At 40.6% G+C, this 144,179-nt stretch overlaps 3 protein-coding genes and 1 long non-coding RNA gene across 5 annotated transcripts; 3 read left to right on the top strand and 1 right to left on the bottom strand.

Moving 5' to 3' along the window:
- Positions 1–1,770: 1,770 nt before the first annotated feature.
- IRAK3 (interleukin 1 receptor associated kinase 3) lies at positions 1,771–48,937 on the bottom strand. Its single transcript, XM_044229089.1, has 12 exons — positions 48,716–48,937; positions 33,298–33,480; positions 30,473–30,537; positions 29,795–29,849; positions 28,169–28,320; positions 24,210–24,274; positions 18,548–18,662; positions 17,493–17,611; positions 5,669–5,867; positions 5,337–5,399; positions 5,084–5,248; positions 1,771–3,306 (listed from the first exon to the last, which is right to left on the bottom strand). Exons 1-12 carry the CDS (start codon positions 48,867–48,869, stop codon positions 2,791–2,793), a joined length of 1,851 nt encoding a protein of 616 aa, XP_044085024.1. The 5' UTR covers positions 48,870–48,937; the 3' UTR covers positions 1,771–2,790.
- LOC122892491 lies at positions 48,865–60,135 on the top strand. Of its 2 annotated transcripts, XR_006381409.1 has the most exons (4): positions 48,865–48,940; positions 49,324–49,411; positions 54,264–54,503; positions 59,660–60,135. It is a non-coding gene; the product is annotated as an uncharacterized LOC122892491 (long non-coding RNA). The 2 variants fall into 2 exon arrangements; XR_006381410.1 differs by lacking the exon at positions 48,865–48,940 and having other exon boundaries at positions 49,232–49,411.
- Positions 60,136–61,290: 1,155 nt separating this feature from the next.
- TMBIM4 (transmembrane BAX inhibitor motif containing 4) lies at positions 61,291–89,564 on the top strand. The gene is made up of 7 exons (XM_044229090.1): positions 61,291–61,466; positions 74,917–75,025; positions 76,334–76,439; positions 79,314–79,347; positions 81,246–81,363; positions 88,658–88,703; positions 89,305–89,564. Exons 1-7 carry the CDS (start codon positions 61,370–61,372, stop codon positions 89,509–89,511), a joined length of 717 nt encoding a protein of 238 aa, XP_044085025.1. The 5' UTR covers positions 61,291–61,369; the 3' UTR covers positions 89,512–89,564.
- Positions 89,565–94,806: 5,242 nt separating this feature from the next.
- On the top strand, positions 94,807–100,552 carry LLPH (LLP homolog, long-term synaptic facilitation factor). The gene is made up of 3 exons (XM_044228136.1): positions 94,807–94,908; positions 97,015–97,234; positions 99,988–100,552. Exons 2-3 carry the CDS (start codon positions 97,030–97,032, stop codon positions 100,164–100,166), a joined length of 384 nt encoding a protein of 127 aa, XP_044084071.1. The 5' UTR covers positions 94,807–94,908; positions 97,015–97,029; the 3' UTR covers positions 100,167–100,552.
- Positions 100,553–144,179: the final 43,627 nt, after the last annotated feature.

Consider the following 144,179-nt stretch of genomic DNA (forward strand, 5'->3'; position numbering starts at 1 on the left):
CATTTGGATGCACACTAAAGTTTGAGAAACACTGCTTTAAGTCAAATAAGCACATTCAGATCAACATAATTCCAACAGCCTCCACATGGGCTGAGTCATGGCGGGCTTGTGTTTACCCCAGCTTCCTTTATGACCTCTCACGGAAGGTTCTGGGAGGCCCGTATTCAAAGTGAAAAGCAGTTTAACATAAAGTCAATCCTTGATTGTCTTGATTACCACTTTTGTGTTGTTAATGGCAACTGCACACAATCCCAGGCTAATTCCCCAGTTCAGCCAAAAGATTTTCAGACTATATTTCTAAGATAAGCTAAATCGGTCTTGTAATGGCTTACATAAATAAAGCCAAACATCAAAGGCTTTTATGTTCCCTTTCATTAACATGGATAATCAAGAGTTTCCAAACTAGGACAGGTCACAGGAATTGAAATCATCCAAAGTCTAGTTCAACCCTTTTGCCCCTGCTGGTTTGGGGACATGGGCAATTTGGGAACATTGTTAACAGGTGCCATGAACATATGGGGAAGAGAGCAAAGGGGTAGTCAGTGTCCCTGAGGACCAGCCTGAGCATGACCTCTCCCAACTGCTTTATGGGTCTTTATGTGGCCCGCCAATCAGACTCAATCAGACTAAGGCTTATTGTGTTTCAACCTCACCATGAGGCCCTTTTTCCCAAATTGTAGCTTCGTGTTTCTGACCTTGGTCTGTTCACTTGACCCTGATTCCTGATGACTTCCTTCTTTAATCATTTGTTCTTAAATCTGGACTCCAATCTATGATTAACCCAACCCTAATAACTCACAAAAAAAAAAAAAAAAAAAAAAAAAGGAAAGAAAAAAATGTGTGAGCCTATTCCTTTGATGCATAGAAGGCTACAGGTCTACCCTTTTATTATAAATGTTCTAGACAGGGAAATTCCATTAACCCCGTGGTAATGGTTTTCCTGAAATGTTTCTATCCATCATCATAAAGACAGTCCTTATCCCCACTTGACTCAGCAATGTTTACTGTGGCTGAATTTTTTAGTATGTTGGTTCTTAGGGATAATTTAATTCAACTTCACTTATAAGGAAACAACAGGTCAGTACAGGCTCACATACTAGGCCTTGAAGAGTTGGATCCTACACACTCGGGAAATCTAATAGAGTAATGCTCTCTCCCCCGCCACCTCTCCCACCACCCCCCTTGCAAGATATTCATGTCCTAATCCCAGAAATCTGTGAATTCTGTGATTAAATTAAGGGTCTTGAGAAGCAGAGATTTCTCTGGATTATCTGAGTGGACCCAACGCAATCACAAGGATCCTTATGAGAGGCAGGAGAGCCAAAGTAAGAGAAAGAGGAGATGAAGAAAAGGTCAAAGAGAGAAAGAAAGAGAAATCTAGATTCAGAGATGCCACAATGCTGGATTTGAGGATGGAGGAAGACAATACAGGTAGTCTCTAGAAGCTAGAAAAGGCAAGGGAACAAATTCTCCCCTAGAGCCTCCAGAAAGAATGCCAAGGACTTCTGACCTCCAGAACTGTAAAATAACATAAATATATATATATATATATATATATATATATATATATATATATATATCTTCAAAATATATACATATATATTTTAAACTGTAAACTGTAAAATAATTTATATATATATTACTTAAAAATAATATATATATCTATTTTTTAAAGTAATCTCTACACTCAATGTGGGCCTCGAACTCATGACCCTGAGGTCAGGAGCTAGATGCTCTACTGAATGAACCAGTCAGGCACCCCAACTCACATTGCTTTAACCCACTAAGTTTGTCAAAATTTATTATAGCAACAATAGAACATGAGTACAGGTAGTTTATAATCTAGTGAGAAAGAAGGTGGCACAGGCAGCTTTGCTACAATTCAGAAAGTAACAAGTATAAAATAGAAACACAAGACAATGCTATGGGAATGCTGATGAACTGTGTGTACTTCTGGCTGGAGAGATCAGGGAAGCTTCCCGGAAGAGGCAGTTCTGCTGGGCCTTGATGCACTGGGTAGGATTTCAATAGGGGGAGACCCAGTAAACAGGAGGAGTAAAGGCACAGAGTTGGCAGGTAGAGGATCAAACAAAAAGTTGACATAGACCTTGTGACCAGCCATTTTTCTCAGAAACAAAAATTACTTGAGTAAAATTTCATACATTCTTCTCAGGATATAATAGGTCTCTAAGTTTGTTTAAAAAAAACGTAGTAATAGCCAACAACATATGATATGTGATAAACTATCCTAAGAATTTAAATACAGAAATCCAGATCTTGGGCAAGACTCCCCGTTCTACAGCAAACATGTCATAGGCAAGAGCGAATCTGGTTCATTTTCAGATAGGCAGGCTTGACAGGGATGAACAGAAAACATACTAAGAGTTAATTAGAACAAACCAAAAGGTAATTCTTTAAAAAGGCATCTGTTAACATTTACAAATTAGACACTTCCTACAACCTTATCAAGCTACACCAGACAATGGGATCTAACTGAACTGAACCCACTTAGCAGACTGTAGGCTCCGAGGGTTCATGGCGCTGATGAGGAAGAAGCCAGTAGAACCCAGTCCCCTTTTGGTAGGTTTTTTTGTCTGAAGTCAGAGCTCATGATCTGAAGTAATTTTGAATGGCTCTAATTTAGCCTAGGTTTAAGCCTAGGGATTGGGAAGAAAGAAATGGCATTGTGCAGATCGTTGATCTCCATCACCTAAACTCAGCATTGATGGTCCTCTTAGCATGACTTATGGTGACAATATTTTCCCAAGACGGTACCTATACTCAGGTGCCTTAGCAATACTTGCTTCCTTCTTTATCTTCTGGTGAAATCGATTCCTTTTTGCACAGTTCACATTCGTTCCAGGAAAACTCACAGGAACTGCTGGTCTCCACTGGCCTGCTCCTGTACGAATGGCCTGGTGCTTCTGCCGAAGGTTCCATATCTGTAACATAGGTCCTTGGGTCCTGGGATACAGCTGTGTGCTCAAGAGACCAACTTTCTGGACAAGAAGAACCGGGCCTGTTGTAAGCATCCTCATTTCTCTTGCTGCCTGTTGTTCTGTCAAGGCCCAGAAATGTCACCTCAGACTGGCTACATTCAAATGGAACTCTCCGAGTCACTCCATCTTTTCTCAAACCTTTATCATGAGGCAATGGATGATTATTCTGGTTTTCATCATCTTCCACTGGAATACTCGGTACGTTCTCCAAGAATAGAGGAGAAGGACACCTGAAGGACTTCAGGGAGGTGGGAGGGTCCTCGGCAAAATACAAGCTGGCTTGAGCACTTTCAAGAGTGGTTAGGACCTAGTTCACCAAGAAGCAAAGAAATATTTACATTAAACTTCCTTAGCCTCTCCTTTACCTTTTTTTCTATCTACCTATTCCGGAATATTCTCTTATTTTCATGAATTAAGTTCAACTATAGAGTTCTGAATGGGAGGGTATTAAAAATTAGCTAAACTCCTTCAGTTTAATGAGTAAATTAAGAGACTTAAAGCCAAATATAAAAGACACTCGCCTGAAGTAAATACCAAGAGACCTGAGTTGAGGCTCAGATTTGCCACCAACTACTGTGTGACTTGGGGTGAGTCTCCGTACATTTTCTACTTCAGCCTTAATATGTGGAGTACTGGAAAGGGTCAGGGTCCAGGGGACACAATCTGTAGTTGTCAAATGCCAGAATTACCTTTAGGAGCCTTCTTAAAATATAGATCCCTTGGCCCCAACCTAAAGATCGTCACCAACAACATATGAAGATAGGGGCCCAGGAATCTGTGTCTTAAAAGCTTCTCAGTTGATTTGGATGTGTAATCCAAGTTGAGAAAACTGCTGACCTTGTCTGGAAGAACATGTAACATCTCTTCACACACACGTGTAATTTTTAAAAATACATTTAGAGAACTTCACTACTTACAAAGTGCTTCCATACACATCACCTCATTTAATCCGCACAAACAACATTATTGTTCCCATTTCACAGATAATAAAGCCGAGGCTCAGATAAAGGGAATGAGTATCACTGGCCAGTAAGGAGCAGATCTGTTGTTTGACCTCAGATCTGGTTCCCAATTCCATGTTTCTTCCACTATATATCTCACAGTACTTTTTGTGCCCAAGATTCCAGGTCTTATAGCTCTTACTGGTGGTGCTAAGCCCAAAATGTAGCTCTGACTCCCAGGCCAGTGCTCCTTACATTAGATTCTGTTGACCTCTTGTTTAAAACCCTTTCATAGCTCTACGATAGACTCAGGGTAAAACCCCAAATCCCAGAATGGAATTCATGTCCCTCTGTCACCTGAAACTTTCTATCATTTTAAGCACCCCAGCTTTTCCGTCACCATATCCCACATCCATGAACTGCCTGCAGTATTAGTGCCATAAAACCCATTATCTCTGAGCTGGATTCTCCCTGACTAACATGTCTTTCTGTCCTTACTGTCGCCTAAATTCACCATTCTTTAGACTATAGCTCAGCCGTCACCTCCATCGAAGGGCTTCTGTGATTTGGTATGTGTTCCGACTCTACGCTCCCATATTGACCTAGGCTTCCACCTACAATCACGCTTATGTCTCCATCTTGGAATTCCATGTTAAGTAATCTGACTCTCACTTTGGACTGTGAGTTTGAGGGCAGCAACTCTCTTGATTACTGTTGTACCCTCAGCACCCAGAACCAAGTCTGGCACATGTCAAGTAAGCACTAGCTAAATATTTGGTGAACAAATAAGCAAATCAATGAATGGATGATTAAATTGATGAGTAAATTTAAAAAATCAATAGAGGAAATAAAGAATGCGTTTTTAATGGGCCAGATCTCTAAAAGAGTGTTGAATAAAATTCTCTTCGGACTACTCAAGTGTTTTCATTAAATTTTTGTGGTGCCCTGGTCTTACTTAGCAATGACCTCCGCCAGAGTACCAAATACTGTGACTTGGTGACTTGCAAAAACTATGAGGCTAGAATTCTCTGTTAGGGGCTGGATTTGCCCCACTGATAAAGAATTCAATTAGACACAATTTATCCAGCTTAGATTTTCCATGGTTCTGTGGGCTTGGTTTTGAATAAAACCATGTGTACGCACTTCATCCATTGATGGTCTTAACTTCGCCCGTGAGATAGCACACTGGCCTGCCAAAGAGAAGAGCTTGGCAGAGAAATTCCGAGGACAGGGATGCACTTTCTTATCTAGAAATGAAAGACATGAATCGAGGCCTCTCTTCTCCATCAGTTCCATAAGGAGGTCCCTCTAGGAAGACAAGAAGACAACTTTATCTTTCAGAACTCTACCCCCGAAATGACGGAGAGATAGGAACAGAAATAAAGACAATTCTTACCAGTTGGATATGCTTTGGATCATCTAACACCACTTTACAACCTGTCAGAACTTCCATTATTACCTATGGGAAACATAAAATAAAATGAGTTACATATGTTAAACACCTACATAGAGTCAGTTGCAGTAATTAACCTTGACAATAGATAACGTTCACTCTACTCAATGACTACGTTTTACTCTTTTGTCTGATTACATAACATTAACATATAAGACAAGAGCAACAGGAAATCAATAGGTCTAAAAGTGAAAGCCCTTAAAAAAAATTCTTAGAATTTAGAGCATTCCTGGCCATCAGCTTTCCTCCTTGGTTGACTGGGAGCTGGTACTTACAATTCCAAAGCTGTAGACGTCCGTCTTAATGGAAAGTTTGCCCTGTCTGATGTACTCTTCAGGCATATACCACAGATGTTTACTGCTGCTGCTGGTCATGCTTATGGTCGAGCTCTGATGTTCCAGGTGGGGTCGGAAGTGTGCCATGCCAAAATCAGTTAGTTTGGGTTGGAATTGATCGTCCAGAAGTATGTTTGCACTAAAATTATAATCAAGGACCAACAAGACAAAAACATAAAGGCATTCTGGTGAAAAACAAAATGACAAGCTCAGTTAATTCCAAACGCCAACAACACAAAGACATACATAGTCTTCCATGAACTAGAGGATATTTTCTCAGTTTTCTTAAAGTATAAATACAAATATTATATGAGACTCTACAACGAAAACCTGGGACGCCTGTTCCGTCAGTTGAGTGACCGATTCTTGATTTCAGCTCAGGTCGTGATCTCAGGTCCTGGGATTGAGCACCCTTGAGCTCCATGCTCAGTGGGGCATCTGCTTGGGATTCTTTTTCCCTCCACCCCTCGCCCCATTTGTGCACACGCTGTCTCTCACTCTCTCTCTTTCAAATCAATCAGTCAATCCTAAAAACATAAGGTAAGCTGGAAACCTGACTTAGGAAGAGTGAGCTTTTCAAATTTATAGATACATATTTTTCTCCTGGTCTTGTCTCTTCTCCATATGTGGCAAACCTGGCAGCTCCCAAGGGCAGCCTGAGTCACGTACATCTAGGTTACTCACCTTCTATCTCTTCTGGAAAACAGTGTTGACTATCCTGACAAACCTCTGAAGATGTGGGGCCCCTAGAGGCAGACCCTACCTTCTCTCCAGCTCCAGATAAGAATAGACATTGAGTTCATAATTACTTCTTCCATAGGTACGTGTACACGTCAAGTGTTCTGTGTTCTGATCAAGGAGGCAGCTTCTGGAGATCTCTTGATCATTTCAGAGCACCAGGATATTTAATCTAGGAGTTTGCCATATGTGCCGGGAGGTGAGATGGGCAGAGAGGTCCATTAACTGCCATTACCAGGACCCCATCCTCCGCCCCCCAGCTTCTGCCACACTGACAGCCTCGCTCTCTTCTGCACACACCCCCTGCCCCTGCACGCACACACTGGATTTCAGCACAGAGGGACAGCAAAGCTCCGAAGGCCAGAGTTTCAGTGTCAAACATCTCGCCCTCTTCCTCCTCAATTCCAGCTCTAAGGAAGGTATAATAAAATCATAACTTAAAATGCTAGACCCATGAGGATGCAAAAGCTGATTCTGTAAAACATTTAGAATTCCTGAAGAATGGGTCTTTTCTACGCATAGGAGAAAAGCAAAACAACCAAGCATCAAAAACAAAATCGTAATCTAATCCCTTTGTTTGGCCTTCAGCAAATTGAGTGGGAAGCTGTCAGCAACTGACTCATGCTTCCGACAGACTTTGGGGGAACGGGTAACCACAATGTGTGACACAACATCACCCACAGAGAACTTCGGGTCAGTGAGAGGCCTGCAGTAAGAGTGTGAAATCGCCCTAGGGCACCGTATTTACACTTTTAATGATGATATTTGGTGAAAAGACCAGCATACTTTTGAGGGTGTAACAGGGATTTTGAGTGCAGTGATTTACTCCGTTCTAAAGATAAGATAAGAGCTGAGGTAGAAGAATGTTCTGTTTTAAGAAAGTAGGAATTGCAAAAGACCCTTCAACAGTAAGTTCCATCCTATTTCTTTCCCTTACTATAGCCTTGAATAGAACACGCTATGCCTTCAACTATCAAGCAGGTCAATGGAATATGGGGATAATATATAATATATAATATCATAGAATTATAATTATATATAATATTATATAATAATAAAGGGTAATATAAAATATAGTAATAATATGGGGGTAAAAACAGACTAATAAAAGAAAGACAACATAAACTAACTGCAATCATATAACCCTATAATTAATTGAACAAAAGCGCAGCTTGTGAGCTATCATGCTTACCGAAGAGGCAGACGAGAAATACAGGTAATGGTCCACACCTTCAATTTTGTGTCTCCACAACCTGCTTCTCTATTCTTTTTTAGTTTTTTAAAGATTTTATTTATTTATTTGACAGAGAGAGATCATAAGTAGGCAAAGAGTCGGGCAGAGAGAGAGAGAGAGAAGCAGTCTCCCCGCTGAGCAAAGAGCCCGAAGCGGGGCTCGATGCGGGGCTCGATGCGGGGCTCGATCCCAGGACACTGAGATCTTGACCTAAGCCGAAGGCAGCGGCTTAATCCACTGAGCCACCCAGGCACCCCTGCTTCTCTATTCTTTCCCACAAAGCTATTTACTATAACACAGACCATCACCTCTCTAGCTGATTCTCCTAGGACAAGGATCAGTGGTGGTACACTGAGGAGACAGGGAAAATCCTACACAAGATGGTCAATATGTATCTTGCCTCTGGGGAGTCACATACTTCATCTCTCTATTGCCGGGGGTCTCCAGGACGATTCTTTCTGGGGGACCTGAACCTCCCAAAGGCTACAAGATTTGCTTTCTTTGCACACTAGTTTTTCTCCTGATTTAGTCAAAGCCATTGGGCCTAAAATCTAAAGCATGATGATACCTCTAGATTTTAATGCAGATTTTGAATGGAAGTGCAAATACACATTTGACAGGGAAGCACAAAACTGGTTTTTTAAAAGATGTATTTTTAAGGGATTTTAAGGGGAGTTATTGATACAAAGTAGCCCAGTCTCTGAATGCCTGGTAATTCTCCAGAAAAGTCTGACTCCCACGAGTTGGTCCCAGAGATAAAGAGGACCCACTACCCTCTTCGTGACAGGCTGAGGCAGCAGAACATCTTGCTGACTGTCACTGCTGTTATGACACCACCATACCCCTCACCAGATGAGGCAAGATCCAGCTTCTCAGGGAACCTACAAGTTACCGGAAAAGGGCACACACACCCTCTCCCCCACCACTTCAGCAAGCCATACATCTGTCGAAGCTGAAGCCCTTTCTTTCCCCTCCAATTGCATGACCTTCTCTTTCTTTTCCACTGAACCCAGGCAGAACTCAGAGACAGTATTAAAGGTGGTTATTGCTTTTTAGATGACTTAATGAGTCCTAGGCTCTCCATGTAAAGGCCCAGCCAGTGACACATATTCCTGCCTTTAATGTGAAATTTTGTCTCTACCCAAACCAGCACAACTTCCCTAAGGCTGAGTTTCCTCCTGGGTAAAAGATCTGAGAAGGCTCACCTCTCAGGGTTATTGTAAGTATTAAATGAGAAAATGTAATCAGAAGGCCTGCTACACAGGGAGGGCCCTGAAATATACTCTGAAGGATGTAGTCTGGCCTTTGTCCATCCTACACCCACCCTAAAATCCCAGGAAATTGTTGGGTAGCTCTAGAGGTTCAAGGCACCAGCCTGAAGTCACCACAGTACAGAGGGATGGATGCACGATGACCCTGGAGAGCTGAGGATCCTCGGGTGAATTAGTGTCAGGGCATCTGTTGAGTTTCAGAAGAGTTTCAGAGACGTTCTGACCTGACTAAAGTAACATTTCCAGATACTCCAGATTGTGGAGAGAAAAATAGAATTTTTGGCATAAATGTGTGTATGCACATCTGTACACATGTGTGTAAATAAGTGAATGTTGGGATTTATAGACAGTGATGGCAAACATAATTAATAGGGCAAATTTAAATTTATGTAGTATTTAATTGTGCTGGCAGCCCTGAGAAAAAAATGAACCTATCTGGAAATTTTAGAAGAAGGGAGACCCTCAGGGGAAATAGGGAAATCTGAGGAAATGTCAGGGACCGCCTCTGGCCAGGAAAATCCCCGCCATTACAAGATGGCGCTTGGCTCACTGCCAGCAAAATACGCTGCAGGTAAACAACGAGTTCTGGTGAAGCTCGCCTAAAGGAGGACATAGTCATTGGCTGTTTCAAATTTAATCAGCATAGTAACAGGACTCTCATTGGCTCTCCCCATTGCTTGCCCCCTTATTGGTCACCCTGCTCGCTGATTGGTCATGTAAACGTATATAAGTGTGTAGACTTGTGGAAATAAAGAAGAGAAGATACATCTGAACCGGGGCTTCTTGTAGTCCTTGTGGGTCAAGGGCAACAAGGAAAAGCAATTGTTTGTGTCTAAAATGGTTCTGAAAAACAAAAGTACGTCTTTGGGGGTAGGGGGAGAGGAGAGGGAGGAGACTCATTAATGAAACAATCAACCAAACAAATGGACTTTGCATTCCTGACAGGTTTTACATCCCTACCAAACACAAAGCTGAGCCAGAGTCTTGGCCATACACATCAGGTCTGGGGGGGGGGGGGTGTTTAAATGTAGGCAGAGCTTGGGTCCTCAGGCAAGGGTGTCATGGTTGTAGGAAGGGGCCTCTCTGTGGCTTCTGGCCTCCCACCCAGCCACTCAGTGTTTCTAGTCCCTCACAACGGGAATTCTCCACGCATTAACTACCACCATACATCTCTGATCATTTTCCCTTTTTAAAGAATTCCTTTTCAAACATATGGCTTTTCCCCTCCTTTCCTTCCTAAACCACCTCCCTTGTATGAAATGCTGTTTGACTTGGCAGAAGACACATGGCAATAGGGACAGAGAACATGATCTTAGAGGAAACATTAGAAATGTTCACTGAGATTATCTCGGCTTTGGAAACATTAACAGGAATGAATGCCTGGGATGAAAAATGCCGAGGATAAAATGCATTTCACTTTAAAATCATTCATAAATGTGAAAACAATTAAGCTGGATAAGGGATAGGATGGAAATAACAAGAAGGTTTACTGCTTTCAGATGCTTTTATGTGATTCTGTAAGTCAAAAACATCTTCGTTTCCCGAAGAACAGAGACTTTGCCAAGAACAGAGACTTCAACTCTGCAAGATTCTTTTCTTTAAATCCTTTTCCTCCTTAAATTCCACCATCTGGAAGTGAATTTTGTTTTTATAACATTCTCTTTGAAGAGTTCAAATTACTAAGACATTTTTGGGCTAACTAAACCACCAGACTTCTTGAAAATACCTTTGAAATGTGGGATTGGCTTCCTCCTTGGGTGTTCTACAGCTCTGTCCTCAGTGTCTCCTTAGAAGACTAGTTATTCTCATTGCTTGAACAAGATGAAGATTCCCAAAATAGACCTCCAGGCCTAATCTCCCCTAAAAGTCTGCTGCCTACTGCCATTCTCACTAGGCGCTCAATGTCAACATTTCCCAAGTTTGCACTCGTGATGGTTTCTTCTCCTGCCCAGTTTCTCCGTCTGCCCAGAAAACCAATATGCTCCCAGGAATCCTGGCTCAGAACACTTAATTGCTTAATAAGACCGTGATTGTTGGACCCACACAAACCTGGAACCCTACCTCCTTCACCATCTGCAGACACGGGATAGAGGCCGATTACAAACCTCTCTAAGTCCGCTTTCTCCTCTGTCACACTGAGATTAAGACCAATGATACCCAAACTCAGGGCTGTTGGGAGGAGTAAATTATTCAATGAGCTTTTATGTCATGTCTAAAGTCAGGCTGACCTTCACAAAGTTCCTTAATCTGTCTGCAGTTGATCAGCCCCCCTGAATCCATTAGCACTCACCAAGGCAGTCTGCATAGGCAGTGCTAAGTACTGTCCATCTGGGGACTTTCTTTATACTGTTCCCCTCACCTGCAAGGTACCTATTTTCATATTCATTCAAATGAAATTTTATTTTTCATTCAAATCCTTATTTTCATTCAAATCCTCTTTGCAGCCCAAGATGCACTTCTTCCCTGAAGTTTTCACTCTGCTACCCTGAATTCCAGTGGTATTCCTTTCTCCAACTTCCCACTGTGCTGCCCCAACGATACCATTTGGCACTTACTCAGAAACCAGCTTATGTTGTTTACATAAGCATAATGCTGAGTCCATAGGCGATATCAAGCAAACATGTGTTGATCTGATCAATTTGTTCATTAAGAGGATTTGAAACCATAAGCGGACCCACACCACTCCCTCTATGGCGAATAGATGGCCCAAATGTTGCCAAAGCATCTTCCAGGTTCCTTGGCAGACATCACTAATTGAGTTCAGAATGCCCCCACCGCAGGTTCCCTTTCAACACTGCAGGTGGGAAGTCATTACCAATCCATCAATGACGGAATGTGGGATGAAACAGATTTGTTTTGTTTTGTTTTGTTTTTTTTGCAAAATAGCTTCTTAATGGCAGAGCCAGGACTAAAGCCTAACCCTCCTTTTTCCGTTTGCTACTCTTTCAATTTACCATAGTTGGCTGAAAGAAACCTTTTTATTCAGCTACTCATAAAAGATAAGAAACTCTTGATTACCAAGCAAATGTAAAATGAAATTCATCTTGTGTTTCCTTGGCGTATATACGGATAATCATAGTGGCAGAACAACGGTTAATGGGCAAGTTACAGGAAGACAGATTTTAGCTCAAAATAAATGAAGTTCCAGGGGTCAGAGATGTATCCAAATGGAGTACTAATAACGTGCTGTGCAAGGGTCCAAGGACAGGCTGGACGAGATGCTTAGAGACACTGTCCATGACGTGGGAGGAATGAGAGCTTACTGCCAAGCCTGGCCCTGGGCTTCACACTCATTACCTCACTGCCTCCCACTAACTCTGGGAAGAAGTGCAGAAGTCACCTACCCATTTCCAGACAAGGAGTTTTACTTTATTATAACAGTAGAACACAATCCTTAATTTAAAAAATTTTAAAACATGATAGAAAAGGAAAAAATAAACTATTCGTGAAAAAGCCATAGTCTCTCCATCTAAATTCATAGTGTGGTATGTTTTAAGCTTTTTAAAAATTTTTTAAAGCTAGGCTCCACGCCCAGCACAGAGTCCAACCCAGGGTTTGAATTCATGGCCCTGAGATTAAGACTTGAGAGCCAAGAGAAAAAGCCAGTGGCTTAACCTGCTGAGCCACCCAGGCACCCCTTAATCTTTTGAAAAATTCATGAATTTGTAGTTCTGCAAAGTCATAACTGTACACTGTATACTAGTTCAATTTGGCTTTTTAAACTTAATTTTACTTTGCGTGCATTGTTCCATGTTGTTTCATACTATTAAAAACATTATTTAGTGATGTCAAATGATATACAGCAAACTCTCCTGCGACTTACCAATCTGAGGTCCAAATGAAGAAAAGAAAATAAAGGTAACGATATCTTCCTTTTCTTACTCCATAAAAAACAGAGCCCTGACTTAGTCTTAGAAAAGGTCACCGCCGAACACCTTTTGAGATGTCTTTTTTCGAGTCAATTATCAGGGCTGTGCAATAAAATGACATCTCTCCTAGAAGTGGCCTTTCCTTCCAAAGAATGAGAAAATGTATTTGACACGGGCAGAAGACTAGGAATCTCAGACCTTCCTCAAAGCACTAGCCTGGACAAACAGGGACCAAGAATCAGGGATGTCGAAGTTTAAAGCAAAGTGAAGAGTTCATTTGAAAGAATCAGGAGGGTAATCTGGGTCAACCGATCCACATTCGGTCAAGACTGCTGGAGACTGAATGTTGTTACCATCAGATGTCCAGTGCCCCGAATGAAAGAAGTTGATCTCATTCCAGTTTCTAGAGAATAGGTGCACACAAGGAAAGGGGGAGGGGGAGGGTCTACCCACAGTTATAGTTGGTACTAATTAACATTCTCGCTGGCAAGCTCAGCAGAAAGGCCAAGAGTTCATTGGCCATAGAAGGGACTGATTTGCTCTGGAACAGACAGTGACACACTGATGAGCCCTGTGAAACCATAATCTCAAAAAATGCCCACCTCCCCGGAATGCCACACCTTGACACATGCCCAAGCAGGCATAATTGATAGATGGTTATGTTTGAATCCTCGATCCCTTTGGAAAACCCAGAAAGGCAACAACCCTCAGCAGCACCTTCACCAACTAAAAAACATAAAATATGCTGGTAGCGCATATCCAGTTTGAATCCTGCCTCTTCCATGAAATTCTCTGTCTCTGACCAGATCTCTTTTGGTTGCTCTGTATCTGTGATACTGTTGCACTCTGTCTAGCAGTGTTACTGTAATTATTTTATAGTTGACCACATCCAGACAAGTACCTAAGATACTGGCCAGGAAGAAATAGCCTCCTTCTAAGTATGAGACATCATAAGAGATTCCAGAATCTTTCTGTTCCCACCTATAGTCCCAGAAATGTCTCAAGAGTCCCTTCAGCCTGTTTAGCATGCAACCCCACTGTAGCCCTGCCCCCCACATTCCTCATCCCTCCCAGAAGCCCTTTCCTTCTCCAGTCTCACCCCTTCCTCTCCAGTCAACCCATTTTTCTTGCTTTCATTAAACACTCTTTACTTGATCTTTCCAATGAACAAATTATTGCCTCTGTTAGGAATATTCTCTCTTGTTCTTTCAACCAATCCACTGCTATGACCCATCTCCTCAAAGGCTGGGCTTGGAACTCTGCAAGTAGAATGACCCTTCTCTAGTGTTGTAGTGTATTATTTTCTGTGTTGGTGTTATCCCTCTGCTCACCAGGTGGAACCTTCAAGGACAATATAACCACCAGCATCTACCCGATGTGGTCTAATACAACACTCTCCATACAACAGATGTTCCCTAAATATTTGTAACCTAAAATAAACATGATGTTCAAGGTGTTCAATAAATAAGAAGTGGTTTTTCTTAAAACAGAGCTTGGTTTGTGGGTCCTACTTTCCAAACACAGTAAGCAGATGATGGAAGTGAATGCCATGCGTAGAATGTTTGTGTTCCCCTCCAAATTCATAAGCTGAACTCCTAACCCCCAGTGGGATGGTATGTGGAGGTGAGACTTTCAGGAGGGGAGTACGTCAAGAGGGCAGAACCCTCATGACTGGGATAAGTAACCCTATAAAAGAAGGCCCAGAGAGATCCCTTGCCCCTTCCGCCCTATGAGGACAGAGGAAAGATGGGCATCTATGAGTCAGAAAGCGGATCTTCACAAGACACAGAATCAGCTGGTGCCATGATGTTGGACTTCAGCCTTTAGAACCGTGAGCAATAAGAGTGTGTTTAAATCACCCACTTTCTAGTATTTTGATTATAGCATCCTGAATGGATTAAGAGCGGTAAGCAAAAGGATAGATTGGCCATTGTATCTCTTAGCCTTTGCCACCGGCTTCCTACCACATCTCCACCAATTATAAGAGAAGCCACCATTTGATAAGCACAGTCTCTTTGCCAAGCACCATACGTAGTTTATGTCATCTAATCCTAAGAGATAGATGCTATTAGTCTTTTATTAGCATTTTGCACAGAGAAACACTGAGGCTTACAGAAATTAAGCAATTTGCTCAGAATCACATTAAGCAGAAAGTCGGTTTCTTAAATCAGATGTCTCTGAAACATTAGGGGATAGTGAGATAAGAGGAAAGGATGGGAAAGGTGGGTGGGGAGGGAAGCAGATGAAAAAGAAAAATCATCTGGGTCCATTCTGCAGAGCACGAGGCAGTCATCTCTCTCCCCAGGACGGCAGTGGCTGCAGGGGTGTGGCCCAGATCCCTCCTTCAGGACCCAGGGAGACAAACCCCAGCCAGGGAGAGGTGGCTGCTGACGGTGCACAGCTAAACCTCTACCTGGAACCTGCCCTTGGCTGAGGGGCGCTACCTCATCCAAGTCAAAGTCCAAGTCACAGTCCCACACAGGGCTGGTCACACTCTACCACCATATCCCACCTGAGCTTCTCCAACTGCCCAATTCTGTCTTCCTTCCTCCCTTCCTCGGTCCTGTTGTTCCTGAGAGCACTCTAAAACCCTCCTGTGGTCAAGTCATTCCTTTCTGAGCCTATTTCCTGGGAACGTGCCTGAAGACACCTATCTACAATGAAAAAGTGGGTGTCAGACCACTGCCTGAGCTCTCACCTAATCCCTGCAGAAAGAGGCTTCGGGGCACATCCCCAGCTGCTGAAAACCTTGGCCATGGGCAGGGACTGGATGTGTAGCCCTCCATCCTGATGCTCCCTTGGTGGCCTTCCCTGTCTCCCTATTCTGTCAAGGACCAGAACCTTGACACTCTTATCTCTTTTCACCCCTCTCTTCCATCAAGTTCCACGTTCAGGAAAGGATGTGATGAGCTCAGTCACACAAAAGAAAAATCAATACCATTAATGTGTTACCCCTTGGGATGGAAAAGAAGCTAGGCTTACTTTAAGTTTAAACCAAAAGAATATATGCACAGCAATATTCCAGATATTTATTTATCAGATAAAATACTGGGCTGAGGTGGCGGTGAGGTAGGTGGGTCGTTTCTGGTTGGGGGTGACCACCTCAGCCCTTTGGGACAGATCCCTGATTCCGTTGCTGTGCATCTCTGACCCAGGTCTCCTGAGGGAGCACCCACTCTGTGCTGATTCTCAGCGGAGTTGATGAATTATCCCAGCACCATGGGAGCAGACACCTGTCGGTGCTTTCCGCACACACCCAGGACTCAGGAAAAATCTAGAGTCTTTTGATACGGAGTTCATTCCACCAGAAAAACAAAGAAGTAAGCAATTGGTCCCTCTTTGCTCAACTCAAAAGCACACTATAAGCTTTTTCAAGATACCAGGAGATGGTTCAGAAGAGGCAGAAGCCTTTTAAATTCAGTCATCCCTGCTACTCAGCCACGGTGTATTTACCTACTTTTGGACAGATTAGAGATGAAGGGCACAAGGAAAAATCCACCAGGGGGATTTTGCTACAGAGTATCTACTCTCTGTCTGAATGATTCTTTAGGTCTCCTGAAAAAAAAGGATGGAAGATGTTGCTTCTAATTTTCTCGTGTCTCAAAAATGAACACCGGGTGTTGCTGCTTGGCTTGTCACAGATGAATACGTACAGCTAAGAGCCTTTAGGCTCAGTGGAATCAGAAAGACACTGGAGACTCAGGGACAGAGAATTTTAATTACCGTCTACTGTCTACTGCTGTTATCTTGCTTGGAATCTCTGTTTAAGTCACTTAACCTTTCCTTCAAACTCACTTAAAAGGGAAAAAGGGAGAGTAATAAGGTTCATTTCAAAGTTTAGTGTCAGGAATAATTACACAAATAGTGTCTATTCTACGCTGTTCATTAATAATTCCCAAAGATAATATAAACTCTCCCTTTGGCCATATAAATGTGGCTTTTTAAATTGGATAGATAATTTTCATTAATAAAAAAAATGTGAATCACTGTAATGTACACCTGAAACTAATTAGGTACCATATGTCAATTATACTTCACTAAAAAAAAAGTAAGGTTGTAAATACTTAGATGAGAATTTCTTTTTTTTAAAGATTTTATTTATCTTGAGAGAGAGGTTGCGCATGCACCTGTGGAGGTGGGTGGGGGAGGGGCAGAGAGAGAGGGAGAGAGAGAATCCCAAGCAGACTCCACACTGAGGGCGGAGCCCGACGCAGGCTGATCCCACAACCCTATCCCACGACCCTGGGACCATCACCCAAAGACCATGACCCAAGCCAAAACCACGAGTCACCCAGACACCCTTCTTAGATGAGAATTCTTTTTTTTTTTTTTAAAGATTTTATTTTTTTATTTGACAGACAGAGATCACAAGTAGGCAGAGAGGCAGGCAGAGAGAGAGGAGAAAGCAGGCTCCCCACTGAGCAGAGAGCCTGATGCGGGGCTCGATCCCAGGACAATGGGATCATGACCTGAGCTGAAGGCAGAGGCTTTAACCCACTGAGCCACCCAGGCGCCCTTTAGATGAGAATTCTTAATCCTTACACACATACACATACCAGGGAAGCTACAGGTAGAGAACAATGTGAAGTCTGACTCACCCATGATGATGAAAGGGGCTTTTGGGTGCCACCTAAATCTCTGGGATAATTTACCTTGATACACTGCCGCAGATGACCAAGCATGGCTCCATGTTGTGCAAGTACTGAATGGCTTTGGAGGTTCCGATTAAAACACTGATCCGAATGTGCCAAGGGAGTGGGGCCGTGTTACCCTAAAAAGACAGCAGTAGTTGGTATGGGAGTGAAACGTGTGTCCTCATTACATAGGAGTATGCCAGAAGAAAAGCAGATGATAAGGCGGGGAAAGGCCAGGCAATGAACACTTTGGTTTCCCACAACATATTTGTAATTCAAGATACATTTTCCTCTGCTGCCAACGGTACCAGGCCTTTTTATAGCCAATGGAAATACCCAATAATTTTAACATTAGCTTAATCAAAATATGGCCAGTAACTATGTTTAAAAGTTCACTAATAAGGGGCACGACATGGCTCAGTCAGTTAAGCATCTGACTCTTGATCTCATCTCAGGTCTTGATCTCAGGGTCATGAGTTCAAGCCCCACACTGGGCTCCACACTGGTGTAGAACTTTAAAAAAAAAGTTCATTAAATAAGACTTAAAATTATCTGTGGCCTAATAGTGTGGGTTATCAAGAATAATGTTTTTATTCTTATCCTAACTGAAATGTAACCTATTCAGAATGAATTTTTAAACTTCTCTTTCAAAGACATGAGAAACCAAGGCATGTATTCAACCTCTTTCTCTTTAAGGAGTCTGTATCACTTTTATGTCTATCCTTTGTATTGAATGGTACTTTTGTGAAGTTATGCAAATAAAAATTATCTAAGAAATAAGGGTAGTTGATGTAAACTCCTTGGAGATATGGAAGCACTAAGGAGTAAGAACCTTAGGCAAATCGTTTGGCCACCGTGCTGCACAATACACCACAACTCGGGTATTTAGGCAGTCTTTTTTAAGAGTAAAATATGAATGGATGGAAGAGACTTCCACTTCCTTGGGAAAGCCACTGGAGGCTATCCCTTCCTGCGAATCCATGTTGGCCTCCTGGATCCCACAGGACGTTTCAGCAGCTTCTTCAGGGCTTCAGGAGGTCAGAGGGCCAGGGAGAATCATAGGCATGACTTACTATACATTGTAATCTGTCAAAAAGGGATCCATTTCTCATATATGGATAAACCAGGCAGAACTTCTCACTCTCTGTAAAATAGGCAGCCAACTCCAGTATGTTCGGATGATGAAACCTCGAAAGAAAAGATATTCAAATCCATCAGATTGTTTATGCAAATAGGAAATGAACAGCGCTGTGGTTTGGGGGTGATAAGGTGGGATGGGGAATAGGTCTAAAGCAAAACATAAATTTGGCCAAGGGAGAATAATCTCATTGGACACAAGGCACAGATTTGTTTCCCAAATTGGTCTAAAGAGCTCTAATAAACACTAGCCACTCTGATTGATTGTGACCATGCAACTATAAATAAAATACCCAAATATAAGAGAAAATTTAAGAAAGTAATGATTTCTGGAGATTTGGCAGTCTTAGGAACTTTACAATAAGTAGACGACACTATCTGATATTAAATTACGTTTATCAAAATTGTTTATCAACATAACTTATTTATTAAGTAAAGAAATATGGTACAAATGAGATTATTTATTTCATTGTTTTAGGTACACTGTGTAAGTCACCAAAATAGAAGAGTTCAGAAGACTGTTTTCATTCGTCCATTTAATCATTCATTCTGTCAGATACTGTGCAAGGCACCAGTCACACTGCTAAAGGCTGTGACATCCAGTGTCTTCATAAAGCTGTGCAGTTATCTAAAATTCATGTGATTAATAAAGTCTGATGTTGAAGAACATGTCACTGATTTTTAAATGCCAAAGTTCTGTCAGTGTAGCAGACATTTTCAGACTCCTTTCTTTTATAACTCTATTTCTTTTTTTTTTAAGATTTATTTATTTGAGAGAGAGCGAAAATGACGGAGAGAGAGAGCATGCAAGAAGGGAAAGGGGCAGAGGGAGAGAGAGAATCTCAAGCAGACTCCCCACTGAGCATGGAGTCACATGTGGGGCTCGATCTCACAACTCAGATCATGACTTGAGCAGAGCCCCAGAGATGGATGCTTAACCAACTGAGCTACTCAGGTGCCCCAAAGCTCTATTTATTTATTTATTTTTAACATTTTTATTTATTTATTTGAGACAGATATAGAGAGAACACAAGTAGGGAGCAGGATCGGAGGGAGAAGCAGACTCCCCACGGAACAGGGATCCAGACACAGGGCTTGATCCCATGACCCGAGCTGAGCCACTCAGGCACCGCCCCCCTCAACACTATTTCTTGAATGCCTGTATCATCACTGTGAAAACCAGTAGAACTCAGGTAACAACTATGAAATACAAAATGTGAAATTCACCCATACTGGGAACTCAGTTCAACTTAAGTATTAACTGGATGCCTACTATGTTCCAGGCATGCTCAGGGATATTAAAATAAAGCTTTTTTTTTTAAAGTTTCTATTTATAAACACTTATTATTAGTTTCTTCAATAGCAAAACTGTCCTATAAAACGCACATATGCACACATACACACACACAGCTCCAGATTTCTTTTATTCCTCCCTCCTTAAAGAAGTGTGTGTATGTGTGTGTGTGTGTGTGTGTACATACACAAACACTGACATATTTTTCTTTTAAATATGGCAAAAAATGCCTGTGACCCAAAATTCCTACACCTACTATAATCCAGACCATCACTGTACAGTGAAAAGCAAGGGACTGAAAAGGAATTCAGCTGGCGTATTTGGCTGCCGAAACAATGGATCTGTACCACTACCTGGGAGTCCTGCCCCTTAAAATCATTCAAAGAGACAGAAATCTTTTTGGATAGCAGATAGCAGACCTCATACAGACACAGCCATGGCCAGGTGCTCTGCTCTCCAGCTCGCAGAGCAGAAACGACCATTTGCTTATTTTTAGATATTACCAATCCAGCAGAAAATTGGACACTGTACCAGTTAGTGAGGTATGGAAGGTGGGGCAGCCGTAGAAGAAGATTTCTGGCTTCGCATCTATAGACGCTTCTCACCCATCCTTTCACTGCAAGTTTTTAAGTTAGTGGTTTTTTAGATTACATAGATCCGAAGGTCCGCAGATACAAAAGCTTTAAAATCGTTTTGCCACGTATTTGTGAGTGCCTGCTGCAGAGGAAACATGATGCAGGGCCCCGCGGGGTGGGAGAGCAGGCACACTCGAGTGGCAGACAGACCTGTGTTTGAATCTCTGGTCTTCTTTTCATCAGCTGTGAACTCGGCCACGTAAGTTAGTGTCTGTGAGCCTGTATCTTTGCTGCGGTCGGAATTATGTCTCTCCCCCACACCCCTCCTCTCCTCTCCCACCCAGCTCCAACATCGAAGCCCTAACCTCCAATGTAAAGGTGTTAGGAGAGGCTTTGGGGAGCTAGTCAGGGTTAGGATGGGATCCCTCACAATGGGATTACAGCCTTTATAAGAAGAAATACTGGAGAATCTGCTCCCTTTCTCTCCACCATGTCAGGACAGAATCAGAGGGCAGACATCTGCAAGACAGCATCCTCACCAAGAACCAGATCGGCCTTGATCTTGGGCTTCTCAGCCTCCAGCAATGTGAGAAAATAGATTTTGTTCAAGTCACCCCATCTCTTTTTTGTGACGGCAGCCCTAGCAGATGAACATTCTTCAACTTAAACAATAATTAAGATACCCCTTCCCAAGTTTCTTAATTAAATTAAGTGAAAAGTTAAATATTTAGCCAAGTACCGGATCCTCAAAAATTATTAGCTCCTTCTCTCCCCTTGGGAAAGAAGCGCAAAAAGGAATCAGAAGCCACATCTCAAGGAGTTTACAATTCTGTCTAAGGAACAGGGGTTAAGCGATTCCCTTAATATTGAACTAAAAAAACTCACTTTCAGGTCTCAGCTTGGATGTGACTTTTTCCAAGAAGCCTATTCTATTGCCCAGCCCCCAGGTCACCATGTTTCCCTCCCTCAGCATCCTCTATGTCTCCATCTTACCCCTTCATTTACTGAAATTGCCTATTGACTTATGTACTTCTCTCCTAACCCCACACCACACAGCATGCTCTGAAAGGAGAGGGCTGCACCTGATTTATTCATAAGTAAATACCTGAGAAGGAGACTGAAGACGATTTAGGAAATGAGTTGGATCCAAAAGGTAGGATCTACTTCATCTTCCTCATCTCCAAAATAGGGATAAGGGCAGTATTTACTTCACAGGATTGTTGTGAGGATTAAAGAATTACTACATGTAATGTAATTGGTATAAAGCCTAAAACTAAATAAATATTAGCAACGTAAATAATAATAATAGCACACCAAGAATATTCACCATTATAGAGTTGCTAATTCTCTCTAAAGTCATACATAAACACCTCATCAGAACAAATCCAAATGGATCAGATGTATATATGTAAAAAATGAAACCATAAAAAGACTTGAAAAAACCATGGTAGAATTATTTTATGATCTTTCACTGGGGAAGTTCTTTCAAACTGTGATATAAAATTCAGAATCTGGGGTGCCTGGCTGGCTTAGGCTAAGTGTCTGCCTTTGGCTCAGGTCATGATCTTGGGGTCCTGGGATCAGGCTCCTTGCTCAGCGGGGAGCCTGCTTTTCCCTCTCTCTTTGCCTCCCTCTCCCTCTGCTTGCCACTCCCCCTGCTCTCTTGTTCTCTCTCTCTGTCAAATAAATGGGTAGAGTCTTGAAAAAAAATATATATATATATACACACACATATATATGAAATAAAATACAGAATCCATAAAAGAAAATATAGATTAAATTCACTACATTACTCCTTCAATACTACATTATATATTAATTAATTGAATTTAAATTACATGCCCGTGAATTTAAATTTAAATTTAAAAATTCACTACATTAAAACCATTTCCAGATAGCAAACACTAGAAAAGGCAAAGACAAGTTGTCAATCTGGTAAAAAAAAATAATCTCAAAACAAGAATAATGAGAATTTTCTCTAATATATATAATGCTTCTACAAATCATTAAGAGAAATGCCAACAGCCTAATTTTTTTTTAAAAAATGGGCAAAGAATAGTATCAAATATTTCATAGAAAACGAAGGTCTCTATTTTTTTAAGATTTTTAAAAATTTATTTATTTGACAGAGAGAGAGGGAGAGAAAGAGAGAATGAGTGCACATGAGCAGGGGCAGAGGGAGAGGGAGAAGCAGGCTCCCCACTGAGTGAGAAGCCTGACGTGGGACTTGATCCCAGAATCCTGGGATCATGACCAGAGCTGAAGGCGACTGCTTAACCAACTGAGCCACCCAGACATCCTGGAAGATGTGTCTTAATATGTGAAAAGATTCACCCATAATAGAAAAAGAAATTTAAACCACACCATAGAAAAAATGAGAAACCATTTTCCCTGAGCACATTGGCAAAAATTAAAAGTTAAGAATAAACGCTATGTTGCCAAAAACATGGGGAGCCAGGAGCCCTTATATATGTAAGTTGGTATGTCTTTTGGAGGACAGCTTGGTATTATGCAATGCATATAACCATTAGACCCTGCAATTGTATTATGGGAATTTAGATAAACTCAAACAGGTACAAAATAACATATATGAACTTTTCTTGTTGCAACATCTTACTTTCTAATATTAAAAGATTAGAAAAAGCCTTAAAAATCCGTCGATATGAGAGTGGTTAATTAAATCACAGTACAGCACACCATGAAATGTTAAAATAAGCAAAGTGAACAATATATTTGCTACCCCTGGTGTGAAAATAAGAAAACAAAATACATGCATGCTTATGCATAAAGTATCTCTGGGAGGAGATACAGAAAACGGGCAACTGTTGCCCTTGGGGAAATTGATGGGGCAGTTAAAGATAATAGCGCGGAAAAAAAATCTGTTCTTGGTTTACCCTTTGGTACTTTTGGAATTTTGAAATCATCCAACTTATGACTTATTCATTAGCAAATAAATAAAGCTGAACTATAGAAACCCTCTGCTATTACAATTTGAGTCTTAGTTTTTGGTTGACTAAATGATACGCATTACATTTTTATGATCAGACTTTTAATGTGTTGATTTCTGGTCCTGGGGATAAAAGAAGGATTTAGCACAAAGTCTCCTCCACCACCACCCACTTCACTTATTGCTTTAGAAAACATCTGAAAAGAACATTTTCTTTTCATAAAGGGTGATGAGTGAGCTCTATAGGGTTAAGGGCCTTCGCTGAGCAGATGCACAGCTGCAGATATGAATATATATGAAAATGAAGTCATTTTAGTTTGTCTCCGAGGACTCCCGGGCTCATGAATGAATTCCCAGAAAATAATATGCACATCAAAAGCACTTGATTTCTTTGTCTAAACTCTCTTCCTGCAGAGAGTTATATGGATGAAACAGTTTCTGGACTAAAATGTCTCTAAGGAAGGGGGAAATGGTCAAATATATACAATTCTCATGTTTTAGGAGTTACTTGACCTTGAGCCACGTTAGTCACACATGATTTCACCCACTGCCTTGTGACAGTTTCTTGTTAAAATATGTTCAAGTGAATTATGCGAATGGTCTATTTTAAAATGTATTCTAAGGAAAAGACTAAAGCAGATGTCAAAAATGTACCCGGTGTTCTCACGGCCAACCCACATTTATTACATGCCGACCATGCCAAACATGGTGTTCTAGCATCAAAGATGCACAAAGCTAAAAAACAGGCACAGACGGAGAAATTTCAGACAAAATATACTCACAGTAGTAAAACTTCAAGCTCAGATAAAAACCTCTTCCATTGTTTCTTACACTGCATTTTTTTCTCCTAAATATCGTACAGAAAAATGAGGAAAAAAAATTAAGGAAAGATTCTCTATTTCTGGGATTCTTAACCAAGGGCCTATAGCCTTCCTGGAAATTAGCTGCCCTTTTTCATGTAAATGCATATAAATATTTCTCCGGGGAGAGGATCCCTAGATTTCATCAGATTTTAATTTTACTTATTTATTTATTTTTGGGACAGAAATTCCCCACTTGGTCTCACAAAGAATCCAGTTTGTTGTTGCTATATTCCGGTTAGAAGTGATTTCACTAATTTACCATTTCTGGTTTGGGTCATTTGGAGATGGCAACTCTGTTTACCTTTGTATTGATTTTGAAAAAAAAAAAAGAAAGAAAGAAAGAAAAGGAAAGGTCTTACCAAGACATTCAGAAATAGAACTTCAAAGGAGTTTCAGAAGCTACCTCAGTATCTGACACATGAGTATTTATTGACCAGATTGATGAATTCAGTATTATTGTATGAGCACCTACTCCCGGTACCGGACACTTTTCTTGATGGCTTACACCTGATGTCACTGCCATGCCTCCACATCTCCGGTTCCTAACTTCTACCACAAAAGAGTTAAATAAACTTAGTCTCCATCAGCTATAAGTTTCTAAGACCGGCCAGAGTTTTTAGAGCTCTGTTCTCAGAAAGAAAGGGAGAGAAATCCAATAGGAATTCTGGAAGCTATTTTCCAAAAGTTAATCCAGGAAGTCAGAAACAGTAAACTAGGCTAAAAAATCATTTTCCAGGACCACTTTATGAGAATTTACATTTTAAAAAGCCACTGTCCCGGGAGCCAGGTGTATTGGGTCTCGGTCCTATTTCCAACACTCAATATTTGTGACTTTTTGTCACTTAACATCCTTGAGGTGGTTGTTTTCTTTTTTTCCTTTTCTTTTTTTTTTTTAAAAGATTTTATTTATTTATTTGACAGAGAGAGATCACAGTAGGCAGAGAGGCAGGCAGAGAGAGAGAGAGGGAAGCAGGCTCCCTGCCGAGCAGAGAGCCCGATGCGGGACTCGATCCCAGGACCCCGAGATCATGATCTGAGCCGAAGGCAGCGGCTTAACCCACTGAGCCACCCAGGTGCCCCGAGGTGGTTGTTTTCTTAATCTGAAAAATGAAGGGGTTAGTTTTTTTGTGTTCATGCTAATCTAGCACTCTTAATGCTCAAAGTCTGGTCTTCTGTGTGTGAGAAACATCGGCTTCCCTGGGAGCTGGACAGAAATGCTGACGCTCAGGTCCTGCCCAGGTGCGCTGAATCAGAATCCGCATTGTAGGATCTCCAGGTGATCTGTACGCACCCATCTAACACATCTTGTACATTTCCCCACTTCTGTCCTTTGAAGACAGGTTACTGAAGTTAATGTCCCAATTTTACAAAACCACATTTCTTTAAAAACAAAGGCTCTGTGGCTAAGTGTTCATTAAATTATCCCATCTTTCCTGATGTGTGTGTAGGACTTTATACAGTCTTTGGTAACTTTGTCAGCTCCTGTCTCTTTACCCCTAGAGATTAGCCGCTAAATTCATGAAAAGGACATACATGCTTCATCCAATTCACCCTAATGAACATTTATTGAGCAACTTTCATGGGCCAGGCCCTGTAAGAGGCTCTAGGGAACAAAGATAAGTGATACTCTTTCAAGAAAACCATCAAGTTCATTGGGAGAGGTGGGTGAAGAATCAATATTAGGAGATAATGCTGTGATGCTGTGTGGGCACGTCGGAGGTTCACCAAAACTATACTGGAAGGCAATCAAGAAAATGAGCGTTGTGGGACAGGATTTCTGGGATAGGAAGCAAAGGAGATCTAAAGGCAATGGCATTTCATTCTGAAGCCAGACTCCTTGAAGAAAAAAAACCAAAACCCAAAAACCTCCCAAAAGGGAGTGTGAGTTTGTGGCAGCCGCAGAGAGAAGAGGAACGCAGATGGCTGGAGCCTTTGGGGAGGTGGCCTTGGGGCTCAACCCTGAAAGACCATACAGATGGGGCAGGGACATGTGACCCTAGGAAAGAGACTTCAGTTAGGCCACCTCTAGAGCAACCTCTTGAGTGGTTTTACCAGTAGATGGTTTCTTATCTTTTTTCTTTTCAATTTTTTTTTTTAAGTAGGCTCCATGTCCAACACAGGGATCTGGACTCACGACCCCAAGATCACGACCTGAGCTGTAATCAAGAGTCAGACCCTCAACTGACTGAGCCACCCAGATGCCCCAATAGTTTCACTTCTTTATTAGAACGTTCATCTCCTCAGGAATCTTGAGATGCCCATATAGAATTAGTGGGCTAAAATGCACTTTGGGGAACTGGAAAAATCAGGTTAATAATAAAAGAAAAAGGGGGGGCCATAATCCAAGCTGCAGAGGAGGAATGGCTCAGATCCATCCTCTCCCCTACTTCCACAGCCCTATCTGACTGGTCATGAGATTTGGTCCATTTCACCTCAGCTCTTAGACATACCTTCTCCTTGCCTCTGCCCTGGCTCCCCAGCCCTGGGTCTCAACACTGGCTGCACGTCTGAACCACGGGGGGAGCTTTTCACCAACGCTGATGCCTGCCACTGTCCCCAGTACTCTGACCTAACCTGAAGCCGCTCACTTCAGAAAGCTCCCAAGGTGACTCTACTATAGGGTTGAAGACATTGGCTTAAGCCCCAATCGTGTCTTCATTATACATCTTAAAAATCCCTCTTTTCTTCATTTCATCTCCTATCCAGCCCTTGTCATCTCTTCTCCAACGCCTCTATCAACTTCCAGCCCATCATCTAACCTGTAATCTAAGTTTTATTTCAAAAACACAATACGTAGCCTTTTCACTCTCCGACATAGAAGCAAACCACCCACACACTTGACCGGTCATTCCAGGAGCGCCTGCCGCAAGCTTCCCACCCCCGACACCAAGCTCTCCTCCACTGAATGACCTGTTATTTGTAAGACGTATGCCGCCACGCGCACACCTCCAGGCGGTTGCACCTGCTCTTTCTTCCGCCCAGAAAGCGCCTCCCGTCCCTCGTTGCCTGCCAAAGCCATAGTGATCTTTTAAACTCCAGCTGAAATGTGTATGGAGTAGTTCCTCTGGGCCAGCCCCTCTTCCAGGTGCTGGGTACGCCCTGGGCTGGCTGTCTCTCCTGGGCTCCCATGACCTTCTCTACAAATCTCTCCTCAACTGCTTCTCACCCTACAGGTTCACCTTGTCTTTACCTGACCGGTTGTTTGCCCCAGAAGACTGAGCTCCCTGAGGACAGAATTATGCCTTAGCTGTCCCTGCCCAGCACCCAGCCCAGCAAGAGTTTAATAAAGGCTTACTGACCATTGACTAACAATGAGGATGAAGAGCAGCTCTCTGGGGTGTTTGTTTGCGCCCCTATCTCCTCCTGACTCCTGAGTTTGACTCTCCAGTACCCTTTCTGCTTTACTGCCGGTGGCCACTCAGCTTTCTCCTAAGTTCCTACTCTGATCATTGCCTTGCTCTTCCTACCCGAAGTCTTCTTCCAGCCCTCCTGAACTGTGATACATGACAGTTTATAAATACCAACCTGTGCCTTAACCTGGGAAGCTACCTGGAGAAGACACCGCCCATCCTAAAAAGAACAAGAGAACCAGAGCAGACCAGCACAAACGGCCAACGGTCCTGCAAGTCTTTTCAGTAAAGTCCCCCTCCTTTGACACATCTGGGGATGGGAAGAATTTCCCTTCCACATTCCTGAGGGACAGGCATTCATTTCACAGTCTCTCTCCAGTCACCTGAGCTCATATATCTTCTTTCCATTTATGAAACTTTATTTTCAAATATACCTCCTTTCAATGTTGATGAAAAGTGACACATTCTAGTATGAAATATGAGCAAATAAATGGAATGGATATCCTGGGATAGTAATTCTTTCCATACCTGTTTAAATAATTTAATGGCATAGGTTTGGTTTTGGATCTCTGCTCTGTAGACCTCAAAAATCTCCCCTTCTCCAATTAGGAAGTCTTTGTGGAAATTTTTGGTTCCGTCACTGATAGCTTGAAAGCTGATGGAGGATTTAAACAATATTCCTTAGGAAGGAAAGGAGGGAGAAGAGAAGTTACTTTTTCTCTTCTTTTTTTTTTTTTTTAAAGATTTTATTATTTATTTGACACAGAGAGATCACAAGTAGGCAGAGAGAGAGAGAGAGAGAGAGGAGGAAGCAGGCTCCCTGCTGAGCAGAGAGCCTGATGCGGGACTCGATCCCAGGACCCTGAGATCACGACCCGAACCGAAGGCAGCGGCTTAACCCACTGAGCCACCCAGGCACCCCATTACTTTTTCTCTTCTTAAGAATCAATGCTGCCAGGATAAAGAACCAGGACTTCCATACTAGAAATACATCAGAGCCCAACAGAGAGCCAGCAGGGCTAGGCCCAGGAACCAAAAGTAAAGGCCACATGTGCTCTCTGCCCATTTACTCGGGTCTGGCACCCACCATTCTGGAGAGCAAATGGCTTTTTAGGTATCTGAACAATAGCACTGTGATTCTCTCACCCCTCCAAAGAGGTCACCCAAAGAACTTAGCTGGGGAAAGTTTTCCAAAATTTGGTATCTTTGTCATTAGATCAAAGGGTTGCTTTTGATTCACTATGAACCCAAAACCATGAAGAAAAAAAAAACCATAAAACCCAAAAACCATAAAAACCCAAAAACCATAGAAGTGGAAATTTTGTTATGACTAAACAATTTTCTCCAAGCATGACTGATGGAAACATTTTTCATGAGCCAAATCCGCTCTCTTCCTAACTTACTTCCTCAGAGTAAATTAGGAAGATGTTTCAGCTTTTCAAAAAATCCTCTAAAGTAGAGATTGGGAGAAAATATTTAAAAGGTAATCAAATACATATCTACAGGGAAAATATTAGCTAAATCCTTCCAGGCCCAATTTTGGCTCTATTTCCACATTTGATATTTGATTTAGATCTTACTGTTAAATCTTAAAGGAGCAAAACCTTATGCAACTTTACTAATTCTCTTCTGAACCAAAGAATAGTGGTAAAAGAGGAGGCAAAGAGCCTTAACTAGCCATTAAAGTTTATCAGAATGATTCTCCCTGCCAATACGGTAATAAAGTTGATAAGGAAAATAATGGGATTTTCATAGTAACCTTCAGCCTTGCTCTACAGGCGTCTCTAAAGATCTCTGCAAGGGCTATGGAAATTTCTAAAACTATATTAAACTCAGTATAATTTTTAAATGTTTTCCAATGACATATAAAAATGCAAATTTCACTAACGGAAAATATGAAACCCCTCTAAGGGAAGAGACCACCATTATGTTCCCCATTGGCCAATGGATTTTTTAAATATCACCATAATATATCATCCATCAGAGTTCTGTGTCAGTCAAAACTGCAAGTATTTCAATATCCATGAAAATTTTACCCTAAACCTGCATATTAACGAATAATCAATAGATTTATTGGTTATTTCTCCCTGTAAGTTAACTTAAAGCAAAACATGGTTTAAAGTAAAAAAAAAAAAAAAAAAATTTTTTTTTTACCTTTTTCATTACGTTCAGGAATAAGAACATTATCCACTGTGACATGGACTGTTTCCTAAGAGAGGAAATACATACTGAAGTAATTCCATTTCATAAGTCTAGAAAGAACAGAATCTTAACAGAAATCCAAAGCTCCCCCTGGACTATACAGTGCAGTAGAGTAGAATCTAATTTAGAAGAAACCTAGTGGAAAGCAAAGTTACTTTATTTAATCCAATAGTATTCATTGCCATACACAGTTAAGCCTTCCATACCACTGCAAAAACTCAATGTCATGGTTAGAGTCAATTTTAAATGACTTCTAATGCTATAAAAAATGATTACTGCCAATTTATTTGCTCCAATAAAAACCAACAGCAACATGCAAAATGCCAACTAAAAGAGGAAAATTAAAAACTGAATTAAGACAAATGCATAGCTCATGGCGCTCTGAATAGTTCCAAGCCTCATCTATGACAGATCACCATGAGGAGAAAGCTTTTCACTCTTCAAACATTCACAAACCTCTAATTTCCTCAATCCCCAACTAAACAAAGAGTAATAAGAGAACTAAGGCTTTTCTGGCTTTAGGAAAGTACCTGCAAATCCAGCCTTTTTCTGCCTGACAATTTCATTTCCCATGCTCAATTATACATGCAACCGAGTTCAAGGTTCATTATCTATGCACATACACTCTACCTTGGGTAACATGTTTGGAAATCCATCTCCCTGATGCCTCTGTTCTGAAGGATTCAAGGATGCTCCTGAAAGAGAAATAAGGGGAGCTAGATGCAGAAAAAATTTATGTCTCTAATAAGCAGTTTTTTTTTTCTGTCTTAGACTGAAAATAAACACCTTCCTAGTAATGTTAATTTCTAAAATTCAGTTTCATTCTCTGAATGGTAACAAGTATGCATATGTGAATAACTTTCTAAGGATCAAATATGATACAAACATGCTTTTGTTCACTTAACACACAAAGACCTACCTTAAATTATTGTTAGATATCATTAAATATATTAGAGCATAAAGCAGAAAACAGAAAGGAAAAAGCAACACTGTATCAGCTTTTTGCCCATATATTTTGAAGTTTTACAATCATGGGATTTTATCTCCCGAGATTAGTTTATTTTTTATCCCATTTTATGCCTTAAGGTGTTAGAGATGTGTGCGTGTGTGCGTGCATGCACACATGCGTGTGTTCAACCACAAATACCTACCGCCCCCTCCCGAATACACACTGTAATTTTTGTTTTGTTTGAATTGAGGCAGTCTGTGTAGCTTCCTACAAAAGATGAAAACTCTGAACTATTTCGCTGTCACATCTGACATTTTTATTTAGACTTCAGAAAAATTTTATTTCATCTAGTTTTTCTTAGATTGTATTCTAGTGTTTTCAAAATTATTTTGCTTAGAAGACTGACAACAAAATGGAATCAGTTAATAACAGACTTCTTGAGCAAACTATAAACCAAACAGACCTGGCAGACATTCTCTAGAACATTCCATCCAGAAGAATATACACATATTTCACAGGTGTACATTGAACAAGCCCCAGGATAGACTGTATCCTGTGCAATAAAATGAGCCTCAATAAATTTGAAAGGATTGAAATCATACAAAGCATATTCTCCGACCACGATGGACCTAAATAGAAATTCAAAACAGAAGGAAATTTGGGAAATTCACAAATACATGAAAATTAAACAACAAATCCATAAGCAACCAATGAGTTCAGGATGAAATCACAAGGGAAATTAGAAAATACTTTGAAATAAGTGAAAATGAAAACAAAACATACCAAAACTTATGGGACACAGTAGATGCAGTGCTTAAAGGGAAGTTTATAGCTGTAAATGTCTACTTAAAAAAGAAGAAAAATCTTAAATCAAGAACCTGAATTTTCACCTTAAGGAACTAGAAAAGAAAGAGTAAGCTAAACCGAAGGAAGCAGAAGGAAAGAAAGAATTAAGATTACAGTGGAAATAAATGAAATAGACAACAAAAGCAAAGGGGAAAATCAATGCAACCAAAGTGGTTCTTTGGAATTATCACAAAATTGACAATCCTCTAGATAGACTAACCAAGAAAGAAAGAAGGAGATTCAAACTGCTAAAACCAAAAACAAAAGAGGAGACACAACTACCAACCTCATAGAAATAAAAAGAATTATAAGAGAAGGTGATGAATACCTGTATGTAAAAAAATCAGATAATTGAAATGACAGACAGATTCCTAGAAAGTCACAAACTGCCAAAACTAACTCAAGAAGAAACAATCTAAATGGATGTATTGCAAGGAAAGAGATTGAATTAATAATCTATGATTTCCCACAAACAAAAGCACAGGTGAATCCTACCAAACATTTGAACAAAATTTAACATCGGTTCTTTACAAATTCTTCCAAAATAGAAGATGAAATTAACAACACCCAAATCATTCTATGAGACCAAGGACTAAAAATATGTCTGGATGAAAAAGTCAAAAGAATAAGGATGCTGATTCAAAAGAATTTTCAGCCTAAGAGCCCAGAGTCTGTAAGGTAAGACCCAAGATCACTCTTGTTGAAGTCAATAAATCTAAAAGGGAATAAACAGAACAGGTGACATTAGTAAATTATTTTATTGATAAAGATGAATGGAAAGAACTTCATGAGCTTTACTTATCAGGTTGCTCTAAATGGAAGGCAAGACACAGCATCAGAAACAGACAGGAGGGAAAGGTTAGGCCACTGTGAAATGGATAGCAGACAAATATGGTAGAGTTGGAGGCCATAGCATAAACACAGCAGTAAAGATAAAAGATGCATCCCAGGGTTAGTCTGTAGGTATCATTTGCCCTAAAATACAGTGGGTGGGGTGGGGTGGGTGGGGAATGCGTGGGGGGCTCTGTGGGGTAAGCTGCTGACTCTTGGTTTTGGTTCAGGTCCTGGTCTCAGGGTCCTGGAATGGAGCCCTGGGTCCGGCTCTGTGGGGAGCGTGCTCAAGGACTATCTCTCTCCCTCTCTCTCTGTCCCTCTCCCCCTTTGTACCTCGCACACACGTGTGTGTGTGTGAATGCTCTCTCTCTCTCTCTCTCAAATGAATAAATAAATCTTCAAAAGTAAAATAAAATACAGGTAGGAGAACCCAATTATATTTTGACTTCTAATCATATGATAAAACTAATTATAAAAGTATATTTTACTCAAATATTGTGATTCTAGTTATGATTCAAATAGGTTCAGGGTTTTGGGTGGAGAACTGATTCTACACTTTAAAACATACAGTTTCTAAGTAAAAAAATTTAAAAACTGAACAAGTGGTAGAAAGGAATGTGTTGTATAACTTAGGCAATAAGGAAAGAAAATAACAACAACAACAACAACAAAAAGTAATAAAAGCCTTTAGAGAAAGCCTCAGGTATGGAATCAAATGACACAACATGACCAGTCAATATCTTGAATAAAAGGCAATATTTATATTTAAAAATTACATCGCCAAAAAATGGACCAAGGGCCACATTTAAGAATCAAAAATGTTTACCATGGTTTACAATCAAATGGATGGCTCGATGATGCCCCATCTCCTGAAGAATCTCTAAAAGGTCTCCGATGGTCTTGTTTTTCTGTGCCCAGGACCAAAGTAATTCTCTTGTTCCGCTTTTACCTTGGTCTACATATTTTTCAATATGACGAACATCCAGCCAGCTGTTTGAAAGTCGCTCCGCTGTGGAAATTGCAATGGGAAGAACCAAAAAATATATATATATATTAATAATAATAATTTTTTTTTACTTTGATTGGGATACTTGTTTGGGGGTATTTTATCTGTTTATTTCACATTATTTATACTTTTGATTTTGAACTAATTTCAGCGTCTACTTCCCACCCAACTTCCCATGTTACCATTTTACATTACCTCGTACAATGTTCAGAACCAGTCACAACTCAACTGCAGACCTTATTTTATGTTCACCAGTTCTTTCTACAAATGTCCTTTTCATGTTCCATGATCCTACCCAGTTTCCCACAGTGCCATTTGTTGGCACTTCTTAATCCCGATTCTCATGGACTTCAGTCTTTCCTTGAATTTAAGGACAGCATAATACGATTACGTCTTCTTCAGTGCATAGTATCAAGAGGTTCTTGGTGTCCATGTCCTATCACTAGTGATCCTGACTTGATTGCTTAGTTAGGGTGGTATCTGCTACCTTAATAGGTTTCTCTACTATGACATTACCTTTCCCTGTAACATTAAAAACTATGTTGGTGGAGATACTTTGAGACTACGGAAATACGCTGTTTCTCCTCACGTTTTACCCATAAACACTTGCATCCACCAGTGGATCGTGTATATCATAATAATTTTTGTGGTCTTTGCTTAATGGTGATCTTTTATTTCCCCTTCCTCCTCCTACGTTAACTATAATTCTTCTGCAAGAAAGTGCTCTCCACTCTCCCCCCTTTAATTAACTTATTAAAATCAGTAGGGGCTCATGAATGTTTATTTTATTCTACAGATTAAAATCCAGTATTATTATTATTATTGACTTTGGTGCCACAATTATTCCAGCTCTGTCCATTCAGGTTGGATCCCACGTTCTTCCGATAGCCGCATGGTTTCTGGAACACTTCCTTATTTTCTGACTCTATGAGATGCTCCAGGCTCATTTTGCATTTCCCCCACCCCAGCCCTGGAATTGATTGCTTTCCCCAGGAGTCCTGGTTGCTTTTATTAGATAATGTATTTAGAGGACAAAATGTAGGTGCTAGATGCTTTCGTGACTGCCAGAGTTCCATTGCTTCTAGGCCGTCCAAGCAGACAGAGCTAAGAAATTTAGGTATGTGCATGAGCCCACACACCTATATTTCTCTGTCTGTATACATCTTGAAAACCATAATTTTATATGGATACCTGTAATTCTAAATCAATACCACATGGCATATTTTAGCTCTTTCTCATTTGTAACTTTATTCCCAAACAGCAAGAAACTTTGCTCTCATTATTTATAATGTCCTTACTTCTTTGTTCTTTGTCCCTCTGAGAAACACTTTAACTAAAATACATCATGTACGTATCATTCTATTTGCCCTCAGCTTAAGAATATTCAGGTAAGAGCTTATTTTCCCAAAGTTACTAGGTTAGTTCTTTTCTTCATCACTCCCTTTGGTGTGGTTACTCATAGTTAGGTTCATGTGTTGCAGTTTTAATGAAATGCTGTTTTAAATTTTTGTTCAATACTCTCCCGCTGCTGAACATTTTGAGCAATTAAAAGTTAATATCTGGGTAGCATCGGGGGAAACGTTCTACTGGGATATTAGGATTTTAATTGCTCAAAAACAGCATATATGACTTACTTAAGGTCTGGTATAAATATCTTGAAGCTGTACTTACTGAGAGTATATGAGTTTGTATGACACCCCAAGTTAATGGGATTCTCTGCACAACTTCCAAATCTTGAAGTGTATTTTAAGGCAAAGGAGGGAGAAAGAAACCAAATGGCAGATCAAATGGGTGTCTTTCTGGCCCCTGGGACAATGCTCCCAGATTAACCCAGTCATCTTGAGCACTAAAATTAGCAATGTGATTGGGAGTCAGTGATGGTGATGGCAGCATTCTCTCCTACCTTTATCCTCTGGAAAGTCTAAAAAAGTTAGGAAGTCAGATACACATCAATAGATAAAATCCTATCATCATCTGAGTGTGGTCATGGGGACCCCCAATGTTTCACCGTAACTGGTCATGAAAATCAGCCTTCTCTTCCTCTGCCGCACATAAATTTGGAAGCTCCTCTCCAGCAGTAACCAAGGTAACCTCACTGACGGATGTACCTATTCATCAATGATATTCTCCAAATATTGCTGTCCTTTTAAAAGACGAACAGGGGCTCAGATCGGAGACACGTAATAAACTCCCTAGGGAACTATCTGTGTTCTATTTCAGACTCTGAAGTTTAAAAACAATTTCTTAGGAAGCTACTACACCAGTTACAGTATCTCAATCAAGATATCAGAAAGGCAAACATCTTCTGATCCAATATGGCATCCCTTCTCCCCACATTTTCCGTCCCTCCACCTTTTGCTGGGGCCCTTTATTTCCTCTAACTTTATGTTTTTGCTGAGAGTATAAGTAAATCCTGAAAGTTGACAGAGATCACAATATGAAATCATACCTGCCCTTCTTTCTGTGAACCCAAAACTGATGTGGTAAGTATTACCAGTGCCCACCAACATTTCCTGTCCTCTACCCCACCAGAGAGGAAGGATTAGGTCTTGGGTTAGTTAGCTTGGGTCCTGGCTTGGGTTAGTTATGCCTGTGTATCTCTTTCAGCCAGAAACACAGAAGAGCCAGGGCGCAACGCACCAGGCTCCCATTCCTGCCACAGCAATGGCAGATTGCTGTGGCAGGACATGCCAATATGGGAGGGCCTCAGGATCAAAGCAGCCTGGAATGCTGGGTCAACACATGGAGGCCTGGACCTTCAGCCCTCTTCCCACGAGCAAAAGGCACACTTTTATCATGTCAACCACTGAGTGATTTTAGTGGTGATTTTCCTGCAGTCTCACTTGGGTCCACCCTCATTAATACACACAAAGTTTTATCTTGGGTGTTCTAATGCTTCAGTCACTCAGAGAAGAGTGAAAGGAAGTGGCAGCTTTTGTGACTACATGTCAAAGGATGATAAAGTCGAGACATTCTATATGAGTGGATGCTTAGGCTGCAGAGGAAAAAACAGCTACAATAAATTATCTGACATCATTAAGTTGGAATGTCTTTGCCTTTCTTCCATATTTTAAGTTCTGGCAAGAATATTTTTATTATTTCTTTCTTAGAAGAGATGATATCTCATCAAGAGACAAGGACTATCCAAATGTCCATATATATTTTAGATAGCTTATCACTACAAAAAAAAAAAATGGAAGGGGACCTTCAAAGCAAGAATATTTGGCAAGACATAGTAACTATTTTAATGTATTTATTTGATGACATAGTCTGCCTATTTGGTTGAGGCACAATTTTCATAAACATTTTATTTCACTATTTCTAGAAGCTCTTAGGGGAAATAGTGCAAATCAGTATAGTTTGTTAAAAAGAAAACCATAGGCCCCAAAGGGCGTCATGTAGGCCAAGTCACCAAACAGGGCTTAATATCTAATCTAACTGGAGTTTCAACCTCCCCCAGAAATATAAATCGTAGTCAGTCAGAAATTTTCTAATCAGGGCCAATGAAGTAATCTGTTACGTGGGACCCCTCTATCCCCAAAGGAAGATGAGATCATCTTCATGATAAGAAACTTTGTTCTTCTCCTTAAGGGAAAGTGATCTTGCCAGGACAAATCCTTTTCTTTTGCTAATAACTTTCTTGACCCACCATCTTTCCTATAGAAACCTTCCATCTTGTACAACTCCCTGAACTTCCCTATTTTCTAGATGGGATACAAACTGATTCATGAATCACTAAAGAAAGCCAATTAGATCTTCAGATTTACTTGGTTGAATTTCACTTTTTTTTTTTTTTTTAACAAGTTGGAACATTGGTTTGATGTGCTAGCAGTACAGTAACTGCATACATCAAGTGTGAGTAGAGGGGTCCCTGGGTGGCTCAGTCAGTTGAGTGCCTGGCTCTTGATTTCAGCTCAGGTCACGATCTCAGGGTCATGAGATCATACTCCGTGTCAGGCTCCATGCTCAGTGTGGAGTCTGCTTTGGATTCTCTCTCTCCCTCTGTCCCTCCCCATGCTCATGCATTCTCTCTCTCTCTCAAATAAATAAGTAAATCTTAAAAAAAAAAAAGAAAATAAAGAAAGAAAAGAAAAAGAAAAAAGCATGTGTGAAGTAAGAAGAGGTTTCCCTAACTAAAGATGGAGGCATCCTGGGGGCACCTGGCTGGCTCTGCCTAGTGGAGCATGGGACTCTTGATCTTAGGGTGGTGTGTTCAAACCCGACGTTCAGTGTAGAGATTACTTAAGAATAAAATCTTATAAAGTCTTAGAAAGAAAAAAAAAAAGATGAGGCCATCATGGAAGGCTTCTTACAGGAGTGGTTTCTGGAGCATGAGCCAAGTTGAAAACTGTAAGTCTTTCTAAAGAGAGGCCAATTGTCAAGGAATTATTAGATGGACTATACTACATTGGGGAATCACCAGACTTTTCAGTGGAAAACAAGATAAAAGAATGAGCTCTGAAGTTATATTGTCTTTAGAAGAGAAAAGTCATCAGTCAAGACCAAGGACCCTGTGGCCTCTGGATATATGCATGAAAATGTGGGTTTAGTGGTGACTCTGCCATTGACCTATGGTGCAACTCCAGGCAAGTCACTGAGCAGTTTCAAACTTGTCATTAATAAATATCCTTTAAAATCCATTTGAAATCCTCCCAAAACAGACACTGTTTCTCTAGTCTACAGTTTATAGGATGACCTTAAAATACCCCCAGTGTTTAGAACACTTCCCAGTCTCCAAATTAACATGCAAACAGGGGAACACTAAATATCAAATTTCAGCAAAGTGAAAGTTTAGGTTTCTACTTTTTCTATTAGTAAATTAATTGGCTAATATTTATAGAGCATTAGGCATAAAATAGGCATAATGAACTCTATCAGTTATTAATATTTATGCAACATACAATAGGCTTAAAAAAAAAAAACAAAAACAGCTTCCTCTGGGGGCACCTGGCTGGCTTGGTCATATGAGCATGTGACACTTGAGCTCAGGATTTGTGAGTTCAAGCCCCACCATGCGCGTAGAGGTCACTAAAAAAAAAAAATAAATAAACTTAAAAAAAAAACCAGGTCCCCCTCCAACTTGAATCTTTGGCATAAGATATGACATGACTTTGGGATAGACAGGAGGAGAGAGGACACCCTTGTGGAGTCCCACAGTCAGGGAGGAGTGTGAGGGAGTGACATTGTCACCAAGACCTGGCCTTTAATGCCTGCCCCCCCCCCGCTTGTACACTTTGTCTTATATTTTTCCCTAAGCTCTTCTTTCTGGTTTTCCCCTTAACTCAGAGAAGTAAAACCCCAAAACCACTCCTCCAAGGGATGGCTTCTGCCCTCACAAGACCTCCTGCTGGTCCAGACCACCCAGACCATTTGAGCTAAACCTGGCATGAGTCTCTGCTGGTAGACCACGGAGTGGCCTTTGGAATGATCTACAGTTACCTTTACTTCATCATAATATGAAGATCTCTGCCCAAGGGGGAGCCTCGGCCTCTTTAACGCAGCACACAAGATCCGTAGAGGATGTGACGTCTTGCCTGCCTCTACTGAGGACAGCACAGTTCCCTAGCTAAATATTTCTCCTAACCCTAAACAAGAGGAACCCATTCACCCTCTCTGTAGGAGTTCTGGCTTTGGAAACCAACCCCACCCCACCCCACCCCTGTGATCTTCTTATTTGCTGCAGATGGAAGTTTTCTTTGTGGGACAACTGAACCTGGTGCCTGACTCACCGAGGCGTGGCGGACTCGTGTTGGTTGGGTTCAACATCTGCTCCCTTTACAATGGGGATGGATCGGGGCAAGGTTTAAGGGCTGAAAGGAGAGAGTCAATCAGGTGGGGAATTGTTCCAGAAGGGAAGGAAAGGGCCTGATAGGGCCAAGAGGAGGCGGGTAGACTTACAGCGGAGGCTTCATGTTAAAGAAAAGGCGAATAAATAAATAAAATCTTTAAAAAAAAAAAAAAAGGCGAACAAGCCCCATAGAGTCTCTGTGTTACCTTGGTACGAACGCACTCGACACATAGCAGATGTTGGCGACATATTTGCTGAGTGACAGAGGCCCTGAGTGATAGCATACAGACTGAAACCATCCTGAAAGCAAATTCGAGGTCAGTAGAAGACTTTTGAGGAGTTGACGCCAAGAGAGTAGCTCTAGTTGTGGGAGAATCCATCTGGTGGCAATACTAGCAGGCGTCTCACCAACAATATTTGCACACAGAAAGGTAAAAACACTCGATGGCTCACAATCCTCACAGTAGGAAAAGAACAGCTTACAGCTGGAGTTAACTTTTCAAGTTGGATTTCCCACATAATTCTATTCCCATTTTTAACTTTCTGAATTTCCCTTTTAAAAGGGCAACAGGCCACAATTCTGGGCCCTGTCATCCTGCCCTGTCATCCTGTTACTTGAGGCACCACCTATGCCAACTGAGCTGAGGTTTGGGTTTCCTAACACTGAGCAGGGTCAGAGGGTTCTGGGTTTGCCCCAGGTCTATATAAAGCAAGGTGGTTTTCTTCCTTTCTTCTTTTTTTAAAGATTTTATTTATTTATTTATTTGACAGAGAGAGAAATCAGAAGTAGGCAGAGAGGCAGGCAGAGAGACGGGGGTGGGGGGAGCAGGCTCCCTACTGAGCAGAGAGCCCGATGCGGGGCTCGATCCCAGGACCCTGAGATCATGACCAGAGCCAAAGGCAGAGGCAAAGTGTTTTCTGATAGTACTAGTTCACCGTGTAAAACGGATACAGGCTCAGTTGAAATGGATACTGTATGTGTGGGGTTACTTCCAGGATGAGACATGAAATACACTTTCTCTTTCTCTAACTGGGGATTCATAGTGCAATCTTAATAGCTTTTCTTCAACGATGATGCATTCTACACCACGAAACAGCATTATTTAGCATCCATAAAATGTATAGTTCATTTGGAACAGATTCTAGAAAACAAGAGCTTCAGAGTGATGAGAGAGGAATGCAGACTCCTGACAAGTTAGTTACAGCCTTCAGTATTCATGGTTTTCTCTAATCTTCCTTGTTTTCTTCCAGAACACAGAACTTTGTTTATTCACAGTACTAATCAAAAAGTAAACTTCTCAACGACTAATTGCATTGGTAAACTCGAGCATTCTAAAGGAAAAGATAAATTAAGAAAAATGTGCTGCAGTTAAGCATTATTTAAAATGCTGGGGGGGGGTTTTGTTTTTGTTTTTATTTAAAGATTTTATTCATTTATTTGACAGACAGAGACCACAAGTAGGCAGAGAGGCGGGCAGAGAGAGGGGAAGGGAATCGAGCTCCCTGCTGAGCAGAGAGCCTGATGTGGGGTTCGATCCCAGGACCCTGGAAACATGACCTGAGCCTAAGGCAGAGGTTTTAACCCCCTAAGCCACCCAGGCACCCCCAAACATTGTTTTTTGGAAGGCAAATCTTTCATTTGAAAGGCATCTTGGCAGAACAGAAGCCAAAAAGTCCACCTGAAAAGTTCAGAGATTAGTTTACCGGAAGACACTGATTGCTTAATAATCATTTAATGTTCAAAGTTCCTTTCAGGTTTTGTTTTGAGAGGGCAGAACTATCTAGGTGGTGTTAACCACTGGGGAATTCAACTGCAGAAATCACGCCATATGCAAATAGCTCTCTGAAGGGGTTTTTTAGAATAACGCAACACACCCTTGTTTGGAATCTGTATTTGCATAAAACCCCATGCCAAAATCCCTAGTAAGTTAAGACTGCACAGTTTGTTTTTGAAATAACATGATGGGAAAAGGAAAAGATGCCTCTGTTCTTTCTTTCTACAAAGCACACAACACAGGCCTTCTATTTATTCATTCATTCATTCATTTATGACTGTATTTATTTGAGAGAGAGAGAGAGTGTCAAGCAGGGGGTGGAGCAATGGGAGAGGGAAAACAGACACCCCACCGAGCAGAGCACCTGGCGCAGTGCTCAATGCAGAGTTCAGTCCTCAGACTCCGGGATCATGACCTGAGCAGACACTTAACCCACTGAGCCACCCAGTCGCCCCAAGGCCTTCTTCTTTAAAACAACACACAACTGAAGATATTTTTAATTGCAAAAGAAGTCAAACAAAAGTCAAATGTGTAAGTTGGCTCAACTCCTCTTACCAGACTACCGCAATAACACCCACCAGCTAATAAATTTTATGAGAAGTACTTCTGAGCCATACTTAAGCTTATGTTTACTTTTTTACCCATACTTGAGCAGGATTTATTTTCCATGGCAGGGCTGTGTGTGATTTCTCAGGTATCCTTCCATGTGCCCTGCTCCCTCATGCCCAGATTCAGGTACACATGTAACATTAACTACCTCTGGGAAACAATTTAAGAACAGTTCACCCTGAACACCAGCGTTTCAGGCTAAAGCTCAGAAGCTGTGTGTGATTCCATACCTGGGTAATGATCGGTACTGTTTCCCCTCACTTTCTTCCTTTGTTCAACTTCTTTATAGAATCTGTAGAGGCCTACTGCCTATACCAATTGGCAAAATCAAATTGGAAAATCTCGACAAGCAGGGACCACAACTTGTATCTAGTACTGTGCTTTGTTTAATACTCTTCCCCACGAGCTTTGGATGTTTAGCAGGCATCTGTTCATCATTCATTCAAACACATATATTTCTGGAATGCCTACTCTGTGCTAGGTACAATTTTAGATGCTAGAGGAGCAAACAAGAAACAAGGCAAACAAAACATCTCTTTTCCCCTTGAAGCCTGTATCTAGATGGGCAAAAAACAAATGAAGAGAGATAAAGTGTTTGAGTGACAATAAGTGATGTGAAGGCAAACGAAGCAGGAAAGGAGCATAAGGACCACAGTGGTGTCAATTTTTATAAAGTGGTCAGAGTAGATAATAGTTAAAAATACAAAGGAAGTGAAGAAATAAGCCTCGGGGTTACCTGCAGGGAAAATGTTTCTGGCGTGTGCCAGGAGAGGCCAATGCAGCTGGCATGGGGCAAACAAGAGGGAAGGGAGAAAAGCCGTATAGGACTTTGGGGTTTACTGTGAGAAGGGAAGCTACTGAAGGGTTCTGAATAGGACAATGACCTTAGCTCACTGGCCGCTGGCTGAAAAGTAACTCCAGGAGTGCAAGGGCAGTAGCAGGGAGCCCAGTTAAGAGGCTGCTGAAAGGGGTGTCTGGGTGGCTCAGTGGGTCGTTAAGCGTCTGCCTTCGGCTCAGGTCATGATCCTGGGATCCTGGGATCGAGCCCTGCATCTGGCTACTTGCTCAGCAGGGATCCTGCTTCTCCCTCTGCTGCTCTCTCCCTCCTTCTCTCTCTCTCTCTCTCTCTCTCTGTGTGTGTGTCAAATAAATAAATAAATAAATAATCTTTAAAAGAGGCTCCTGGCCCACTGGCATCAGTGGGACCTGATGGTGGTTTGGACCAGGCTGGTGGTGGCGGCAGTCCTAAGAAACAGTCAGATTATTAGATAGAGCCTGAAGGCAGAGTTAACAACAGAGACTTAGAGACATGAATGTGGTTTGGCAAGAAAGCAAGAAGTCCAAGAAGACCAGTATTTTCAGCCTGAACAAGTGAAGGATGGGGTTGCCATTAGCCACGATGGGGAAAAACTTTGGTGGAGCGAAGCTTTTCTGGGCTGTTACATTGGAGACGTCTGTCAAGTAGGCAAATAGAAGAGATGGTGCTGATGTCGGAGAGGGAGATGCAGGCTAGACACGGGGCAGTTATCAGCATATGGATGGAACCGGCAAGATCGTGGGTATGGTAGATACATAGGTCTGTGGACTAATTCCACGGGTACTCGGGGATGTCAGAGAGATAAAGAGGAACCCGCAAGATGAGAAGAAAATAAACAGTGTAAGTTCTAGAAGGAAAGAAAGTGCCTCAAGGAGGAAGGAAGTGTATCCAATAAGAGTAAACTGAGAACTGACCATTGGCTTTAGCCCCTGTGACTTGGAGTTGTTTTTTTTTTTTTAAAGATTTTATTTATTTATTTGATAAAGAGTGAGAGAGAGAATGACAGGGGAGAAGGTTAGAGGGAGAAGCAGACTCCTCATGGAGCCACCCAGGCGTCCCAGGATGAGAGGTATTTTAATGGAAGAGTGGGGGTGAGAGCCAGATTGGAGGAGGTTCCAGGGAGAATGGAGGGCCTGAAATATAAGTAGCCCTTTTACAGAATTTCACCTTAAAGGGAACAGAGAAATGGGGTGGTAACTTAGACTAAAAATAAGATCTAGAAAGAACACTGTAAGATGGGAGAAATTCCATGGTCGTCAAAAGAACACAGACTCTACTGCACTTTCAAGGTGGGGAGGCATCACTCCTCCTTCCTTAAGTGTACGCTGCACTTAGTGACTTTCTTCCAAAGCGTATGTGAAGAGGGGAAGAGAGAGAGTATCAGCAAAGCAAATCGATGGATATGACCTCAACTCTGGTTAATGTCAACAGGGGTAAGTCACGTAAACAGGGGGTATCCCTGATACAATGTCCTGAAAATGGCACTTTACCTCTGCAGTCTGCCTCTCAAAAAATCTGTTTTTCAAATTTTGTAAAAAAGATTCCGCTCATACATTTGTCTCAGAAAGAGAGAGTGAGCAGAAGCAGAGGGGAGTGGCAGGCAGCGAAACAGGCTCCCCACTCAGCAGGGAGCCTGATTCGGGACTCGATCATAGGACCTTGGGAATCATGACCTGAGCCAATGGCAGACGGTTAGCTAACTGAGCCACCCACGCGCCCCTGCCTTTCAGAAACCCGTAACCTCAGTCTAATCATGAGTAAAACATCAGTAAAATCTTGGTCAAAAGACATTCTACAAAATGGTAGGCCAGTACTGACCAGTACTCCTCAGAACCGTTAAGGTCATCAAAAACTAGAAAAGTCTGAGACTCGATCACAGTGAAGAGGGGCCCGAGGATACACGATGACTCAATGTAATCTCGGATGGGATCCTGGGAGAGAGAAGGGGGGTTAGGAAAAAAATGAAGGAAATCTGAAAAATATTGACTTTGATAATAATAATATACTGATATTGTAACAATTGTGCCACACTAATGTAAGATGTTAAGTACAGGGGAACTGGATGGAGAGTATAAGCGGAAGATATAAAAGATGAGAATTTTTTGTACAATCTCCTAATTTTTTCTGTAAATTTAAAACTGTTCTAAATAATAAAATCTATCTAAATTTTTTTTTTTTTTTAAAGAACATAGGCTCTGGAGTCTGACCATCTGGTTAGAATCCTAGTCTGCACTTTACAAGACCGTGACTTAAGTTACTTAAATTCTCTGAGAGTCAGTTTCCTTACCTATGAAGTGGAAATAGGAAAAATACCTACCTCACAGAATTTTTGTGACAAATGACAAAATCCACATGAAGTGCTTAGCAGAGAGTGTCTGGCAAAGAGCAAGCACTGAATAGACGGCAGCTTTTATTATTATTAGGACTATCATTTTGATTCTTTATTGAATATTCAAGGACACATTTAATGTGATTTTATACTTAATTTGCTTTAAAGTGATTAATAATAATTTCTATGATAATTTCATTTCTTTTTTTCAGAGGGAAAAAAACGGAATACAACCCATTCCAGACTACCTGTAAAAGGGTTTCTTTCCCAGGGTATCACAAGTGTTGAAACAGGTCATGGTGTGCACTTCTCCAAACAATTTAATTCAAGTACTACCCTATGATAATGTAATGAAATGACTTGTCACCAGAGGCTCTATTACCACGTCTGGAAGGGAGTATAAGATCAGTAACATTTTCAGCTTGGGCTCCTCCTTTCATTACAAAGCCATAAAATCATCATCGACCAGAGAATGTATTACCTTGTGATTTCCTCTTCTTAATAACCATATGTGACAAAAGGGACTTGAGGAGGAATATGAAGAATATGTTTAAGGATAAAAAACAAGTAAGTGGAGAAGTGAAAGAGTGTGGTAAAATAACTGCTATATTAAGATGCTACTAAAGTAGAGAATTTGGCCAGAGCAATGGCTCCCAAGCCAGGCTGTGCATCAGACTCACCTCTGCAAAAAACAGAAAGATGCTGGATCCTTAAAGCAAATGCTGAATCAACAGCTCTGGGTGTGGGACCTAAGCATTTCTATCTTATTTACTTATTTAAGAGAGAGAGATAGAGAGGGAGCAAGAGAGCGTGCATGATCTGGAGTGGGAGGTGGTGGGAATGAGAAGCAGAGGGAGTGAGAGAGGCAGGTTCCATGCTGAGCAGAGAGCCCGACGCAGGGCTTGATCCCAGGACTCTGAGATCATGACCTGAGCTGCAGGCAGATGCTTAACCGACTGAGCCACCCAGGAACTCTGGCATTTGTATCTTTAAAAGATCACACAGATAATTCCGGTTTGTGAACAACCAAACTGCCATATGATCTATGGCAGAGCTGCCTTTGTAAATGTCATCTGATATTCACCATCATCAAGCATCATGATCAGCTTGAGACAGTCTTAACTATTACACTGCATTGTTTTCTACATGGAATTTTGGACACTCTGTATCTTCAGGCTCTCTGCTGTCCTGAGCATAAAAGGGACTGTGTCCCTGATTCAGTCTTCTAGCACTCTCGCCTTCACCCTCTAAGGTCAAGTTTTCCCTCCCTCTACCTCTTCCCGTCTTTCTCCTTTCCCCATGCCAACAGGGAAACTCAGCATCTATTTAACATGGGCAGTGCCCTCAACCACCCTGAGTTGAGTCAGGCTTCCCTTCTGGCTGAGCCAATAATTCATGAAGCAGCTGCTCTGTACTAGGTCTCCTTTCAGAGCTACGTAGTCTAGCTATGTGCACAGTAAATTATAGCTAGAGAATCAAGGAATAGGCATTTCAGATTCTTCCCCTATGAAAGAATATACAAAGGAACAATGGCCAGACACTATACAAAAATAGAATGGTGACTCACAACATGCGTTACCCAGTCCAGAATGCCAATCTACGATACACAGTAACTAGTGTGAGAAGTCATGTTAGCATCTGTAGCAGCTAGTCCAAGAAGCCAAACCATAATCTCTGTAGCAATCAGCCCCAAATGTTACGATTCAATTAACAACTGTCAGCTTCCCTGATTTTCGCCCCTGCTTCCAATTCAGGACCATCTTGAAAGAGCCAAATATACACCCTAAACAATTCTGCTAATTAGCCTGTCCATAGCTTCTCCATGTCAACTCCTCCAATAGTGGAAGACCTGAAGCCTTCTCTTTTTTCTACCACAAAGCTTTTCCACTCCTTGCTTGCCTTTGGGTCTCTGTCAAATGCAAGTGATGGTGGCTAACTCCCTTGCTTTGAATAAATAGCCTCTGCTTGTTCTCATTTGGGTGGTCTTCACTTATTTCCACAACTAGAAAAATGGGGCTGCATGTCTGAAATGGCTCACTGAATTGTTCTTTCACAGCTGAAATGACTGTACTTTAGAGAGGCTATTTTAGAGATAGCGGAAAGAGCAGAGCAGTCAATACTTGTGAACTTGAGGAAGTCATGATCTGGAAGAGTAGTGTGGCTGTGGGTAAGGGCACAGGCAGTGATCCAAATTGCCATGGTTCAAATTCTGGCTCTGATACTCCTTAGCTGTGTCAGTTTGGGCAAGTGTCATTTAATGAATGTGTACCACAGTTTCCTCATCTATCGGTGATGATAATAGCACCTGCCTCAAAGGGCAACTGTTAAGTGCTTTATAAGACAACCCATGTAAAATGTGAATGTCTGGATTTGAATGCAGGTGAGAGAGAGAGAGAGAGAGAGGGAGAGAGAGAGAGAGAGTGAATGCAGCAATACTGGGCTGGACTTCCTGAAAAGCACCAGTGATGTGGGACTGAGAACTAACCACCCCTCGTGGATGGGACATACACTCTTCCATGTTCAGTTTTCATCCTGCTTTACTTATTTATGATAGCTACCTGGCCCCACTGACTACCTGTGGACTGCAACAAAAAACATTCTTCTCTCATAAATGTAGTCATTCTAGGAAACCAGTGGGTCCTAAAACTGTCCATGCCATCCATTTCCAAAAGATCTGGTGTGGGAAGGATCTTATCCCCCAAATGCATACTCTATGTTTTCCAGAAGTCAAAGAGTCAAGTATTTTTTGATATTTTTACATAACAGTCATACTTTAAAATTACAGAGCTTATAATATACAAATGGTTTTAGGGTTTTTTTTCACTTTTTAATTTAAATTCAATTAACTAACTTAGAATGTATTGTTGGCATCTGAGGTAGAGGTCAGTGATCATCAGTCTTATATAATACCCAGTGTTCATAACATCACGTTCCCTCCTTAATGTGTTATCACCCAGTTGCCCCATCCCCCCAACTTCCTCCCCCCTCCCCCAGCAACCCCGTTTATTTCCTATGATTAAGAGTCTCTTATGGTTTGTCTCCCTCCCTGATTCCGTCTTATTTTTTTCCCTTTCCCTATGATCTTGTTTTGCTTCTTAAATATACCTAGAAGCCCACGGCCACATTCCACAAAGTGTGACCATACTGTTCATTAACAAAACTTTTTTTTTCTCATAGGTCTTTTGCTAGTCTTGCTTTAAAAAAAAAAAAAAAGGTGTTTCAGAGAATAAAGGCTAAGTTGTTTTGACATGACTGTGCTTATTTTCAACTAACATTAAATGTGTCACCATGGAAGATCAAATCTAACAAAAGTGCCTGTACTTAATAAAACAAAGATTTTTTTCCCTGAATTATTTCCAGTGATCACACTCAAGACTTCCAAAAGGCAGTTGCTCAACTTCCCAATGACTGCATAGAATGGTTGTAAAGCCAACTTTCCACATGGATATAAAAAGACATCATCTAGCATAAACCTTCATGCCACAGGCTGTGATAACTAAGCAAGAAATAGTAAGAAAACTGGGAGCCACATTGATGACAAATAGTATTTTACGTTACCATTTCACCTAGAATTTAATTAAGAAGGGCACTTGCAAGTGCCCTGAAAACAGCAAAGAATAAATTTAAAGGGATAAATGTTTTAGTATGAAAATTATATTCTAGGGTAATTTTGCCATAAGAAGGCATCACATGGGCGATTTAACTTAAAATATTCTGAACCTTCAAGCAAGGCGGGAACAGTTGATAAACATGGGATGGTTTCAGGAGGGTAGCTGCCGCTTAATCCCACCGAGGGACCCAAAACGTCTTTGAAAGAGAAGCAGGTCGGACTGAGCATGCGCGTCGCGACGCAGCGCACCGCCCCCCCCCCCCCCCGCCCCCGCCTGCGGCACGCCGCAGCCCCCGAGGGCCGCACTCACCGAGGCCGCGCCAGCCCAGCGCGCCGTCGCAGCTGTCCAGCACCGCGCAGAGCTCGCCCAGCAGCGTTGGCGGCAGGTCGAACAGGAGCGTGTGCGCCGTGAGCGCGCCGCGAGCCCCGCAGCTCCTCGCCGCCGCCGCCGCCGTCCATGCCATGGCTCGGCCGCCGGAGACGAGGGGCCGGTCGGAGGACGGATGCGGAGCCCAGGCCTCTCGGCGCCCGGGAGGTGCGATTACACAACCGCGGAAATCCTGCTTCCCCGGCGGCGGCCAAGGCGGCAGAACTTGCCGAGCCCCGCAAGGGGCGGGCCCCACATGACGCACAGCGCTGCCCGGCAGCGATGCCCGGGAGGGCGGCCGCGGGGTCTCCCTGCCTCGGCGTGGCCCTTGTCACAGGCTCTAAGTTTTGGCCAGCCCTTTCGTTGCTCTGGGTTTGGGGCGCGACGGGAGAGACAGAGTCGAGAGCGAGAGCTGGGGAAAGACCCGGAGGGCAGAACTCACGGGGGCGGGGGGGGGGGTCTATTATACACTGCATGGGCCGGCTCCTGGCGGGATGGACAGAGACCTGCCACGACTTCTTTGAAAAATGCATTTTTATTTACCCCGCCAGGAAGCAACACATGTTTATTGAGGAACACTTGGAAAACCCAGAAAAACTGAAGGAAGAAAACACTTAGCTGAAGACAACCATTCAAAAGGTTTGGCACATTCTTCCTCCCAGCTTTTACTGAAGTTGAACAGATAAATGTGCATATATGAAGTTAATGTTGGGAAAGACAAAACAACAACAAAACAGCAACAACAACAGGAAAACAAAAAAGAGAACAAAGCAGAAGAAAATTGTATTCATTTTCTTAATGAGGCTGCCCATTCTCCACATTGCTACTTGGTTTTACTAAATCCTTTTCTCCCTGGCCTTTCTTTTTTCCTTCCTTTCTTTTTAAGATTTTATTTATTTATTTGACAGAGAGAGAAGAAAAAACACAAGCAGGGGGAGTGGGGGAGGGAGAAGCAGGCACCCCGCTGAGAAGGCCACCCCAGGACCCCGGAATCATGACCTGAGCTGAAAGCAGAGGGTTAACGACTGAGCCACCCAGGCCCCCCCTCCCTGGCCTTTCTTTTTCTTTTCTTTTCTTTCTTTCTTTCTTTTTTTTTTTTTTTTAAGATTTTATTTATTTATTTGACAGATCACAAGTAGGCAGAGAGGCAGGCAGAGAAAGAGATGGGGAAGCAGGCTCCCTGCTGAGCAGAGAGCCCCATGCGGGGCTTGATCCCAGGACTCTGGGATCATGACCTGAGCTGAAGGCAGAGGCTTAACCCACTGAGCCACCCAGGCGCCCCTTGATAAAACATTGTTCCACTACTTTTTCTTTCTTCAAAGTGTTTGACGGAGTCGTTTGCTTCCAACATGGAGTTTAAGTAAAATTGACTATTGTTTTTAAAATATTCTATCGTGTGTGCTGTAATAGCCCATCACAGGCATGATACAAATATTACTGGTGAAAAGAGGAGATGCTTTGAAAGTGGTGAGAAAAAAAATCCCAAACTTAATGACTGTAGAGTGGACCATTGTCATCAACTGAAAAATAGCAACCCTATTTGAAAGCTTTCAGATTTGTACTCTTTGGCAATGGTGCCCCCTAGAGACCAACATTGATGCTACATTATCATTTCGTACCCATACCCCTCTCTGAAGTCCCAGGTCGTTCTCAGGTAGAGTATACAACAAAGTACACTTGAAAATTGATAAATACAATACTTTCTGGGCAAAGGTTTCTATATCCCTTTGTTTAAATAGCTAAACTTTTATTGTCTATCTGAACACGCTTAAGAAGCCCTATACCTCTCAAAGGGACTACCTGAGTAAACTGAGCAAGAGAGGCAGGGTCCAAGTATTTGACAGCCATTGAGTTGGTGAACTGGTAGAACAGGGGATCCAAACTTAACCTCTCCCACGAAGAGGAACCAGTCGCTGGACCGTGATCCAGCGAATCACGGTCGCTGAGTGAAGCAGTCAACATGGCCTGCTTTTCCAGATCTTCTGACTTAAAGAGAAGCAAGAATTTTATGTGAAAGTCAGATTATGTGAAATCTATATGGATTATGCGAAAATTCTTGTATTTTTAGTGTTGGCAGCTAGTATCAGACCATGCTCCCTCCCTATTCCTTAAAACTTCCTTTGACTTTTGAATTTTAAATCATCAGGTTGTATCACTCACGGCTTCATACCATGCTCCCTCCCTATTCCTTAAAACTTCCTTTGACTTTTGAATTTTAAATCATCAGGTTGTATCACTCACGGCTTCGCTGTTGCTGTCATCCACTGCTCTCCTCCACCTTAATTCTGCCCTCTCCGTTTTAGGCTATATAGCTCCTGCTCCCTGCAGTCCTCTCCAATACTAATCCTATCTTAATCTTTGGTGATTTGAAATATTTGTTGGGCAAATGATGATCTTTCCAGTACCCGTTCTCCCAGTTCTTTGGCTCTCCTCTCCTCCAGTAATCCTATCTTCCACCCTATTTTAGCCAGTCATTCCCATGATAATTCCCTAGATCTTGTCGTTATCAATGACCACCCCTTCTGTAATTTCTGTTTCATGAATCCACTCTGTGACCACACCTCCTGTCCTTTTAGTGCATTCATTCTAGTACTCTGACCCCAACAATCCTTCCCCCTTACCAGGATACCAATTCCAAAATCTTGCTACCTCTCCTCTGGCTCTGCCCTCTTGATGCCCTTGCTTTTCTCTTTATCCATAAAGTCCACACTCAATTTTTATAATCCCTCTGGCTTTGTTGAGCTCTCTTAAATCTACCATCCTGATTAGATACAAGTTTGTAATATTAGGCTGCACACCTGTGTACCAGAATGTAGCTGGGAGTGGGGTGGGGAATTAAAAATCCGTTGATTGGGGCGCCTGGGTGGCTCAGTGGGTTAAGCCGCTGCCTTCGGCTCGGGTCATGATCTCAGGGTCCTGGGATTGAGTCCCGCATCGGGCTCTCTGCTCAGCAGGGAGCCTGCTTCCTCCTCTCTCTCTCTGCCTGCCTCTCTGCCTACTTGTGATCTCTCTCTGTCAAATAAATAAATAAAATCTTTAAAAAAAAATCCGTTGATTGGACTTAATTTAAAATCAAAACCATGACTTTCAAATGGGTCCTTTATGCTACCGGGCTGTCACACTATGTGCCTTTAGTACATTTACCCTGCTGATCCCCTTGACAACTGTTTTATGCCTTCTCTTTTCTCAACGCCCATTACCCTCTCCTCCATCCTTGGGCTCAGCTGATGATCTTGAGAATATTTATTAAGAGTACTGATATATCAGAAAAAAAATTAAAAACCTTCCACAGAATCTCAGCATCACATCTTCTACCTACCAGTATCTGAACAGACATACATGCCTCCCTCCTTTTCTATAGGTAGATTATGTAGGTTCCTATGTGAATCTAATCCCTTTACCTCTGCACTAGATCTGATCTCCTTCCTGCCTCTTCCTCAAAGACATCAAGGGCAGTGTTTTTCAGTTTCAGCTATGTCGTTAATTTCTCACTCTTCACCGTATCAATTCTATTGGCATACAAATACAATGTTATTTTTCCCACCTTAAAACAAACCATAAAACTATTTGATGCCATTTCCCCTACTTTGATGCCATAATTATTACCCCCTCTCCATTTCTGTGATCCTTTCCATAGTAAAGGGTTGAATATTCTCACTGTCTCCCAACTTTTCTTCTGTTATCTTCTCTTAAGCCAACTCTAGAGCCACCCCTCCTACTTTACTCCACTGAAACTGCTGTCAGGGTCATCTATGTCCACATCATTGCTGAATATAACAGTTTTTAGGTCTCATCTTATTTGACCTCTCAGTAGTTTTTGACACACAGGTGATCACCCCCCTCCTTCTGTGACACTTTGTCTTCCAAATTGTCTTACATTTTAACTTATTGCACTGGTCACCCTCCCTTGCTGTCCTTTCTCTTCTCCCTTAACTTAATGCTGGAGTGCCTCAGGGTTCAGTTCATAGTTCTCTCTATGTACACCCACTCCCTTGATGATCTCAACCAGTTTCAAGGCTTTAAATACCATCCACACAAGGACTGCCAAATGCATATGGTTAGCTCAGACATCTCCCTTCACCTTCACACTTATCCCCAAAAGTGAACCTTTGATCATGCCTCCTGAACCTGCTCTTCCACATTCTTCCCCATCCAAGTCACTCTTGCTTCCAGTTGCTTGAACCAAAATCTAGAGTCATTCTAGGCTCCTCTATTTTTTTTTCCCAGCCCATGTTCAGTCCACCACCAAACCCTGTTGACTCTTCAAAATATATTTAAAACCATACTTTTCTCCATCTCCGCTACTGCCACCCTGGTTTGAGCCATCATCGTATCTTGCCTGCTTTGCTACAGTTATCTTAGAACTAAAGCAGCTTCCACTGTTGCTTCCTATAGACTTTCCTCAACACTGCATGCAGATTCATCCTTTTAAATCAAATCTGATTATGTCTCTCATCTGTTTAGAAGCCAACAATGGCTTCTAATTTCAGTCAGAATGAAAGTCAAACTCTTTATCCAATGTGCATTCACTCTCCCTCTCCCTCTCCCACTCCGCTGTTAACCCTCTGATCTTGTTTCCTTGTTCATCCTGCATAACCACACTGCCTCCTTGCTGGTCCTTGAACACACCAGGCAGAGTCCCACATTAAAGCCTTTGCACTTGCTGTTCCCTTGCCTGGGATGCTCTTCCCATCTTGCTACAGTCTACCCTGACCTCCATATTTAAAACTGCAGTGGTCCATGCACTGAGAGTCAGGCTGGCATATGACTGAACTGGCAATAATATATGGCTTGGGGGACCAAATATCATTGAGATTTCTCCTTCTCTCCGAATCTGAATAGGAATGTGCAGCAACTTTGGTCATCTCTGGAACCATTTTGTAGCCACATGGATATAGATACTAGAATGAAGTGAGCCCTGGGGATGGTCTCATGAGGGAGAAAACCAGATCCTTCATAATGGCATTAAGCAGCTCTTTTGTTCTGTGCCTAGAGAATGTCCTGCTTCTGGACTTAAAATTATATCACACAAATTCCTTAGTAAGTCGGTTTTTAAACTGGGAATCTTGTAATTCACAAACAAATGCATCCTAATGGATACACCAAACAGACATGTGGTGATAGTTCTTGGTTTGTTGATGGCCTGTAAGAGAATGGGAAAGAAACTAACCTCTGTCCAAAACTGGAGTTCAGATCTATACAGTTCTATCTCTGGAATGTCAGATGGGTATGGAAACTACATTGTAGAGACAACTGGGTGTCTTGAAAAAAATAAGTGTTAGTAGGGAATGGTCCTGGCAGCATGGATGGAAGCAGTATGAAGTTCTAGAGGCGCGTGAGACTGCACTGAAAAATCCATGCAGAACCAGACCAGCCCGGCAATCCATGCACCCACTTCTAACATACATGCTTCTGGCAAGGACGTGGCTGTGGTTAACCCTCAAACACTTTCACTGTCTTTTTACCCTCTTAACCCCGCCCCAAATTTCAGATGCTAGAAAGAGAAAGAGTTTCCATCCCAGCTGGAGGCAAGAGAGTAATGAACTGCAAAGAATCACTGGAGATGATCACAATCACTGGAGATGATCACTGGAGAATCACAATCAATGGAGATGCTGAGGGAACCCTGAAGGCCAGGGCACAGATGGCATAATGGCACAGATTCACGGTATTATCAGAGACAAAGTCCCAGCTAAGCACAGGCATTGAAGCCTAAGAAATAAAAAATCAGGTGAGTCAGGTAACAGCACTTCCTGTATATGAAAAACTATAAGCTATTTACCCAGCATCCCTAAGGATGGATGCTCAAAGGACAACCAACTGTGCGATATAGATTTTTTTTTGTTTGGGAAATAATTTCCAAAATAAAGATCACTAGCCTATGCCATCTTTGAGCCTTATCCCATCCCTGGGCTTTAGAAGGTCCTAGGTGCACTGGGGTTTGGGGTGAGGTAAAGATCAGTATGGGGTAAGAATGTTTGTGGGGCATATTACTTGGTAATTTTAAGAAGTAAGAGTTGGATAGTTTCATTAAAATGACCTAATAAGGGGCGCCTGAGTGGCTCAGTTAGTTAAGCAACTGACTTGGGCTTGGGTCATGATCCCAAGGTCCTGGGATCGAGCCCCACATTGGGCTCCCTGCTCAGTGCAGAGCCTGTTTCTCCTCCCTCTGTTGCTCTGCCTGCTTGTGCTCTCTCACTCTTTGTCAAATAAATAAATTTTTTAAAAAACAACTTTATTTTAAAAATGACCTAATAATACTGTTGGTAGGAATGCAAACTGGTGCAGTCACTCTGGAAAATGGTGTGGAGTTTCCTCAAAAAGTTCAAAATAGAGCTACCCTATGATCCAGCAATTGCACTACTGGGTAATTACCAAAATGATACAAACACAGTGATTCAAAGGGCACATGTACCCCAATGTTTATAGCAGGAATGTCTACAATAACTAAAATATGGAAAGAGCCCAGATATCCATCTACAGATGAATGGATAAAGAAGATGTGAGATATATATAGATAGATATATCTCTCTCTATATATATAGTGGAATACTACTCAGCCATCAAAATATGTGAAATCTTGCCATTTGCAATGACGTGGATAGAACTAAAGGGTTTTATGCTAAGCAAAATAAGCCAATCAGAAAAAGAGAAAGAGAAATACCATAGGATTTCATTCATATGTGGACTTTAAGAAGCAAAGCAGATGGACGTAAGGGAAGGGAAGAAAAATAAAATAACACAAAAGCAGGGAGGCAAACCATAAGAGACTCTTAACTCTTGGAAACAAACTGAGGGTTGCTGGAAGGAGGGGTGGATGGGAGGATGGGGTAATTGGGTGACGGGCATTAAGGAGTGCACTTGAAGTAATGAGCACTGGCTGTTGTATGCAACTGCTGAATCACTGAATTCTACCTCTGAACTATTAACAAAGTATATGTTAATTAAATCTAACTTAAATAAAAGATTTAAAAAAGAGAAAAATGACCTAATAATAATAACATGCAATAGTTGCTCCTCCAGTTTATTGCGTGTGTATTTTTAAAGATTTATTTGAGTGGGGTAAGGGGCAGAGGGAGAGGGTCACAAACAGACTCTCAGCTGAGCATGGATCCTGACGCTGGGTGATCTCGGGACCATGAGATCGGGACCCATCAGTTCATAACCTGAGCTAAAACTAGGAGTCAGATGCTTAACCGACTGAACACAGGTACAGGCACCACTGATGTGTGTGTATGTGTGTGTATTTGTAAAGAACATTAGGCTTCCATTGTCTTGTAACTCAACTTTTCCCCATCAAAGATATCAAAAACATTGTTCTAAAAACCTATTATTTTGGGGCGCCTGGGTGGCTCAGTGGGTTAAAGCCTCTGTCTTCGGCTCAGGTCATGATCCCGGGGTCCTGGGATCCAGCCCCGCATTGGGCTCTCTGTTCAGCAGGGAGCCTGCTTCCTCGTCTCTCTCTCTCTGCCTACATGTGATCTCTGTCTGTCAAATAAATAAATAAAATCTTTTAAAAAAAATCCTTAAAAAAAAAACCCTATTATTTTATAACATGATCTATACTATGATTTTAACAATTACCCTTTTAGGGTTGATGGAATGTTAACTGGTGATTTTATTTTCTTACTTTGTGTTTTCCACACTTTCTAAAGTTAACGTGTATTGTCTCAACTAGAAAACCCTCAACTATAGAAAATAATTTCTTTCAACATTTTCATGCTTCATCCTGTTTCACCATTTTCTTTTTAAATCATTTTCAAAGTATTTTTCACCCTAGAGTGTGTTGCTATAATAACTTTTGCCCAGTCACCACTAACTTCTAAAATCTGATTTTTTAATTTAAGAGATTTCAGTCAAGGGCTTTTCACGATAATTTCAATATTAGCTAAAGTTCTATATTTTTTTTAAAGATTTTATTTATTTATTTGACAGACAGAGATCACAAGTAGGCAGAGAAGCAGGCAGAGAGAGAGGCGGAAGCAGGCTCCTTGCTGAGCAGAGAGCCCGATGCGAGGCTCGATCCCAGGACCCTGGGATCATGACCTGAGCCGAAGGCAGAGGCTTTAACCCACTGAGCCACCCAGGCGCCCCTAAAGTTCTATTTTTGACACAATCATTTATTTATCTCTAGAAGTACCCCAAACATGTGACATAAATCTGAGATTATGGCACAAATTTTTTCTTTTGGAGTCAAGACTCTACTCAGACTATTTGCAATTTAATAATGGAAAATGGCTTAGGGATATTAATCCAAGTACTGCATTTTACAGATAGCAAAACTGCTGCGGGCTATGTGAACTCTGGATGCAATGTTTGTTGGAGAAACACACACACAAAATCTCATTCAGGATTTCCAAATTTCCTTGTCAAGTTATCAGCACAAATCGTGTGCCTTTTTCCCTCTCAAGGATTTGGCTTTCTTTTCCTTGTTATTTAGTAAATCCCCCCAAATAAATCCTGTATTAGTTTGTTCAGGCTGGCATTAAAAATACCACAGATTGGGCACCTGGGTGGCTCAGTTGGTTGAGCAACTGCCTTCGGCTCAGGTCACGGTCCTGGAGTCCCGGGATCGAGTCCCACATCGGGCTCCCAGCTCCATGGGGAGTCTGCTTCTCCCTCTGACGTTCTCCCTCTGACGTTCTCGCCTCTCATGTTCTCTCTCACTGTCTCTCTCTCAAATAAATCAATAAAATCTTAAAAAAAAAATACCACAGTTTGCATGGTTTCAGTAAGAGAAATTTATTTTTTCACAGTGCTGGAGGCTACAAATCCCAAGATCAAGGTGTCCACAAGGTTCAGTTTCTGGTAAAAGCTTTCCTTCTGGCTTGTAGATGGCCTTTTCTGGGTGCGCGTGTGTGTGCGCGCACGCACACACACACACACACACACACGCACACACATTCAAAAAGAGAATGAGCGAGAGAGAGAGCACACCAGGATTCTGGTGTCTCTTCTTCTTCTTCTTCTTCTTTTTTTTTTTTAAAAGATTTTATTTATTTATTTGACAGACAGAGATCACAAGTAGGCAGAGAGGCAGGCAGAGAGAGAGATAGAGGGAAGCAGGCTCCCTGCTGAGCAGAAAGCCCGATGCGGGACTCGATCCCAGTACCCCGAGATCATGACCTGAGCCGAAGGCAGCGGCTTAACCCACTGAGCCACCCAGGCACCCCTCTGGTGTCTCTTCTTATAAGGATACTGATTCCATCTGATCAGGGCCTACCTTTATAACCTCACTTAACCTTACTTTACTCCTTACAAGTCCCTTTTCAGATTCGGCCAGAGGGGGAGTTAGGGCTTCAACATATAAATGGGGCCACACATTCAGTCCATAACAAACCCTCTGCACAGAAGTTCAAGAAGTAATGTCACATCATTGGGTTTCATAGTACCCGTTCTAACAATACTTGTTATCTGTATCTTCTGGCCTTTCATAGTGGTCATGGTTCCTCTTGTTCTGTACTGAATTTGTTTCATTATTCATTCGTTTTTTTGAAAGAAAAACAAAAGCTTGGATATCCAATCTGGTGCCTTGATAATGAAGGTAATATGTCTGTATATGAAAGTATCCAGCATATTTGGATCTAAAACTATTAGTAACTTCTGATCAAATGGTCTTTCTTCAGGGCTTATTCTGACAGTTTCACAGCATTAGGCCCTCATCACACCATCTTTTGTGAATTTTGGTCTTTTTTTTTTGGTCTCTTCAGACAATACTCAGTGTTTTCCACCTACGTTACTGATTGTTTCTTCTGTTTTCCCAACTAACTCTTCCTTTGGCTTGTACTGTGCACCCATAGGCTGAATTCTATTGATCTTTTTATTCCAGGTCTTGAAGATTTCATATAATCTCACTCTATATCTATATCTCTATGTGGGCCACTCTCATATATGTGTCCTTAGCCCTAAACTGCCCTGTAGGCTTCTTCTCACTCCCGCCTCCAATGTTTACTGAACAATTGCATTTTGATTTCTTTCTTTCATCTCAATTCAGCATGCCCCAATCTGATCATTTCCTAGAAAATCAGCTTCTTTTTGTCTGGTCACAGGAGCCAAAAGAACTCTGTACTTTTGTTCCACTGATTGATCGATTGATATAATTAGAATTTACTGAGCACCTGCTATGTCAGACATTATGCTTGCTGATGCTTATATACAATTAATCACCAAATGTTATTCTTCTGTAATGTCCTTCATGAGTGTCTGGATCTTTTCCAATTTCAACTAGTTGTTTCATGTTTGGATTTTTTCAGCATCTCCTACCTGATGAGCCCCTAATTATCTTTCAAGATCCTATTGAAAAGTCACCACTTCTGATGTAGGTTGACTTGTGGGCTCCCATGATATACATTTAAGGCTTAACTACTGATGTCTTTTTGACCATGACGTCAATTGGAAAAATAGGCATACATGGAACACATTGCAGACTCAATTCCAGACCACTGCAATAAAGCAAATACTACAATAAAGTGAGTCAAATAAATTTTTGGTCTCCAAAGCATATAAAAGTTTATACTATATTACACTATACTGTATTACCCTCTACTGTAGTGTATTAAGTGTTCAATAGCATCATTTCTAGAGAAAAAGTATATCTCTTAATTTAAAAATATTGCTAAAAAATGCTAACCATCATATGAGCTTTCAGAGGGTAGTACTCACTGTGCAGATCACCGTAAAAAACATTATAATAGTGAAAAAGTTTGAAATATTATGAAAATTACCCAAATGTGACAGATACATGAGAAGTGAGCAAATGCTATTGGAAAAATAATGCCAATAGACTTGCTCAATGCAGGGCTGCCATAAACCTTCCATTTGTGAAAAACACGGTATCTTCAAAACTGAAGTACGATAACATGAGGTATGCCTGTAAAATCTCTGCAGATGTAATCGAGCTAAGATGAGGCCACACTGGAATAGGACTGGTGTCCTTATAAGAAGAGGGAAATTTGGACACAGAAACACAGAATATAGGCCTGGTGAAGATGATGGCAGAGATTGGAGTGATGCAACCACAAGCCAAGGAAATCCAAGGACTGCCAACACCAGAAGAGAGGCATGGGACAGATTATCCGTGAGAACCTCCATAAGGAACTAACCCCGCTGACAACTTCATTTCAGACTTGTGGCCTCCAGAACTGAAAATGAAGACATTTCTGTTGTCTTAAGCCACCAGTTTGTGCTAATTTATTACAGCAGTACTAGCAAACTAAAACACTGTGAAGCCATTTATAATCTTCCCAAAGCTCTCATTTCTTTTGCCGTCTCCACATTTACCATGATTTTTTTTTTTAACTTGCTACTTAATGTCGCTTAAGTGAAGGAAAAATGTCATTTAAAATTATTAGCACAGGGTGCCTGGGTGGCTCAGTCGTTAAGCGTCTGCCTTTGGCTCAGGTCAAGATCCCAGGGTCCTGGGATCAAGCCCCACATGGGTCGGGGGGAGCCTGCTCTACAGGAAGCCTGCTTCTCCCTCTCCCACTCCCTTTGCTTGTATTCCCTCTCTCGCTGTGTGTCTCTCTGTCAAATTCATAAATAAAATCTTTTAAAAAATTATTAGCACTAATTTTATCATTGATCCTTATATGGTATAATACCAGTTTTAAAGGCAAGCTCATAAAGATCACCAAAATCACAGTTTGTATTTCCTAGCCTGTATATACATAAGCATTTCATTCTTACTAGAACTGTGGAACAGTTATATACAACAAACTAAAAATATTTTTATCTTACTTCTTGAGATGTACACATTCTACTAACACTCTTTACCTTCAGCTTACTGGCAAGGATGTACAGGAAAAGAAATTATGGTTGGCCCTCTTTTCCTTTCCCTCAATAGCTTCATTTTAGTAATTGGCTAATATCGGGAAGTAACACAAGTAAAAAAGGATAGGCTAGGATTGCTTGGACGTTCATGCTTCTTAGAACACCACCGCCTTATTTTTGCATTCATAGTAAGTTCCGATTGGTAAGGAGGGATTGGTACAACAGTCCTTCGCACTGTCTGTGCCCTCCCATCCCTGTCTCATTCTTTGTCACCCGTATCTTAACCCTCAGCTTCGCCCCTCATCTGAACCTACCCGCATCACTTCAGTCTTCTCTGGTTGGCGCTTGTCTTCTGTGCTCATGGGGCATTACCTCATTCGGAAAGCCTGGCTAATAGAAAGTGCTCAGGAAATTTAGGGAATATTATTAATATTAAAAATAATAAAAAGTGTATCTCCCGTGTGATTATTGAAGGACCATGTGAATGAGCTGAGTATTTGTTCCAAGAACAGATGGATGGGACCTCGCTTCTATCACTTTCAGCAACTCTCCAGGTCAGAGGATTTAAAAAAGCTTGTCGAGGGAAAATCTGAGAAAAGCTGCATTTTAGATGACGCCGGGAACGTAATTCATTTTCTCTCCCGCCCCAAGCTGAAGCACCCTCCTTCCTCTCAGCCTTACCGCAGCGCCGGGGGTGAGCGCATCGATGAGCGCGGGCTGCGCTCGGCTAGTCGGGGCTGGAGCGCTTCAGGCCGGAAGTGGCTCGAAGGCCGTTGAGTCTGCGTCGTTGCCCTAGCTCGGCGGGGTCGCTGGGGTGCTGCTGCCGACATGGCCAACCCCGACCCCCGCTACCCCTGCTCCTCCATCGAGGATGATTTCAACTATGGCAGCTGCGTGGCCTCGGCCAGTGTGCACATCCGAATGGGTACGTCCTTCCATCCCTCTCGTCCCTTCCCGTTCCCCTCCCCCCAGCCCGGTCCCTGCGGGCGGCTCCGCGCCGAGCCTGCTGCGCTGTCGGCCTCTAGGGGTGGCTTTCGGCTTCCGCCGGCAGCTCCTCCCGGGGCGGGGCTCGCTGGCGGAGCGCGGCTCCCTTGGGATTCAGAGGAAAGCCTTGCTTGCGGCTCCCCGCCCCGCCCCCCGGACTCCGCGGAAGAGCGCCCTCCCCCGGGAGTCGGGAGGAAGCGCTCCCGGGGAGAGCGCGGCCCTGGGGAGGCGCCGTGGTCGGGTAGCTGCGCGCTCCCTTCGGGAACCCGAGCTGAAGCTCATCCCGCTTTAATCCTGCCTTCCTCCCCGTACAAAAGGACATGAAAACCTCGGCAGCCTTTATTTGGCATCTTGATTTTCAAAGAAATTCAGGGTTACTTTTTAAGGTGAAAAGAAGTTTATTAGGTGGTTATTGTGACGTGCACCTGAATGCAGTTATTTGCTTACATATTTTTGGTTTAGGGGTGTGATCGCGTTTCAAGTTTCTGTATACTCGGGTGTGTCCTTTGCTGGGTTGTAGGATGTGTGGGGACAGGGACCATCTTTGTTCCTCTTCACTGTTTGGTGTCTGCAAGACCTGGAACTCAACGTAAGTTTGAGATTTAATTGAGGCAGTTCCTGGAAATGGAAGCTTTAGAGACCAATCAAAATGCAGTATTAGTTTTAAGTTATTATGCAGTATTTACTGAATTTAAAATGCTTAAAAAATATAAAATGCTTAGTTTCACGTAAGTGGATTTCATTGTTCGTTCTAGTTCAGCCAGTTGATTACAGAGGTTGTCCCATATTTTCATTCTGTCCCCGCGGCTGGAACTTATTCTGGAAAAAGAATTAGGACAATCTGATGCGCTAAGAATCTTGATCCTTGACATCTATGATATTTCTGGAATTGAATTTTGGAATGATTTTGGCAAATGAGCATAGTTTTTTCAATTAAATTTTTAATTGTGGTGAAACACATTTCATTAAAAATGTACGTTCTTAACCATATTTAAATGTACAGTTCAGTAGGTATTCACCTTGTTGTACAGCCAGTCTCCAGGACTTTTTAATCTTGTAAAACTGAAATTCTGTATCATCCAAGAACTTGCTGTTTTCCCCTCTCCCAGTGCCTGGCAATGATCATTCTACTTTCTGCTTTATGAATTTGGCTCCACTAGATAGCTCATGTAAGTGGAACCATACGGTGTGTATCTTTTTGTGACTGGTTTATTTCAGTTAGCATGTTTTTAGGTTGTATCCATTTTTTTTTTTTAAAGAGAGGGAGATGGGGGAGGGGCAGAGGGAGAGGGAGAGAGAGAATATTAAGACCCATGCCTGGGGCAGAGCCCATCTTGGGGCAGGATTTCACAACTCTTTGAGATCTGACCCAGGCCAAACTCAAGAGTCTGACACTTAACACACTGAGCCACCAGATGCCCCAGGGTGTATCCATTTTGTAGCATGTGTTACACTTTGCTTTTTAAGGCTGAATAATTTTCCATTGTGTGACAAAATCACATTTTGTTTTTCTGTTTAGCCACTTGTCCACACCTGGATAGCTTCCACCTCACTATGAATCACTGCTATAAACATGTGTGCACAATACCCACGTGGGATCCTGCTTTCAGTTGTTTTGTCTGTATACCCAGAAGTGGAATTGCTGGATCATACGTGTTTTAGTGAAAAACCCATTTTTTTCCCACCTGAGTAGGGAAAGAACTAGTTCTTCCTCCTGTGTTTCTCCTTTATTACTCACACAGAACACTTCAGTTTTGATACTTGTGGTCACCAAATGTGTGTGTGTGTGTGTGTGTGTGTGTGTGTGTGTTTGTGTTTTCCCCTATATCAGGCAGTTCTCCATGACACCCACTCTGTGTCATGAACTCATGTCTCATGAGTTCGTGAGACTCGTGAGACATGAGTCTGAACTCAGTTCTGATGCTCTCTCTGAGTGGATAGTATCAGATCCCCCAGGTTAAGGTCTCAGTCCCATTGACGACTGCTCTCACCCCACTTCAGATGCCGGTTGCAAGTAATAGGTCCCCAGGTTACCCATAACTTGTCAGACTTGGCTATACATTGAAGGTTCCCATGACTCCCTTTTTGGTTTTGATGAATTTACCAGAGCAGCTCACAGAACTCAAGGAAACATTTATATTTACCAGTATATATATATATATATATATATATAAAATCATATATATATGATATATAATATATATTACCAGTTTATATATATAATATATATTACCAGTTTATTAAAAGATACAGGTAAACAACCAGATGAAGAGAGATAAAGTGGGAGGTCTGGGAGGGTACCAAGCACAGGTGCTTCTGTCCCCACAGAGTTGAGTTGTGTCATCCTTCCAGCATGTGGATGCATTCACCAACCTGGAAGCTCTCCAGACCCTAAACTCGTAATGTTTTATGGAGGCTTCCTCATTTAGGGATATCAATTATTAGCCCCATATTCAACCTTTTCTCTTCTCCCCACTTTGGCAGGGCTGAAAATTCTGCACTTGCTTATGGCTTGTTCTTTCTGGTGACCAGCCCTCATTTAAGAGCTCATGTGGGATCACCTCAGTAGAACAAAAGACACACCTGTTACACAGAAAATTATAAGGGTTTCAGGAACCCTGTGTCAGCAACTGGAGTGAAAGACCAAATGTTAGAACAAAAGATGCTCCTAGTGCTCTTACCAGTTCGGAAGTGACAAGGGTTTCAAGAACTCCGTGCCAGGAAGCTGGCGCAGAAACCAATATATATTTTATATCCTCTCACGGTATGGTAATTGTATTTTTAGTGTTTTAGGGAATTACGATACTGTTTTACATCGCGACAACACCATTTCCTTTCTAACCGACATTGCACGAGTGTTGCAGTTTCTCTACATTCTCACTGACACTTGTTCTTTTGCCTGTTTCTCTGAAGGTGGCCATCCACTTGGGTATGAGGTGATACCTCATTGTGGTTTTGCTTTGCATTTCCCTAATAATTAGTAATGTTCAGCATCTTTTCATATACTTATGGGACATTTGTATCTTCTTTGTAAAAATGTTATTTAAATACTTCGCCCTTTTTTAGGATGGACTTAATTTTTTTAAGCAATTTAGGTTCACAGCAAACTGAGTGGGAAGTAGAGTTCCTTCATAACCTGTTTCTACTCATTCATAACCTTTCCCACTTTGTTATAATCCATGAGCCTAAGCTGACACGTTATCACCCAGAGTCCATAGTTTATATTAGAGTTCACTCTATTGTACATCCTATGGGTTTTGACAAATATGTAATGACAGAGATCCCCCATTATAGAATTATATGGGATAGTTTCATTGCCTTAAAACCCCTCTATGCTCTGCCTGTTCATTCTTCCCTCCCATCAGCCCCTGTAACCACTGATCTTTCTACTGTCTCCATAGTTTTACCTTTTACAGAATGTTGTATAGTTGGAATCATACAGTATATAGCCTTTTCAGATTGATTTCTTTAACTTAGTAATGTGCATTCAAGATTCCTCCATATCTTTTCATGGCTTGATGGCTTATTTCTCTTTGGTGCTGAATAATAGTCCATTGTCAGCATGTACTTCAGTTTACTCATTCCCCTACTGAAGGACATCTTGGTTGCCTCCAAATTTTGGCAATTATGGCTAAAGTTACTATATAAACCTCCATGTGTAGATTGTTTTGTAGTCACAAGTTTTCAGCTCATTTGGATAAATGCCAAGGAGTATGATTGCTGGATTGTATGATGAGAGTATGTTTAGTTCTGTAAGACTGCTAGAGCACAGTTGCTGGAACGTGTAAGAGTGTGATTAGTTTTGTAAGAAACTGTCAAACCATCCTCCAAAATAGCTATACCACTTTGCATTCCAGCAGCAATGAATGAGAGTTCCTGTTGCTAGACATTCTTGTCAGCATTTGGTGGTGTCAGGTTTTGGATTTCAGCCATTCTAATAGGTGTGTAATGTTTTAATTTGCATTTCCCTGATGACGTATGATGTTGAGCATCTTTCCATATGTTATTTGCTATCTGTATATTTTGTTCAGTGAAGTGTCTGTTTAGGTCTTTTGCCTGCTTTTTCAGTGAGTTGTTCATTTTCTTATGGTTGAGTTTGAAGAGTTCTTTGTATATTTTGGATAACAGTAGTTTTATCAGATGCATCTTTGCAAATGTTTTCTGTTAGTCTGTGGCATCTCATTCTCTTTGCCCATATTTTAATTGAGTTATTTATTTTTTTGTTATTGAATTGTAATAATTCCTTATATATTCTAAATATTAACCTCTTATATATAATGACTTAAAATTCTCTCCCATTCTGTAGGTTGCCTTTTTACTATGTTGATTACATCCTTTGATGTACAGAGTTTTAAATGTTGATGTAGGACAATTTATCTATTTTTACTTTTGTTGCCTATGCTTTTAGTGTCATATTCAAGAAATCATTGCCAAACCCAATATCATGAAGCTTTTCCCCTGTGTTTTTTTCCTAGGGGTTTTTACAGTTTTAGGTCTGATGTTTAGGCCTTGAAGTTATTTTGAGTTAATATTTGTGTATGACGTAAGGTAAGGGTTCAACTTGATTCTTTCACATGTGGCTATCCAGTTTTCCTAGCACTGTTTATTGAAGAGATAGGGCTTTCCTTCATTGAATGGTGTTGGCATTCTTGTTGAAAATCACTTGACCATATATGCACAGGTTTACTTTTGGTCTTCTGTTCCATTGTTCTGTATGTCTGTCTTGCTAGTATTTGTTGATGAGTTTCAAGTCAGTATTCACCAAAGATATTGGTTTGTAGTTTTTTCTTCTAGTGTCTTTGGCTTTGATATTGGGGTAAAGCTGGTTTATAGAATGAATTTGGGAGTACTCTTTCCTCTTCAGCTTTTTGGGATAGTTTGTGGAAGATTGGTTTTCAGACTCAGCTTTTTACTATAAGTTTGCTTAAACCAGTAAGACTCCATTCAGACTCCATTCATCTGTGAAGTGCACAGTGATGATGTGACGATGTAATACATTAGAGTAATTAAGAATTGTTATTGCAAGAACACCCAGGGGATTAGAACTCCTGGCTATGGCATAGATTCCAGAGGGAACATGAGGGTCTCTGCTGATCCCAAACGTGATAAAGAAAGAGAATCAGTTACTTCAGGGAAGGACAGGGATAGAGAACTGCAGCTAGTGCGGAGAATTACATTTCTGTGGAGGTGGTATCAGATGTGTGAATAGCAGGCAGTTATTAGAGAAATCTTAGTGAGTTCGGATTCTGCCATTTAGGAAAATTTTGAATCATTAATATTCATTTCATAGATACACTACATTTTTTTAAAAGTACATTTTATTGAAGGTAAAGTAAGTGAGGAAATAAAAGTTTTGGAAGTCTCAGTTGCTGTCCTTAAGGCATTAGTTGGGTTGGCCAGTGGTCAAACTAATCTGTGATAGCAACTTAATGAAATTCTAAAGTGCCAGGTCTGGAGGGAATTTAAGGAAGGAAGTGAGAGTGTGTAAACCAGAATAATCTAGGCAAGCTTCAAGGAGGAAGTAGAATCCCAGTGGAGGGCTGGTTTGGATATATAAATGCTGAAAAAATTTTGTAATAACAATATTGTTATTTTCTCTGGAATTACAGTCCCTAACATAATATACACATATGTTTTACAGAAAACTAAGTTTCCAAACACTTGTCTAAAATAGCATAGTTCTTGAGAGTGAGGCAGGGGAACTAGAAACCAGGTTTCATAATCCCTAGGTGAATGCTCTTTCCATATGTCTGCGTATGCAGATTGTTTTTAAAGAAATAATTAGCCTTATACTTGATTTACCTCTGTAGGTTTTATGTCACTATAACAATGCTAATCAAATACCAGAAACTCAATAATTCATGAATATTTAAATAATGCAGGAGCATTTTACTTAGGAGCTCTGATAATTGAGCTGGTAATTAAGCTGACTACGTCTGTTTTAAAAAACTGGTTCTCATCTGTCTCTGGTTCTTTACTAAATAAATGGTAAAACAAAGTGAACCCTCCCCCTGACTTTTAAAGCAAATTAAGTTTTATTTTTTTAAAGCAGGATAAGTTAGGTAACCTAATGCCTTAAGGAGAACAGCTGTGACTTCAAAACTTTTACTTCCTCACTGCCTTTAGATGCGTAAAAAGAGGTTCCTTTAAAAATGTAATGCGTATGTTTTCTGGGAAATACTTTCGGAACATCATATCTAAAATGTCATTACTCATTGGTGGAAAGCACAAATCGTGAAGCTACAGGAAAGTTATGTGAGAATGAATTTCTGAGTAAGTCTCTGTCTTGAGCTCTTTACAGTACCAACTAACCTAGTTTATGTAACTAGTTGTAATATATATGTAACATAGTAGTCTATTAAGCTAGTCTGTTTTAGCTGTGTGTATATTTGTGAAACACTAAAACTAGATAAAATAGTATATACTCAGAAGCACAACATTATAATCTATGGGATGATATTATACGTTACTACAACTTATTTTCATTTACAATTTTTTTTTATTTAAAAAAAGCAGTACATGTAGCTTTATCAGTCTCCAAAGAGATTGTACCTGTTGACTCCTGACAAACAATATATGAGGGTACTTTTTTGCACCCTCACCAACACGGAGTATCATCAGACTCTTTTCTTATTTGGCAGTCTGTTGGATCAGGGGTTGGCAGACATTTTCTACAAATTGCCAAATGGTGAATATTTTCAGCTTTGTGGGGCCATGAGGCCTCTGTTGCAACTAGTCAGCTCTACCTTTGTAGAGCACAAGCAGCTGGAGATGATACATACACGATATATACTTGGGAGCACTATCTTGCCCAAGAAAATTCTACTTAGAAAATCCAATGGTGGGCTCCAGTTAGCCCCGGAGCCTTAGTTTACTGACTCTCCTGGTAGGTAAAAAATATTGCCTTGTTTTAATTTGCATTTCTTTAGCTCTGTAAGTAAAGATGAGCATTTTCCTTTATTTACAAAACTATTGGGCCTTGTAATGATATTAAGGATATAGCAGTGACAGACAACATTTCAGTCTTTATGAATTGTAATTTGGCAGCAGTATAAGTAAGGAATGGTCAGGGAACGCACTCTTAAAGGAGATGGCGGTTGTGATGAGAAGCAGCTAGCTACATTTATTAGTGATCTATTGCTTTATAAAAAATTACCCTCAAACTTGGTAACTTAGAACAGCACATAGTTATTGTCTCACAGTTTCTGAGGGTCAGGATTCTGGGAGAGGTTTGACTTGGTTCTGGCTCAAGGTGTCTCATGAGATTCTAGCCAAGATGGGGACTTTGGCTATAGTCAGCTGAAGGCAAGAGTGGACTGGAGGATCTTCCTGAAAATCTTCCTCATGTGGCTGTTGACAGAAGGCCCCTCAGTTCTTTGCCACATGAACTTCTTCATAGGCCCCTGTGTGTCCTTATGGCATGGAACCTAGCTTCCTCCAGAGCATGTGATCCATTAGAGAGCAACAAGGAAGCCAGAGTGTCTTTACTGAACTAAGTCATGGTACTCACGCACCATCACATCTCCTTCTTGTATTCATTTGAAGCAAGTTACTAAGTCCAGTCCACACTCCAGGGGAGGGGATTTAGGCCTCACCTTTAGAAGGTAAGTGTCAAATAATTGGTGGGCCAAATAAAATAATTGTTTTAAACTACCACAGCCTTTCCTCTGGTTACAGATTTTTCTGTTTTCCACTTGAAAGGCTAATACCCTCAGAAAGTCTTACTCGAGTATAGCCTCAATGCAAGATCCAGAATTTTTGTCATCTAAATAAATTTCAGATGTGAATGAGGCCTCTTGGGTGTAGTTTCTTTCTTTTTTTTTTTTTTTTAAAGATTTTATTTATTTATTTGACAGAGAGATCACAAGTAGGCAGAGAGGCAGGCAGAGGGGGGTGGGGTGGGGAAGCAGGCTTCCTGCCGAGCAGAGAGCCCCATGTGGGACTCAATCCCAGGACCCCTGAGATCATGACCTGAGCTGAAGGCAGGGGCTTAACCCACTGAGCCACCCAGGCGCCCTTGGGTGTAGTTTCTTAAGTATATCCTCTGAGTATATTTCCTTTTGAAGACTTTGGAACTAAAGAGACAAATTGATCTGTACCCATACCCCCAGTATGTGGTGGTTGGACAGGCATAATGTGGTGGTATTTTTTTCCAATAAAATTTCTTAGAACCTTTTTGGATTTCCTGTGGTTCTTCTTGAGGTTTATTCCGGTAGATAAAAGCTACACCGAGAAATGTCTTGGAGTCAGCTTAGAGAAGAGATGGCTTCCTCAAGCTACTCAGAAGCCCTGTGTTTGAATGGTTTTTCTGAGGTGCAAAATTAGATATTTGTGAGTCTTAACAAAGGATTTTACAATCACATCCTTTGCTCTGCTCTTGTATTTTAGTATAAGCAGCAAGAGGCCAGCAAGTACCTTCAGTATTTTGTCTGGAAATCTCCTTTAGTTTGAACCCACACTTCGTTAGGTACATTTTCTACTTTCTGTGTTCCCACAGGTGACAGTGTTGCTAATTTTTTTTTTTTTTTGCCAGTACAAAACAAGGATTTTCTTAGTTCTCTCCAGTTTCCAATAAGGTTTTCCTCACTTTACTTTAAGCTGTAACCCACAGCTTCCTCAAAGGTATCATCCTTCTATAAACAGTTTTTTCAAGATTTTTTGAGCTTTTACCTCAAAGACCTGCCATCTTCCATCCACTGCCTGATTCCAGAGCCTTCCGTATTTTAGATTTTTGGTGTGGCAGCACCCTACTTTCAGGTACCAAGGTCTAAATGAGTTTTGTGTTGCTGTGTGACAAATTACCACAAAATATAGTGGCTTGAATAAATATCTTTTTTATCAGTTTTTAAGAGCCAGACATCTTACTTATTCTAGATTAGGATTTGTCATAGGTTCTAGTCAAAATATAGGGTGGGGCTGAAGTCAACTGAACGATATACTTCCAAGAATTCTCACTCACATCACTATGCCAAGAGGGTGAAAACTGGTTCTTGAGGTGGAGAGCAAAGAACCTTCAGATTTTACAGTGGTTTGTAGCCTTCTGAAGAATCACGATACATAAACAGATGTACAGTATGTTTGTGCCATTAAAATTTTATTGGAGGACTATTAGGAAAATAATGTCCAGAAGGCTTCTTAGGTACACAGTGAAAAAGGTTGAGAAATGATGCCATAGAGTGAGTCTTCTAAGAAGACTCTTATGATATAATAGTAATAAAGTAATAAAAAATATTACTCTTTTCTTTTAACTGAGGTATAAAAAATTGCCATTTATGACTTAGTATTAGAAATAATACACATTGTCACTTCTGCCTTATTCTTTTTGTTGGAAGTGAGTCCCTTGAAGGGAGTGTCAAAAACTCCCTTTTAAACTACCATTCCATGTAAAGAAGGACACAGGCATTCCAGGCAGGGGAAACAGCAAGGGCAAAGGCCCAGACAAAGAAGGAGTTGGCATGCTTGCTGAACAGAGAGGTAGTTAGTGTGGGTAAAGCTAGTGAGGAAAGGAAGGAGTGGTTGGTGTGAGATGAGGTTGGAAAAGTTGTATATCGGGTAGGACCTTGTAGACCTCAGGGCTTTTAATTTTATTCTAAGTGTTTAAGCAGGGAGTCACATGACATTGTTCATTTTATAAAAAGATCACTCTGACCACTGTGTGAAGGATGTGGGACAGGAATGGAAGCATGGAGACCAATAAGAGGACCGCTTTAGTAGTAGGTGACAGCTCCTACAGCCAACAGGTAGCAGAGACCAACGAGGAGGACCTGTTGTACTTGATGAGTGAAGGCTCCAGTAGTTGTGGATAGTTGGAAGAAGGGAGGCAAATCAGAGATGATGCCCCCACATTTTTGGTGTGGGGAATGTTGGTGCTGGTTACTGATAAGAAGACTGGGAGAAGGATAGATCTGGGTAGAAATGAAGAGTTGCCATTCTGGCCATGTTAAGTTTGAGTAGAAGAAAAGGGGGCAATAAAAGTAGCAGAGGGAGAGATCAGAAGTCCAAAAAAATTGAAAGATAATTGCTGTTTGGTTTATATTCTTTTCCTGTCAGCTCTTTTATTTTGCTCTGTGAGCTAAGTATGAATAGCCTATGCCACGTTTTGTATTAGTTATTCAAAATGGGTGTCCCTTGTTGCTTTTCCTTTGGATCTGATTAAAGGTCCTTTTAAATTTTTATTTTATTTTTTAAAGATTTATCTATTTTAGAAAGAGAGAGAGGGCACATGCCCACGTGCACGTGGGGGAATGGGCAGAGGGAGAAGGAGAATCTCAAGTATACTCTTCACTGAGTGCAGAGCCTGACGGACTCGATCTCACAATGCTGAGATCTGACCTGAGCTGAAATCAAGAGTCAGGAGCTTAACCAACTGAGCCACTTAGGCGCTGATAAGGTTCTTTTTAAAAAGTGTCTAGAAATCTAGACACTAGAAATCTATTGGCATAAGGATTATTTTTATGAGTATGAATTTATTGGCTTAGCCCAGGTTTCTTTAATTTTTTAATTTTAAAAAAGTTTCTATTTATTTGACACAGAGAGAGAGAGCGTACAAGCAGGGGGAGTGGCAGGCAGAGGGAGCGGGAATAGCAGGCTCACCACTGAGCACAGAGCCTGATGCAGGACTCAATGCCAGGACTCCAGGACCATGACTTGAACCAAAGGCAGATGCTCAACATCTGAGCCATCCAGGCACCCTTCTTTAATTAAAAAAAAAAAAAAAAAAAAAAAAAAAAAGATTTTAAGTAATCTGTAAACCCAGTGTGGGGCTTGAAATTACAACCCCAAGATCAAGAGTCACATTCTCTTGACCTACCAGCCAGGTGCCCCAGCTTAGCACAGGTTTCTTCAAAATGTTTTTTTATTGCAAAAGTAATAAATATTTACTGGTGATATATAAAGAACACAGATTAGCAAAGAACTGAACATGCAAATCATCTCCAGTCATTGTGCTCAGAGAAAACCATTATTAATACCTTAGTGTATATTCTTCCACACTTCCATTACATATGCACTTGTGTGCACACACCCATATCCAAATAAGCATTAAATATACTATTTTGAACTATGGAACAGTTCCAGGAAATGGTAAAAATTAACATTAGCTCTTTCACTGCTTAATTGAGAAAATATATGGAATAGGTTTGAGTTATGTGAGGTATATAATATGGTATCAAAATTAAATGTATGATTTTTTTTTTGCAGTCTGGAAAATCCCTTGAGGAAATAATAATTTGGCCTTTAGTTTAGTAATTAAATTTGCAGAAAGATAGCCCAAATAACATTGTCCATGACAGTAATATGGCTTTTCTCTGCTCTTGTGAGAAAGGTGGAAATGACCTTCTACAGCATGCAGACATCAGGGCCTTTTTAAGAAAGCAAGTTATAGATCTATGGTGGAAATTAGCCCTTTTGGTCTCCTTTCTGTTTAAGTCATATACCTACATGTAGGCCAGAATACACATGATAATCAGTGTTACTGTGAGTCATTGGTTAACTTATATGCTCAGTAAAACCTGTTTAAGACATCAGGAAAAATTGACTGTGTATTTTGGAAAAGGTACCAGAGGGAAACATAATTAAGATTTAATTTGGTATCATTTTAAGGATTAAATCTTTGGTATTTAGGAAAATTCCTTTATTCTCATAGAATATTTATTACTTGATATTTAGCTGACCTGCCATCAAAGTACTTCATCCTCACTTGGGAAGCCGGGTCTAGCAGGGATACTTTTCAAAGAGAACATTTATTGTATGGGTGTTGTCATGACAAGCAAGAATCGATGTTTCATCTGGTTTGTTGGGTGTTGGCACAAGTAGGCCGAGTGGCAGGGAGAATCAGTCTTTCTGCTGAGCAAGGAGCCCGGTGTGGGGCTCCATCCCAGGACCTTGGGATCATGGCTCAAGCTGAAGGCAGCTGCTTAACTGACTGAGCCACCTGGGCATCCCCATTCAACAATGTTTTTACTGTCTCTCTAAGCACAGTAGGTGCTCTACAAAAGTTACGTGGCTCCACTATTGTTCTAGAGTAACACAGTCGAGTGGCAAAATTTACCTTTCATAGATTCAATACACATTATTTAAAAGCAAATAAAATGTACTGAGCATTGTGTGCCATCCACTTGGCTGGGTGTTTGGTGTACAAAAATGAGTGAGATGTGTTCCCTGTAATTAGGGAGGTTTTTAGTCTTTAGAGTTTAATGAGAGTTAATGGCCAGTAGCCTTATAATTATAAAATGAAGCAATTAGATGTATGTTCAGGGTCTCCTGGAAACAGAAGGAGCATTTAATTCAGACTGGGGAAATGAGAAAGGCTGAATGTGAAAGATTAGCATCTAAGGGGGTGAGGGGGAAAAGGATGTTATTATCAGTATGTGTACATAGAGGAGGTGGAAAAATGTTTTTTTTTCTAAAATTGGTGGTGAGTTGGGTGTTCACCGTATTTATATCATCTGTATGGCAGATGACTTTACTAAGTTTTTTAATCGTTAGACCTTAGAGTTGATTTATGGATGTTAGTAATAAAATATACTGAAAATAAGAATTTCTTTTGTGTAGAAGAAACTAGAGGCAGAGGTACTATATGTGAGAAATAAAAGGAGGTGAGTAAAAGTAAGTTTATATATTATTTGCCTTTTAGGGATAAGTTTTCGTTTTGAGGAAGCATTTGTACTGCTTGGAAATTTGGATTTCTTCTTAAAATTTATGTCTAATCATATGTCCTCTTTTCCTGGTTTTCAGTCTCAAGATAGATTTGTTATTTAGAAATGTTCTATTTTTAATCTTTTTGCTTTGTTGTATGCTGCTGTGTACAAACTTGTGTTTTATACTTTTTATTTTGATGAAAACTTTTTTTTTTTTTTAAGTAAGTTCTGCATAGGGGGTTTGAACAACAACCCTAAGTACAAGAGTCATAAACTCTACTGACTGAGTCAGCAAGGTGCCCCATTGCTGAAAACATTTTCATTATGGGCTATTAATTTTTTTTTAGATTTTACTTATTTATTTGATAGCACAAGCAGAAGGAACAGTAGGCAGAGGGAGTGGGAGAAGCAGGCTTTCTGCTGAGTGGGGAGCCTGATGCAGGGCTCTATCTCAGGATCTTGGGATCATGACTTGAGCTGAAGGCAGATGCTTAACCCACTGAGCACCCAGGGGTCCCAGGGCTATTAATTTTTTTTAAACTCACACTTATTTACAATTTGTGATTTCTTTGGAAGTGTTTTTCTTGTTTTGTTGTTGTTGTTGTTGTTTAGTTCAAGTTATAGACTACATTATTTGGATTAAGATTTAAAGATTATATATAAAGTTTAATGTTTCTAAGAGGAGATTTGATCTTGCTGTTCTATGATAAATGCTTAAGAAAATAATCATGTATAATTATTTTTCTTTTTCAGCCTTTCTGAGAAAAGTCTACAGCATCCTTTCTCTGCAAGTTCTCTTAACTACAGTGACAGCTGCTTTTTTTTTATACTTTGAGTCTATACGGACAGTTGTACATGAAAAGTAAGCTGATGATTCTGAAACCTTTCTAGCTGCTGCTTATGATCAAAAGGCCATATTATAAGCAAAGTTCTTTTCTTTTTTCTATTAGCTCCTGAGGTTAGAATGTAAAAAACATTCATTATTAACTCTTACACAGAAGACTAGTTTTGAGAAAATGTTCTTACAACATGATATTTATCTCTAAACTTTTTAGCTTATAGTTTTGTAGGTTTAAACCTTCATCTCCCAGGTAGTAGTAAGAATTTTTACTGTATGCAGCTATTTGAAGTTTTATTTATTTATTTGTTTTTTGCTTTTATTACACCTATGCCTAGTCCCCTGAGCCTAAGACTGCTTGAAAAATAAAGGTACTTAATAAATGTATATGTAATTTTTCTTAATGTTGGTTCATGACTAAGATAATTTCACTGAGAAATTTCACTGAGAAAAAGGAGCTTTGTATGGTTCATCCCTAATTTGTTTAGGATCTGACCTCCAAAATAATGATTACCATGGCTAAAAGTTATATAGATTTTGTATATTAAAGGAAAATAAGGAGTGAATATTTTCCTGGAAGTAGACAATTTCTATCATCCCTCCCCCTACAAAAAAAAATGAGTTTGCTCTTTGGGCTCAAGCTCTTTAATTTAGATTACAGCTATATAGTAAGTGTATATAAAATTTACTTACTGTTTAATAGTTATTCTTTATTGTTTTTCTGTTAAAAACAGTATGGTAATTGTAAATATTATTCAAATATGATAGAAGTTCGGGAAGTAAAAAGGAAAAGTCTTCCTCATTCATTGTGGGCTCTTTTCTTTGTCTTGCTCTCCTCCCCAGCTTACAGTCCTCACAGTCCCTGAATGGAGAAATCTCTTTTTTTTGACAGTTTGGTGTCATTCCTTGCAGATTTCCTTTTCTTACCTTCACAGACAAAATATTTTATTAAATTGGTTTTTTATTAAAAAATATTTTATTAAATTGCTATTTTATTAAATTTGTTAATACTATTTATATTATTTTAAAGGTTATTTATTAATTTATATTTATATTATAATATAACATATTTATTTATATTATTTATTATTTATTTATTTGACACAGAGAGAGAGATCACAAGTAGGCAGAGAGACAGGCGGGGGTCGGGGGGGTGGAGGAAGCAGGTTCCCCTCTGAGCAGAGAGCCCGATGCGGGACTTTTTCCCAGAACCCTGAGATCATGAGCTGAGCTGAAGGCAGAGTCTTAACCCACTGAGCCACTCAGGCGCCCAGACACCGCACTATTTATACTGTTTTTAAACTTAAAAATGCTCTCAATTTTGTCTTTCAGTCCTGCCTTAATTTTGGTGTTTGCCCTTGGATCTTTGAGTTTGATTTTAGTATTGACTGTAAACAGACATAAGCATCCCCTTAACCTGTACCTGCTTTTTGGATTTGTGAGTATTTTGACAATATCTTTTACTTTAGCATTTATTTCTGTGTTTTAACTTTATTTATTTAATTGAATGCAAATACATATATAATAGTAGCAGAACAAAATTAATGTTTTTAGTAAACAAATATTTTAGGAAATTACAATTTTAGAATTTTTAACATTTGTCAGTTTCAGTGTTTTTTTTTTTTTTTTTTCTGTGAATAATGGTACAGTAGAAAAAAATAGTGAAGTAGGATCTCATGACCTGGCTTTGCCACTTTCTGGTTATGTGACATTTGGCAGGGTGTTTAGCCTTTCTGTACCTAAGTCTGCTTGTATGTACAATGGACATGTTGAAGTGGATTATCTCTGTGATGCTTTGGACCCCTAATATTCTGTGATTTTCTTGGGAAGAAATTGTAACCTTAGTTTCATAGACCTTAAAGTAAAATCTTTAGGATTAATTCCTCAGTGTTATTTTTTATCTTAGTACTCTGTGCTTTTAAAGAACCTCTTTGCTCAATCGATGTGCTCTACTAATATGTTTTAAAATCATGAGTGGGGAACTTCACTTTAGGTCATGTCTATTTAGATATTTGTGAAAATGAAAACCCAAACCACTGTGTTTAAAAACCCAGTCCTGTAATATGACCAGAATAAGTTGGTAAAGCTCAAATTATATGTTTTTAAAATTACTTTTCTTGTTCTCTTATCCAGTATGACTTTGGATTCTAACCAAAAATTTACTTCAAAATATTTCAAACTAATATTAATAATATTTATAGTCAAATAAGAGTGAAAATGCTATTTACGGGATTCAGTTGCTTTAATCTTAAGAAAGTTTATGAATTTTGGTAACAACTTTATATTAATATGATGAAAGAAAAGCTTATGATTTCAGAAATTTCAATTATAGGAAAGGTTATTCATTTAAATCTTAGGTTCTTTTGTTTCCTGACTACGGTTTTGGGGTGGTGGTATGTTTTCCTAGTATTACCTTTTCTCCTGTTCATCCTCTCGTTTCTTTTGGATACTTGAGTATGGGGTAGGATTTCTTACCTAAAATCATGTCACAAATACCAAGAATGAGGTTTAATTTTATTTTTCCAGAAAAAAAAAATATTTCTGCCGTCTTTTGCTACCACTTCCCTGACACTGTCAACAACATTATGACAAAATATTGCCTCCACATCCATGTACAATTTCTTTTCTTTTTTTTTTTTAAGATTTTATTTATTTATTTAACAGAGAGAGATCACAAGTAAGCAGAGAGGCAGGCAGAGAGAGGAGGAAGCAGGCTCCCTGCAGAGCAGAGAGCCCGATGCGGGGCTTGATCCCACGACCCTGGGATCATGACCTGAGCCAAAGGCAGAGGCTTTAACCCACTGAGCCACCCAGGCGCCCCCCCATGTACAATTTCTAATGCCATTTTTGCTCTAGTTCTGGTAGGTTTCTTGATTTCAGGTGGGGAAAGTTAGAAGGAGTGCTTCTACCAAGAGTATGAGTACATAGCCACAGATGTTACTTCTGGATTTGCCTTTATGATATGGTCTATTAAGTAGTTGGTAAAATCTAACTAGAGTAAGCATTTATTAATTTTTTTTTTTTTTTGAGAGAGAGAGAATGTGTGAGAGTGGGCTGGGGGGCAGAAGGGAGGGAGAGAATCTCAGGCAGACTCCATGCTCAGCATGGAGCCTGAGGTGAGGCTTGATCTCTGGACCCTGAGCTCATGACCTGAGCTGAAATCAAGACTTGGACGCTTAACTGACTGAGCTACCCAGGCGTCCCTAGAATAAGCATTTAAAGCAAAATAAAGGTATGTAGTTAAAGAGAAGCTAGAGGATAAAAATTCAGCATCCCTAAATCTTTTATTTGGGATATGAGTTCAGCTACATATGACATGGGTGAAACAAGATGCTTCTCTTTCATGTAAAAATCTGCATGATAGTGTAGTGAAGTTGTTAGGGGTTCAGGCACCTGCTATGGTTCAAGGACTCCTGAAGCAGTGTATGACGTAAGATAGCTCACCGCCATAGCCATATGCCATCCAGTTATTTTTAAAAATGAGAAGAGAAAAGGGAGAGCAAGCCCCTGTGCTTTTTTTTTTTTTTAAAGATTTTATTTATTTATTTGACAGAGATCACAAGTAGGCAGAGAGGCAGGTAGAGAGAGAGAGGGGGAAGCAGGCTCCCTGCTGAGCAGAGAGCCTGAGTTGGGGCTCCCTCCCAGGACCCTGGGATCATGGCCTGAGCTGATGGCAGAGGATTTAGCTCACTGAGCCACCCAGGCGCCCCGGCCACTATGCTTTTAGCACTTGTACCTCTCCCCACGCACATTCTATTGGCTAGAATCAAGTCCTATGACCAGAGGTAGCTAAAAGGAAGACTGAGAAATGTAATGTTTAATCTTAATACCTATGTGTCCAGGTAAAAGTTCTGTTACTAGGGAAGAAAGAGAATGAACACTGGGAGGCAGTTTCAGGACTGCCACACTAAAGTACTACATAAATATTTTATTTTTCCTATGTTTATGTGTGAAATTGGAGTTTTGTGAACGTGCATATCATTTGCAGTTTCATTTTTACTTACACAGAGTGAGAGAAATAGAATTTCCCATACTATTTCTGTATCTTCCTGCTACAAATATAAAAAATCTAGTTAGGGTTTAAAGAGTGATAGGATCACTCTTAGAATCTAAGTCTTCTCACTCAATACACTGAGGTCTCATTTTGATTGTGGTAGGCGTATCATGTGTCCCATATAATTCACAAGGCTGCTTTGAAGCTAAAGAGAGATCATACATATGGAATCACATGGAACTCTTAGAAATTAGAACATGTACATGACATAGTGTAAATGTTATGTGCATTTATGTAATTTTAGTTTCTTTTTTTTAGACGCTATTCGAAGCTCTGACTGTGGCCTTTGTTGGTAAGTCATAATTGTACTTCCTTATGTTACAATAATGTTTCAATGTAGATAAATCTTGAGTTGAAAGGTGTTCAGGACTAAAGCTTAATATCATGGGATATTACATTTCAAATACATAGCATAAGATGAAGAATTCATAAAATATAAGCAAAATTAAATGTTTATACTTAGTTCAACTACACTTAGAGGAAGTGGAAAAGAACTAGGAAAATAATGAGAATAATATTCATGTGTGTTTATCCATTTATAAAAACAAGACAACTGTAGCTAATCTTTTCCCCCTAATTTAGAGGGATCTCAAAGGAACTGATAAAATATATTTTGAGCCATGTATCATCAATACAGAGCCCAGCCTCTCAAATTGCTGCACTGAACTGTGCTTTGTTATATATTCTCATATTTCATCAGATGACCCCATAAGAAACTTGGTAATTTCTACTGTATATTTTATGTTAAATTTGTATTTGAAAGGAAGTGTGTGTTACAGTTGATGTACCATATGTAATGTCTCAAGTAAAAAATTTCATGATTTATTAAAAATAAAGATTCAGATTGTCTCAAAATGATTAACCTGGGGTACAAAAAAGGTTAGAATGAACTGTTAACTGTCAATAATAGTAAATTGCATATATCTCAGTTTCATATATTTATCTTTTCCTTTTGTCATTACTGCTTTTAACCTTTCTGTGCCAGTTTTATTAAATCTGTATATTGTTTGGTAATTCACTTATTCCTTTTGTAAAGGAACTGTAATATAAGTAATAATAACTATTAAATAGAACTGAAATTTTCAGCATAGAAAGGAAGTGTTATTAATATTTACTTATTAATGTTACTATCTATTAATGTTATCATCAAGTCCATCTCTGTCCTCCTTGGCTCCCACCATTTGTAAAAGATAAAGGAGAGAATCTATTTCAGAGTTATTGGAATTGGGGGTAGAAATACATAGATGGGGTAATCTGAGAACATTATTTTCCTCATTAATTATAATATCCCTTCCACCTAATCCTACACTTAAATTGTTGACAAGCAAAATAATCTCTTGTTTTTTCATTTCTGCATTCACTTCCCTAATCCTGTCCAGGAATATAGTATTTAGGAATATAAATTAAACCTTCACAGATTAAAAATTATTTAAATGGTTTTGGGTTCAAAGCACTTAACTTCCTTTAAAGGGGTTAGGATGTAGCCTCTTTTTAAAATGCTAAGCAGTTCTATTACAATTAAAATAGACACAGTCAATCTAGATGTTCATTCTAAAAATTGAGAAGGGAATTTGGTATGTATTCAAGAAACCCCCAATTATGTATTCATCGTATGCATTTTTGGATGTAAAGCAATTAGTGGTTCGTTCCTGTTCTTTGCAGGGTTGGTGTATGGCAGCCTTGCCTAGTTTCTTTGATTGGATCGATGAATTGGGTATGCAGTTAACCAGATGATTGCTAAAATTGCTGCTACTGCCCAGAAATTCCCAGCCAGTCACAGGACTCAGAGTCATCCCTATTGATATTTAAGTCATAAAGAACAGTCACCACAGATGGTAATAAAATGAAGCAGGGACAGAGATAGATGAGAGTCATTCTATCATATCCCTCAAACTCCAGACATGCCCCTCAAACTCCAAACCTGCTGGCTATGTCCTCCCTCTCCAGTCATTTCTTTAGCTTCCTAAGAATGTGACTACCTTATTTTGTGTGAATGACTGTTTATTGCAGTATGAGTGTGGTTTTACTCTATCAGTATTAAAGGCTGAATAAGGAATATTTTCATAGTTAATTTTATTCACAAGTAGTACAGGAGCAAGTATAGGATTTCTGTTAAACGCCAGAAAAAAAGCCGTTTTATATAGAGTATGTTTAAATGCATTTTTAATCAGTGTTTTTTTAATTTTACAGTTACTTTCTATGATGTATATATTGTTCTGCAAGCGTTTATACTGACTACTGCTGTATTTCTTGGTTTGACTATGTATACTCTGCAATCTAAGAGAGATTTCAGCAAATTTGGAGCGGGGTAAGTTACATATTCATGGCTATATTAGATAAATATCTTTAACATTATATTATAGGTCATCTTAAGAGAATGGCTGTACCTTTAGCTTTGGATATTGTCTTTTAAAATGGAAGGTGATGAGGGGCACCTGGGTGGCTTAGTTGGTTAAGTGTAGAACTCCTGATTTTTGCTCAGGTCATGATCTCATGGGTTTTGAGATAAATGCCTGGGAGTGGGGCTCTGTGCTCAGTAGGCAGTCTACTTGGGATTCCCTCTCTCCCTCTCCCTTGGCCCTGCCCCCCCACTTGCATTTCTCTCTCTTGTGCATGTGCACACTCAAATAAGTAAATCTTTAAAAAAATAAATAAAAATAAAATGGAGGGTAATGAGAAGACATCTCTCTGAGTACTAACTAAAGCCAGGCTCTATGCTTTCAGAACATACAAGGAGATGGAAGGTGGCTTTGAGTCATTTGCTTCCGCTCTATATTGAAAAGGGAGGGAATGCCCAAAAAAATCTCCCCAGTTTTCTAGAGAGGCTAGGCTTCTATGCTCTATGAATGCTACGGAACTTGCCTACATTATGTAGGTCTTTGTTTTAACATAAATGTTACCAAGACCATCCACTTCTTTGGCAGAAACAGGGTAAATGACCCAGGTGATGGTGATATCTGCATGAACTTTAAAAACTTCTTGACCGGGGCGCCTGGGTGGCTCAGTGGGTTAAAGCCTCTGCCTTTGGCTCCAGTCATGATCCCAGGGTCCTGGGACCGAGCCCCACATCCAGCGCTCTGCTCAGCGGGGAGCCTGTTTCCTTCTCTCTCTCTCTCTGTCTGCCTCTCTGCCTACTTGTGATCTCTGTCAAATAAATAAATAAAATCTTTAAAAAAAAAAGAAAACCAAACTTCTTGACCTATATACATTAACCTGTATCCTCCTTTGAACTATTGAATATGAAGGGTGAAGCTTTTTATGTTAGGATAATGATACAGTGTTGCCCTCACCTGGTAAGAATGTATATACTCTGTTCTAAGCTCACAGTGGCTTCCTGTTGACACTTAGTCAACATTTTTTCCTGTTACAACACTAAAAATTTACAAAAGCTCTTGCAAAACATTTTTTTGTCCCCCTTCGCCCCTGGTAATCCAGATTACCAGAAATCTCTATTGCGATAAAATATAAGTGGTCAGCCAACACTAACAATTGTGCAAGATGCTTAACTAGTTGTATTAGAATGAAGTGTGATGTCGGGAGAGTCAGCAGTTTTACTTCCTGCTTTTCGTGTTTTGGAGGAGATGCACATTCATGTGGTATATATGATGGAAGATTTGCTGTTTGCTTCTTCCCATCCATTCTAGTATAGTCTCTAGAAATCCCATTCTAATAAACAATCTTGCCTATATTTCAGTCCCTTCATAATAATATTCTTTTTCCTTGGGACGCCTGGGTGGCTCAGTGGGTTAAGCCTCTGCCATCGGCTCAGGTCATGATCCCAGGGTCGTGGGATCGAGCCCCACATTGGGCTCTCTGCTCAGCAGGGAGCCTGCTTCCCTCTCTCTCTGCCTGCCTCTCTGCCTACTTGTGATCTCTGTCTGTTAAATAAATAAATAAAATAAAATCTTAATAATAATAATAATAATATTCTTTCTTCCTATTTCAGCTGAAACTTGATTCCTCCTTGAGAACACTGTTCTCTAGCTCCTAATTCTCCCCCACCCTGTATAGTTTCAGGTGGGGCGTTAGTATTGAAAACTTTGTCTCCTTGTGCTTTCATTATTTCCTTGGCATGCTGGAAATTCAATGCTTTAAGGTTTATGTTTTAACATTTGAGTATCTGGGTATACATTTCCCAATCTTCCCCATTATTGCCACTGATTCCCTTTGTTCAAGCCTCCCTCTTTTTTTTTTTTTTTAATTTTAATTTTAAGTAACCTCTGCACCCAGTATGGGGTTTGAACTCTCAACCCAAGATCAAGAGTCTCAGTCTTTTCCACTGAGCCAGCCAGGCGCCCTAGCCCATCCTCATTCTTTAAAGACTTTAGCATCAAACTACATGTGAGGCTCATCTGTCACCTTGGCTTCTCAGTGTGTCTGGAGCTCTTCTTGAGCGACTTTTCATTTCCCTGCCATGACTGCATTGTGGAGCTTGTTGCCACTAGAGATTGTTGCGCTGAAGAAATCTTAAATGCCAGTCACTGACTTTCTTACACCTTCTGCTAGCTCTCTCATTTCTTTGTGCCCACAATACCTCTCTGTTGTGCTTGTTCCTTAAGAACTGCTATTGCTGTGATCGACTTCTTCCTCAGACCCGGTGGTCCCCTGTCTTGTGCAGACATCCAGAGAGTAGGGTAAAACCTCAGATAAATAGTTACTAGTACCACCTTCCCCACACTCCTTGGTGCAGTTTATGTATGAAAAAGTAAGTCCTGGGGGCACCTGGGTGGCTCAGTGGGTTAAAGCCTCTGCCTTTGGCTCGGGTCATGGTTCCAGGGGGTCTTGGGATCGAGCCCCGCATCGGGCTCTCTGCTCAGCAGGGAGCCTGCTTCCCCCCTTTCTCTCTGCCTGCCTCTCTGCCTACTTGTGATCTCTGTCTTTCAAATAAATAAAATCTAAAAAAAATAATAACAAAATAAAAATAAAAAGTAAGTCCTGTAAGTAAGTCCAAGTAAGTCCTGAGTCCATTTTAATCCTGAAGGACCTATACTATGTGGTGGCATGATACTTCATTCTAAGTAGGTATTCCAGATGTATCCAGAGAAATTTTGTGGCTGTTCCAGCATGAGAATTGACAGCTGGAACCTCACTATGCCCTCAGTTCGCCGTGTGTGACTAAAATACTATGTATACTTAATTTCTGATTTTATTTTTGTGTTGTTAAATAATATATTTTGCTTATTATCAGTCCCATAATATTTAGTGTGAGATTCATTTTGTGATACTTGGTAAATGTATTTTGAAGAGAATCATATATTGTGCTGCTGTTGGATGAGTGATGAACGTCAATCATGTCAAGTTGGTCGATAGTATTGTTTAAGTGCCCTGCACAGTTCGTAATCCCTGCATGCTCATTGTGTCAGTTAATGTCAAAGCAATATTGAAATTTCCAACTACAATTACGGATTTAGAGTATGATTCTCTTACCATTTCTGTAAGTTTTGCTTCATGTTATTTTGAAGTTCTGTTTTTAGATGCATAAACATTTAGGATTGTTATGTCCTTTTGATGACTCCTTTGTCATTTTGAAGTAGTTGTCTCTGGTAATATTTTTGCCCTGAAACTTACTTTATTAATATAGCTACTCTAGCTTTCTTTTGATTGCATTAACATGGTATATCCTTTTCCAGCCTTTTATTTTTAGCTTCTTTGTAGCTTTATAGTTAAAATAGTTTTCTTCTAGGGAGAATATGGTTGGCTCTTGCTTTTTTTTTTTTTTCCTTATACAGTCTGGTCATCTCTGCTCTTAGAATGTTTTGACCACTGACATTTAATGTTATTATTGATCTGGTTGGATTTAAGCCTCCGATCTTGCCGTTAGGTTTCTTTCTGTATGTCCCATCTGTTCTTTGTACCTCTTTTCCTCTCTTTGGATTATTTGATTTGATTTATCTCCTTTATTAGTTATTAGCTATAGCTCTTTTAAGTAAGTATTACTCTAGGTTATACTGTAAACTGCAAACAGTATACTGCTTGCCTGCCTGCCTGTCTGCCTGCCTGCCTTCCTTCCTTTCTTCTTCTTACTCCAGATTTTTAAAGGTTTTTTATTTAAACGGTCTCTACAACATGGGGCTCGAACCTATGAGTTGCATGCTTGATGGACTGAGCCAACCAGCTGCCCCTACAGGGGCTGTGTGTGTGTGTGTGTGTGTGTATTTTTTTACATATATATATATATATTTTTATGTATTTTATACACACACACACACACACACATATATATAGGGCACCTGGGTGGCTCAGTCATTAAGCATCTGCCTTTGGCTCAGGTCATGGTCACAGGGTCCTGGGATTGAGCCCTACATTGGGCTCCCTGCTCAGTGGGAAGACTGCTTCTCCCTCTCCCACTCCCCCTGCTTCTGTTCACTCTCTCTCTGTGTCTGTCTCTCTCAAATAAATAAAGTCTTAAAAAAATACATATATAAATGTAAGATTTTATTTATCTGTCAGAGAGAGAGAGAGTAAGCATAAGTAGAGGGATGTGCAGGCAGAGGGAGAAGCAGGCTCCCTGCTGAGCAAGGAACCAGATGCAGAACTCAATCCCAAGACCTTAGGATCATAACCTGAGCCAAAGGCACATGCTTAATAGACTAAGCCACCCAGGCATCCCTATATATCTTTAGATCACCATAGTCTACCTGTAAATAATATATACCATTTCCTGTAGAGCATAGTTACATCTCCTCTCCCCTACCTTTGTGCTATTGTGGCTATGACTTTTAGTTTCACATATATTATACACCTCATAATATTATTTTTGTTCTAAACATTAAATTATCTTTTTTTTATTTTTAAAGATTTTATTTATTTATTTGATAGAGATCACAAGTAGGCAGAAAGACAGGCAGAGAGAGATGGGGGGAGCAGGTTCCCTGCTGAGCAGTGAGCCCGATGTGGGGCTTGATCCTAGGACCCCGGGATCATGACCTGAGCCAAAGGCAGAGGCTTTAACCCACTGAGACACACAGATGCCCACATTAAATTATCTTTTAAAGAGATTAAAGGATAGTTGAAGACTTTTATGTTCACCCACTACTTTGTCATTTCTGTTCTCCATTTCTTTGTGTCAATCCACATTTCCATCTTGTATTTCCTTCTGCCCGAACGATTTCCTTTTAATGTTTATTTTATTTTGAAAAGATTTTATTTATGTATTTATTTTAGAGCGGGGCGGAGCACACATGCACATAAGTGGGAGTGGGGGTGGGAGGGGCAGAGGAAGATGGAAAGAGAGAATCTTAAGCAGGCTCCATCCCAGTGAGGAGCCTGATGGGAAACTTGATCTCATAACCCTGAGGTCATCACAACATCAGCTGAAACCAAGAGTCAGACACTTATCAACTAAGCCACCCAGGTGCCCCCTTTTAATATTTCTTATAGTGCTGGGTGGTGTCTTGATCTCAGCTTTTGCATGTCCGAAAAAAATATTTATTTCAACTTTGTTTTTGAATTTGTTATTTTTGCTGAGTGTAGGATTCTAGGTCTTTTGTTGTTGTTGTTGTTGTTTATTTTTCCGTTTTCAGTATTTTAAAGATGCCATTCCGTAGTATTCTGGTTTATATATTTTCTAACAAGAAGTCTTTTTTCTTTATCTTTGTTCTTTGTGCACCATGTCTTTTATCCTCCAGCCACCTTTCATATTTTCTAAGTAATCTGATTAACATTTTTAGTAGTTTGATTATCATATTCCTCGGTGTGGTTTTTTCATGTTTCTTCTGGCCCTTGGATTTATCAGTTTAAAGTTTTCACCAAACTTGGAACATTTTTAGGAATTGTTTCTTCAAACATTTTAATGAACCCCTTCATTCTCCTCTCTATTGAGACTTCAACATATATGTTAGACTTCTTGATGTTGTCTTGTGGTTCATGGGATGCTCAGTTTATCCTCCCCCGCCCCCCGCCATCCAGTTTTCTCTCTGGGATTCATTTTGGTCAATGTCTGTTGCTGTTTTCAGTTTGATAATCTTTTCTTTTTCAGCATCTATAAGTCCAACCAGGATATTTTTCTTTTGACATATTTTTTCATTTGTGGAAATTTAATTTGTGTCTTTTAAAAATATATGTCTTCCATTTTTCTTCTCATGATGATGCTTTCCTCTACCTTCCTGAATATACAGAATATATTTTTTTAATGTCATTGTTTACTAATTCTATCATTGTGTCATTTCTGAATTTGTTTCTATTTACTAATTTTTCTCATTGTTATAGGTCATATTTCCTTGTTCTTTTGCATGCCTTACGATGTTTTATTAGATGCTGGTCATTGTAAATTTTATATTGTTGGGTAGTGAGTTTTTTTGTTTTCCTTTAAATATGTTGGTTTTACTCTTCTAGAAAGCTGTTACGTTTCTTGGAAACTGTCTGAAGCTTTTGACACTTGCTTTTACACACTTGTTAGATGGGTCCAGAACAACATTTAGGGGAGGGCTAATCTGGCCACTCTATTGAGACAGTAACTTTCTAAGAATTATTCAAAGCCCCATGTCTTAGGAAGTCTTTCCACTTTGGCTGGGGTGAACATGAACTATTTCTGGCCCTGTATGGGCTTTGAGGATGGTTCTGCCTGCTTCTCCACAGTGTTTCTTCCCGCAGGCTTTGTCACTTCTTCATATGTATGCATTAATCTGTGCTCAGCCAACGAGTTGAAGGGAATTCTCTGCATATCACCAGAGCTAGCTAGCTCTCTTTATAGCTTTCCCCTTTCTGGAACTTTGCTCCACAAATTCTAGCCCCCGTGGCCTCTCTGACCTCTGAATTCTCACCATCTCAATTCAGGGAGACTGTGGGGCTTCATATGGGTTCTCATGGTCTGGAAACACTTTGTAGCTGGGCCAGGTACAGATCTTACCTTCCTTGCTTCCCTTATCTCGGGAATTACTGTACTGTGCTGCCTGCTGTTCAGTCATATGTTTTGTGTGGTTTTTATGTAAGGAGGGAGAGTAAATTTGACCCCAGTACTTCCTTGTGGTCTGAAGCAGCAGGTATGTGTTTGGGCTTGTAAGACATATTTGATAACAAAGGTTTGATTGCTTAGGTGTCCTTTGTCATATATTTATACTTTATATTATAATAACTATATATTATATATAGTATATATGAGTGGTAACTCATTATACCAGTGGCAAATTTATTATTTGTGTATATTAATTTCTATAATACATTAAAATAAAATAGGGAGTACATCGGGTACTTTAACAGATATGCATGTTCACAGACTAATTTGCTGTTGTTATTTGGTTTAAAAATGCAGTTATCTTTCATTTGTTCATGTATATATTTTCTAGAAGTCTTCCAGGTCCTTGTCTTAAAATGTTTCTAGTGATATTTCTGCTTATATCAATATTTTCTTTGTATTCCAGTCAAAAACTTTAAAAATGGTACTTTCAATTAGTTTTGTTCACCATAAAAACAAATGTTGAGCGGATGGCTGTTTTTTCAGTTTCTGAGTATTTGTAGTATTCATTGTATGTTTATGAACTCTTATATTTTACTTATTCTTTGGCAAATACCAAGATGGTTTTATTTTTTCAGTAAATGTTACATCCATTTACATAGCTTGTAAAGGAACAATATTCTAAATTGCTAATATTTTGTTTTTATAGACTGTTTGCTGTTTTATGGATTTTGTGCTTGTCAGGAATCTTGAAGGTAATTTTTTTTAAATTGGTAACTTGAACTATAATTCTGGCCATGTCACTATAAATAATTTCAAAAACTGTAAGAGGTACTCTTATGCTAGGACACTTAGTTATGATTATCTGGAACATTTTTATATAGAATGTGAAATTCTATATAAAGATTTATGATTTAAAGAATTGTGAAATTCTATATAAATTGTGAAAAATAATCTTAAAAACATCAAAATCTTATGTTAATATTATTGATTGAGAGAAAGATAAACGTGTGACTTAAACTACAAAGAAAGAGGCCCTCACTTGTAATTACTATTGTATGTGGCACATACAATTCTGAAAAAGAAATATATTTTTAAATAATTTATATTTGGAATGCTGCTGTTCAAAGTTGTGGGTAATGGCATAGAAAGGATGTAATGAATTCATCCATTCATCTTTACATCCAACAGAAATGAGGATGAACCTGCCTTGGCTTTTTCTACTTTTTAACATTTGCATTTCAAACTGTAAAGCATTATTAAATATGTATATAGCTATATGTAACTCAAGAGCAAGTAACTTAAGTATTCTTAATAGGGTTCTTAAATATAAACTTATTAATCTCTTGCCTGTAGTTATTTTTCTATAGTCAAACAATGGAGTTGGTCTTGGCTGCCATGGGAGCCCTTCTTTTCTGTGGATTCATCATCTATGACACACACTCATTGATGCATAGGCTGTCACCTGAAGAGTATGTATTAGCTGCCATCAGCCTCTACTTGGATGTCATCAACCTCTTCATGCATGTGTTGCGGTTTTTGGAAGCAATTAATAAAAAATGATTGAAAGCAGTATTTGGAAACTGATTCATTAATAAAGGTTGAGATAAAATTAACTATTAAATACTTCTGTGACTTTCTTCGTATGCTATGTACTTCTGAGCTATTATATAGTATAATAGTAGTATCTGTATTACTGTTGTAAAAAAGGGATTATAATAATTCTGATTATGTGTAATATATTAAATATGTGATACAATTACTAGATTATATACTAATAATATAAATCTTACTATTCTTTATGGTGTCTCATTTCTAAATCCTTGATTTGAATTCTCAGGAGATAATCAAAATTCTGTTTTTCAGTTTTTTCAATCCGAAATTTGCCATATATAGATTGTTTATCTGCAATTGAAAAATAATTTCCTGGGTAGATTAGAATGTCAGTTTATCTGTGTCTAGTGATTTTATCTAAATTTTTCCTTAATTAATGTTAGATTTGATTTTGATTTAAAAGTACTGGTGTTCTTACCATTAGAAAGTATATGGGGTGCCTGGGTGGCTCAGTGGGTTAAGTCTCTGCCTTCGGCTCAGGTCCTGGTCTCAAGGTCCTGGGATCGAGCCCTGCATCGGGCTCTCTGCTCAGCAGGGAGCCTGCTTCCCCCCCTCTCTGTCTGCCTGCCTCTTTGCCTTGTTGTGATCTCTCTTTCTGTCAAATAAATAAATAAAATCCTTAAAAAAAATTATAAATTTCTTTCTACTAGAAGATTTTGATCTTATTTATTAGGAAAACGTATAAAAGATAAATTCCATTGACTTATTCAGCATTATATTAAAATGTGATTGACACTTCATTATAAAATGATGTATTAAAAGTGTGACATCTTCTTGAAAGTCAGATATTTTGATATAAAATTGACTTTGTTTTTTTAAACTACAGGTTCTGTATAGAAATTATAGCAGTGTACCAGTGGTCAAGCAAACTTTCACAAATTCCTTCACTGTATTAATTTGCTAGGCTGCCGTTAACAAAGTACTACATACTGGGTGGCTTCAACAGAAATTTATTTCCTCCCAGTTCTGGAAGCTAGAAGTCCGAGATCATGGTTTGGTTTCTTCTGAGATCTCTCTCTTGGCTGGTAGACGGTCATCTTCTCCATGTGTTTTTATATGGTTTTCTCTCTGTACTTGTCTGTGTCCAAATTTCCTCTTCTTAAAAGGACACAAGTCATTTTAGATTAGGCTCTACCCTAATGACATCATTTTACCTTAATTACTTATTTAAATACCCTGTCTCCAAAAATGGATACATTCTGAGATACTGGAGGTTAGGACTTTTTAACAGTCTGAATGTTTGTTGTCTCTTCCCCTGCCCCCTTGCCAGTTCACATGTTGAAACTTAATGACAGTATAGAATTATGAGGAGGTAGGTCATCAGGGTCATGCCTAGGTCCTGAGGATGGAGCTTTCATGAATGGGATTTGTGCTCTTACAGAAGTGACCCCACAGAGATCCCTCATCCTTCATGTCACATGAGGTAACAGTAAAAAGACACAGTCTTCAAACCAGGGAAAGGGCCTTTAGTCACTGAATCTGCCAGCACCTTGATCTTGGACTTCCTAGCCTCCAGAACTGTGAGAAATAAATTTCTGCTGTTTATAACTAGCTCTAGTATTTTGTTGTGGCAGCCCAAATGACTTAAGACAGACTTCATCATCTGAATTTTGGGGAGCACAACTCGGTCCATAACACCCACTAAGCATCATTCTCCAGCTATTAAGTTGAAGTAAATTAATAATAGAGATTTAGCCTTTGGTGAATTTTAGATGCAAATTTGACTCCATCATTATCAATTAATTGTTGAATCCTCAGTTGCATGGCGTTGTACTCAAGTTTAACATAGCATAGTGGGTGAGAGCATTTAAATTGGAATCCTTACTGTGCAACCAACTGGTGATGTGACTTTTGGCAAGTTACTTATCCTTTCTTAGGTCTTTTGCCTCATCTTTATAATAAGAATCATAATACCTACCTTACTGGACTACTGTAAGGAATAATTGAGATGGATGTGTCATATAAACTAAGTGCTTAGTTAATGTCAGCTACTGTTAATTCTTATAGGCAGTCCAAAAGCAGAATGCATTGAATTGTGACTAAAGATAGTAAATAAGCAAATGCATATTTGACATTTAAAAAATGTAAAACAATGCCATTCTTTTTCATTAATTTTTTTTTTTTGGTTTGGAAAATAGGTTTTTTTTAAAAAACAAAAATAATATAGACATGTAATTCAGTTATCTTTTTTAAAGGAGTTAAATTTTAAAAATTGTTTCAATTTCTGATATGACAAATGATGAATTTCTAAGACTGTAAAGAGATCACAAGACCAAGAAGTTTGAAAACCACTGATGAAGACTATTATATTCGGTCAGTGAACCATAATTATTTGTACTTTCTCCTGTTGAAGAATTTTATGGGGTTCCTTCTTTTTTACTGGCAAAATCAGTGCTGCTGTTTTGTCCCTATGTGTCACAGTGTGCACAGATACTAGTTTGCCTAGACAGGGGGATATACCTAAGAGCGGAATTGCTGGATAAAGGGTACATACAACTTCAATTCCTAATAAAAAGTAAAGGTGAAAATATGCAGACTCCAGAAATATATTAAAAAGTGGAATTAGCAGGACTCGGACAGAGTGATCAACTCCACACGCAAGGTACAAAGAAGTAGGAGGAAAACAGAGAAAGAGCAGTGCTGAGAACTGTTTGTACGGAATGTAATTTTGCGAAAGGCTCAGTGGACTCTGCTTGCCTGCCTACATTTTTTCCTGCAGGCCTCCCCACACCACGCTTTGATCCACTTGATGCACTTTGGGAGATTTGTAGTGTCAGCAGCCAGCTGTGGGCATTTTTGGAACAGTTGGGAATTTTGCTTATTCATCTTTTTTTTTTTTGGTATTATAATTTTATTTATTTTCATTGAAACATATTTACAATATGCCTTTTACATTAATTTTTTAAGGGAAAGGACAAAACCTAGGATTTAGAGCAATCAAGATCAATGAGAGCCTGCTTACGTGTATTTTCAGCAGTATCATGAAGCTAGAGGGATAACTGCTTAAAAGGGCTGTGTATGGAATGACTTCAATAGTTTCAAATGTTACACGTAGTGAAAATAAGGATATTTTAGTCCGTTAAAATTTACTGGCTGTTTTTGAAGAGCAGTTTCCATGTCATGGTAGAAGATTCCAGATTGCAATGAATAAACAACTGGATCCAAAATAAAGGAGAAAATGTGTACATAATATATTCAATAAAATGGATTATGAAGAAAATGGGGGCATATAGGTAATTAGTAAAAAGTGGAATACAGGGAGTACTCTAGAGTTTTTGTTTTCAAATTTTTTTGTTCTGTTTGGTTTTTTGTTGTTGTTGTTTTGTTCTGTTTGGTTTTATTATATAAAGGAATGTGTTTGGAGAAGAAATCAGTGGAGACAGTTGAAGAAATTGATAGATGCAGAAGGAGCAGTGATGAAATATCCAAAAGAGAAGGAATGGGGTGACATGTAGACCAAAGAGTCCTAAACTTCAGCCTGGATCCCTAGGTTGTCTTACTAAAATGTATTCAGTAAGTCTGGAGTACAACCTGACATTCTGCATTTCTAACAAGTTCCCAAGTGGTGCTGATACCACTATTCTGTAGACCTCAGATTAGCAAGAATCTAGACTACTGGTTCTCAAACTTGTTGGACACTGGAATCCCCTGTAGAACTTTAAAAAAATCCCTAAGCTTCACCCACAGATACTTGATTTCATTACTTTGGGTGAGGTCTGACAGTTGGATTTTTTTTAATGGCTCAGGTGACTACAAAGTGAAGCAAAGTCTGAGAACTACTGATCTAGGCCACAAATAATGAGACAGGAAAACACTACTTTCTCTGTGAGAAGAAAAAGGTAAGACCAGTCCAGATACAGGTACCAGTGAGTACAGGAGGGAAGAGCAGGTTGATGACAGAGTGTGTTTTTTATCAAAGTAATAAACATATACAATTAGAAAAAAAGTGCTATGCCCTCTATAATAAGAAATAGCTGTGCAGGCCCTGACATACCACCCACCCCCAATTCTCTTTTCCCAGAGAGGTATGTTCATCTTTGTAGAGCTTTGCCTTGAAGTCCCCACCACCTATATGTCCACAACCTAGACATCATGGGGTCACCAGCTGAATCCCAGAAAGCCTTTGTAGTCCTCACTGAGTGATTATTCAGATTGGGCGTTCCATGGGCCCTACCGACTGGTGCTTGTTGTGTAGCAACCAGTGTGCTTCCAGTCAGGCTCCCCACTGTGCGTGGGGTCCCAGGGGATTCTTCCTGCTGGAGCTCTGAGTGACTCAAGCCTTGATCCTCCCTCAGGGGCTAAAGTTTCCTGAAGCCTGTAGTTTAGTTTCAGTCATCTTTGTATAACCAACATAGAGCCTATCACAGAATGCATACTCATGTAGGAATGAGGGAATGAATTAAAGATTTTCAAATGTACTGACTGGTTTTGGAATATGGGTGAGGTTTGGTGGGGTGGAGTCGGGAGCCGAGGACCAAGAAAGAATTATTGAGACGTCTTTGGTACAAAACGTGGTTTTATTAAAGCACGGGGACAGGACCTGTTTGCAGAAAGAGCTGCTGCACCACACCCTCTCTTGAGCGTATATACTCCCGACTGGGGGTAGTAAGGAAGAGGGAGGTTTCAAAAGAACTTTGATATGCTATGGAGGACGGACCTCCAAAGTACCTACAATATAACAACATCTTGACATTGTCCAGTTAACGTTCTGTTCCCTCTAGCAAGGTATTAACACTAATGTTAATGTTAATAACAGTTGGGAAATTCCGGGAAGAATGTCACACGTTTCCCATCTAGGAGTGGAGGTGAGATTGCAGGGTGTCGGCTTATGCTTTGTCCTCAACTTGCCCTCTGTTTCCTGATCAGTTTTGACAAATGGCACATTCCTGAGATCATCACCCAAGATGGGAAAATTTAAGGGCTTCAAGCAAAAGAGATTTCAATAACGCTTCTCGAAAAACACGTTATCTGACTCAGTACCTGCTCAGTGAAGGTCCGCTCTGAGCTCACTCTTGGGCAGGCAGGGTCACCTGGCCAGGATCGCAGTTGGGGTCCGAGCTAACCCGCTCACGCCCAGCCTCCACCGCTCTTTTACGCATTGTCCAAATCCCCCTTGGAAACCCACAAGGGAGGAGCCAAGCTCCAGAGTCGCCCGCCCATCAAAGGAAATACGCGACCGCCGGACTCGGGAGACCCCGCCTCTTGAGGCTTTCCGGGGCATCTTGGCTCCCGGCGTGCAGTGCGCCCGCCCGGGACTCCCTGCGGTTTGTGGACGGGGCTGCCGGAAGGCGGAAGTGCGGAAGCTTCCGGTCAGCGTGCTTCTGAGTGTCGTCGGTGAGTTTCCCGGTGAGTTCTCTGCTTTCTCGGTGTAGTGGGCTGTGGAACCTGTCGCTGGATCCCGTCGACCCTAGAGAATCGCGTCTCAAGCCCGGTCCGTCTCTGGGCAAGACTGAGTCCGGGAGAGACGCAGACCTGTTTCAAGGACGAGGGTCTCCCGTGGCCTTGGTGGTGGCCCCTGGCTTCCTGTGCTTTTTGCGAGGTTGAGCCCTCCTTCTTCGGTGGTCTCGCTTAGGTTAGTCTAGGCCCTCGAGGTCGTTTACCGAACCCTTCTATACCTGCCCCTCGAAGTTTTGGGTTGTTGTGGACAGGGAAACAGAGTGAGTTGTGATTGCTGACGTCCAAAAACTGGTACTCCATTAGTTAGCCATTCAACAAATGGGCACTGCTTTGGGGGATCCAACGGTGAGCAAGGTCTATTTAGTTAGCCTCTGCCTTCGTGGAGCCCACAGTCCACCGGGAATGACAGAAAATAAAGTATATAACTCCAGATTCCATTGAAAAGGGAAAAAAATGATATGGTGGAGAATAAAAGGAGGGGAGTCTATAGAGGTAGGGGTCAGAGAAGCTCTCTCTGAGGTACTTAAGTGAAGGTACAAGCGTTGGGAAGATCACTCCCAGGCTTAGGGGCGGCATATTGGAAAGGTGCTAAAGTGGACCTGGTTGGGACTTGTAAATTTTTCTTTTTTTCTAAAATCATGTCTTAATGTCTTATTTAATTGCTTGTGTATAATAAATTACACATGTTTAACGTATGTAATGTAAGTTTTCCTCTATGTATAAAAACATCCATCAGCACAATCAAGATAATGTTGCAAATCACTCCCAGAAGCCTTCTTCCAAACCCTCTGTAATACCCATAATTCCTTCCTTCCCCACCCTGTCCCTAGGTTTTCATTGAGTTAACTCTTTTCAGGTGTAATTGGTACTTGGGGATGGGATGGAGCTTGGTTCATGAGGTGAGAAAAGAGTTGAAGGAGGCAGGGCTCGGTCAAAATAATCTTGTAGATCATGAGTATGAGGTGGGATATCAGTAAAGAATCCCATGAAAGAATGAAAAGCTCAGGGGCGCCTGGGTGGCTCAGGGGTTAAAGCTTCTAACTTCGGCTCAGGTCATGATCCCATGTGGGTGTGCATCGGGCTCTCTGCTCAGCAGGGAGCCTGCTTCCTCCTCTCTCTCTGCCTGCCTCTCTGCCTACTTGTGATCTCTGTCATCAAATAAATAAATGAAATCTTAAAAAAAAATGAAAAGCTCAAAGTTTAAAAGCTTACACTAGGAGCGCCTGGGTGCTCAGTTGGGTCAGCGTCCCAACTCTTTGATTTCAGCTCAGATCATGATCTCAGGGTTGTGAACTTGGAGCCTGTTAAGATTCTGTATCTCCCTCTCCCTCTGCCCCTACCCCTGCTGGTACTCTTAGTCTCTCTCTTAAAAAGAAAAGAAAAGAAAAGAAAAGCTCACACTAACTGCTTTGTGGAGGATTCAGGGCTGAGGCTGAGGGTGAAGAACAGCAGGAGTGGAAATAGACAAGCTTAAAATAGCTACATTGAATTGAGGGGAGGATAATGAGGAAGACAGGTGGGATGTCCTATAGGCTTGGAGGAAATCAAGTTTTAAAATATTTATAAAAACATTTTAGGGGCACCTCTGCGGCTCAGTCAGGTAAGTCAGACTCTTGATCTTCGCTCAGATCTTGATCTCAGGCTGCTGAGTTCAAGCTGCACATGGAGCTGACTTTAAAAATACACAACCCCCGCCCAAAAAATTTTGTAATTTGTAAGTTGTATAAATATAAGTTGATGATGCTCTTTGCATTTGGGGGAAAATTAAATTTTGCATCTTAATGGAAATTCCAGGAGTTTTCAGAAATTGGCTTGACTTAGAGTTTGCCAGCAGCCACAGGGAGTTTAATTTGGTGCTCTTGTTACTTAATGGCTGTATATGACATGTTGACCCTCACGTAATTCATTATGCCATCATAAATCATGAACAGAGTGAGGAGTTTTACATTCCATTTGTTCATGTTCTGTAGAGATACCTTTTGACCTGGTTTTCCAAGGATTTGCCCTTCTTTCTTTAATAGCAAATTTTTGCTTTTGTATTTGTATTTCTGTTAGCTTTCCAGGTAAAATATGGCTAAAAGCTTACGGAGTAAGTGGAAGAGGAAGATGCGTGCAGAAAAGAGAAAAAAGAATGCCCCAAAGGAACTCAGCCGACTGAAAAGTATTCTTAAAATAGATAGTGATGTTTTAATGAAAGATGTTCAAGAGATAGCAACTGTGGTGGTACCCAAACATTGTGAAGAGAAAACTCAGTGTGTGGTACAAGATGAAAAAGGTGAGTCTATGTGCTTCATTTTACAAATAGTAATTCTATCAATTTTCTTTTGTGACTTTTTCCGTCTTTGCCCTCCGTTCTTTGCTGCACATGCTTCGTACAAGCCTCCTGCCATGCCCGTGTAATTTTTTTGAAGAGTTATAATGCTGCTAGGTAGTTTATGCTGAACTATTTTAAAGCTGGTTCATGTGAATAGGGTGTTTTGGATTTATTCATAGTGTGCCTCAGGTGCTTATACAGTAGCCGGAGTGTCTCAGTTGTACAAAGTACAACAGGAGTAAACAGACATAGACGCATCCTCGTTGGAAGGGTACACTATTCAGTCAGGGACTAGGCAAGGTGGGAGATCTTTCTTCATTTTATCCTTTGCAACATCTGGTTCCCATTCCAAGAATCCTTGTACACCATTATGTCATTTTTCTGAAAAATTGGGATGTTTCAAAATCTGTATTCGATTTTGACATTCTAGGTATCTCTGTCTTAATCATAGTCTGCAGAGGGACGCTGTGTATATCAGCATATTAGTTTTAGCAAGGGAAAAGACTCACTGGCTTTCGCATCCTGTAACAGTTTGGCAACAAACTGAAATAAGCGTGCATGATAATCAGGCTCTTAAAATAGAATTATTTTATGTGCTGTCCAAGGAAGGGAGCAGCAATCCTCAGCCCTCCAGTCAGAGATGTTTTCCCGCTTGCTGATACTCTCTCAAAGGCCAGTTACTCTGTTTGTGTTCTGAATCCTCTCCATTCTCAAAGGCAGTTGGCATGCATCCTGCTTATCAATCTCTCTTCTCTCTTGGGTTGTTTCTTCAACCATTGTGTTTTGGAATGTTCCTTCTGAAAAAAAAAAAATCCTCCCTTTGATCTCACATTTCTCAGTCTTTTGCTTTATTCAGCTTTCCTTGAAGCTTCTTAACACTCGTGTTTCCTCATAGGTACACTGCCTCTACCCATTGGCTCTCTGGTCATTGAGGTAAAAGTCACATAACATAACATTAACCATTTTAAAGTATATAGTAAGTAGTATTTAGTACATTGATGATGTTGGCCAACTATCACCTCTTTCCAAAACATTTTCTTCACCTTAAAAGGAAACCCTATACAGTTTGTACCTTTCTTCCTTCCTTCCTGTAGTCTCTGGCAACCACTGATGTGTTTTCTGTATCTATGGATTTACCTGTTCTGGCTATTTCATATAAAAGAAATCATATAACATGTGACCTTTTGTATCTGACTTCTTTCACCTACCGTAAGTTATGGCATTCCCTTGCTTAAAACATCTCATTGTCTTTCCATGTGCTCATCAGAGCTTACCCGGTCCTGCGTAATCTGGTTCTGGTACTTTTTTTTTTTAAAATTCACTTAACACGGGCTACAGTTTGCTTTAGTTATACTCCCTTTAACAGAACATTGTAAGCTCCATGACAGCACGTTTGGACCATTGTATCCCCAGAACCTAGAGCAGTATGTAAAATAATCATTCAACAACTAGTTATTGAATGGCTGATCTGTAGCGGCACTATTCGAGGCACTGAGGAAACATGATAAATACAAGGGAACTGGCCTCCATCCTGATTTGATTTACATTATATCGGAGGAGACTAAAAGTGAGCCAGATAAATGAATTAATTTTATGTCAGGCAGTGGAGATCATGAAAGACCCTGTATACCCTGGTTAAGTTCCCAGAGAGGGACATTCCGGGCAAACCATTCACAGCAGATAAGGCTGGTGATACATGTACTGTAGTGTGGCCGCACTGAGCTTCCTGCCAGGTCTTCTGTTCAGTGGAGCTGGATCTCTGCGTGTTTTCTGGGTAAGAAAGAGGCACAGCCCAGTGTATATCCAGGTCTTCCTTTCTTTTCTTTCTTACTCTTTGACCCTTTCTTCCCTTTCTTTACTGTCTTTTTTCTTTCATAAAATTTTGTTTTTAAGTAAATTCTACCCCCAGTGTGGGGCTCAGACTCATGACCCCTAGATGAATAATCACTTGCTCTGCCAACTGAGCCAACCAGGCGCCCGTATATCCAGGTTTTCTTCTTTCTTTCTTTTAAGTTTTTATTTATTTAAGTAATCTCTACACTCAGGATCCTGAGGTCAGGAGTCACATGCTCCTCTGACTGAGCCAGCCAAGCTCCCTCCCCATCCAGATTTTTCTTTGTCATCTGCCCATCACTGTCATCACAGTCTTGTTGCTTCCTACCCCACTCCTTCCACGTACACGTCTCTGGAAGTGGCCATCCATTCCTGATAGTTCATTTGCATCTAAGGCCTGTCCATTAAAAGCGTGGTTGCTCTTAATAGGTTCAGCTGTCTTATTTAGCTCAGGAAAGCACTGAGAAATGTTCTTCTAATGCACATATCCTCACAGCCATACACTTACCTTTCATGCAGTGACACAAACCTGCACTGCCTAAATGCATGTTTCCTGTTTAACTTTTTTATTCCAAAGATGGGTACTCATGACACATTCTTCAGAAAGTTTCTTAGTGACTAAATGACATCTCTAGTTCCTTATAAGCACTTTTTATGTCTTTCACAGTTGTAGGAATACATCGGAGGATGTCCGAGTCCATTGAATGTGCTGTGAAAAGTTTTCAGTGTTAGTCAAAGAGTGCTCCACAGAAAAAGGGATTTTTTTTTCTTTTGTAGTTTCAGACCACTTTCAAGTCTCCTGTTCTTATTGCCTTAACATGCTTTTTCATAAGATTGTTTCTTCATTGATGAGCATTAATAGTTTTCTGTCTCTTATTCAGATGACATGAAAATGGAGACTGAAATTAAGAGAAACAAAAAGAGTCTTCTAGACCAGCATGGACAGTACCCCATATGGATGAACCAGAGACAAAGGAAAAGGCTGAAGGCAAAGCGAGAAAAAGGGAAGGGGAAAAGCAAAGCAAAAGCAGCAAAGGCGGCCAAGGGTTTGGCTTGGTAGACTCTTAAAAACTTGAAAACTCCTACATGGGACAGGTCTTTGATTACAACGTATACATGGATTTCAACTTCCACCAAGCAAAAACTTTGTTTTCAGATTTAACTTGACCTTGTTCTTCAATTCAAACCCACCTTAACTCCTCAACTTTGTTTTGGGATCTTGAATAAAATATTCTCCTTGATAAATGAGAGCTACGCTGGTACTTTAATTGGATGCTGTCCAGTGTGAAGGGATCCTCAGATATCACAGTTCTCTCAAGTGTTACTGTGGCTGTAACTATTTGGTCTCAGTAAAGATGAAGAAAAAAAGATCTACTGACAAATTTGAGGTGATTCAGGTTTAAAGAAAATTTTTATACAGTTTAAAATAAAATGTGAGTAGAAGTATTTCTTGTTTGGAGTTTTGCTTTTGTTTAATTCAGAATAAAAGATATTTTGTCAAGATCTTAAAGAGCTTTTCTTTCACCTATCCTTCAGGTTTTCTAGTAGTAGAGAAGACCACCTTCAATTAAATTGTTTAAAAAAAAACTGAAGTTTTTGGGTAGAGTATTAACATCTACAATTTGTATGCTCCATCTGTTCAGGAGATAGAATATCCTGGAAACTAGTTCAATGGTCTTCAGTTTTTATATTATGTAGCCTAGTATAACACAGCATTCCCCAGAGTATGTATTTCAGACGCAGTTTTTCTGAATGCACATTTGATAGTCACATCAGTTTGGGAAATGCTACATACTTGAAGATTCACAGAAAGTATTAGTATAGTATTCTAGAGATCTAACAGTCGAGTAAACTGTTCAACTTTGACTTTCAAACTAGTGTTCTGAAGGATAGAAATGCTGTCAGAAATGCTGGTAAAATGAGATGACTTTTGTTAAGTCATGTCTTGTTACAGTTTACTAATCTCACCCTTATTTAAATTTATTTTTAGTTAAGGAATTTAAACTTTTTATTCCCTCTGAAATTTTACTGTAGTCCTTTTAACCATCCTTACATGTTCACTGGAGTAACATTGATTGAATGCCTACCAAGAGCTAGGGACTTTTCCACGTGCTCAGGACATAGGGAAGGAGACCGAGGAGGTTTTGGGCATCTACTCAGAAGAGGCTATTAGCTTAGAGGATAACCAAGTTAAAAGTAAAATTTATTAGAATAAAGTCACTTAGTCATCAAGACACAGATTCATGCCAGGCACGCTGCTAGGTTATGACACCGTCATAGAGAGGAATAGGAGGACATGACCAAAGTCTTCGAGGAGATTTGAATTAATAAAATTCAGTGCCAGTAAAATCTCATATAGTAGATTATATTATATAGATTATCTTATATAATAGACTCTTCTCAATTTACTCAGTGTCTAGTTCACCAAAAGTTCGTGGATAGTTTTTAAATATTTAAAATAGATTTTTCTCAAAGCTCATAGAAAAGAGTTGGGAAGAAAATGTTACCCGTGGCCTTTTTTTGCCTTTTGGTATAGTTGCACACAACAAATAGTTTGTGAGGAAAAAGTAAATACATGTGTATCCATGAAAAAAAGTTGGTAACAATATCTAAGCCAATGGCAATATCGGCCTAAATATACTAGCCGAGTTATTTATTTGTTACACTATCATAGGAATTGATCATATTGATGATGTTACACACTTGATGCCTACTTAAAATTTAGCAACGTTGTCCGGTATTTTGTAGCTGGATTTTCTTTTCTTTCTTTTTTTTTCTTAAGATTTTATTTATATATTTGACAAAGACCAGTGAGCGAGGGAACACAAGCAGGGGGAGTGGGAGAGGGAGAAGCAGGCTTCCTGCAGCTCAGGCTTGATCCCAGGACCCTGGGGTCATGACCTGAGCCGAAGGCAGGCACTTAACGACTGAGCCACCCAGGTGCCCCTGGATTTTCCTGAAGTTGACATCAGAGGCCAATGCCAGGGATATGTTCATGTGTTCTGTGGTGGGTAACTTCTAATTTGACTCCAGTGGTAACAGCTCTGAGCTCTCATCCAGGGCCTCTCGATATTAGGACATTCACTGATGTTTGTCCAATGACAAATGTGTCTGTTCAGGATTTCACTTAAGATGATAAATCAAAAACACACTCTTGGAAAACATACTTGGGAAACATGCTCTCGGATATCCTAGGGCTTCTCAACAGGTGGGTCTGGGAGAGAAGTTGTCTTGCACGAGGCTGTGACTGGGGCCTCTGAGGCGTCCTGAACGGGACGGCCAGCAAGATTCATCCCACCTCCAAAGCTTGGCAGGAAATTTAGACTGACATTCCAAAATGTCAGTTCTGTACAAGGGTATAGTCCACTAAAGTTCTTTTCTTTGTTGCTCTATTCTTAAGGATCCTACGTTAAGTACAGCATCGTCCTTTTGTCTTTTATACAATTAGCTTAGCTTTTTAAAATTGTTCATTTGACTTCTATGTTCCAGAGAATTGCTGTAAAACCACCAGATGGAGCTCAAGCTAAGCACCAAATCACTTTTTGGAAGTAGAGGGGCCTAAATCACAATAGAACTTGAATAGAACATTCCATTTTTGTTTTTAAGAAATTAAAATAAGGGGACTCAAAATTGATTTCATTTATTTGTTATCTGTTAAATGGCCTTGTCTATATTACTTAATCCTAAACTCTTCAGTCAAAGTATTAACTCAGTCCTCCCAGCAGCACCTCTGTTGGGTTCAATCCGTTTTGCAGGCTCATGACTTATAGAGCTTTTCTCAAATTTCAGTCTAACCCAGACCGGAGCTCCATAGGTAGTACTGCTATAGAATGGGTCTCCCCAATTCTAAAGGTGTGGGCCCGAGTCAGTGGTGCGGGACCGCCCAGAGAGTCACGCGAGCCGCAGTCAAAGCTCTAGGCCGAGTCAAGCAGTGGCTTTGAGTACATCTTTTTTTTTTTTCCCTATTGTCACATTGATGTAGATATGTTTGTTCTTCCCCTATGCTGCCTAGAATAAATACACCGTGGAATATATTTGCTCATTAGGAAATTTGGATATTTTCAAAATTTGGATTTCTATATCTGGGATATGATTTTGGGGAGTTGGAAAATTCAAAATAAGTGGCTATAAATACCTTGATTTAAATACCTGCAATGGATTGTTTGTGACTGTGAGGGTTAGGGGTGTATAGTTGAAATCAGCACAGACCTGGCCACACTGTAAATGGGCATCATCTGAAGAGATGTTGAGGAAGTTTATGAATATTGCATTCAAGAAGCAGATGCTGGGCTGTGAAGCAGTCTGCTAGCCAAGTGACTAACTTGTGATGCCACCTGACAGAGTGATTGAAGTCCGTGCTAGCCACAAGAAAGGATCCTTTTTCCCTGAAATGCCGCTGCAGCACACACTAATTTTACAAGGAAATGCTGGGTAGGGAGGGGTGTGCATGGAGAACTGTTGGGGACTCAGGCCAGGTCAAAGGCCACTGGACTGTTCCCGGAGCCTCATGAGGCAACAGGAGAGCAAGGGCCAGATTTGTGTCTGTTTACAGAAAACCCTAAATTTCATGTAGTTGAAGGCCAAGAGTCACCTATTTCAGAGCAAGAGAAAAATACATGATGTCAAATAAGACTCAATTGGCAGAATAATAGTAATGATCACAACCAACATTTAAAGCATGTTGTGTTAAATGCTCTACCTATATTACTTCATTTAATCTTTAAAATGATGCTGTGGGATCAATACTCTTGTCCCGATTTTCGGAAGAGGAAACACCTTTGAAGAGGTCAGTATACGTGCCTCAAGTTATGCACCTATTAAGATGTGAGCAAGACTGCCCTAGACTGTGGAATGAATGCCCGGATGGTGGGTTCAGAGGGACAGACTTTGACTCAATCTAAGGAAGAATCTTCTAACTGATATGGAAAATGGAACAGGCAGCCTTCGGGGCCCTATCCTATCAAACTTGGGTGGGAGGTTGGAGAGCCACTTGGCTGGAGCACAGCAGAATGGATTCAAACGTGGTACTTGAAAATTGGGTTGAAACCTGCAAACGTCCTTTTTGGCTAAGAAATGGCTGGCTGGAAGTTGTCACGTCTGAAACGTGTTGTGCTTATTTTACTCTTTACAATCTGTTGGTGCCCCATGATTACAGGCTTAAGTCTCTTTTGGGTGGAAATAACAAAATCTGAGATCTTAAATTTGTTAATGTTGGTAAGTCTGGTATTTATTCCTTTAAGTTCCATTGTAAAGGATGGAAAATCTTTGTCAACATTTGCTTTAAACAATGAATGGGGTAAAGTTGTTTGCATTTCAATTTTGAGAATGGCATAGTTCTATAATACATTGTTTATAATATGCAGAATGTATTTAATTTCCTAAAGCGATGATTTGTCTTGGCATTATGCTATCTTATGAAACACTTTCTCACTCTCACATTGTTCCTTTATAAGTTTTCAATATCGGCAAAACCTTTAAAGGGTCTTAGTTTGGTGTTGTGTATCATTGTACAGTAACTGCTAGTACATATGGTATTTCTGATCCGTGTAATAAAGTACATTTGTCATGTCTCTTGTGATCTGCATACCTTTCAGCTGTTACTTCATAAATCTGTTCCATCAGAGAACTGCTTTGCACAGCAACAGTTGAAGCTGCTTTTAATAAACTAATATTTTGTGTCTTTTATATGTAATCAACAGGGAGTATTATAGACTTGTGCCTCTGTAGAGAAACATTCCACTCAAGTTCTTTTCTCTCGACAATAATGGAAAAAAATAGCTTGGGAAAAGCCCAGATGTTCAAGAACATATGTCGTTTGCTCCTAAGGGTCAGCTGAAGATCTTTTGTCTTGCTCCAGGGTATTTTTGTTTGTTTGTTTGTTTTGTTTGTTAATCCTATAGAGAAGAAATGGTTTGAGAGATATGATGGTGGGGTGAGGGGTAGAGTTACAAATTTAAGTGAAAGACCAACATTGGGCGCCATTTGTCAAAATTCTAAAATGCCTCGTCTTACACAAAGAGGTGATATTCTAGGCCGAGTCAAGCAGTGGCTTTGAGTACATCTTTTTGTAGGCAGTTGGCCAAAGATTGGTCATTCCCACATGCTTCGCTACTCAGCCATAAGCATTCTGCCCTACTTTTAGTCTTTGTTTTGTCCGAAACCTCAAACTGACAGTGTCTTCACAAAAGCCAAAGTATTTAAAATTCAGGTAAACCCTTGAGTAATTGGAGAGCAGCTATTGTCTTTCTTTAGCTGTAGAAATTTGCTCCATGAGTCAGCTCTTCGCAAACTAAGGAATTGGTTATCAGTAACTGTATAGGAAAATATTCTTGGAAAATGCTAAGGAAAAGGAAGCTCTGTACCTTAGGTGTAGTTGGTATGGACGTTCTGCCTAAGACTATGAATCTTTAAGAAGAGTTGCCTTAAAGAGAATGGGAACCAGCTGTTCCAAATCTCCACTGACGAAATGGGTTTTAACTGTAGCAGAAGGGATTTGGGTTAAATGTAAAGAAGAACTTCCTGAATGTGAGTGTGATTGAAAGCCAAGTATGGATTGAAAAGAGGCTGTCTGAGTTGTCTCTGGAGAAGAAAGAGCGTGCTAGAGAAAGAAATGGAAGGGGGCTGAAGAGTGGGAGGTACCCCCCTTAATCAAGATGGTTTAAGTGTAATTCTGCCCAATAGATATGAGGGCTTCATTCTCTTTTCTCTCACTCCCATCTCAGGTTATGAGGCTTAGAAGGTCAGACCTGAAGAACAGACAGACTTCAGTCATTAGAACTAAAATGCCAGGGGACCCCTAGGTCTGGATGTCCTTTTGGTATATTTTATAATTGGAAGGAAACGCTAAGGTGTGACCAATTTATGAGGCAGCGGACCCAGGGTTAATTTTCCACCCTTATCATTGAAGACCAGCGTACACACTGGGTTCGTGGTGTGCCAGTGGGGAATTGAACACTGAGCCCTTTGTGGAAGGACAATTGGTTGGTAGGCTGAGACCACTGGGTTCGGGATGGGTTGGGAGGCCCGGGGAGCAGGTACAGCTACCATGTCATGGTGGGGCCTGTTCCAGCAGAATATTTTTCCCAGGAAGTCTCCAGAAAGACCAGAGGTTTCAGATCTAACTTGGCACTTTGAATTCCAGAGAACAAAGACCAAGGTCAGGGAAAATTGACCATTTTTTTCTTCCCTGCCGGTGGTCACCACCCTGCCCCTGTCCCCACTTGGCACTCCCTTCCGTACCTCCCTTTTCTTTGCATGTCTTCACTTTTAGTTTTTCTCCTTCAGTCTGTGTTTCTTGCAAATTATTTTTAAAAATTGTTTTATTTAATAAAAGTTTAAAGCTGTAAGTCAGACTTTTTTTTTTTTTAATTTACCTCTTAGGGAAAAAAAATTCTGCTAACTTTAGTTCTATGTGTTTCTTGATTATAAATGATGCAGGGCATTTTTCTCTGTGGCCCAGTGACCATGGTAGAAATAGATTTCTAGCTTCTTTGCTGTTTCTCTTCACCACTTTGACTTTCTCTCTTCCTCTGTTTTCCCTCCCTTTTTTTCTCCCTGTTTCTACACTGTCCTCTTCTGTGTGGGTATTTCTTAATTTCCTCTCCAGGCTCAAATCACTACCCTCCTGGCATGCTCTGACTCCCTTGCCCTTGGTTCTTCCTCTTTCACCTGTCTTCCTGCTCCTTACGTTTTTCTTCCTCTTTCTTTTCACCCTTCTTGCCTCACCTTAACTGGATGCATGACTAGGAAATATGCTTTATAACAGGGAAAGACAAACAGGCTGGCCATTTGATTTTATAAATAAAGTTTTATTGGAACATAGCGACTACACTCACTCGTTCATATATTGTCTATGACTGCTTTTGTGTTACAGAGACAGAGTTGAGTAGTCATGAATGAGACAGTCTTCTGGCCTGCAAAGCCGTATTTTTACCATCTAGCTTTTCAAGAAGTTTGTTGAATCTTGCTTTAAGATATTTTTGTATTAAGTGAAGGCTTTGTTCTTTATTTGGAAAGTCAGGTGATTTGGATTGGTTTTAGATCTCCTATCCCTACTTAATGAAATTAAGTCGCCTTTTATATTTTCATGTTTTCCTAAATGTTTTACTTGAAGACAATGGTATCTAAAAGAAAAAGGACAAGCTCATCCTATCTAACAAGGTGGGTAACACCAAAGGATGGTTGTTTGTGGTGTGTTTGTGTTGACATGTGTTTCCCACTTTCCACCTCTGACTGGACTGTTTTTAGTCTTTGGGGAAAGAAATTCCATTGTAAATGTTAAAAAAAAAATCTAACAACTAACTTTTCTTTTACACCTACGATCTGTTTTTGGAAATGTTAGAAGCTGGAGAAAGGGCACTGTTTTAATTTAGGATGGCACCCAGAATAGGGGCACATAGAAAAACATTCCAATTCAGTTTGATTTGGTGGGTGGTCTCATTGAGAATTTTGTATACACGTTCACTTATTGTTTGGTTTGTCATGAAATTAATATGGATTTAAAATAGCCATAGGATTTAAGGATGGAAAATGTTTTAGAGATCACTTATTTTAGCACTGTGCTTTTCAAAGGATAAGGAAAACTGAGGTTCTGATTTTCCCAAGATATTAGGAGTTTAGCACAGAGTCCAGGAGCCCAAGTCTCTTTATTCTTACACCAGATTTTTCCTAAACCATAACGCAGTGACACCTAGCTGTGCAAGTGTAACATTCCAACTAGTGTTATGATTAATTCTGTTCCTTTCCTTTTGCTAAAGAAAGGGGCCACTAAAACAAACAAAAACAAATACAAAGAGAAGGGATGCCTGGGTGTTTCGTCTGTTAAGCTTCTGCTTTTGGCTCAGGTCATGATCCCAGAGTCCTGGGATCCAGCCCCACATCGGGCTCCCTGCTCGGTGGGGAGCCTGCTTCTCCCTCTCCCACTTCCCCTGCTTGTGTTTCCTCTCTTCCTGTGTCTCTCTCTGTCAAATAAGTTAATAAAATCTTAAAAAAAAAAAAAAAGAAGAATATACAGGAAAGGGGGCATCTCGGTGGCTCAGTCGGTTAAGCATCTGACTTCAACTCAGATCCTAATCCCAGGGTCCTGGGAGTGAGTCCCGCATCGGGTTCACTGCTCAGCAAGGACCCTGCTTCACCCTCTGCCTGCTGCTCCCTCTGTTTGTGTACTCTCTCTCTCTCTGACAATAAATCAAATAAATAAATAAACAAATAAATAAATAAAGTCTTTAAAAAAGATAAAGACGGGGTGGCTAAATGCAGTGGGGGTGTGTGACTGGTGGTCTTTCCCACAGGTCTGCTTCTGTGGTTGATAACCGAGCCCTTCCCATTGGTGGCTATGCCCCTTGCTCACATGTGGTGTCACATGTTTTATTTTATTTTTTATTTTTATTTATTTTTTAGAGTTTCTAGAGATTTAAAGATTTTTATTTATTTATTTGATACATACAGAGAGAGAGAGAGAGAGAGAGAGGGAACACAGCAGGGGGAGTGGGAGAGGGAGAAGCCGGTTTCCCGATGAGCAGGGAACCTGATGCGGGGCTCCATCCCCAGACCCTGGGATCATGACCTGAGCCAAAGGCAGACACTTAATGACTGAGCCACCCAGGTGCCCCATGCTACATGTTTTAGCTGAAACAGAACAATGACAGACCATCCTCTTCCACGGTGCCCCCCCAGAAAAGGCTTTATTTTATTTTATTGTTTTTTGGCTTCTATTCTTGTAATTTAACCTGTGCGGTTGTCAATTTTATTTTCTTTTTATGACTTTTATTCTTTTGTATAACTTCTATGGCTTATTGTAATTTTTACTAATTTTTTCATATACATGAAAGTAACATTTATCTGTTGTAGAAAATTAGAAAACCCAGGAAAGTCTCGATGAAATACAATCATTTGTAATCCAAACACCCAGAGAATATATGTATGTGTGTATATTTTCATAATTGTCTTAACCCTGTATAAATTTATATTCTGCTTTCTTCAGTTCGTATCAGGAGGATTTTTGCCATGCCACTGAAATTCTTCAAAACTGTTGTTTGAAAAGTTCCCTTATGTTCTATCTTGTGGGGAAATTGAAAATATTCTTGTGTGTCTATTTTGGGGTACTTAAAAATTTTTTCAGAAAAATATTTTTCTGATGAAAATATTTTCCAGTGATATTAATGTTATTACTAATCCTTATCTGATTATATTCTTTTAGGAGTTCTAGAGAACAAACTTTTCTTTTTCTTTCTTTCTTTTTTTTTTTTTTTTTGAGAATGAATTTTCTTACCAAGACTCCCAATCCATATTGCCAAACCACTTTCCCAAAAGGCTGAAATAATGAATAATTCTTCCAGGAATGTGCGTCTGCGTGTCTGAGGCAGAGCTGTGAATTAAGCCTTTTATTTTTATTTTTATTTTTTTATAAAGATTTTTTTATTTATTTGACAGAGAGAGATCACAAGTAGGCAGAGAGGCAGGCAGAGAGAGAGAGGAGGAAGCAGGCTCCCTGCTGAGCAGAGAGCCCGATGCGGGACTCAATCCCAGGACCCTGAGATCACGACCTGAACCGAAGGCAGCGGCTTAACCCACTGAGCCACCCAGGCGCCCCTGTGAATTAAGCCTTTTAAAACATTCCTTTCAATATGTCCCTCTCCAGCTAGGAAACTTCCTATGGCTGCAAGGTCAAATCTAAATTTCTTAGTGAAACTCTTTTTTTTCCTTCACTTGCATCTGATTCCTCAACCATCAAGGTCTGCCCCCATCTGTCTGCCTGGAGGCCTCAGAGAAACAGTCCTGGACTGAATAAAGTGTCAGGAAATTAGGGTTCAAAACCCAGCCCCGACACTCTGTAGTATGTGACCTTGAGCAAGTAAGTTAATTTCTCCGAGTCCTTTTCCTCGGCTTTAAAATAGAGATAATCAAATAGACTTTGATTTGTGGGATATGCATGATGATATATGCAAGAAATGTTTATAATCTGTAAATGTTAGGGGGTATATTGTTATGGAGACTACTCTTGGGGGTAATGTGGTAGTTATTAGTGCTATTCACCAAATATTTTTTTATAGATTTTATTTATTTATTTGACAGAGAGAGATCACAAGCAGGCAGAGAGAGAGGAGGAAGCAGGCTCCCCGCTGAGCAGAGAGCCCGATACGGGGGCTCGATCCCAGGACCCTGAGATCAGGAGCTAAGCCCAAGGCAGAGGCTTAACCTGCTGAGCCACCAGATGCCCCTCACCAAATATTTCTAATTTCATTTAGGTTTATGGTAGAATTTCACTTCCCTGCTCCGCCCCCCCCCTTAATTTGTATGTGGCTCCGTGACTGACTTTGGCCAACACAATAGGAATGGAAGTGACATGTGCACATATAGGCAAAACCTCGTAAGAGCTAGTCCTTAGGCAGCTGCTCTCCCGTCCTCTCGCCCATGGCAAAGGGCAGTTCTGGAGGTTGTCGCTCCATGAGCCTGGCTCCTGGACGGAGATCATCAATGTGAAGAAGAATCCTCAGCCGCCCAGTGATGAATGTGTACCTTGAGCGAGAGTTAGACTTCGCTTTTCTAAAGCCCGAGGGTGGGGGTTGTTTGAGATTGTGCTCTGATCTGGTGGTATGAGCCTAGGCTTGGTCCTTCTTCCTCTGTAGAATTTGGTATCTCTGAGGTTCGTGAAGCCCTCTTTTCTTTTGTCTTGTGCCGTTAACACTCTTGGCGTTTTCCTCCATCTCTAACCTATCCTCAGTCTCTAACGCCTTCTCATCCCTCATTTTCCACTTAAGTGTGGATATGAGACGAGCTTCTGACCTCATCATCATCTGCCAACTTTATTTATGCTCCCAGCTTTCAATATCATGTCTCTTTCAACACTGTATGCTTGAAACAGCTTTCCAGCTTGAGAATCGCTGGTCTACTCTATTTTAATTTAATTTAATTTTTTAATGTTTTGAGGGCTGGGACTCTACACTGGAACCAGATAGCCAGCTGCCTCTTCCACTTACCTACCTGGGAAAGATTTAATGTCTCTGTGCCCCTGTTTCTTCATTGATCACACGGGAGACAATTGTAGTTCCTACCTCCTAGGTGATTGTGTGGATTAAATAAAACACAGGTAAAACACTTCCAGTGCTTACCAAGTACATAGTCAGCTTACTATACATGCCAGTGGTTGTTTTGTTGCTGTATCTGATTTCCCTCTGTCACTCCTCAAATTCTCCCTCCGGTTTCTGGTAAGATGTCCTTAGAAGTAGCCCTATAATAAAATATCTATTGTAGGTCTAACATCACATAGATGTCTAACATCCAGAGTGAGAAATTGGTACCCTTGCCCTAAAGACACTTTGATCCGTGTCTACTTGGTTTTTAGTTGAATTATTGCCTTTAGGTGGGTCAGACACTTCTCAGTGTTTGTTTTTACTTTTTTTTTTTTTTTTTAATTTGCAGACAGAGATCACAAGTAGGCAGAGAGGCAGGCAGAGAGAGAGGAGGAAGCAGGTTCCTTGCTGAGCAGAGAGCCCGATGTGGGGCTCAATCCCAGGACCCTGAGATCATGACCTGAGCCGAAGGCAGAGGCTTTAACCCACTGAGCCACCCAGGCGCCCCTGTTTTTACTTTTTAAAAAGATTTTATTTATTTATTTGAAAAAGAGAGCGCATGGAGGGGGAGGGGCAGAGGGAGAGGGAGAGGGAGAGACTCTTGAGCAGACTCCGCTCTGAGCAGGGAGCCCAACACAGGGCTCGACCTCAGGACCCTGAGATCAAGACCTGAGCCGAAACCAAGAGTGAGACGAGACACTTAACAGACTGAACCACCCAGGTGCCCCCAGGTACTTGTAAGTTCTTGTAGTAGTCCCTACTCCATACTGTTTCATACACAGTTAATTGACCCTGCGAGGAAGTCTACCTTCCGCAAACCTTCTCTGCTAGTCCTCACTAATCTTCCCCTTGCACATTTCAGATCTGTCACTGTCAGCGCACCTTGGTTTCCCCTGGCTTTTCTCCTAGGTATTTAAAAAATTTTTTTTTTCATTTTCATTTTAACTTTTTCTTATAAAGATTTTATTTATTTACTTGAGAGCGAGGGAGAGTGAGCGAGCGAGAGAGCATGCAAGCATGAGCAGGGTGAGGGGCAGAGGGAGAGGGAGAAGGAGACTCCCTACTGAGCAGGGAGCCCGAGGCAGCACTTGATCCCAGGACCCCATGATCATGACCTGAGCTGAAGGCAGATACTTAACCAACTAAACCACCCAGGTGCCTAGAAAAAAAATTTTTGTTATTGTGGTAAAATGCACAAAACATAAAATTTACCAGTGTAACCATTGCTAAGTATACAACTCAGTGGCATTATGGACACTCACAGTGTTGTGCGACCATCACTACTCTCAGTTTCCAGAACTTTTTCACCACCTCAAAGAGAAACTTTGTCCCATTAAACAATAACTCCCCATCCCATCCTCCCTTCAACCTCCAGTAACGATTATTCTGTTTCATCTCTAAGAATTTAATTCCCCCCACACAAGGGGAATTATACTACATTTGTCCTTTTGTGTCTGGCTAGTTTCATTCGGCGTAATGTTCTCAAGGTTCATCCATCTTGTGACATGTGTCAGAAGTTCATTAATCTTAATGGCTGAATAATATTCTCTTGTACAGATATACCACTTGTGTTTTTCCATTAAAACATCACTGGACACTTGGGTTATCTACGGAAAATATCTTGAGTCTCATTATGGTGCTGGCTAAGCCAGGTTCTCCGCTCTCAGACAAACTTCCCTTCTTGAAATTCCTTTGTCTGAACTCCTTTGCCTTAAACTCTTTTACTGAGTGACGAAGATAATAGGGAAGACCATCAGGAAGGAGCAGAGGGAGAGTTCATAGACTATATAAATGTAATAGTGATAGATTTTTATTTTTTTTTACAAAAAAAGTGTGGTTTAGAAAACTACTTGTGATTAACAAATATAATCATACTGTAAGTTCCACATTTTTGGTAGCTGCTTTTATGTTTTGTTTTTTCTTTTCCCCCCAATCCTTTTTGACTGCTACAAATAGCTTTTGTTTGTTTGTTTGCTTAGAAAGTCGGTGGTGAGAGATACACAGAGCCTCTCAATGCTGTAGTTAATACTGACTTGTGACATTTATTATTTTGTTCTCTGATTTAACTTCTGAATTTGGGGGGTTTTATATCTCAGGTTTTTGATGCTATGTTTTAAGTTTCTCCAGGGAGGAGACTATTCTATAGTTTCGCATATCCAGAGAAAGAACATACATCTCTTAAATGACTTGATGCGTATTTGACTCTCCTTAAAACATTTCCTTTTACTTTCTGTTTCTTCCAGCAACATCCAAAACAATAGTATGCAGCTAGTAGGCGTGCCATACTTAACACATTGGTTAATCTATTGATTCCTGCTTTTTGGAGGAATTTTTATTTGACACTAGAATATTTGAAATATTTATCTTCTATTATATGCACTGATGTTCTTTTTTTTTTTTTTTTTAAGATTTTGTTTATTTACTTATTTGTCAGAGAGAGAGGAGAGAGAGAGTGCACACAAGTAGGCAGAGAGGCAGGCAGAGGCAGAGAGAGAAGCAGGCTCCCTGCTGAGCAAGGAGCCCGATGCAGGACTCGATATCAGGACCCTGGGATCATGACCCAAGCTGAAAGTTGCAGCTTAACCCACTGGGCACCCAGGCACTGATGTTCTTATTAGGATACAATTCAGTACCGGTCCTGAGCTGTAATACAAAGTTATCAGTTTATATCAGCCCTACCAACGGGAAGGAAAACTTCAGGGGCAGAGGATGAAGTTTTTCCTTGCTCAATTTTATCTTTTTCTGTGGGCCTGTGTTAGTTAGCATCCCTGGTTTATGTAGTAAAATATTTTAGTGCTTGTTATAGTATCTTAACTCCCTCAGATTTACCAAGGACAAATGTGACCTTAGTATTATATTGTATTTCATTTCACAGGTTTGTTTCATAACCTCAGTAGTTATTTCTATTTGCAATTCTGTTTCCTTTCTAAATGTGTTAATAAAATGCTTGCATTAAGATTGGCTTGACTCCAGAATCTGATATGGTCATTCTTCAAGTAAGTGATAAAAAACTTGTGACAGTGTAGGACTTGGAGATCTTTGGATGCATCCTAACTATACAAGTGGGGAAACTCTTAGTTCCTTATAGAGTTAAATTAAGGTCAGACCTGGTTTCCGACACGAAGTTCAGATGTATTGGCAGATCCCCATGCTTGCATTTATTATACTGTAATTTGGGGCTTAAAGAGTTATATCCAGTCCATCCCCAACATCTGGATAGTGTTTATAACGATCACATTTGATCCTAATGTAATTTTGTTGGGGAATTCACTAGAATTCCTCTGTTGGCTACGTTACAACTGAACATGAGATCTGCTAAAATATTACCCAAAACTAGTGAATATCCATAGAGAATACAAAAATAGATAGATTTCACCCCCCATCCCACCCCCTGCCCCTGCATCATGTTCATCTATCTGGGCTTCCTTGTCTCCATTGATAAAAATAGGGGTGATGCTTTAACAGCAGCCAACATTTGTCAAGGGTTTTGAACCTTGAGAAGCAGAGCAGGCACAAAAATCTTTCAAGGATGATTATTGTACACGTGCAACCACAATGGCAGCGTCCTAGTCTCAACAGATACAGATGACATGGGCTTGATGGGGATTTTTCCTTTCATTTTCATTTTGATTTAGATGCTATTCCTCAGGGTTAGGAAAACATCCTTTGGAAAGTATAGCCAAAGGGTTGGTTTTAACCACCCTGCCCCATCCCCCATCCTCCCATCAATGGAAGCCCCAAATGAATCGAGTTGGGCCTTTTAAGGGCTGTAAAGGGAGCCTTCAACTATGTGAGGGGGACGTAGGGGAGGGTACATGGGAAGTTTGGCCCTGCAGCTTCAGGACCTCCCAGCCCCGACAGCAGGAAGATTATTAGCATATTTCATGTAATTCGTACATTGCTATGTGCCCTTCCCATGAAATAATTTTAACATTAAAAAAGAGACAGATGGGAAAGGAAAAAGACAGATAGGGAAGGACAGAAACTGTAACAGTCTTTAGAGAGGGAAAATTATTTCATTAAATCTAAACAGCATATGCTTTTCTGATGTATAGCATATGCAAGTCTATGCAAATTATTTAATAGCAGTGGGCTCAGAGTAATTTCCATTTCCTCCCTCGCTTGTGACGGGAATATTCCTTTTAATCAGATTAGATGACATCCTCTGCAAACTTTTGGGGGTTTCAACTTAATTTACCATGCTAAGTAGTTAGGGTAATTTGAAATAAAGCAATCAGTGGGCTGAAAGGAAGCCAAACCTCATTTGTGTCTTTGAGATGAGGAGCTGGCTGGCTGTGTGCACCCCGCAGGACTTCTTCCCCCTCCTCTCCTTTCCAACTCCCCAGCACCCGAGACCTCAGCAGAGTTTCCAATGGCCAGTTGCCTTGTTTTGATGACACCTAGTCAGATCTGTTTCCCATCCTCGGAGCCTGCATGCGATGCAGCATTCCATTCGACCTCCCCTGGCTGCCACAATTTATGGTGCTGCCTCGAGCAATGAAATGATGGAAAGATGAATTCACGCGCCTTAAAACCTTTTTCACCTGGGGAGGTCATGGACTCCTGAAGGGGTTTTAGAAATGGTCTGGAGGGCACCTACAGTTAGTCCATTCGAGAGGTTTTAGGAAGAGGGAGGAGCAATGCAGTCCAGTACCATGGATGGGCAAGGAGAGTCCTTTTGGGCAAGAATTCCTGCGGGGCGCACCTCGGGGGATGACAGCTATATATCCAAGGTGCCTGTGCACCTGGAGTAGTGCCAGCCCTTGGCAAAACCGTGAAGCTTGTTTGGGGACATTGTTTCTGATTGTGCACGCTTTCTGTTGCACAATTCCTAGGGGTGCCAAGGTCTCACAGTCGTAGGGGCATCTGTTTAGTTGATACCCACAGTTTTCCAGCAGGTGGCGGTAAAGGGTCTTGGGGAGAAGTTTACTTCTAAAATCTCAGCAAGTTGGTTTGGACCAGCCGGGAGGCTGGTTGGTGGGCCTCGCCTTTCTTAAGTCCTCTTTTATGGGTAGGTGGTGATGTTTGGAGAAGGGAATGATTTTAATTGCTTAAACTAATTCCTGGGAAAGTGTTAGCAGATGAGGTTTAAATATCATCTATACTAAGGCTGCTAAGGATTTGCTAGCTACCAAGATATAAAAGGCAGACATTTCATGGTGAAGTTTCGTACCAAAACAAGTAGAAAAAGTTTCTCTCTCTCTTTTTTCTCCAAACGCATCTTCCCCTCAAGGCAATGGGATCTTGGTTTTGAGGCACCGAGAACTGGTCCCTGGGGCAGAGTCAGGGGATTCTTAATAAAGTTTTGTTCCTTTGGATGCGACCGATGGAAAAGAACAGGCGGCAACCAAATAACTGTTTGAAGTTAACAAAGGGGATGCCTGGGTGGCTCAGTCGGTTGGGTGACCGACTCTTGGTTTCAGCTCAGGTCACGATCCCTTGGGTCATGGGGTTGAGCCCCCATGTGGGACTCTGTGCTCCATGGGGAGTCAGCTCAAAGATTCTCTCCCTCTGTCCGTCTCCCCGCCACTCTCTTTCTCAAATAAATAAATCTTTTTAAAAAAATTAGACTTGTGAAGGACATCATGTAGGCAGAGCCAGCCCCTTCCCACATACAGAGCAGAAATCCAGGCTATGAATCTGAGTGCCTACTGTGTTCTTCCATTCATTGCTTTCGCTCATGCAGGAGGCAGTTCTTTACAGCAGTTAACATTCTTCAGGCAAGTTCAGCCACTAGTAGCAAGTCTCACAGTTAGCATGTGGATTCTGATCTTAACCTGCCTGCCCCCAAAGCCTAGCTTCATGTCAGTAGAGCGCTCTAACACATGACTCCTAAAAATCGGGCCAATGGAAACTTCTTTCTGCGATTTTGCTTTTTTGTTGAATAGGTAAAATATATGCATGATAAATTCAAGTACACAGGCACAAAGAAGTCTCTGTCCTTCCTTCCTCCTCCCGTAGTCAGGCTCACACTGGCAGCCACAGTTAATTTTTTCCAGTGTATTCTTTCGGACATATTTTGAGCTTTTAGAAACACGTACATATGTATTCTTTCCTCCCCTTATGTAAATGGTAGTGCACTCAACACACTGTTGCATCTTTTTTTTTTTTTTCACTTTCTAATGAATCCTGGAGGTAAGCTAGATAGTTATTTTCAACAGGTGGAGAGTGGGAAATACTTCCCATTGTAGGTAAAAACCATAATTTTTATTTAGTTGAACTGATTTATGTAATTGAGTTTGATGAATCTAATGGAAAGTATATTGTCACATGACTATACTCCTGTCAATGTAGCCAGGCTTTAAGACTTCTTAAGGAACAAATGAGTCAAGACTAGAAAGAGCATATGGCCTCCCAGAGCCACTGAACAGCAGGTAAGTGTCGGGGACTGCCTCCGGCCGGGAAAATCCCCACCATTACAAGATGGCGTTTGGCTCACTGCCAGCAAAATGCACTGCAAGTAAACAACGAACTTTCTGGTGAAGCCCGCCTAAAGGAGGACATAGTCATTGGCTGTTTCAAATTTAATCAGCCATAGTAACAGGACTCTCATTGGCTCTCCCCATTGTTTGGCCCCTTATTGGTCACCCTGCTCACTGATTGGTCATATAAACATATATAAGTGTGTAGACTTGGGGAAATAAGGAGAGAGAAGGTACATCTGAACCGGGGCTTCTTGTCGTCCTTGCGGGTCGAGGGCGACAAATGGTGCCGAGACCCGGGAATTGTTAATGAGTAAGTAAACCTTGCAAGGAGAAAAACCGCAGGTAAGCGGGGAAGGAACCACGATTAAAGTGGTGGGAATCTTGTACAAGACCGCAATAAGAAGCAGGGCGGCCATAGAGCCGGGATTTTATTCCGCGGTAAAGCGGGGAATAAAGGTCGACTGAAGTATATGTGCGTAAAAAGTCAGTGTGTTAGTTAGTGTCTTTAACGTCCGCGTCTGTTGTCTGTGTGTTCATAATGGGATCTGAAGTATCTAAAGTGCGGTTAGAAGGGTCTTTAAAAGACCTGCTGAAAGCCAATGGAACTCCACTAAAAGCAAAAACTGCTCGGGCCTTTTTGAATACAGTGGAAAAGGTGGCTCCATGGTTCCTAGATGAAGGCTTGCTAAACATACCTCAGTGGGACCACCTGTGATCCAGGGTTTGGCCCATGTGAAACTTATTAATGCCTCGGGGCCATATCAACATTTTAAGTTGCCCAGGTGCACCAATAAGAGGGTATGGCCACCGGAGTGGTCTGGATGTCAAGTCAATGTGTTAGAGTACCTTGCGCTCAGTTTAAATGCATAGCTTTAACTTCCATAGCCTATGCTAATATAAGTAACTTACAGAATGTCTCCCGACAGCTCTCCCAGTATTTGCAGGGTGCTTGGTCTGATGATTTTCAAGATTTCACACGAATCCTTCTGGCTGAGATAACTCGAGTAAATAGTACGCGTGTGCAACCAGCTTCCCTCCCAGAGCTATTTCAAACATTCAGCAATACCAAACAATGGGCTGGCACAATTGGTCTTCTTGTCCTCCTCCTTATTGGCATTCTGCTTCTATTCAGAAAAGTTCACCAATGGAGAACATAGCAGCGAGAGCAGAGCCGAGCTATAGTACAAGCCCTTATGTCAATAGAGGCTGGGACATCTCCCCAGATATGGCTAAGCATGCTAGATCGGTAGTCAAAGACGGGTAAGATCAGTAGAGAAACATACCAACCTAAGACAGGACAGAGATCATCGATATCTTGTGTCTGATGACGGGTAAGGATGTTTTCTGCTACTGACAACCTAAGACAGGCACGATCTCTGCCATAAAACAAAAAAGGGGGAGATGTCGGGGACCGCCTCCGGCCGGGAAAATCCCCACCATTACAAGATGGCGTTTGGCTCACTGCCAGCAAAATACGCTGCAAGTAAACAACGAACTTTCTGGTGAAGCCCGCCTAAAGGAGGACATAGTCATTGGCTGTTTCAAATTTAATCAGCCATAGTAACAGGACTCTCATTGGCTCTCCCCATTGTTTGGCCCCTTATTGGTCACCCTGCTCACTGATTGGTCATGTAAACATATATAAGTGTGTAGACTTGGGGAAATAAGGAGAGAGAAGGTACATCTGAACCGGGGCTTCTTGTCGTCCTTGCGGGTCGAGGGCGACAGGTAAGTTTGCCAAGAAAGGTTTTTTTTGTGTCTTAAAAATATAGTGTCGCCTTTAATAGGTGTGCTCACACACGTGCACACACACACACAGACACACCACTGGAGGTAGAATGGAAGATTCACGAAGAAAGATACTAAAGATGAGCAAGAAAAGTTATCAGGGCTTGTAGGATCCTTATGCCTCTTTCAAAGGAGTTGAACAATGAAACATAGTCTGTGGTGTGTCTAACCTTCAACACTTTGGGATGGGATGAGATGGATCAGGAAGAAAAACGTAGGAATAGATCAGCCCTCCAGGAAAGAAAGAGAAGGAAATAACAAAAGAAGGAATTCTAAAATCTCTAAAGATAAAGAAGGAAATCCCTTTAGAATGCAGTAAAACTTCAGTGTCTTTGGGTAGAAAAAAATTCTTTTGGAGCTGATGTAAATACTGGTCTGCTTTCCATGTTGACACCTTATTAAGATGAATAACAACTTTAAAAGTACTTGAGAGTTCCCCCAAAGGTGGACTTTATCTCCCATCAGTTGTGTATGCTCTCTAGAAGTTACAGGGAGCTTATTTAAAGAGAGAGAGAGAGAGAGAGAGAGAACGAGAGAGATAGCACAACAGTTTCTTTCCCCCCTCCCCAATATCCACCTACATTTAAGTCCAGGTCCTGTCTTGGAATTTCCACTGTATCAGCAGAACATTTGTGATGATGAGACTTTCAAATACCCCACAGAGTTTCATTTTTCCTCCTAGGTTTTCTCTTCCAATGGCAAATCTACTAAGAATCCTAAGTGTTAATATTGGTCCAATATTGCTACTATGATACTTTTATTTCCACATTTGTGCTATTAAAGGAATTTTTCCCTATTTCCCAGACCCCTCCCAGTCTATTGCAAGCTGTCATTTGATGTCCGGGGATCTGGAAGCTGGTATCCTCGAGACTGACAGTCTCTATGGCTCCCCTCCACACCATGCAGGAGCCACACTGCCTCCTACCCCATCCCCATGCTCATCTCCTCCCTCATCTACAGGCTGTGTATTTGCTGGTTGCAGAGGATCTCAGAAGTAATGGTACTTTTAAAGCCTGGGGGTGGACAGTGACCAACATTTGACTTAAAGCAGAAGCTACCAGAAGGGAGGATCTACATGTGACATGGTGAAAAATAAGGAAAAAATAAAGGAACACATAGAATCATGAGGTTTTAGGGGCGCTGAGCCATTTTTAGGATGGCTGAGCCATTGGGCGGCTGCCTTTGGCTTGGGTCATGATCCCAGGGTTCTGGGATCGAGTTCCTTGCTCTGGCTCCTTGCTCGGTGGGAAGCCTGCTTCTCCCTCTCCCTCTCCCTCTCCCCATGCTTGTGTTCCCTCCCTCGCTGTTCACTGTGTCTCTCTGTCAAATAAAAAAATAAAATCTTAAAAAAAAAAAAAAAGAATCATGAAGTTTTAGATTTGGAAGCAACCTTAGAAGTCATCTAGTCTAGTGGTTTCTGTGGCTGATCCTAAGCATCACCTGAGAAATCACATACAGACACGTGCGCACGCATGCACGCATGCGTGCACACACACACACACACACTGGCAGGAACGAATTGAATCATGCAGGTGCAAGAAATGTCACATCATTGATCTAAATCAGATGCAGGCAGTATGACCAAGGAAGAGGGACTCCCTTTCTCTTTGGATTGTGTAAATGTTCTGAGGACGTAGGTGTGATCATAATCGTCAGCTAACGCCGCCATGATGTTGTATCCCAAGCTCAGTGGCTCATAACAATACATTTATTTCTCACGCTCACAAGGCTACAAGTTAGAGGGGGCAGATCTGCTTAAGCTCTAGGTTGGGTTCAGGTGTACCCCATGAGGCTTTCAACCAAAAGCTACTCAGAACATGTTCTTCTCATGGAAAATGCCAGGAATGCAAGAGATCAGGCAAACCACGCAAGTCCACTTCAAGCCTCTGCTGTAGTCACACCCCCAAGTTATTCGCATGCCCAAGCCCCGTGGAAGCGGGGAAGTATCCCCACCTCCATGGGAGGGTTCTCCAGAGTGACCCAGCGAATGGTTTGGATGTATAGTCCTGTTACAGGCAAGAGAGGAATTGGACCAAGGATTCCTACCTTCATCTGACTTCCCAGACGTTGTACTCCTGCGTTTTGGCCTGTTGCACTGGGTATTTCTGCTAAGTTTCTTTTGTGGATCCTTCTTTTCCCAGGCAGTCAACACCGGACATTCCTTTGCGTTCTTTTCTATTTGCTTGTGTCCCCTTCTTCATCACACTGTAGACTCATGGTTATAAACACTTAAGACAGTTCTTTCTCCACCAGTTCGGAGGCCCAGAATATATTCTTCTGGGTGCCTAATGGACATCTCAAACTCCGTATGTACGTCCCACTCCTCCACCTCCAGCCTTCTCTCTTTCAGTGATTGGACAATCCATCTCCCAATCATCCAGTCCAACAACCTTGAATTCATCATTGAATCTTATCTTTGTCTCACACTGTTATCTGATCTTTAGGCATATGCAATTGGATTTACCTTCAAAATGGAACCAGAATCTTTTTTCTTACCATCCTCATTGACCATCCTCTGTCTGAACCAGTCATTTCTCATGTAGACTACTAAGGTAGCCTCCCAACCCATCTCCCTACTTCTGCTTTTGCCACCTACAATTTATTGAGTAAATTTAATTTAAGAGCAATCCTTTCCAAATGTTACTCACATCAAGTTACTCTTTTGCTCAAAACCCCATTCCACCCAAAATAAAAGCTCAAATCTTTGCAACGCCCTGCAATATCTAATACGTCATTGATCCCACACCCTTGTTCCATCTCCTACCATTCCCTTCCTCACTCCGCTCCAACCATTCTGGCCTTTTTATTGTTCCTTGAATGCACCAGGCATACTTGCCCTGGTGACTTGGCTTTCTCTTCCTCAAATACTCTTCCGCCAGATATCTGCTTCTCTCAGATATCTGCCTCAGGCATCTCCCTTACCTCTGTTTGGTCTTTGCTTAAATGTTACCTTTCCATGGAACCTACTCTAGTCAATATATTTAATATTGAACCTGATGCTTTTCCCCAATCCTGATTCAGTATTTCTGATTATCCTTCACTTGCTCTACTTTTTCTCTTTTCAAAATACTTACCACCTTCTAACAGTATATCATTTATCAATTTGTTATGCTTATTATTTATAGTAGGATAATTTGTCTGACAGTTGGAGGTAAGATGTCTTGAGGACAGGACATCTTTTTTGTATTAACACAAGGGGTCTGCATTCACTAGCAGTAACCTTCTCTTGGTACCAATTCATAAATTACTTATAGGATCCACTTCTTTTTCTCATTAGCTCATGATAATAAAAGTAGGACTTTGATTTCTAAGCAATTATAAACACCATTGTAAATCTGGGCTCTGAAATTGCAGAAATAATCACAAATATGCACACTAAAGTCACTCAATTGAAAATGATCATGCTGATAAGATTGTATTGATTTTTATTTGAGTTTAAACAAAAACACACAAAACTTGCTTCAGAAAACTCTCTGGACCTCCCAGAATAGATCTATGGACCCCGATTTTGGAATCACAGCCCTACAGAATGATAATTTTTTAGCAGATGTTAAGTTCACTCAAAGAAAAGCAGTGAGCTTGGAGCTTGTGAAATGTTTCTTCCGATGTTACATTGAACATTCACCTTGTGAAGCAAAGCATAAATCATGTTGTTCCTTCCGACCCCTCTCCCCACCAACAGATCAAGTTCAAAGTATTAGTAAGCAGATTGAATAGGAAAAGGAGCCAGTATTTACTGAGCCCCTAATAAGCACTGTTTTTGTGTGTACCATCTCATTTATTGTCCCATCAGAAGTACTGAATTATTTCCCCATTTTTACAGAACAAAAAACAAACTCGGAATTTTGATGGCTTGCCCAAGGTCACATAAAAGCTTGAAAAGGTTGAATTCTTTAAAAAATTCTTTATTTGACAAATTTAAGACTTAAAGAAAAGTTGCAAGAATAGCACAAAGAAATCTACATTCTTCACCCAGACACCTCACTTAAAATTGTCCAATTCTCCCACTTCCGTCCTTTACAGTGGAGAACCTAATCTAAGGACATACGCTGCACTCAGTTGAGTTTCCAGTCTCTTTATCCTGAAACAGATCCTCAGTCTTTTCATGACTTGACATTTTTGATGTGTAGAATGTCCCTCAGTTGGTGTTTTTTTCTGATACTTTTTTCATGATTTTTTTTTTGTTGCATTTTATAAGACAGGTCTGTCTGCCCTGTTCCTGGGAGTGTTAACTTTGAGCTCTTAAGATTGCGGCGTCTGTCTTTGTCTCTCTGCTGTAGAGTTATTTTCTCCCTTGTTACTACAAATACTTTGTGGGAAGATACTTTGAGACTACAAAATCTCATTCCCTGAGGCACCTGAGTGGCTCAGTCGTTAAGCATTTTCCTTCGGCTCAGATTATGATGATAGTGTCCAGGGATCCAGCCCCGGCATTGGGCTCTCTACTCAGTGGGAAGGAAGCCTGCGTCTCCCTCTCCAGTTCCCCCTGCTTGTGTTCCCTCTCTTGCTGTCTCTCTCTGTTGAATAAATAAATAAAATCTAAAAAAAATAAAATAAAATCTCATTCCTTACTCCACATTCACCCACTATTTCTGACATCCATTGATATTTTTTGCAAGAGTTAATTATTACTATGGTAATTGCCACTATGGTGGTCTTCCAATTCCATCATTCTTTCTTTATTTATTGTCTGCCTTTCCGCGTTAAGGAAGAGCTTTCTCCTTCCTTCCTTCCTTCTTTCATACATTCATTGATATCAGTGTGGGCACATAAATTCTTACTAAGTGGATTACAATTCTTTACTGTCATTATTTATTTTGATGCTCAAATTGTCCCAGATTTAGACAGTGGGAGCCCCTTCAAGTTGGTTTCAAATCCATGTCTTCTAGATCTGGAGCTTCTTTCATTATGCCCTTTATGCTACATTAAATAGAGATAGAGCAAAATTAAAAATGCAAAATTAGAAAAGCAATGAAGTAGGAATGGTGCATGGCACAGGTTAAAGAGTCAGACTTGAAATCACCAAAATCTTGGGTAAAATCCTGGCTTAGTCTTGCCTTAGTTGAATGATATTGGGTAGTTCTTGGCCTTGCTATGTCCTCATTTACTTATTCGTAAAATGGAGATGATAAGATTTGTGTTACTAGGTTACTAGGTTGTAAGAATTAAAAAAAAATAATGTGTTGTATTAAGAGGTGTGACACAGGGATGCTTGGGGGACTCAGTCATTAAGTGTCCTTCAGCTCAGGTCATTATCCCAGAGTCCTGGGATAGAGCCCTGTCTGCATTAGGCTCCCTGCTCAGCAGGAAGCCTGCTTCTCCCTCTCTAGCTCCCCCTGCTTACGTTTCCTCTCTTGTTCTCTCTCTTTGTCAAATAAATAAATAATAAAATCTTTAAAAAAATAAAGGGGGGGGGGTGTGACAGAGTGCTTGGTACACAATTAGTATCCAGTACACGGTGGTAATTATAAATAATTATGAGCCACACTCTTCTCCCCTTTAAAAACTAGAATGGGACAAAAATCTATCTCACACAATCATTAAGAAGATATGAAGCAGCATATGTAAAGCCATCTAGCACAAGTATTAAAACATGTAACTCTGAGGATTGGTATTATTATTTTCTGAGCTCCCATTTCCTCATCTTTAAGAGGGCAACGCTATCTGCATCCCAGATTTGTTGTGAAGATGAAGTGAAGCTACATATGGAAAATTTCCAACCCAGTGCTGGGTACTTAGAATGCATGCCATAAATAAGAAGAGTGGTTATTGCAAAGCAGATTTAAGGACATCTGGAGAAGTTTTAGAGAAGGAAAATGACCACTTCACCTGACGAAAATCACGCATGCTCTCGTGTGTGTGTGTGTGTGTGTGTGTGTGTGTGTGTGTGTGTCTTTGTGTGAAAGAGAGAGACAGAGAGAGAGAGAGATAAGCCAAGCCAAGCCAGGAACTACCGCTTACCATTCTGTGAATTTGAGTCTCTCTTTTCCTGGATCACTGCTCACTCCTCTGGATTGAAGGAGAAGGCATATTTACATGTAATTGATTTGGGCACGTGCAGTGATTTAAAGATGCACTTACATTCCCTAATCTCATTTCTGTCCACTTGCCTCTAGCAGGGATTCTAATCAGTCTCCCAACTGATTTACTTCACTTCCTGTCATGAAAGAGCCCTCAGAAGTGACATGAAAGCCACAGAGGTGGTCACTGAGGGCTCAGCACCTCAGCTGAGATGGGTACAAGGAAGGCTTTCTGAATAGGAAAAGCCACAGATCAGCACTAATGCTTGCTCGTTAATAAACCCTGCCTTAGTTTAAATTTTCCATTTTCATTCAAAACAAATAGCATTCAGTAGGTCTGCAGGCAAGGACGTCAGACGCCAAATCAAGTTTATCCCTCATAACCAAGACTGGTGACATCAGAAATTTGGGTCCTCCAAAATAGGTCAAGGGTGCTTGGAACACCTTACCAAGCGGTGGCCTCAGAGAGACAGCCTAGGACTCTCCTTCCTCCTTCATTCATAATTGAATAAAACTATTAGTGAATGAAAGGCATTTCAGAATCAATTTTACCCAGAAGAAAGGCAATTGGTTCAGTGCTTTAAACAGAGTTGGGGGGGCGACGACACTCGGAGGGCTCAACAGGGAATCCAAACACCATGTGTGCCCGTTGGGTGTGCGGGGCATCGCGGTCCGCACAGGACACGGATTATTTCGTTTCATTTGCACCGCAGTATTGGGCGGTAAATAGTATTCTTATCTCAAGTTACCGACTAGGGGACCGAGGTCAAGGAAACGCTTTTCCAAAGTCAAGGGGCAGTGGCTCGGTGAGGATTCACACGGAGGCAGCCTGACCTTGGAGATCAAGCTCCATACTCCTCTAAACACCAGAGGGACTGGAGTTTTGTTAGAATTGCTCTTCTGTTTTTGACACTTCTCTTTGACAGTGGAGCTGCCACTTGCCCTGGGAATTCCCTAGGAGCAGAGTAATGACATCAGACAACACCCAGCCCTCTCCGGATGCGCCTGTCCTACCCCTTGCCCTGGGCCCTGTCCCGTGTCGCTGACCAGCCGGCCCACCATCTGCCCAAGGCGCCGGCTGCAGGCGTACGGTTCGTGGCAGAAATGTCGAGTGCTCCTTTGTCCTGTTTCTATGACTTTTTCCACCAGTGCTATCTAGCTGTGTGACTTCCGTCCAGTTATTTAACTTGCTGGCCTCTATTTTGGGATCTGTGCTCGGGAGAGTTGGAGGAGATGTTCCATAATATTCCCTCCAGCTGGGACCTGCTGTGCTTCTGAATGGCTGGGTGACTACTTTCTTACCTCTCTTGCTCAACCTCTCCAAGAATCCAACCCCACAAGAGCCTTTCTTTGGCTTTTCAATCACCCCCCCACCCCCCCTTGTAATTTTGTCTCCCTTCTTCTCTCTTCTTCTACCCTTTCTCTCCTGTTCCCCCCTCACCACCACCACCCCCCCCCCCGCCCTTTTCTCAGCTTTCTTGCAGTGCCTGCCCACCCACCCCCACCTTCTTTCCTTCCTCTCTCCTTTGATTTCTTTCTCTGGTTCTTTCACTCTCTTGCTGTGTCCCTGCTCATCCCCTCTTGTCTCATGGTCTCTCCTTCCTCTCTCCTCGTAGTATCTCTCTTTTCTCTGAGTATTCTCTTCTCTCCTGCTCTTCCTCACACTTTTCTTTTTCTTTCTTTCAACCTACCTTATTTTCCCTTTGCAACACCGTTTAGTTACAAGTATTGGAAAATACCAGAAGGATTGATCAAAGGAAGCAAAATGGGTGGTATGTTTTTTTTTTCAAAAAAGAATGAACACTTAGGGTATTTAGAAGTTTGGGCATGAAAATAAGTTATCTTCTGGCACCTGGATGGTTCAGTTGGTTGAACATCTGCCTTCAGCTCAGGTCATGATCCCAGGGTCCTGGGATCGAGTCCCACACCGGGCTCCCTGCTCCGTGGGGAGTCTGCTTCTCTCTCTCCCTCTCACCCCATTCTCATGCTCTCTCTCACGATCTCTCTCTCAAATAAGTAAATTAATTATTTTTTTAAAAAAGAAAATATGTTATCTTAGTTTCTCTGGGCTGATAATCCCATCATTGTCATTGCAAATATGACTGAAGTTTTAGTTCAGCAGGAGCATTTTTTCCTTGGGAGCTGTGCATTTTTGGTTCCTTTCTGGAACAACCTGGGTTCCTTCCTAGAGTAAACATGGCACTTACAAACTGGTAGTTTTCTTCAGAGAACTTGAAACAAAAGAATGATCCTCAAGAGACCCAGACCGAAACTTACACCTCCTGGCATATCAGATTGGACATTCACAAATTAGGGACGCCTGCATGGCTCAGTCAGTAGACAGACAGCCTTCAGCTCCTGTCATGATCCAAGGGTCCTGGGGTCAAGCCCCACATCAGGCTCCCTGCTCAGTGGGGAGCCCACTGCTCCATCTTCCTCTGCCGCTCCCCCTTCTTGTGCTCTCTTTCTCTCTCAAATAAATGAACAAAATCTTTTTTTTTTTAAATAAATAAAGAAAAGTCACAAATTATATTAGCTGACTGGATGCAGTTAGTGATGTCAGTATTTTACCTTGTATTTTTTCTCTGTGCTTCACAAATCTATTTTGCATCCTTTCATTTTCAGTTATATTATTAAGGACTTATCCTTCTCTAAAAGGCTTCTTATGTAGCCCAGATATCCCGGGTAGAAAAACTGCTGTTTTGTTTCTTCTGACAAATCCTTTCCATTAATCCCACTGTTACACGGGCATCAGTTGCATTTTAGCAAGGTTTTCAGAGCTCCATGATCATTCAGGAAACAACGATTTTTCTTCTAGACCTCTTTTCCGTGCCAACTAAACTGAGACAGGCTTTTTAAAAATAAAGCAATGTTTAGGAACAACCTTTATTTTAAAATCACTCATGCCTATAAAACCTGTTGTTTAAAATATGTGCTTTGGTCCAGGACTTGATACTCTTTGCTCTTGTAAACACTTAGATCCTTTCAAGGTTTCCAACTCTTATTTCTCAGGAGGAGAAGATAATTGCTAAAATCATCAATATGCTTCCAATATTGTTGTGTAAGTCTTACCAGCATTTTTAAAGACAGCAGATAGACCTGGGTTTGCTGTGAAGGGAGGAAGGAATTGTCTTTGATTCCTAATTTCTACGAAATATTTCACTACATCTTTTCTTAGAAACCACAGATTATCATTGCATTTGGAAGGGGGTAGGTTGATATTTGGTTCAGGAGGGACTCTACACTCCTCTCAGAATCTTGGACTCTAGCCTCAAAATATACATCAGGTTTGGAATTTAATTTAATTCTTGGAAAATAGTTTCTTCATAGATTTTTTAATAAAAAGGAGATTTCAGAAGTCTGTTCAGGTGCTCTCCACACAAAAACCTATAGACCACTTCCTGATTTGCACGTGACCTCTTATGTAAGAGGGAACATGGCTGCTTAGTCAACCCGCTTAACCGACAGCTGGGGTGGCTCTGAAGGCCTCCTGCTGTGGCTGAGGTGGGCTTACATTTGAAAGCATCCAGGCCCATGGGAGCTCCAAACTTAGAGTATCTCCCTAGGAGGTCACGCGGGATAATCCATGAACCCATTAGTGATGTGCAGAATCTCCATAAAGGCCTTTTGCACTGAGACCCAGAAAATATTAAAGAGGAGAACAAGCTTAACTTCTGAAAGGCAAATGGAAGTCGAAAGATACCACAGAAAGAGCACGCATTCAACGGGGAGGTAACGAAAGAAGAAGACATTGGATCTGCTCTCCAGGAATGGACCTCAAGAGAGAACCTGGTGAAGGTGAGCCATCTCCTGCCGCCTGCCGTAATCTCATGACTTCCAAGGGGGGTTGGGGCGTGAGGGGACAAGGTCTCTCAACTCTTGTCTTTACAGAGGAATGATCACTTTAGACCAACACCCAACACTGCCATTCTTGCCTAGCTTCACCCTCCTGGGAACGTTTTATGCGCCTAAGATAGTATTTCCATGGAGACACAGTTGGCCACAGGTGTGCTGCCTCTCCTCATTCTGGGGCTTGGGCAGAGCCAGACATCGCAGTGCAGTTAGTTTTTTTTATCTGTGGTTTCTACTGCACAAGGTAGCTCAGGGGTTATATTAGCAGATGCATTGCTGTTCTGAAAAGAGATGCCTCATAATTCTGAAAACACTCAAGAATCTGGATATCCTTTTATAAAAAAGAAAATCAACACGGATGACATTACCTTAAAATTGGGCTACCAGTGGAGCTGTGCCTATGGGGTACCATGGAGTTTGCTCTGTATTGAAAACAACTTTCTGGGGCGCCTGGGTGGCTCAGTGGGTTGAGCCGCTGCCTTCGGCTCAGGTCATGATCTCAGGGTCCTGGAATCGAGTCCCGCATCGGGCTCTCTGCTCGGCAGGGAGCCTGCTTCCTCCTCTCTCTCTCTGCCTGCCTCTCTGCCTACTTGTAATCTCTCTCTGTCAAATAAATAAATAAAATCTTTAAAAAAAAATAAAAAAAAAAAAAAAAAAAGAAAACAACTTTCTGAAGGTCTCTCAACTGAGAGTCATGTAACCAACAGCCAGTAGATGGCACCATGAGCACCTGCTATCACGTCCAAGGCTGAGACCATTTATCTTCTCAAAGCTCTTCTCAAAATATTAAGCAAAACTTTGACTGAAACGCAACCGTATTTGGACAAGCAGGTTTATTTTACTTTAGTGCTTTGTTATTAGAAACATACATATGTGTGTGTATATATTTTACTATCAAACCCTAAAGTTATGGAAAATATCCTTGATGGTTAGGATGGACTGTAAACTTTTACAGTATTATTTGCAGGCAGATTTTTCAATTTCTTATTTAAGCTCACTTTTTCCTAATATGAGGTTTAGTGGTTATGTGTCATACCATTGCCCAGTAAAACTCAGGAGACTATTTTTCATGATCCAAGTACCCGTGTAGAAGAAACTCATTCCTATCGGAAGAAGCTGAAATGCACTGTAACACGCTGTGTGTGTGTGTATTTTTTAAAGACCAGCATAAAATCTGTCTTTATTCCCATGAGTGCGCCTGTTTGGAGATGTGTACAGAAACAGTAACTCCTGATCGAACTGACAAATAAGCAATATGGTTTTTGCAGAGGATGCCGCCCCTCTTTCAGACTCCTCTCCACTTCCAAACCTGAAGATTTCATGGTAGGAAATGATTCTTTGCGATCAGTGGTAGATACGGCAATTGGAAGAGAAGCTACCTCTTAACGAAACAAGCCATTGCCTTGGGTGGAAGTCCGGACAAAACGTTCAGCTATCTCTTTGCTGACATTCTCCCTGCTGAGTGAGCAGTCAAACAAGATTTGGTAGATATGAAGCAAAAAGTATAAGGCAGATTGGAGGGTGAAAGACTTAAGTCTAACGCCACAAGTGTATTTGGAATAGAAACAAAGTCAGGGACAGTTATCAGAAGGGTGTTAATGAGAGACGCCCAAGTCCCAAAGGTACATGTAAAAGGAGAAACTGTGGGAATATTCAAGACTCCAGATGAAGAATGCACACACATGATGATGAGCATTTGTAAGCAGGAGAACAAAGTTATCTTCCTGGGGTGAACTCTGGTTATAAGTTTATTCCATTGGAAGAGGCAAGATCTGCCTTCAAGGATGTCTCCTTGCCCTTCTTGATGGCACCCCTTTTTTAAAATTTTTAAAAATTTTTTTATTTTGGTACACTTACTGATCTCTTTTTAATCCCCAATATTGACTTCTATCATTAATTCCTAGTTCATTTATTTTCTAGCTTTGGCACAGAATTATATCTTTTTTATTAATTATTTTTATTAACACATAATGTATTATTTGCTCCAGGGGTACAGGTGGAATTATATCTTCTAGAAAATACAATAATTATTCTTTGAGGTAACCTGGTAGCAAAGGGGAGTTGGAGTTTTGGGGGTGTCCAGAGAGGGTGAGCTGGTATTGGCTTTTTGTAGGAATTTTGATCATGTGGGTTGCAAGTTGGTTTGAGGAAATCCCTCAGGAAGTTGAGTAGGGCAAGAGGGCAGAGGAACTGCCGAAAGAGAGAAATCCTGATCAATGGCACCCATGCCCAAGGCCTGATGTCAGTGGTCCATGTCTGAAGTGTCCCCAGGTGTGCTGCTCTATTGGGAAAAAATGCATGTAGCGTTTGGAAGCAGATTCAAATGCAATTGGCTGTAAGGGTCTTCATATCACCCTTCCTTCCCCAAAGCAACTGCATTTAAGAGCTCATTGACCTTGATGCACAAGGATGATAATAGTAAAAGGAAGGCCAAGAGCAAAACTCTGTTGACTTCAGTTGAATTTGAAACATGCAGAGAGACAAATCATTGGAGTTTGTCAAATGGAAACAGAGACTGGTCTGTGGGAAAAGTGGTTTTATTTTCAGTCTTCCAAGTAGATATTTCAAATGGCAAACCATAAAAAGTAAATATGAAGACTATTGAGGAATTGCCTGAAACATACAAAAAGGGACCGGGCCATCGTTTCAGCAAACAGGTAATCACAAAAGCAATATTGCTTTAGTGTCCACAGGAATGTTTCAGATTTTCAAGGGGAGAGAGCACAGAGAGCAAATATACCTAATTGCTTCTAAATGACTAAAACAAGCTAAGTCTGGTGCTTTCTACTTCACAGGGGGGCTAGTGATGTTGGCAAGTGTGGGAGTTTATTCAGCTCATTCAACAAAGGAGTATTATTGTACAGTTTGTACCGTTCTAGTCTTGGTAACAGACCTGGTTTTAGAGCTGATGCTCTAACACATACTATTGTGTGATTGTCAGCTAGTTTCTTAACTTCTCTGAGTTACGACAATCTTATCTACTTCAAACCAAAATGAAAACATGCTACAATGAATATAGAAATATTATCATTCACATTGATAGTTACTAAATGCCTACTATATTCTAAACACAGATGCTCAATAAAATTTTTTTTCATAAATAATTATGCCCTAGATGCTGGTTTAGGACTTTGTGTCATGGGGAAGAACCTGTTTCCCCCAAAGACTGAGAAAGTCAAAATGCAGGAGTTAATTAGCAAGGCCCTCTGAAGATAGAGCTTATTCTTTCCTTCACAAAAACATGGGAAAGGAAAGGATTATTACTCTCGTTTTAAAAAGAAAGAAACAAAGATGTATTATCAGATTTCCCTGGTGTCTTCATTGTTATTCTTTCTAAGTTTTCTTCTGAACCTATTTCCGCTACATTGTGTCTTATAGACACAAATAGTGGGGACTCTGGCCCAACATCTTACAACAGACTTGCTTCTTAAAATGACTATGTATTTGGAGATTCTACATTTGCCAGCAACTACCTCAAATCATAGGTCAGATCAAGGTTGTGGGCTTGGCTTTCTACCCTAGTCAACAGAAATAATTCAGTCTTTAAATGAAAGAGAGAAAGGGAGAGGTGGGGGGAGAGAAATACAAACTACAGTAAGCTAAGGTGCTCCTCTTCAGTAGAATTCACCCTGTATTTGCACATAGGCCATTCTTCTCTCATGGACTTGGCTGTGCACCAACTATTAGTGATAGCTTAGAAGAATTAAATTGGTTCTCTTAACTGCAAGAATTATTGATGCAGAAGTTTGTTAATCTGGAGGAAGAGTAGTACCATAATCTGTCCTGCATTTGATACAGATAGTTCCTTAGGTTTGTCTACTACTTTGATTTCTATTTTTCCCATTGTGTTCCTCATATGTAGAATTTTTATTTGGTTCCATTTTAGTCTGCTCTATCACTTTTTATAGTTTCCAGTTCTCCAGGGCGATTTTCAGGCTTCACTTTTCTGGGTAAAATGTAAGCATATTTGTTCTGTAGTTTTCATCTGATCATTTCAATCTCTCAAGTGTTTATGTGTCCGTTGTTATTTCTTCCAGTTGTCACGTGAAGTGTCTTGCTCCCTTGTCTGCCTGATTATTTTTGTCTGTGTGTTGGACACTGCATTTACAACTATTCTGAGGCCTAAAAACCTGTCTTCTTCTAATTCATATTATTTGACTTCAACCAGGAGCCTGGGAACACTACCAATCTGGGAGTATCTTAATCTCCTTTTAAGGCTTAAAGTTTCCTGAACAAGCCAGATGATGCTAGATGTAAAACCATGTGAAGACTGGGTTATTTTCAGTTCATCCTTCTACTGATCTTAAGAAAGAGTTTACCAGAGTCTTTGCTTTTGGCAAGCCCTAGGCTTTTACCTTCATCCTTTTGATCCTTTGAAGCCCGCTCAAAGTACAGCTAAGTTTCAAAATTGTTTCTTACACATCAGCAAATGCCCTAAGGCCCAAGCATCTTTGAATCCTGGGCTTACCTCTCTGGGGTCGTGTCTTCATCTGGATTTTGGGCCAGCAGTTCTTTGCTATTTTGTAAGTTCTTCGATGCTTTTAAGAGGACATGTCTACTCTTTTGGTTTTCTTCAGTAGGAAGCCATTTAGATTTAGTTCTGCCATCTTTGCAGGACGGCTAATGCTCTGGTTTATCCATAATGGGTTTCTGAAATGGGTATGTGTGCAATTCAGAAAAAGATATTTGTTAAATGAAAACTAAATACAGGTGAAAAGTGATATAAGTATAACAGCAGAAGGGAGTGTGAAGCCTTATTTGCCTGTATATAGTATATAGTGTGGAATATTAGACCTGATTTTCTTAATAGGATTTAGAAACACTGTATTTAAAAAATTCCATAAGTCCATCATTCTACTGGGCAGCAACCAGCCACAGTACATCAGCATCTGACAGTGATAAGCAGGTAACTCTTGCACGGGTCTATGTGTTGTCTAGGGTGTAGGTGGAATTCATGTCTTATTCCAGCACCCAGGCAGGAGGAACAGCAGTTAACTGGGGGATGTTCTTTCCATGGCAGAAGTCAGAAGGTCCCAGGGGAGTGAGGGGATACCAGCAATGACTTTTAAGGCCGTGCTAGGAATTATTGCCTAGTCACTTCAGCCCACATTCCACTGACCAAGGCAAATCATATATCTGAGCCCAACATTGGTGAGGTGAAGAAGAAATCTGAAAAATAATCTAATCTGCCATAGGTAGGTGTTCCAATGAACTGCCAGATGCTATGAAGTAGTGGTGTTTACAAATTAGCAAGTGTTTGGTACAATTTGGTGATATGAAGTCATGCTTCCAAGAACTAAAATTCAATGAACTTGTTTCTGTAAGTTTTCTTAAAGCCCTCCATACTGATGGCAATTTCACATTCAGAGCTTTTCCACATTCACTCCTACCTACTAATGAGTATCTAAAAATGACTAGATATCATTTAATAAAAATTTTCAAAGTATTTCATATTCTTTTTTAAAAAAGATTTTATTTATTTTTTTTATTTAACAGAGAGAAACACAGCCAGAGAGGGAACACAAGCATGGGGAGTGGGAGAAGGAGAAGCAGACTCCCCACTGAGCAGGGAGCCCATTGCAGGGCTCAATCCCAGGACCCTGGAATCATGACCTGAGCCGAAGGCAGACGCTTAATGACTGAGCCAGCCAGGTGCCCCTAAGTCTCTAAATATTCTATGTACTATTTTTTTTTTTTTAAGTAAATTCCCATTCTTGTGTCATGAATGTTTTATCTTTCTTTGGATAGCAATGACTATCTTTGACATTTTATTTTTCTGGCAGTAGTCATTTACTCTATTGTGTTTTGCTCTTTGTTGGATTGGACCCCTTTTTTTTACATAGGAAGATTTCGTCAAATGCCTGGTGATCATTATTGTCTGCTCATATTTAATATTTGAGCTGTAAAAAGATGATTGGAACTTTGTACTTGTGGGAGGGGCTTGAGTATGTGGATGGTTAGCTGTTCAGGCTGTTTGATTAAGGATTTTCCTCTTAGGCTAATCACATGACCTAGAGAAGACTTTGAATCTTCTGCTGGGATATCAGGATTCTGGAAGCTCTATGGGGAAGAAGGTTCAGTGGTCTCAACATAAAGAATGTCACTTCTCACTTCATCATTATGTTTTCAGCATGATATCTTTGTCTTCAACTGAGCTTGGTATCCCCACTCTGAATACCTTCCATTTCCTTGTCTTTGGAGACTGAACCTCCTGTCTTCTGCTGGGGTGGAAGGAGGGCAGTTAACCAACAGCACGGAGTCAGCTAGAGGGATCTGGTGAGGAGTTAATGATTTCACCTGCCAACTTCCAACAGATCTTTCTGTTTTAAGTCCATCTCATCCCTACAACCAGAGAGATATTGTACCGTGAATATTTGAGCCTTTGTGAGTTGAAGGTGTAATTCAGGTTGCTTGTCAGTATTCCTAGGTGTTGGCTTAGGATTTAGCTCTTAACTCTGCTAAATGCATTTGCATTTGTCCATGAGCTTTTTAGTTTTCAAAGTGTTGTTGTGTTCTCTCTCTTTTTCTTTATTCTTGTGGGTATACGCTTTAAAAATGTTTTCTTTACTCTTACTTTAATTGGGTTTTGGGAGAGAGCAGAGGCTATGGCCATCTTTAACCACAGGCCTACTTTATTTTTCTAGATAAAGTTTATTCTGCTTCAGCCCATTACCTATTTGAGCGGCCATGGATCTGTTGTCATTGAGGAAGCTCCTTTCATGTTATGTTATCAGGCAAGAATCCTGGTCTTAAGTAAAAACAAAAGGTGGGACTTGGCAGTAGTCTGGGACCACTCTGACTTTCCTCTCATGCCCTGTGCTGCCCATTGCAGTTGGTTTGTCCTAGCCTCTGCCCTCTGTCTCTTCAGCTCCATGCTCTGGCCAGGCTTAGAGATGCTTCTCCCAATAATCTTCCCCTGATCACAGAATCAGCATCTCAGAGCTATCCCTCTCTATAAAGCGATGATTCCTTTGCTAATTTGTCCTCCATCTGTTCCCTAGTCTCAAAGAAACTCTAACTCCCCACTTTGGGATTAAAATCCATCACTTTTACCTCAAAGGCTATGCAGATTAATCTTCAGTGTGCATAATCTACACAAACTACTACTTATTCCCCATCCTGAGTAAGGGCCGGTGGTAGTAATGATGGGGGATGGGAGTCAGTGTTCTAAGGCTTATTGATGAGCTTAGAGACTCAATCTAGATTTCTCTTTCTGGGATGATGATGGGCAAAGAAGATGCTAAGGCTACCTATTTTTTTTTCCTTAATAATTAGTACCATTACACTTTGTTTAGAGACCCTCTGCCCCCCTCTTCCCATGGGCTACTTTTCTCCCACTTCCTCCTTATTCCACTGGGTTTTTAATTTACAAAATCCTGTCTTCTGTCTTACCTGGGCTCAAAACACTGACTCTGTGTGAAGAGAGGCCCCCTGAGATTGGGGCCATCCATGGTCCTGTGTGGTTGTAGTCCATTTTTGTCACTGGGTCAGGGAAGAAATGGGAAAATCAATCAATCTGTCACCAAGTGTTAATGAGCTTTCAGTCTCCCACTGTACCACATCACCATCCTCTCCATCACTGTGGTGCCTAATCACTTGCTTGCTTTCACAGCAGCTACAGGGGTCGGGTGTAGGATTAAGCCTCTATACCTATGAGAATTAGAACAAGTATGTCGTTGAGGTCCCATTTGAGGGGGATTTCTCTGCTCATACCCCTACCTCATAGCCTGTTTCTCAGTCCTCTAACCTTGTAGACAGGGCAATCTCATATTCATAGGTGGAAAAACAAAGCTGATACATGGGGAGCATGTATATAGAACTTTTAATACAATTAAATGTATATGTTTATTTACATTGGTGATTTTTAATTGAAAGAGATAAATCACCTGAGAGACTTATTCAAACCATCTCTTTTCTAATTCTAGTATAACTTCCAAGGGATATGGTCTCCAGATGGAAAAACTCTGCCATAAAATGTCACTGTTATTGATGAAGTACATTATATCCCTCAGGTATTTGAGGCTGGAAAAATCTTGAGAACCACTAATTGTAAGTGGCTCACTTATTGAGACTTGAGGTGATGGTGTCCTTTTAGTTGAGAACAACTTGGTGTTAAAATATAAGGAGGAAGTTTATTTAAGTTATCATAAAACTTCCCATTTAAAATAGCCTTGTAGTACCAATTTAAGTTGGTTAGCTATAGGATTTACAAATATGTTTTGCAAATGTATTAAAACTGGGTAAACTTCGGTGCAGATTAATAATTTTTTTAAGGAAACAATATGATACTGTATCATCAAGAGATTTAGGATGATAATTCCAATATTAATTATAATGTTGGATGTGTGTGCCATACATTGTGCTAACTACTTTACACAAATTATTCCATATGATCCTCTCAACAACCCTAAAACAATAGTTATCTTCATCCCTACTTAACAGGCAAGAAGGGGAAATTCACAAAGGCTGGGTGGTTGTCTTGGGTCACATACTAAGTGACAGAGCTGGTATTTGAACTCAAGGATATCTGATTTCAAATCCTATGTTTTTAACCCTCTTTGCATACTTAAACTTTTTGTCACAGTAATGTTACCCTGGGATATGTAACTTAAGGAAGTGATTCTTAGAAAAACAAAAGAAAACAAAGAAAGCCCATTGCATATGCACAGATGTTTGTTGCAGTGGGTTGTATCATAACAAATATTGGAAACCACCTCCCTTTCTCACAATAGGAGAATGGCTAAGGAAACCGGAAGAGATTTTTGCTCCATGGAGTATTAGGCAATTGTTGAATCAGATCATTAGGTTATTTGGTGAAAATACAGGAACATATTTATAATTATCTAACTTTAAAAATGAATGTAAAATGTTGCTTACCACCAAGGTTTCTATGAAAATACATGCATAAAAACAAGGACACAAAGTTACAAAAAAAAGAAAATAGCTTTCAGACATGGGGTTATGTGTATTTTTTCCTCTCAAATAAAACAATCTCTTATTATTGAATTGGACACAAACCAGTTTTAGTTTTTCTGCCTCAAACAGCAGCAATTCATAAAAATGGCAGTGAAGTAAAATAAACTCATTATTATCACACTGATGTATTTCTATGGGAAATAGTAAGAACTGCAAAATTTCACAAGATTGGTCATCACCTATTCCCACATATAGCTCCCTCACAAGATTTTGGCTTTTGGAGCAAGGGAAGTCAATCTTTGGAGCAGACATCTGTTTCTGTTTCCCACCCTCCACACACACTCCCCCTTTTCTTGATAACAGCACCTCCATTCTTACTCCATGTAGATTATGGGGAGCTGACTTCACTCTTGGCTTCAGGGAAGGGCCAGAGGCAGTGGCCTAACCAATCAGAACATTGCACTCCTTGGGTCAGAGTGAATACTGTGCATGGGGGCATGGTACCCAAGCAGATCCATAAACCTCAGTTTCAGAATTTTTACCAAAGCAGCTAAAGAGAAAAATCTCTTAAAGCTGAGAAAAGATGGGGCTTTTCTGGAGTATGGACAGCCATCCTACCTCCCCAGGGCAGAGTTTTCATAAAAGTAGAGATAACTCGGAGCCCCTGGGTGGCTCAGTCCCACTCTGTTTTCAGCTTAGGTTATGATCTTCTCAACAGGACTGAGCCTGGTTCGGATGGGTGGTCCTTGCTTGGAGGGGAGTCTGCTTCCTCTGTGCGCCCCTTCCATGCTCTCTCTCAAATCAATCAATCAATCAAGCCATCTTAATAAAAACAAAGGTAAGTCTGAGGAAAACAGAGTTGAAAGATAGAACAAGTCCTAATGATATGATCAGAGTTCCTCCACTCAAGTATGTCTATCTGGTAATAGAACACTCACTTATATGAGCCAACTGTATGTCTTGTCTTTTTCTTAAGCTAATTTGAGGGAGTTTCTGCCTTTCTCACCTCAGAGATTGTACAATATTATTTGTCATAGTTTCTTGCAGGGAAAAAGGGGAACGTGCAAGATGAGGAAAGGTGGAGCAGAGGCTGAGGTAGGATGTAATCGTGAGGCTGGAACTGTATATTGGGGCCACACCCTCGAGTGGTTTGAAGGTCAAGCTGTGGCTAATGTATCTGGCATCAAAGGGCCAACAAAGTGAGGTTTCAAAGGCTTCGCCTTTCCATCAGGTTCACCACAAACTAACCCAGGGAAAACCCAGGACCTTGGGCTATCCTTAGCAAAGCTGTCAACCTAAGAGAGCTCTCTTGGAACCAAAGTTTACCAGGGTCCCAATAGTTTTGTTCTTTTAGAACTTGCTCTACACTTGAATTAAATGGTTAATCAATGATGCAGTCACACAATGTATTGAAAGTTACACTTAGAAAAATCTGAGCTTCATAGGTTTTGCACAGATGGTGTGAGAATTGCAGCCCGTCACAATCCAACCTTGTTGGGGGCAAAGCAGGGGCATCTATGGTGCCAAGGCGAGAGTGGAAGAGGGTTTCTCCAGGCAGGGAAATGGAAGGTGAAAATGTGTCCCATCTGGAATACATTCTGGTACACCATTTCCTCAGCATTTAGAGAACTTTGGTTTCTTTTTCTCTAAGGCAAATTGGTTTTATCCTTCTCCTCCATGAATTTTGTCTTTTGAGGGTGCAGCCACTGGGTACTAGTGGCAATCTGGATGCTTCAGTAACAATGGCTCAGATACTTCAGAAGGAATTTGAACTCATTCAGTGTTTGAATTTAAACCCAAGATTTATTGAATACTTGCCTCAAACTCATCTGTAAGGCATTTTCCTCCCTCTGCTCTCACCCCTCAAATCATGCTTCACGCGTGTGAGCGTATCTACAGAGTAAAATCCTGGAAGTGAAATTGTTGTGTCCGAAAATAGGTGTAGCAATTCCAACAGCAGTGTTTTATTTTTATGTTCGTCCTTTAGAAACCATCTGTATGAGTGGATAAATTAATTAAATCATCTGAATTTCACTTACTCTGTCAGAAACCTTCTGACTTTTTCTAAGAAAAACGTCATTTATGTCCAAGGCAGTAATAATAATAGTGTTGAGTACAAACTTTGAAATTCATTTTCTTTCTGGAGGACCTAACTGGAAACATTATGGAAATATTTTTGATGTTGAAAAAATACATATCCTTTAAGGACAGTTGATTGGGATTTCAATAAAATAAATCAGCAAGAATTCTGTTACCATATGTTAGCTGGGAAACAAAGAGGTCATGAGGTGAGGCCTTCCGGCTTTATGCCTCCCCTCGGCAATGCCAGGACTCCGTGGGAGGACTATGTTTATATTAGTGGCCGGATATATGCTTGTGTGGGAAGCACGAAATGCTTGGAGCATTCATTATCAATTTTGGTAGTTTTGTGCTGTTCCTACTTGCAACTAGCATCAATACATGTAGATTCTATAATAAAATCTGGTTATTTCCCCTCTCTTTTTAGGAAAAGGCTAACTAATGATTTGCATTACCAGATGGAAACACACCTTAATGCTAGGATCATATTTCTAGTTAGGGAGGCAAGGGTTCCTAAATCTTTGTTTATTTCAGATCCCAATTATGAGGCTAAATTGCAAGTTCGATAGTGTCTAATCCATAATTAGTACCCAAGAAGTATTTGTTAAAAGAATGAATGGGTGTATTAATTACAGAGCTCATTGCGACGTATCTTTTCATTAGAAACAATTTGTATCACTTTGAAGAAAATATTCCTTGTCATTGCCTTTGTGTTCACAATTTTTAAAAAAAGATGGCCTCCAGGAACAAGTGTAGGAAAACTTTCAGAATTTCTGGGTTTAACTTCTTTTCTAAAAATAGCAGAAGATACCTCAGCTGTTTTTTGAATGAAATGTTGCTGCAGTTCCATTTTTAAGTGAAATGAATTCTCTTTGGCATGGCTGAATGAGTGAAGAAAGAGCCTTGATCCAGCAAGGGGAAAGTGGGATAAAATAGACTCCCTTTTCTCCACCTTTCCCTCATCCCTGGATCTGATTTAGAGGTCACTGTTTTTGGAGAAGGGTTTCTTTTTTACTTTACTTTACTATTACTACTACTACTACTACTACTACTACTACTTCTTCTTCTTCTTCTTTTCCTCCTCCTCCTCCTCCTCCTTCTTCTTCTCTTTTTGAGTCATTTCTAAAATGGAATTAAGAATGGAATTTTAACATGCAAACTCAGAAATCAATGCAATGTCATGACTGAACACCAGAGCAACAGACAACGGGGCTTGGAAGCCAAGCTTCACATTTTACAAGTTGTGTGACTTTCGGACAAATACATTTCCTCATCTTAACAACGAGGTGATGATACCAGCCTTACGGGACTCCAAGAGATTGAAATGAGATGACAGTTTGCGATAGATAAATCTTAACATCTTCTCTTTTCATGGTCATTGAATACTTTTGCCTCTTTAAGGATCTAGGCAAGGAATGGATTTTTAGGTAGCGGTGTCTCTTACATTAGATTTTGTAGTTAGTAGATCAACAAAATATAGGTTCAGGGAACAAACCTTAGAACTATGAAAGTTGCCATATATCTAGTCTGTTCCTACATGTTTATTTCTTAAAATGGGACTTACAAAAATTTCTCTTTCAGGTTAGTGTTTCTCACGTGTAAAGTGAAAATTTGGGCATGAGGGGAACTTCCAGCTTGCCAGTGACTCTCTAAGAGGGAGCTGACACCTGGCCAGGTCTGAACACCGGTCCAAGACAGATCATTGGGTTATTTTTTCTACTGATCTCGAACCCTCTTTTAAAGACCCTTATTCTATGTTCCCACCCTCTCGTCTCTTGATAAGACATTTAGTCGATTTTATCTTTGGACTATCCATATTCTCCTGAAAACAGGGGAGCTGCAGAAGCACATTCCAAGAATTTAGACCCAGTAATTTGCTAAATCTTTGGGGAAGGTCACAATTATGCCCCCCCCCAAAATAGAAAAACTTGTTGATTTCATTCAATTTTAGAAAAACTATTTTATTCATCTTTTTTTCCCTCTTAAATTGATGTTAGCAATGAAATGTAAAGTCTGCAAGTCTGGTAAAATGTTGGGTTTTATTTTTAAGGCAAAATATACTGTGGTCTCCTCAAAGTGCAGCAAAGAGCTAAATTCTTAGCCACTGGATATATAGACGGCACTGATGACAAAGAGAAAGTCTCTGGGCCCAAGAGAAGCAGAGAGTGCAAGGACTAGGATTCCCCACCATGTGCTGATTTCTTCCTTTCCTACTCCTAGACTATGACTGTCTCTAACCAGCTGGCTACTTATGTTCTTCCTTCACCCGATTCCCTGAGGATATGATCCTGGGAAATGACTTATAGCGAAGGTGTTCCACTGAGGAAAGAGAAATCTTGGAGATAGACCCAGCTACTAAAAAGTGAATCCACTTTCCTCAGTATACAACCCTTCCTTATTTGGGTATAGTCCCTCAGCTATTAATCTGAGCTGCTGTGGGTTATAGAGACAGAGAGAGAAAGTGCTGGAAAATTCACCAAAACTTGGTAGGGTTGAGATTCATTATCCTTAACTCTTTCCCAGGGGGTAACAACACGGTTGGCCTGTGGAGGAGAAAGTAATCAGGGCAAGCACTCACAGAAGGTCAGGATGGTAACATCACAGGAAAGGGACAGTAGAAGTCTACAGATTAAAATAGGTTAAAGAGAACATGGCAACATGGGACATCCATTTATTAGGTGCTTACCTTGAGCCAAAAGCATTTTCTTTAATTCTCATAACAACCCTGTGAGGTAGGTTGCCACACCCATTTTACAGGATAGGAGGCTGAGGCTTAGAGGTTAAGGATGCCCTAGCCATTAAGGAGTGGAACCTGGGATTGGTCATCATACCCTTGCATCATCATTGACATGAATGTTCCCACTCTGAACACTCCCCGAGAGATACACACATCTTCATCTCCATCCCCCAGCACCTCCCATGTTTCTGGGCTGGAGTCGGGGATTGTGTCTATCCCTTCCTCGTTCTTATTTCTACACAACTGGACCATGGGGCCAGGTTCACCACCTCCTTAGATGCCATCTGAGAGAGTCAGTTTCATGTTGCACCTGCCATCCATCTATACTCACTGTCTCCCTCACAATCAAATCCGCATCCAGATCAGCCCTCACTTACTGTCTTCTCAGTGCCCCTGCCAAGAAAAACCATAAGCCAGTGTGTATTCCTCATGGTTAGTTTTGTTTTGGTGTGTGTGATATTTTTTGGGCATTCACTCAGTTCAACACTACTAAATCCATCCCTCATTGATTCGACTTTTTAAAATCATATGCTTGATAGAAGCTTTTCTAAATCTCCTAGGGCTCAAATGTTTATTATATTCATTCCCATTCCTACTTTCTTCTGAGCTGTTGCACTTCCACTTTTCTACCGAATCCTTGAAGCTCACCAGTAATCATCTTAAATTTTGTCCTGCCTGGCTTCTGCGGCAGATGGTCTGGTAGATCTTTTCTCTTTCTCGAGAAGTTTGCTCCTGCAAACACTCTATACCTTGTCGATGGAGACAGTAGATTCACCACTGTGTATTCTATTACTAGGGAGAAGTACTGTATTTCCAAAGGCATGCTAGGACTCTTCCTCTAGATTTGGCCCAAGTTCCTGAACTTGACATATACAAGACAAAATTGATCATTTTCCCAAGGAAAACAAATCTGAATCCTGATTTCTTTATTTCTTTTTATTTTTTATTTCTTTTTTAAAGAATCTGGTTTCCAACCTAGAGCTCTCCTTTCATATCCCCACGGCAAACTTGTTGAATTTCTGTGCAATGAGTCTTCTCTGTTCCCTCCGACCCCACCTTGCAGCACCTCTTTAGCGCCCTGGTTGGACCTGCAATTACCTTAACATGGACTGGACTCCAGTCCTCAGCCATACTCTATCAATCATATCATATCATATCATATCTTATCCTAATGTATATGTCTCA

Source organism: Neovison vison, chromosome 12 (genome assembly GCF_020171115.1).
Source record: "Neovison vison isolate M4711 chromosome 12, ASM_NN_V1, whole genome shotgun sequence".
Lineage (NCBI taxonomy): Eukaryota > Metazoa > Chordata > Mammalia > Carnivora > Mustelidae > Neogale > Neogale vison.

Coding starts and splice junctions, on each gene's coding strand:
- LLPH (XM_044228136.1), top strand. CDS start 97,030: ATGGCTAAAAGCTTACGGAGTAAGTGGAAGAGGAAGATGCGTGCAGAA. Junction 97,235..99,987: donor TGTGGTACAAGATGAAAAAG/GTGAGTCTATGT, acceptor TCTCTTATTCAG/ATGACATGAAAATGGAGACT.
- TMBIM4 (XM_044229090.1), top strand. CDS start 61,370: ATGGCCAACCCCGACCCCCGCTACCCCTGCTCCTCCATCGAGGATGAT. Junction 75,026..76,333: donor CGGACAGTTGTACATGAAAA/GTAAGCTGATGA, acceptor TTTGTCTTTCAG/TCCTGCCTTAATTTTGGTGT. Junction 76,440..79,313: donor TGTACCTGCTTTTTGGATTT/GTGAGTATTTTG, acceptor TCTTTTTTTTAG/ACGCTATTCGAAGCTCTGAC.
- IRAK3 (XM_044229089.1), bottom strand. CDS start 48,869: ATGGCATGGACGGCGGCGGCGGCGGCGAGGAGCTGCGGGGCTCGCGGC. Junction 5,249..5,336: donor ATCCAAAGCATATCCAACTG/GTAAGAATTGTC, acceptor TTGTCTTCCTAG/AGGGACCTCCTTATGGAACT. Junction 3,307..5,083: donor TAAGACCATCAATGGATGAA/GTGCGTACACAT, acceptor TTGGTGAACTAG/GTCCTAACCACTCTTGAAAG.